Source organism: Muntiacus reevesi, chromosome 13, assembly GCF_963930625.1.
Source record: "Muntiacus reevesi chromosome 13, mMunRee1.1, whole genome shotgun sequence".
In the NCBI taxonomy this organism is placed as follows: domain Eukaryota; kingdom Metazoa; phylum Chordata; class Mammalia; order Artiodactyla; family Cervidae; genus Muntiacus; species Muntiacus reevesi.
In genome coordinates, this window is record NC_089261.1 from 9,141,041 (window position 1) to 9,255,155 (window position 114,115).

At 49.5% G+C, this 114,115-nt stretch overlaps 4 protein-coding genes across 7 annotated transcripts in view; 2 read left to right on the forward strand and 2 right to left on the reverse strand.

The window, feature by feature from the left end:
• The first annotated feature begins 39,026 nt into the window (after positions 1-39,026).
• FICD (FIC domain protein adenylyltransferase) lies at positions 39,027-44,219 on the forward strand. The gene is made up of 3 exons (XM_065904105.1): positions 39,027-39,107; positions 40,451-40,809; positions 41,620-44,219. Exons 2-3 carry the CDS (start codon positions 40,509-40,511, stop codon positions 42,693-42,695), a joined length of 1,377 nt encoding a protein of 458 aa, XP_065760177.1. The 5' UTR covers positions 39,027-39,107; positions 40,451-40,508; the 3' UTR covers positions 42,696-44,219.
• A 1,357-nt stretch (positions 44,220-45,576) lies between these two features.
• SART3 (spliceosome associated factor 3, U4/U6 recycling protein) lies at positions 45,577-84,947 on the reverse strand. 2 transcript variants are annotated; one of them, XM_065904292.1, is made up of 19 exons: positions 84,621-84,947; positions 75,535-75,661; positions 74,155-74,259; positions 72,024-72,208; positions 70,681-70,732; positions 69,281-69,405; positions 62,290-62,445; positions 61,459-61,597; positions 60,872-60,979; positions 60,104-60,181; positions 59,701-59,759; positions 58,684-58,793; positions 52,546-52,658; positions 51,578-51,654; positions 50,806-50,974; positions 48,571-49,025; positions 47,913-48,065; positions 47,119-47,309; positions 45,577-46,489 (listed from the first exon to the last, which is right to left on the reverse strand). In XM_065904292.1, the coding sequence occupies exons 1-19, from the start codon at positions 84,930-84,932 to the stop codon at positions 46,312-46,314; spliced, it is 2,892 nt and encodes a 963-aa protein (XP_065760364.1). In that variant the 5' UTR covers positions 84,933-84,947; the 3' UTR covers positions 45,577-46,311. The 2 variants fall into 2 exon arrangements, with proteins under 2 accessions (XP_065760364.1, XP_065760363.1); XM_065904291.1 differs by having other exon boundaries at positions 70,681-70,786.
• Positions 84,948-86,283: 1,336 nt separating this feature from the next.
• Positions 86,284-92,737, forward strand: ISCU (iron-sulfur cluster assembly enzyme). Its single transcript, XM_065904731.1, has 5 exons — positions 86,284-86,440; positions 87,970-88,083; positions 88,888-88,998; positions 90,681-90,759; positions 92,210-92,737. Exons 1-5 carry the CDS (start codon positions 86,327-86,329, stop codon positions 92,293-92,295), a joined length of 504 nt encoding a protein of 167 aa, XP_065760803.1. The 5' UTR covers positions 86,284-86,326; the 3' UTR covers positions 92,296-92,737.
• Positions 92,738-112,344: 19,607 nt separating this feature from the next.
• TMEM119 (transmembrane protein 119) overlaps positions 112,345-114,115 on the reverse strand; it is a 6,434-nt gene continuing 4,663 nt past the window's right edge. For all 3 annotated transcript variants that reach the window (XM_065904927.1, XM_065904929.1, XM_065904928.1), the window contains exon 2: positions 112,345-114,115. This exon is cut by the window's right edge and continues 369 nt beyond it. In XM_065904927.1, the coding sequence (XP_065760999.1) occupies positions 113,609-114,115 (507 nt within the window). In that variant the 3' untranslated portion in view covers positions 112,345-113,608.

A 114,115-nucleotide genomic window follows, 5' to 3' on the forward strand; every position in this document is an offset into this window, starting at 1 on the left:
TGGTCAGTCACCCCTAGTTAGAGACCCAGGTTTCATCCCTGGGCCAGGAAGATCCCTTGGAAAAGGGAATGGCTACCCACTCCAGTATTCTTGCCTGGAGAATCCCACGGACAGAGGAGCCTGGCGGCTACAGTCCATGGGGTCACAAAGAATTGGACATGACTGAGCAAGCAACACACACTGGTCAGTCACCCCTAGTTAGGGAATAAGATTACTCCTCTTTCCCCTCTCCTAGTGAGGTTCCTAAGCCCCCTGCCCTCTCTTTAGGGTGCCGGAGAATTGCCAGAATAATCATGTGGCAGACTGTTCCCAAAAGATGGGTCAGAAAGTCAGCCTCCTCCCCGGACCCCAACCAGGGCTGTTCACTCAGCCGTGGCCCTCTCCTCCCTGGTCATCATGCTGGAGGCCGCTGCCTCCCAGGCCCTTCTGCTCAGGACAGCCTTCAGAGCCATCCTCCCGTCCCTCTGCCCCGTGTCCTCATCCATCCCACACGTCAGTCCACTTTGGTGGCATCAGACAGGGGAGGAGAGGGCCTTCAGAACCACGGCAAGAGCGGGGAGGGAGGGGAGGGACCAGCCCACAAAGGGACACGGGCTTCCTGCTGCCATCCTGCCCCACTGCTTTCCAAGCTCCCGAAGTTCGCGGTGCCTGAACTCAAGTTATCCTCGAAGCCTCCCTCCGCCAGACATGATGGTCGTGCATATTTTACAAGGGAGACACAGGGACCGAGGCGAGACCGGGTCGTGATTCAGCCAGCATCCCTTAACAAGTCAGTAGCGGAGACGGCGACCTCCCAGACCTCTGACATCACAATCTCCATCGCAGCCCGTTCCTCCCGCCCTCCCGGGAGTCTGAGGCACGGCAATATTAACCGTGATAGAAAGGCTGATATTAAAACAGAACTGGGCCTAAATGAAGACAGACAGGTTCAAATCTATCACCCTTACGCCCCATCAAGTCAACCTGTCAGCAAGTCCTGTTGGCTGTTCCTTCAAGATGTGCGGGGAATCCAGCTCTCCCCCTCTACTGAGGCTACCTGGGGCCCAGGCGTCACGATTTCTCCAGCCGCCTCCTCCCTCTCTCCCAGCTTCCAGCCTGGCGTCTCCCCCAGCCAGCCACTCCTTTTTCCAAGGCAGCCAGAGTCCTCTGTTTAAAATATAAATGGGATCACGTGTCTCTCCCCAGCTTGGAGCCTCCAGCGAATGACTTCTGCTCACACTTACAATAAAACCCTCATTTCTCACCGTGGTCTGCAGGGCAGGACACAATCTGCCTGCCCTCCGGACCTCTCCCCTGCGTATTCCCCTGGCTCACCTGTGCTGCCTCCTGCTGTTGGAAGGAAGCTCTCCCTGCCCAGCTCTCCGCACCCCACCCCAGGGCCTCTGCTTGCAGGCTCTTCTCTCTCCCTGGAATTCCCAGGCTGCCCGCCCCACCCGCCATCCTCCAGGTGTCTGCACAGTAGGCTCTTTCTCCCCTTCAGGTTGCAACTCAGATATCACCTCCTCCAAGAGGTCCTCCCTGATTCACATAAAATCCCTCCCTTCTTATCAGCTGGGTGACTCTCTTAAAGAACTCTTTAACACTTAAACCTAGTTTACCAGTCTATTCGCTGATAGTCTGTCTTCCCAGTGCACCATTCAGATACTGCTGGGTCAAGGAGCAGTCTATTTTATCCCAGCACCCAGTACTTAGTAGGTGCTCCATAAACACCTGACAAGAAAAGACAGAAAGACTGGGCCCTGGAGGGAGGAAGAGAGAGAAAGGCAAGACCCTTGTGGGATCCACGTGGTAACGTCCATTGTTGCTGTTGTGTTCAGTCGCTCAGTCATGTCCGACTCTTTGTGTCCCCGTGGACTGCAGCACGCCAGGCTTCGCTGTCCTTCACTACCTCCTGGAGTTTGCTGATTCATGTCCATTGAGTCGATGATGCCATCCAACCATCTCATCCTCTGTCGCCCCCTTCTCCTCCTGCCCTCAGTCTTTCCCAGCATCAGGGTCTTTTCCAGTGAGTTGGCTCCTTGCAATCAGGTGGCCTAAGTATTGGAGCTTCAGCTTCAGCATCAATTCTTCCAATGACTATTCAGGGGTGATTTTCTTTAGGATGGACATGCCTGTCACCAAACACCCAAGTAAGAGTCAGTTAAACAAATGGGCCAGCAGGCTCTGAAGCTGGTCCCACCCCTCCATCGACTGCACCCTAGGGGGTGTCGTTTGTCACTTGGCTTGGGGCCCCCTGGTGAGTCTGGTCCTGGCATATTTGGGTCAATCAAGATTTCTCCTAATGAGATGGATGGAGACTCAGCAGCCATTGTCTCTTGGAAGCTTCTAACATCACTGTGAATGCCTTTCTCTGAGTTGGGTTTCTGGCTCTTCCTTGACTCACGTTACATGGCATTAATGAGAAGAACAGCCAGCGCTTATAGACTTCTGTCTCCCAGGGTCTGATCCTGTCCTGAAATGCTTTAAACATGTCACATCTCCATGACCGCGCTGTAGGAGACGGACCATTCATCCCCATTTTACAGATGGGGAAATTGAGGTTTCAGGTACTTCCTAACTAGTCCCAGGTCACAGAGCTGCTCAGTGGGTGAGTTGAGATTCAGACGCAGGCAGGCTGAGTACAGAGTCAGTGTTTTCACGCACTACACAGGGTACGTCCTGGCACTGGGGAGGCCACAGGCTGAGTGACATCTCCAAGACTCCCAGCTGGTTTCTGCCTTATTTATCTTGACCCTGGAGCCTTGGGTCCTGGGGTCCACAGGTGACCATGTCACAGTGAACTGGGGTCCTGCTGTCCTGTGTCAGGAACCTCTTCCCTTTCCTCCACAAGGAGCAGGGACCCAGGTCCAACCAAGCGTGGTTGATTCCTGCAAACCCCACTCAATCCCTCCAGCAAGGAGAAGGCAGTATTGATTCTGCAGGCTCCAGGGATGGTAAATTCACCCCTGTCAGGCAGGCTCTGCCAGGCAGGGGCGCAAACAAAGCACTCCAGGACCTAAATCTAGTAAACCTGGGAGACGTGGCAGTGAGGATTGTTGCCTGGAGGGCGGGCCAGGGGCCAGGAGGGATTTATGGGATGCCCGCAAGAGAGAGATGGGGGTGGCTTAGCTCATTCTTCTGCCAACCCCAGATTTACATGCTCCAGAGCTAGTTCCCTGCCCCCACGGGGCCTCCGGGACCTTTCAGCCTCTCCTCCTGGCCTTGGGACGATTCATCACACAGAGAGGAAGCCGAGTGTCATGTATCATTGTGGGTGTGAGTGTGTCTGCTTGTGCTCGAATATGTGTGTGATTTGTGTGTCTTTCTGTGTTGGCTTCAGTGTGTTTGTGTATCTCTGTGTATGCATGCATTCGAGTTTCTATCTGTGCCTCCATCTTTCAAATATATGTCAGTATCCCTTAATTTTTTTAGCAAGTTTTCTGGCCGTGCCATGTGACATGTGGAATCTTAGTTTCCCCAACCAGGGATTGAACCTGTGCCCCCTGCATTGGAAGCACAAAGTCTTAACTAATGGACAGCCAGGGAAGTCCTTGTATCCCTTTCAAATAGTAGCCTACTGGGAATTTGCTACAAGGTCCACATTCCCCTCCTCTAAGGAACATCGTGAAGCCTCATCTTTCCTTCCTTCTCCTCTGCTAACTTTAGCACAAATCTTGGAAGTGGTCTCTGGTTATATTTGGAGATAAATGAGAACCCGTGATTGTGACATGCCCAGAAAAGGGGCTGGGTGGTCCCAAGCCCCTAGCTGGCGAATGCCCTCCTCCTTCCTTCCTGCTAGCCGGTTCTTGTTTAGAGCAAAGATGTTTAGATCCTGTGAATATTGCCTTTTTTTACAGCCCACACAGCCCCTTGATTCTCTTTTCCCTGCCTGAATGACCCGGAAGCTACACAGTGAAATGGCAGCATTACAAAAATCAAAGCAGCCCAAGTCCTTGAACCGTTGCATGGAAGGCCACCACCCTGGAGGGCCAACAGACCCTCATTGAAATTTGGGGAGAAAATATAAAACTTTGTTGCATGAAGCCCCAGCCCTTTCTGGGTTTGTTTGTTACTGTAGCCTTAATGAGCTTATCCTGACTAATACAACACCTAAACCATCTTATATATCCCTGCTGATAGACACAGAAACACTTTGGGATATATTGGGCTTGACTATTCCTGAGGTCCTGTTCATCTCTGAAACTTGAAGATCCTGACCTCTTCTGATGGCATGATCCTAATTCTTCCCCCAAATCACAACCTTGAAATCTCTACAAAGATAAACTCTCATCTTGACATTGCCACCCAACCTCTGGAGTCTAAGGAGATAAGTCTAAAGATGCTGTCAGGCCCTCCAAGAATGGCAAAGCATGACTCCAGAGGTTTTTTTGGTTTTGGTTTTGCTTTTGCTGTAACTGTGAGGCTTCTATATTTACTGCCGCTGGATTGAGCCAGCTTCATGTCAGCCTGTGCTGGGTAACTGTTCCAAAAGGAACCGAACCCAAACCCCTTCTTCCCAGATACCTTTCTGTGATCCCACATCTTCCTGACTATGAAAACCACTTTGAAATTCATCACAGCAGAGCCCTAGAAGGACCCTTAGGCTTCAAGCAAGTTGAGTTTCTTGAAGGGTTTATCCTGGCTTCTTGTCCAGTTGACCTGGACACACACGTCCAACTGGAGTGTTAGTGCACATGTGCGTGCTCATTGCTAAGTCGTGTGCGGTAGACGTGGGTTCATACCCCAGCTCTGGCGTTTCCTACCAGTGTGAGCTCTGAGAGCCTCTCTGGACCTCGCATTCCTCATCTGCAAAATGTGGATAATAATAGTACCTCATAGGGTTGTCCTGAGGAAATATAGAACAGTTCTCTAAGGGAATGTGACTAAGAGCAGCCCTTCATGTAAACAGAATGGGGAAACGCACCTGTATGCAAAAATTCTTTTCCTCCATCATCTGGCAAAGTGTCAGTCCTGTCATTGGCATTGTTACTTTAAATTAGGATACTGCCTCCAGGAATAAACTTAACCTGAGGCAATAGCTTTTCGATTCATTATTGTTCTCAGGCTAAGATTGGCTTCTTAGGCGTGCCATTACCAGTGCTGGGAGTGAATTAGACAGGGGACTGGTAGATTTGGATGAGGGAGAGGAGAGTCAGTGCTTGGACGCCACTGGAGAAGTCCAGTCAAGTGATGAGAAATCCCACGCACTAAAGAGAGACAGCATGAAGGTCATATATGAGTCACTTCTCCACCTGAGATCCCCATTTCCTCCTAAGTAAAACCTATGGGTTGTACATATTGAGGGTCTAAAGTGGCTGCCGCAAGTTTTAAGCCATGATGGACATGTGAAATGTTATCAATGTTATTGCCTTTTTTTTTTTTTTTTTTTTTTTTTTTTGGCTGCAACGTGCAGCATACTGGATCTTAGTTCCCCAACCAGGGATTGAACCTGCGCCCCCCTGCAGTGGGAGCACAGAGTCCTAATCACTGGACCAGCAGGGAAGTCCCTGTGATTGCCACTCACATTATTATGTAGCCTCCTTGTGAAAGTCCCTACAAAACCTCCCCTCCCTCCAAGCTCTCCATGCCATCTCCTCCTTGGAGCCCCACACTATGTGGCTGAATGAATGAAAAACCCACAGTCTCCAGCTTCCAGCATCCACCTAGAATCATCATTAGTTCTCCAAGAGGGTGGCTTTTAATTCCTCTGTAGGTGAGAGTCAGGCTTTCAGTTCCCCCCTCTCTGCTGTCATGGAAACCAGCACCCTGGCAACTTGGCGTGGAAACAAGAACACTGTTTTCTTCTTTCACTAACGCAGAGGAAGGACTGGAACAACTTCAGGGCAGGCGGAGGAGACCGTCACGTTGATTCGATCTCCTTTGGTAAAGGAGCAGCTACCCAGAAGATGCCAACTGGGGAAGTTTATACAAGAGAACAACAAAGTTAGTCCAGGACTAACTTCAGGACCATGGAAAGCTCCCTGGCGAGCTAAAGGTTGAGTTGAGAGAGAGGAGGAAAAATCAGGCCAGTGCCTACACCTTATCCTCAATAGGGACTCTAGGCCAAACCACAGGGAGGGAACTTTATTGTTGATTTCACAGCTTCTCAGAGTGTGTCTCGAGGGCTGAATCAGGCTGTACCCGGAGCCTCAGTCTTTCCAATATCTGAATCACTTTCTGCAGAGCAGAGCCCTGTATTGTGTATTTTAACATCCCCCCTGAAAATAGTACATCGGACTTGAAGCCAACTTATCTAGTGCCACACCCACATTTTTGGGGTGAGAAAAAGGATTAGGCAAGATGAAATACATTTCCCAAGTTTAAGAAAAACACTTCTTCTTTTTTTTTTTTTTTTGCTGCATTAGGCAGCACATGGGATCTTAGTTCCATAGCCAGGGATCAAACCTGTGCCCCCTCCATTGGGAGCATGAAGTCTTAACCACTGGACCACCAGGGAAGTCCCCATGTGCCAAGTGTAAACAGCAAGTTGGAACCAGACCAGACCCATGTCTCCCCACTCCAAGATTTCTCTAAATCCCCCAGCATCGCTTTGGGTCCTACCTCCGAGACCTGTGTTGGAGGTCCCACAGTCATGGCGATGGCTGTGCTGTCCATCCTCTCTGAGATCTCGTCTATGATACTTATTCTCCTTGGGAGAGGCAAACCATCTTGCTCTCTCATCTACATCCTTGGATCCTAACACACACAAATACTCAAAACATGTTGATGAATTAACTAATCAGTTCATGGACTGATGAACAAATGAATCAGTGCTGTTCACCAATGCAGGGTGATATCTCTTAGCAGAGCTATAATAATAACTCAAATTTATTGAGCAAGTGCCATATGCCAGTTACAGGGCTAAGAAACTGACATTCGTTGGCTCATTGAGTTTGCACAATAACCTGATGAGTTAGAAACTATTATCATTCCCCATTCAAAGATGAAGAAATGCAACTTGAACAGGTTTAGTAGTTTCCACCTGGGCACACAGCTAGTGTGGCAGACCTAGGTGTGCTGGATTGAAAGGCCGAGTTCCAAGCCACATTCTCTGCCTGAACCCAGGAAGAGAAGCTTGTCCTTATGAGTGGCCCCTGGGTACCGGGAAGAAGGTTAAACAAACAAAAAAATTCTTTCATCTGCAGTATGTTTGGTTGGTAGCCAGAGCCTCTGCTTGAGGTTTACCAAAGAGAGGTAAAATTCATTCATTCATTTGTTCATTCATTCATTTCTTCATCCTGCAAATGTTTGTTGTCATTATTGTTCAGTCATTAAGTTATGTCTGATTCTTTGCAACCCCATAAATTGCAGAACACGAGGCTTCCCTATCTCCCTGAGTTTGCTCAAACTCATGTCCATTGAGTTAGTGATGCCATCCAACCGTCTCATCCTCTGTCGTTCCCTTCTCCTCTTGCCTTCAATCTTTCCCAGCATCATGGCCTTTTCCAATGAGTCAGCTTTTCGCATCGGTGGCCAAAGTATTTGAGCTTCAGCTTCAGCACCAGTCCTTCCAATGAATATTCGGGGTTGATTTCCTTTAGGATTGACTGGTTTGATCTCCTTGAAGTCCAAGGGACTCTCAAGAGTCTTCTCCAGCAGCATGGTTCAAAATATTCATCAACATGTTTTGAGTATTTGTGTGGGTTAGGATCCAAGGATGTAGATGAGAGAGCAAGATGGTTTGCCTCTCCCAAGGAGAATAAGTATCATAGACGAGATCTCAGAGAGGATGGACAGCACAGCCATCTGTGCTGACCCTGTTCTAGACACTGGGGTACAGAACTGAGCAAGATAGGCAAGGTCCCTGCTCTAGTCCAGGGAGATGATCAACACGTAATGAACTAACAAATAGATATTAGAGTCCCAGGCAGGGCTGAGTGCTCAGAAGAATGCAGCAGGGTCAGGGGCTGGAGAGTAACAGGCACACAGGGAAACAGCAGAGTGACATTGACACAGAGCAGCTGTGTCTGCAAGAACCCCAGACAACCAGCTGAAAATAACATATCAGGCAACTCACTGTTGGGCATCAAAACCACCAAACCTTCCAAGTGATCTTTTCCTCTGGCCTGATCTATGTTGTCTTATTTTTTCTCCTCTCTTTTAACACAGTTGTCCATGGGGAGATAGGAACAGAACCTGAGGGCTAGAGGCTATGACTGATGCTCCGTTCTCTGGCCCAGCCTGGGGCTTTCTTCTGGTGGAGACTGTGGCTCTTTGAATAGCGAGGATTGGCAGGAATGCCCGCTCAAGTCTCAGAAGGAAGAACAGACGCCTGGCTGTTGACAGCTGTGTTAGCTTTGGATCTCTCTGGATGCAGGTAACAGAAGCCTTCTATATCTAATGCTAGGAATGAAAGGGGACCTGAGTATAAGGATACAGAAGTGTTTCAAGGAACCCGAGGTGGGACACACCAGGACCCAGGAGAGGCAGGAAGCCCTCAAGATGTCCAGATCTTAGGCTGTTTCTCTCTTGGCCCCTGGGCCACCCAGTTTGTGTGATGGAAGAGCAGATAGCTGCCTGTAGCTCCTGAGTTTTATAGCTTTGCTCAAAGACATCCTTCTGACACTGGACCTTCTTAGTCCTGATCCCAAAATCCCAGGGAAGCTTCATGCTCTAATTGGCCCATCTGGAGCTAGGGGTGCCCTGCACCCTTTGGCCTGCCGGCTCTGCCCAAAGAAGGTAGAACTTCATTGAATGAATATGGCTACTTCGCTCAGTTGTGTCCGACTTTTTGTGATCCCAGGGACTGTAGCCTGCCAGGCTTCTCTGTCTATGGAATTCTCCAGTCAAGAATACTGGAGTAGATAGCCATTCCCTTCTTTAGGGGATCTCCCTGACTCCGGCGTTGAACCCAAGTCTCCTGTGTTGCAATCAGATTCTTTACCATCTGAGTCACTAGGGCACTAGGGGAGGATACATATCCCAGGGACCCTGTGCATCAGAGGAGCAGTAGGGGAGTGGTTTCCAGGAAAAACGGTATCAGAATCAGAAGCTATGCAGAATCGCATGCCCTTGCCATGGCAGTGATACATCCTGGAGCCTAGAAACAGAGAAAATGTGTATTGTGAGGGTTGAGTGACGTGGTCATGGAAGAGTATGTTGTTGGTCCTATGTGGAAGCCAGTGATGGGGGTGAGAGAGTTCAGCTAAACCCATGAACTCTGAAAAGTACCCAAACTCCACTCAGGAGTCATTGAAATGGCCTCCATAAAGCTGTGAGGCAGAATTATAGATCATCATTTTAATTGAGTGAAATTGGCTATACATTAATATTCATGATTATTAGCGCAGCTAATTTTCCTCTTTATAGAAAGTGAGTGGGGGATCATTTCAGCTGCTACTTGCTTTCCCTCCCCTAGATTTCTGCGGGGGAGGTGAAACAGAATTCTTGGAACCAGCCATCAGTTTCTGAACACTGGGTAATTATGAAGGATTTTTAATTACTTTGACCTCTTAGCGGGGGCTGGAGAGAAGCATCTCATGAATATAAAAGACAGGCTCCCATGAGCCTCTTGGATGGGCTCCTTTGGCCAGATCGGAGCAGGTTGTCTCAATGGGAGCAGCCCTCACCTCTTCCTCTGTCCTGTCGACCTACTAAGGGTGATCATAACAACAACAATAATAAAAATTGCCATCAGATCCCAAGCAGGATGAGGAGGGCATTGGCATGAGGTTAGGGTGACCAGGATGTCGATGCAAAGTAGGAGTGGCAGTTGTAATGGGAGAATTGTTTTGTTGATCAAACAATACACTGAGGATAAGAGCAGTCAGATTTCTCACCATCAGAGAAGAAAGTTACAAATACAGAGAGAAAACCAGCATGAACTCCATAGTGATGGATTAGAATCAGAGGTATTAATGTGACTTTACAGTTTTCAATACATAGGGAAAAAAATCTAGAAATACAGGTGTGCGTAGACATGTACACACATATATGCATGTGTCTAGAATTTGGATTTGATTTTAAATCAACCAAAAATCATGGACATGATCTAATTCCTTTTTTAAATTTTATTTGTTTATTTTTGGCTGCGCTGGGTCTTCTTTGCTGCATGCGGGCTTTCTCTAGTCACGGCAGGTGGGGGCTGCTCTCTAGCTGTGGAGACCGGGGCCACTCTCTCGTTGCAATGCGTGGGCTCCTTACTGCAGTGGCTGCTCTTGTTGTAGACACGGGCTCTAGGGCGAACAGCCTCTCCTGAGTTGGCAGGAGGGTTCTTTACCGCTAATGAAACAACTCCGTTTACTATTTCTTGAGCGAGGGAGATGGAGTATGTCTCCCCTACTGCTGACAAGTCATCCATTGAGGGATGCTCCCCTGGTGTCACTCCGAGGCACATGGAATTTCCCGGACCAGGGACCACTGGCAGATGGGTTCCCAACCACTTGACCACCAGGGAAGTCCCAATTCCTATTTTAAAGGGAACTCCTAACTGTAGAGAGAGATTAGATGGGGCAAAAAGAGCAAAGGTAGGGGCCAAAGAGCAAGTAAGGAGCAGAACCAGTGACCTCTTCCCCTCCAAGATCTGTCTGGCCTCTCTTGTCGCTTGAAGCTGGCACTCCAAGGTACCCTCCCCCATCTTGCCACACTTGCCATGTGTGGTCCAACTTCCCACCAGCTCCTGCATCCCTGGGTTGAGGTTTCCCTGGCTGCCCTCAGCAAGTCAGCAGTGTGTAGAATTAACGCTGCCTTGACACCAGGAGAGCATCCCTCAATGGATGACTTGACAGCCACTGATGACAGCAGTAGGGGACTCATACCCCCTGCTGCCTTGCTCAGGAAATACTTAGCTAACCAAGCTGTTCCATTAGCGCTAAAGAACCCTCCTGCCAACTCAGGAGTCATGAGAGACTCAAGTTCAATCCCTGGTCCGGAGGGCCTGGCAACCCACTCCAGTATTCTTGCCTGGAGGACCCCATGGACAGAGGAGCCTGGTGGGCTACAGACCATGGGGTCACAGAGAGTCGCCATGACCGGGCGATTGAGCGTGCACACACAGTGCCTCATAGCAGCCTTATGCAGCCCAGGTTACATCGAGGTTAAAGATGGCATGGGGGGGGGGTTGCTAGAATTAAATGAGATCTGGGTTCTAAGCCCAGTTCTGCCACTTTGTGGGAGACAGAAGCAAGAGGTGTCTAGGCTCCTCAAGCTGGAGCCAGGAAAGATCCTACCTTTTCAAAAATTACTAATTATTTTTGGCTGCACTGGGTCTTGTTGCTGCATGCTGGCTTTCCCTAGTTGTGGCAAGAGGGGGCTGCTCTCTAGATGTGGTGCGTGGCGTTCTTGCGCTGCCTTCTCTTGTTGCAGAGCACAGGCTCTAGGGCACAAGGGCTTCAGTTGCTGCAACACACGGGCTCAGGAATTGGGGCCCACGGGCATTGCTGCCCCGTAGCATGTGGAATCTTCCCAGACCGGGGATCGAACTCAGGTTCCCTGCATCGGCAGGCAGATTCTTAACCACTGGATCATCTGGGAAGCCCAACCTTCCCTTTTTCTATTATTTGAGTGTCTTCCATCATAAGCCTCCCTGACAGTTGACCCCAGAGTTAACCAACAGAGCCTTTTGCAGTGATGGAGACACAGTGGATCTTGCTCTGCCCAGTATGTTAGCCCCTAACCACACGTGTCTAGTGGACACTTAAAATGTGGCTAGAGCAGCCGGGGGACTCAAGTTTTCATTTCATTCCCTTGTAACAAACTTGAGTGCAAATAGCCACATACGGCTAGTCACTACCACTTCGCACAGCTCAGCTCTAGCGGCTGGAACAAACACGAGGACGTATTCCTCTGGAGTGGACACCCTCAGCCAGCTGTCCTTTGCCACGTGACCCAAGCCCCCAACCCTGGTCCCCGCGGTCACCCACGGGACTTGTCTCTCTTTGGTTCTGTTAAAGCAGTGCTATTCCTTCACAAAGATGCACAGTCATTTTAATGAGAACGTACAAGGCTAAATTGCATCTCTCTCTTTCTCGTCTCCTGACACAGTTATCACTCTAATAAGATTGTCCCCGGCTAACCCATTTTCTCTGCAGCTGTTCTAAAAAGCCATTTTCTGATGGAGCCGTGTCTTACACAAGGCAGCGGTGTGGGATGGGAGAGCGCGAGGCACAAAGCCAGAGGGATTTAGGCCCATTTTCTCACCCCTTTGGGGACAGCCAGATAATATAATCAAGCCAAAGTCCATTTCCCTAACACCCGCTGCGCGGCCAACTGACCAGCACCTGTCGTGTTCCGTTCTAATCGGCGATACTGCCAGCCAACAGCCCCGAGGCAGGCCTAGGCCCCTGGCCCCTCCAGAGGGAGCTTTCTATTGCCTTTTATGAAGAGGGAAAACAGAGACCCACTTCTTAAAAGGTGAGCAGAATTCATTCTCTAATATGAGACTGTGGAAGGAATCTCCAGCCCAATCCAACGTCTGGAAAACCCTTCAAGTAGAGACACAAGTAAGCCTAGCAGAAGTAATTCTTTCCTTTATCCCTAGTATCCATTTGCATGCCGTGGCCTTTTAGCTTCAACCTGCAACTGACTCAGTCCTTTCTCCTCACCCGGACACCGCTATTCCATCCTCTCTCACCTCCAGGAATGAAATAACTTTCTCAAAAGTCTCTTTGCTTGCGTTATGCCCCCTGGCAACTCCCTTCCAGACTGTAGCAGGCAGGAGAGGACATGTCAAGCTGCAGTAACAATCTATCCCCCAAATGAGTTACTTCTAACAATCAGTGTATTTCACAGTTGTGCCCCATTCAAGTAAGACCTTGGCTCCATGTCCCCACTTGCAAGATGCAATCTCCACCTCGAGGCAGAGGGAAACTACTCCTGGAGCTCGGTTCACCAGCAATCAAATAGTCCAGCCCAGAAACTGACAGCTGTCATTTCTGTCCTCAGCTCATTGACCAGAATTGGTCACGTGACCCTGCTCAATGACAAGGGATTGGTCATGTGACCCTGCCCAATGCAGAGGGGCTAGGAAGTGAAGCCCTATGCTGTACCCCGGGTGCAGAGAGAATCTTAGTGCTGGATGGCATCTTGGAGATGATTGAATTCAACCTGCTTGTTCCGTGAGCTGGGAAACTGAAACCTAGAGAGGTAGATTATCGACGGTCACAGAGCAGGGTAAAGCAGACACAGAGCTTGTGCTTCAAATCCAGGGCTTCTTTCACCCATCGTTAAACATTTATGAACAACCTACCAGGTGCTGAGCACTGCTGGGCAGATGAAATTGAGGAAGACTGGCCAGATGTCCGCTCTCACCAAGCTCCCAGCCCAGCCAGGGAAACAGATAAGTAAATGGTCAGTTTCAGCCCTGTGTGATAAAGCTGGGCATACACAGTGCATAACCCTGCTTATTATAACAGTGTCATCATTTTGCCAAGGATCACATGGCCAGTTCATGGACATTCCCTAAAAGACACACAGCTCAAGGCAAGGAGAAAGCACACAGTGACCTCCGTGGGACACGCGTGAGCCATCTGATCTCCTCTCTATTTATTTTCGGCTGTGCTGGGTCTTCAGTGCGGTGCGTGGGCTTTCTCTAGGTGTGGCGAGCGGGGTCTACTCCCTAGTCGCAGGGCTGGGGCTCCTCATGGCAGTGGCTCCTCTTTATTGCCGAGCTCGGGCTCTCAGGCGCTCAGGCTTCGGTAGTTGTGATGCACAGGCTTAGTTGCTCCACAGCACGTGGGATCTTCCTGGCCCACGAATTGAACCCGTGTCCCCTGCTTTGGCGGGTGGATTCTTAACCACTGGACCGGCAGGGGAGTCCCTCTCTGATCGCTTAATACCTAGAGTAGGGAGCGGTCGCTATGAATATCTCACCAGCCAAGCAGGGCAGGGCTAATCCAGCTTTCCCTTGATCTGAGAAAATAAAGAAACCAGGCATTCTGTGTCACAGGGCGGATCTACACTCATTTCCCAAGTTTGGGTGACTCACTTTCCCTTCTGGGGTTAAATGAGGTGCTGGGATGCAAGGAGGGGGATCACCCCACATCCATCAGCACCCTTTGGTTGCTGGCAGTGGCTTGTCAGGGAACATAGTAGATGCTCAGTAAATCCCGGTGAATGAGTGAAGATAGAAGGAAAAGCTGAAACTCCAGGCTCCCCAGAGCAGCTCAGGGAGGTAAAGGGGACGTGTCATTAGTGCAGAAACTAATGGGACACATTTGGGTCATGTCCCCAAAGGTGAATAAACTCCAGCTGGTGGTGTCTTTTTTTGGGGTTTGTTTTTTTTTTCTTTTTGGTCTTTGTGTTCAAGATCTAAACCCCAGGGAGTCGGCCCCTGTTGCCCCACCTCCAAACCAATATCCTCTCTTGTCCTTAATGGATGGTGGCAGCGGATGCTCTCGGTGGCCACTGCATCCTGCCCCCTGCACGTGGGCAAGGCTAGCAGCTGTCTTCCGTCATCTGCCTGCATTTCTTTGCCTCGGGGGCCTCGGGCACACACTCAGCAGACAGAAGTACTGAGACATTAGCCCTCTGCCAGGTTCCTCCCACAGGAGGCAGTTAATCTGCCCTCCCCCACCACCGATAGTGGGCTTGGTCATATGACTCTGGGGCCAATGGGATGCTAGTGAACACGCCCCAGGCAAATACTTAAAACGAGCTTCAGCCATCGGCATGAGGAGAGAGTGACCCTGGTACCCTGCTGGTGCCTGGCGGCCAGAGGCGTGGAGCAGCGCAGGCCAGCCGGGCCACAGCTGGCTGCACCACGGATAATCGGCTCGAGTGAGACATGGACGGCCAGGCGGTAACCACCGCGCTTCAGCACAGTTGCCATGGATATGGGACTGATGCTTCAAGACACCTGCAGCGGCACATCCAGGCTTCCCGGAAAATGGGGGCCTTCCGTCTGGAGGTCCAAGCTCTGCCCACAACAGCTGGAGCTGCCGGAGTGGTCTCCGAGCTTCAGTTCTGCCAACCTCTCACACCCAGCAGCCCAGCCAGGGCAGTGAGGGCAGGTTTCTGGGGCAGCAGTGACCCTCTCTGCTTCTTGGCAACATTGCATCGGGGTCTCCTCCCACCACCTGCCAGGATGGAGGAGACAGGAGGCTGAGAAGGGCCACACGCTTCCCTTGAGGACTGTGGGACAGACAGGAATCCACATGCACGACCAGTGCTCCCTAGGACCCATCACTGTCCCCTGGTGAATCTGACAGTGAAGGGGTGGGGGCCCTGCAGTCAGGACGGGTCAAGGCTCTCCAAGTCCAAAAGGCAGGGGGCAGCCGCCAAGGGTTTGCTGAACATGAACCCTGGCCATACTGAGTTCTGGGGCACATGGGCGAGCAAGAAGCATCCGGAACCACACCTCCTGGAGTCTATAGTCTAGTGGGCAAGAATGACCACTAACAAACAGCCAGGTCCAGATTTTGATGAGCATGACATCGTTTCCAAGAATACAAGCTCTACAACCAGACTGCTTGGGTTCAAATCCCAGTTCCGACTCTTATCATGTCACCTAAACTCTCTATGCCTCAGTTTTGCAATCAATAGAATGGGAATTTAACAACCATGAAAAAATAGTATTTGTCCCCTAGCAGAGTTTGAAAAATTAAATGAGATAATACATGTAAAGCAGTTAGCAGAGTGCATCAGAGGCTATTTCAGTCTTAGCTATCCTCATCACTGCTATTTTAAATGCTGCAATGGAGACAAATTGATGAAGGGATAAAGAATGGAGGAGGAAATGCATTTAGTTAGGGTGATCATGAAAAGTTTCACCAAAAATTTCCTTTCAGCTGAACTCTGAAGGATGAAGCAGATGGGTCAAAAACCTGGAAGAAAGAGGGAACAGCATGTGCAAAGGTCCTGAGGTGGGACAGAGCGGGATACTTGTGAAAATTTGACAGAATGAACCGGAGGGGCTGTGGACAGAGCACAGTCAGTTCCTCCACCTCAGGGGTCTTTGAACATGCTGTTTCTTCCCAAAACACTTCTCCCCTCCCTGTCGCCACCCTCACCTCCAGCTCAAACCCTTTCACCAGCTGAACTCCTACTTAAACTACATCTGCCAGCTCAGAAGTCACTTCCTCACAGAAGCCTTCCTGGATTTCCCAAAGGAGGTCATAATCATGTTATACCTATATTAGTTTGCATGGGCCATAACAAAGCACCCCAAACTTGATGGCCTCAAACAATAGAAATTCAGTCACTCACAGTCCTGGAGGGCAGAAGTCTGAGATCAAGGTGTCAGCAGGGCCCTGATCTCTCTGAGTCTCGCCTGCCTCTCCCAGCTTTTAGTGGCTCCAAGTGTCCTTTGGCCTCTGCCTGCATCACTCCACCCTCTGTCCCTACCCTCACGTGTCCTCCTCCCCTTCTCTCTTGCTCCCTCTAAAATAGTTATTATGTATCTATTATTTGGCTGTGCCGGGTCTTAGTTGCGGCACTCAGAACCTTTAGCTGTGGCATGAGACCTCTCAGTTGTGGAATGTACATAACTAGTTTCTGGTTGTGTACTTTCCTAGGCAGGGAACTAGATATCTAGGAATCGAACCTGCTTTGCATTGGGAGTTCAGAGTCTTAGCCACTGGACCACCAGGGAAGTCCTTCCTCTTCTCTCTTATAAGGTCACTTGTCACTGGATTTAAGGCCCACCTGAAAAATCCAGGAAAATCTCATCTCAAGATTTTTAACCTAATTCCATCTGCAAAGACCCCTATTTTTTTCCCAAATAAGGTCTCCTTCAGAGCTTCCTGGGGTTAGGACGTGCACATATCTTTGTGGGGTCTCCTGTTCAACCCGCTCTTCCTTTCCAGATCATCTGGAACGTCCCCTCATTCCTTTAACCACAGTTTGCACTTGTGTGTTTACTTGCAGAATCATTTGGCCATGCCGATGAGGAAGCTGCAGGCAATAAGACAGTAGGCCTTCCAATCTGTGCTGCTCACCCCCAGCACCCAGCATCCAGCAGGTGCCTACCAGGGGGTGGTTAAACCCATGGGCCGCTGAGCACCCCCCAGCTCCTGGCGGATGCCTCTTGTCAAGGACCCAGGCCGGAAGCCATCAGCAAGACCTCCAGCCCGCACCAGGCTTAGAACTTTACAGCCTCATAAATCCCATGGCTGGCAGCTTGATTAGGATTGAGTCAAAAATGCAAGAAATTTAATTTCCCGAAGCTCAGCATACAGCACCTTGTAAACTCACCCCCCCAAACCAATAGCCATAAACGTCTGATAAAACACAGTCCGGGTTCCCATTTCCCAGAAACGGTTCCCAGGCCCAGGGAAATAGCCACACTCAGCCCCAGCTCAATGGGACTTCGGCGTCGTGATTCATGTTTGGTAGAGCGCTTCTTAACGGCCTGGGCTCCTTGTGGCCGTATCGATACCGCAGACGTTCACCCAGCCGGTGCAGCCAGCAGCAGCAGTTCAATCATCACGGGGTCAAGGAAGGTGGCGTTGGGTTTTGTGGCACTTCAGGCTTTCATCCTATACCCGTGTCCTGGATCTCACTTGGCACTGGGTCAACGAGAAGAGCCAAGCAAGAACTGCTAGCTCCATCTGATGGAAATTGAAGCCCGGAAGGGGAACTTTGCCAACTCAGGGAGCTCATCAAAGCCCTAGGACCCCACCCCACATAACACATTCGAGAAGCAGGCAGCAGCATTCCCCAAGCACACACCAAATCAGAACGGCCTCCTAGTTCCCATCACGCTGCCTGAAATGCCACCAGAGAGACCCATTTCTCTCTGCCTTTCTGTCTCCAAGATGCATCTTTGACAAACGCGTAAAGCCGGGGGAGGAATTACAGCTGGGCTTGTTTGTAGAGGGGTATAGCTAGAGAAGTAAGTGAACTATCATTGGGTAGCTTTATAGATAGGGAAACTGAGGCCAGGAATGGAACCGTGACTGACTCTTCTACTTTTACAGGGGGATTTGCTGACCGCAGCCAGATCACAGGGATGACTCGTCTTTGGGAATTACATCCAAAGGGAAACAGGAGGTAAGAAGAGCCGCGATCAGAGGGTGCCAACTTCCCCAGTTTGCCTGAACTCGGATGAACCAGCAGCAACCATGAGGACCACAGTGCGACCCAGATTCTAGACCAGACTCGCCTTCCAGTAAGCATCTAAAGGTTTCAGCAAGCCCTAGTCACTCTCAGTGGTGAGAAGGGAAGAGAACCTCATATTTCGCCCTTAAGAAATTGGTGTTGACATCTCTTTACATTATTAGAAAAAAAATGCCCAGCCAAAAAATAAACCACCACTTTTATTTACAGTGTGTTTCCCAGAACTCAGAGAAATGCCATGCTTTTCTGCATAGGCCTCAGACCAAAGCATCATTTATCACAATACATCATACTTTATAGTGCATAAAACTCTCCCTACCTTATAAAAAAAAAATACAAGGAATTGCTCGCTCCTTACATAAATTACTTAAGAGCACCCTGGTTCAACACATCATTTCGAAAGGATCTCTGTTACTGGGAAGAGTGTGTCCACCAGTGGTGGTCTTTGCAGAGGCTTGGGGACCAATTAAAATGGGTACAAGAGAAGGACCAAAGCACGCTGTGAGAAACAATCCATCCCAGATCAGCCCAGAACAGAATGGTTTTCTAAGTACAAAATAAGTCACCTCCTTATTGAGCTCAGTCTTTCAAGGTGGGCGACAGAAATAGGAGCAGTGTGGTCAACCACCTAAGGACAAGGACTGTGTCTAGTTTTGCTCATCACTGTATTCCTGCCACTTTATAGATGCTCAATAAATATGAGTTGAAGGAGGGAGGGAGTCTGTACAGAGTGCAAATATAGCTGTTATCTACTGCTATCGTAATGCTGTGTAACAAACATCCCCAAACCCCAATGATTGAAAACAAATACTCTTCTCATTACTGCTCACAAGTCTGCAGGTTGGCCAGCAGGTTTGACCTCAGCTGACCTCATCCATGTGTCTGGTGGTCAGTTGGCTGTTGGCCTTAGTTGGTACAACCTGGCTCTCTCCCACGTGTCTACCACACACACACATGCCTCTCACATGCACTTCCCTTTCACATTCTGGCCCAGACACATTTTCCAGCTAGCCCAGACATGTTCTCGTGGTGACCACAGGAGCCCATCAGAGCCAGTGGAAATAGGCAAGCATTTTTTCCAGTCTGTTTTTGCATTCTGCTTGCTAACATGCCTGTCAGTGCAGGAGACACAGGTTCAATCCCTGGGTGGGAAAGATTCTCCTGGAGAAAGAAATGGCAACCCACTCCAGTATTCTTGCCTGGAAAATCCCATGGACAGAGGAACCTGGCAGGCTACAGGCCACGCAGGGTCGCAGAGCATGGGACACGACTTAGCAACTGCACAGCAATAAATGCTAACATGCTGCTGGCCTAAGAAAGTCATATGGTCCAGCCCAGACCCAGGGTAGGAGGGGACTGAGCTTTGTAAAACGAACTGCATAAACACAGGTAGAACATTAACTGGGACCACTAATGCAGCCAGCCTGCCACAGTAATGATGCCTGATTCCCACAACCCCCGCCTCACCCACAGTCAGTGATCTTAAGCTCATTAAGACATAGAAAAAAATAGAAAAGAAGACTGTACTGACCCTGAGCCCCTTCCCCTGCCCTCCCCCACCCCACCCCGTATGCACAGAGGAAGGACATGGTCCACAAACCAAGGAGAGGGCTGTCACCAGACACCGACCCTGTCAGCCCCTGGATCTTGGATTTCCAGCCTCCAGAACCGTGAGTAAGATGCATTTCTGTCGCTTAAGCTCCCCTTGCCTCCCCCACCCCCACCGGTTTGTGTCTTTTGTCATGGCAGCCCTGGCAAACTAATATAATACACAATTCCATTCAATTTAAAATATCGAACAGAGGCATGAAATAGAGAAATCCCTAACCCAGAGAAAGGTAAACAACCGACACATGTGTCATATTTTACAATTTGCCAAGCCCTGGGGCGGCTGGGGAGAGGGACAAACGATGCCTCCATTTCTCAGATGAGAAGATTGGGGCTCAGAGAGGCTCAGAGACTTGCCCAAGGTCACACAGCGACAAGAGAGCACCAAGTCAGTCTGGGATTTTGAGAGCAGCCTTTCCAGTATGTCCCAGCGTCTCCCACCTTCAGCTGGGTCTGTACTGGAGGAGGTGGGGCCCTGCTTCCATCCACTGAGATGCACCACCCCGTCCCGGGGCCACTTCTTTGCAGCCCCACCCTCGGCTGCCAGAGGCTCTCCCCTGGTGCTTGTGGGGGCCAGAACTGCCTGAGCACTTCTCCCAGGAAGCCCTTAGCTGATGGCTGTCAGGGCCATTGTATGGAAGCCCAGCTCTCTTCCTAGGCAAGGGGCGACTCTGGGATGTCACTCACATGCCCGGGCTCCCCCACGGGATCAGACCGAGGCTTCCCTCCCCGGGGCTTTGCTGAGGTGTCCTCCCTGTCCCCGCCCTGCCTCCCTCACTCCCCTGGAACACACAGATCCTTGTCTCCGGCCTTCTGGAAAGCCCAACCTAAGACCAAGTCCCCTTGACTTGATTGCCACTTGGGTGAAAGACCTGGGCTTTGGCCCCAATCATTGTTTCGTATATAGATTCATTTGTATTATTTTTTTTTAGATTCCACAAACAGGTGATATCATAGAGTATTTGTCTCTGTCTGACTTGTCTCACTCAGCATAATAACCTTTAGGTCCATCCCTCTTGCTGCAAAAATGGCAATATTCCATTCTTTTCTATGGCTGAGTAATATTCCATTGAATATACGTATATGACATCCTAAGCCTGTTGATGAGCACTTGGGTTGCTGCCATGTATCTTTTCAAATTAGTTTTCTTTTTTTTTCTGGATACATATCTGGGAGTGGAATTGCTGGTTCATATGGTAATTCTATTTTTAGTTTTTTTAAGGAAGCCCCACACTATTTTCCATGGTGGCTGCACCAGTTTACATTCCCACCAACAGTGTACAAGGGTTCCCTTTCCTCCACATCCTCTCCAACATAAGTTATTTTCTTGGAAAAATATCTATATCGGTCTTCTGCTCATTTTTTGATTGAGTTATTTGGGATTTTTGATACTGAACTGCTTGTATTAATGTATTTCGGAAATTAACACCTTCTCAGTTGCATTTTTTGTGAATATTTTCTCCCTTTCTGTAGGTTTTTTTCCATTTTGTTGATTGTTTCTTTTTTAATGTTTATTTATTTGGCTGTGCCAGGTCCTAGTTGTGGCATGCAGGTTCTAGTTCCCTGACCAGTCTGATTAGATTGCATTTGTTCATTTTTGTTTTCATTTCTTTTGTCTTGGGAGACTGATCTAAGGAAATATTGCTACGATTTACATCAAAAGAATGTCTTGCCTCTGTTCTCTCCTGTTTTTGTGGTGCCATCTAACATTAAGGTCTTTTTTTTTTTTTTTCATTTATTTTTATTAGTTGGAGGCTAATTACTTTACAATATTGTAGTGAGTTTTGTCATACATTGACATGAATCAGCCATGGATTTACATGTATTCCCCATCCCGATCCCCCCCGCCACCTCCCTCTCCATCTGATTCCCCTGGGTCCTCCCAATGCACCAGGCCCGAGCACTTGTCTCATGCATCCAACCTGGGCTGGTGATCTGTTTCACCCTTGATAATATACATGTTTCAATGCTGATCTCTCAAAACATCCCACCCTCGCCTTCTCCCACAGAGTCCAAAAGTCTGTTCTGTACATCTGTGTCTCTTTTTCTGTTTTGCATATAGGGTTATCATTACCATCTTTCTAAATTCCATATATATGTGTTAGTATGCTGTAATGTTCTTTATCTTTCTGGCTTACTTCACTCTGTATAATGAACTCCAGTTTCATCCATCTCATTAGAACTGATTCAAATGAATTCTTTTTAACGGCTGAGTAATATTCCATGGTGTATATGTACCACAGCTTCCTTATCCATTCGTCTGCTGATGGGCATCTAGGTTGCTTCCATGTCCTGGCTATTATAAACAGTGCTGCGATGAACACTGGGGTGCACGTGTCTCTTTCAGATCTGGATTCCTCAGTGTGTATGCCCAGAAGTGGGATTGCTGGGTCATATGGCAGTTCTATTTCCAGTTTTTTAAGGAATCTCCACACTGTTCTCCATAGCAGCTAGTTTGCATTCCCACCAACAGTGTAAGAGGGTTCCCTTTACATTAAGGTCTTTAAACCATTTTGAGTTTGCTTTTGTGTACAATGCGGGTGAATATTCACCTTTCATTGTGTTCCACGTAGCTTTCCCAGCACCTCTTGTTGAAGAGGCTGTCTCTTCTCTGTTGCATATTCTTGCTGCCTTTGTCAAAGACTGACTGCCCGTAGGTGCGTGGATTTATGTCTGAGCACAGGCACATGGAGGGTAGCCTTCACTCGATCCCCAGGGAGGCCTGGGGACACTGCGGCTGCCACATCTTAGGGCTGGCCAGGTCAGGGGCGAGGGAGCTGAAGTATCCACGCTCCAGCCCCGGACACCACAGCTCTGTGTCATTGACTAAGGGCCGCCCAGGGGGCAGGGAAACCTGAATTCCCAGCAGAATGGATTCTGGCAGCATGAGGGCAGTATGCCGAAATAGCACAGGTGCTGGTTGTTGGAGAGAGAGTTCTGGCAGGCAGTGCGTGAGAACAGGAAAGGGGCCCAGGGAAGTGCACGGAGCACTGACCGTGATGGCTGCGGAGGCACCAGGAAGTGTGCGGAGGTGTTTTTGGGTTGGCAGTGGTGGGGTTCTTGGGGGGCGGGGGACTGCTGGCATTTGACACCCAAGGACCAAGATGCTAAACACTACAGTATCCGCCCCAGTCCACACAGTGAGATACCGTTTCACTCCAAAGGTCAGCCTCGCAGATGAACACACATTTACTTTCAACCCCTCATTTGACAGATGGAGAAACTGAGGCCCAGAGAGGGAAAGTGACTTGCCCAAGGCAACACAGCCATAAAAGGCACAAAGCTGGGGAACCAGAACTCTAACTAATTCCTCCTGAAACGTAAAAGAGAATGCTCTAAGCCCCCAGTGCAGAAATCCCTTCTGGGATTCTCGCAGGGGCAGCCAACCCCCGTCCTGCCTGGGCACAGCGAGGAGAAACTAAACTTGAAGACCTCAGAAGCTAGCGCCCAAAGCAGATGTGCAAACACAGATAAGGGAGACAGAGTTTTCACCAGACAAATTCACACCCTGCTCAGTTTAGACATTAAAATGAACTAACTTAATTTCATGCCATATGCAAATCCTTACCAGCTGTCGGCTCTGTAATCACAGGAGACTTAATGTAATAACTAAACAAGAACAAAAACGCAGCAAATGCAGGCTCTGGGCAAGTCCATTGACAGCGGGTTTTATGTTCCTGGAAACTAAGCAAGCACACAGCATCTACGGGGGACAGCTGGAAGCAGCGATGTGCCCGAACGCCTGCCGTCTCCTTCAAAAAGTGCCTGCATCGGTAATAAACAGTGGCCGAGGACTGGTCTGGCCGCTGTGTAACCTGAGCCCTCGTAGACCGTGAACATCTCCATCGAGATGTCATGACTGCTCGCCCGTCGTCAAGGTTCAGCTCAGTCCAGCCATCCAGACCGAGGACCCAGAGGAAGCAAAAGTTGTCTCAGGCTAGTGGATTTGAATCCCACCTCCTTCCCCTCCCCGCCCCCTTCCAGAACCAAAGGGGCAGGAAGATGGGCTTCCTACCCAAGGACCCCGGTTCCTCTAGCTGTCCAAGCTCATGATCGTTATAACCAACATTTATCAAATGCTCACCACGGGCCAAAAGCCAAGCACACTTCTTATGCATGATCTTCATGTCTCCCAAAGCACAGAGGACGATTTAAGGTCATTCATTCATTTATTCATTCAACAAACCTTTACTAAGCCTCTGTGCTGTGCCATACCCTGGGCTGGAGCACCGTCAGCAAGCAAAATACACAAAAATTCCTGGCCTTGTTTAAGAAGTTTAATTTCTAGTGGGACAATCACTTTTTAAGTACCATTACAGCGTATGTTAGGGAAAAGCCCTTTGAACCCCATAATGTCACCAATATCATTGCCTTAGGATGAAAGTATGAAAGTCCGTGTTTAAAGGATGATTTAAAGAGATATGTTCAGAGAGGTCCAGTGGTTAAGACTCTGCCTTCCACTGCACGGTGTGTGGGTTCAATCCCTGGTCGGGGAACTAAGATCCCACATGTCATGGGGTACAGTTAAAAACTAGAGGGAAAAAAAGCTAAATCATAGAACAGATGAGACACAGATGGGCTAAAGGCATGATGGGCTTTCTTTTCCGGGGTGTGCGTGCATGCGTGTGCGTGCGTGCGTTTGTTTGCGTGCACGCACGCTTAGTTGCTCAGTCGTGTCTGACTTTTGCAACCCCATAGACTGTAGCCCACCAGGCTCCTTGTTCATGGGATTCTCCAGGCAAGAATACTGGAGTGCAGTATTCTCCAGGGTTCCTCCTCAGGGGATACAGTCCCTCCTCCAGGGGATCTTCCCAACCCAGGGATCGAACCCGAGTCTCCGTAGTCTCCTGCACGGGCAGACGGATTCTTTACCACTCAGCCACCTGGGAAGCCCATTCTTTTCGCATGCAATCCTTATACAGGTGTTATTGCTAGCCCCACTCTACAGCTAGAGAAACTGAGGCTCGGCCAGGTGGAGTCAGTCACCTGACTTGCATAGCTGGGACATGGTGGAAGTCAGATTTGAACCCAGGTCAGTGTTTTAACCACCAGGTCAGGCCGAGGCCATCCATCTGTGGCCTGTGCCATTCTGACACTCAGCTCCCTGCTGCCGGCGACCAAAAATCCCTTCACACGTGGCTTGTATCTCTCGAAGGGAAACCTCAGGGATGAACATGAAGGGCCAGGGTGGGCAGCCTCGGAAGAACCTGCCTCCTTCCATCCATCTCTAGCCCTGGTGGCTAAGTTGGCAGCTGTACCTCCAGACTTAGCAAATTGTTCTTAAAGAGAATGGAGACGCCTCTGTCGGAAAAACCATGGAGAGCTTAAGGAAGCAAAGAAGAATAAAAACGCTGAAAGGAGCCAGTCACAAAAGACCACATATTGTATGATTCCATTTCTAGGAATTGTCCAGAATAGAGAAATTTACACAGACAGAAAATAGATCACCGGGGGCTGAGGGGAGACAGTGGGAGAGAAATGAGAGTGAGTGCTGAAAGAGATGGGAGTTTCTTTTCAGGGGGAGTGATAAAAAAAAAAAAAAGTCCTAAAATTGACTGTGGGGATGGCTTTATAATTCTGTCCTCAGTCACCTCTGACTCTTTGCGACCCAATGGACTGTAGCCCGCCAGGTTCTTCTGTCCGTGGGATTCTCCAGGCAAGAGTACTGGAGTGGGTTGTCATTGCCTTCTGCAGGGGATCTTCCCCACCCAGGGATTGAACCCAGGTCTCCTGCATTGGGGGGATGGCTTTACAATTATAAGTGTACTACGTGGAATTGCACAACATTAAATGGTTGGATTGTGTGCTGTGCAAATTATATCTCAGAAGGCTTTTTTATCAAGTTGCATTGGCTCTAAACTGATGCCTTTAATTCCTCTAAGAGCTCCAAACCCTCCACCATCTCCCTGATTAGGGCTGCACTCATTTCACAGTAATTTTTAACGAGCATTTCCTCAACACCTGAAAAAGACGCTTTGATGTCCCTCCAAAGGCCTCCTAGGAATTCTTATCTATTTGAAAGAGAGGAATGGGTTTTAAAAGCTTGGCTTTCTTGGCTAGCAAGGCACCCATGTTGATTTCCATGTCAACACGTTACTATAGCAACAGGAAGCTTTTGCCGAGCTTTTAGGATGTGCCCCAAAGGCCTGCTATCTGGACCCAGGTTGTCTACAGCCTTCTACCCAGCATCTCCCAGGCACCAGATGCCTAGCTGTTGGACGTGGCAGGAAGGGCAACCCGGAATCAGGTGAGGCAGGGAAATCTGAGGATGCAGGCGATGGCACCTCAGGGTCCACACTCCATGCTGGCTAGTGGTCACCCTGAGTCATCATCACCGTGTGGGAAGAGGAGAGGGTGTTAGCCACACCTTTTAGCAGCTGTGATCTACAGCAGTCTCGAGTATCAGAGCTGGTCTCATCAACATGACCATATTTTCAGGCAGGAGTAGGCAAGGCAGCTCCTGGGGCCAATGAGGGTAATGTGGCCGGAAAGCTTTCATTAAACAGCTAGAGGAGTGGCAGTTGGTAACTGGGAGCCCACTGTTCTCACAGGTGGAGAAACTCCCACCTGCAAAAACTCCCTGCCCGGGGAATCTGCAGTCCAAGCTGTCGGCTGTCGGGCAGACCTCTTAGGATTGAGAAGGGGGCAGGGGCCGTGCGTGTAGGGTCGGCAGCTTCCAAGATGGTCCCCAGTGATTTCCACTTCTCCGTTAACCTTAGGCAGTCCCCTCCCATGCTTTTTACCGAGTTTGGTCTACGCTGTGATGAATAGAGCTTGGCAGAAGTGACGGTGTGTGACTTCCCTTGTCTTAAGCTGCTAAGTTTGGGGGCTATTTGTTATGGAGCAATGGATAACCAAGACAGAATGGATCCAGATGCCCCTCGGATATTGTCTTGAGAATAAAAGATGGCTTTTAAAGAGTTTTCCCTCCTTGCTCCTCACTCCTTTTCCCCAAGTACTTTTACCTGAGAAAGTGATGTGTTGGTGGATAAGGAATCTAGAGACTTGGATTTGTGTCATGGCTCCATCTTTCCCATCCGCCTTGGCCTCCACCCTTAAAATTGAGGAGTTCAAGTGTAACCTGTCGGCTCTGAAATGGTTGGTCTCCTCGTGGTTAAAGGGCCTCCCCGGTGGCTCAGAGGGTAAGGATTCCGCCTGCAATGCGGGAGACCTGGGTTCAATCTGTGGGTTGGGAAGGTCCCCAGGAGAAGGGAACGGCCACCCACCGCAGTATTCTTGCCTGGAGAATCCCATGGACAGAGGAACTTGGCAGGTTACAGCCCAAGGGGTCTCAGAGTTGGACACGACTGCGCCACTTTCAGTTTCACTTTTCCCTAGTGGTTAAAACTGTAACTTCTGAGTCAGAAAGACAGCTTGCAAACCTCGGCTCTGCCACATGCTGCTGTGTGACCTCAGGCTAGCGCCCTAATGTCTCTGAGCCTCAGTTTCTCCTTCTATAAAGTGGGTTTAAGGATATCTATTTCATGGCATCATTACAAAACTCCAGTAAAATAATACATATAAACTACTTAGCACACAGTAAGTGCTTAATGAATGGTAGTTACCACTACTAATAATGAGATGATATGACAGCTACAATTACCTCCACTTCTAGTTAAGGTGAGATAATTGATGAGAAGGTTGGATGGCATCACCGACTTGATGAACATGAGTTTGAGCAAGCTCTGAGAATGGGTGATGGACAGGGAAGCCTGGTGTGCTGCAGTGCATGGGGTCACAAAGAGTTGGACACGACTGAATGACTGAACTGAATTAGTTCAGATACAGTTTGAGTGGTTGCTTCTGGTGGGGGATAGGGGTGGGTACAGGAGTTGGCATTCTGAGAGGGAGCTCCAGGAATCTTTTCTATCTCTTTAAGGAGCTTGCATTACACAAAAAAATACATTAGTCAAAATCAGCAACAGTAGGCCTAAAGATTTGTAATTTTCTTGTATTTTTTAAGTAAGCAAATATTGAATCCTAGATAATAATAGAAATCTGTGAGCAGTAAGGGGAGTTTTGGAGGACTCTTATCGGTCTGGAGCAGGCCAAGGCAGGGGTGCTGCTTGTTTATTTATCTGGTTGTGCCAGGTCTTACTTTTGGCGTGTGGAACCTCGTGCCCTGACCAGGGATCGAACCCAGGCCCCTCCACTGGGAGTGCAGACTCTTAGCCACTGGACCACAAGGAGTCCAGTCCTAGTAGGGGTACATTTTTTAAATTTCCCCCGGTGATTCTTTGAGAAACTGCCAGAGAGAAACTTCTACCTATGTGCCCTGGAAGTCATGCAAGAATTCCACTACAGTGCTGCTTATAACAGGGAAAGATTAGAAGCAATCCCAGTGCCCATGGACAGGTAAATGAAACTGCTGAATATTACTTAGAAACACACATGTATGAATGGAGGCAAAAGGCCATGCTTGACTATAATAAGTTTTGAATTCAAAACAGTGGTTACCCCAGGGAGGGGTAAGGGTGTGTGATGGGAGAGGCCTCCATGGGGCTTTGCACGGTGCATTTGTAATGTGACATGGTATTTCTTAAACTGGGTGGCAGGTATGCAGGCGCTTATTGTATTATCCATGCATTCTGGGTGTCTGAAGTCTTTCTTAATTTAAGCATAGACGTGCATAGAAAAATATCAAGGGTCATTGTGCATGGGTGATTTTCTTCTTATTGTTTTTAACTTTACCAATTTTCTTACCTAGCCTCTTTCTCCCTCTCTTTATTTTTTTAAAGTTTATTTGTTTATTTGCTTATTTATTTATTTTGGCTGCACCAGGTCTTAACTGCAGAATGTGGGGTCTTTTAGTTACAACATGTGGGATCTAGTTCCTTAACCAGGGATCAAACCTGGGCCCCCTGCCTTGGAAGCATTGAGTCTTAGCCACTGGACCACCAGGGAAGTCTCTCCTTGTTGTTTATTTGCGTCTTCTGTTACATCTATAATAATCGCATCTTGCTTTTAAGAAGTAATGTCATTGATTTGTTAACAATAAAAAAAATGTTAAAATTTTTTAAAGGAGAACCTATGGTTTCCCCAAATGACTTGCCCTGAGAACACTTACTTGCATGTCTGGGATCCATTCAGTGGTGAAAATCAATCTGACACCAGATGACGTGAGACGTGTCCTGTACCCAGGACATGAGCCAGCAGCCCAGGGGCACCTGCACGGCATCTCCAAACTCCTGTCTCTGGGGTAGGAGGGGGATGCCTCAGGAACTGGGCCTGACCACACTGAGTTTAATACTGATCAGTAATCAGAGAGAAGGACTGCTGGGGCCTCTTCAGCCTTAGGTTGTATTAATCACTCAGTCGTGTCTGACTCTTTACGATCCCATGGACTGTAGCTCACCAGGCTCCTCTGTCCATGGGATTCTCCAGGCAAGGATACTGGAGTGGGCTGCCATTTCCTTCTCCAGGGGATTGAACCCGGGTGTCCTGCATTACAGAGTCTTTACCATCTGAGCCCAGGGAAATGAAAAAAAAAAAAAAAAAAAATCCAGGCAAAGGAGTAAGAGTGAGGAAAGAGACCCAGTGCAAGAGAATTTTCCTTTAAATGAAGTCGAGTCATTCTGATTTCACCTCTGCCAGGAGGAAGCATTTGACTGCTGTTTCTTAAAGATGCATAAGGGCTTTCTGTTTTATTTTGCATAATGGACACATCTCCCAGGCAGCCACTTCCCAGGTTCTTTGTCAAGAGCCAAGGTAAGCGTTTAGAAAACCGCTCCGTGGACCACAGGGAGGCAATTTCCACCAAATACAGAGTGCTTAAGATGGAGAAAGCCCACTTTTCAATACCGCTTCAGGGACCATATTTTGTGCACAGCTGAATGCAGACAGAAAATTGAGTGGGATCTCCTGACCGCCGCGATGACAAGTGAGGTACTGCCCCCTGGTGTCCAAAGACAGTAGTGCATCCACTTGCTAAAAAGGTCTTGTGTGTAACTGTGTTCTCTACCACTATCTCCGAGTACATTTTAAAAGCCTACAACAGGGGTTACAATCTGGCAGCCCTCTGTAGCCAGTGGGCAGACAGGCCAACTGTTTAAAAAAAATAGGGACATTTTGCTTTAAAATCTAGGCCTGATGTTTCTTTGGAGAAACTGGAAAAATATATCAACGTTTGGGCCGCATCCAGCATAATAAATGTAGGCAAGATGGGCTTTCCCTAGTGGCTAAGACTCCCAATGCAAGGGGCCTGGGGTTCAGTCCCTGGTCAGGGAAGTAGAAGGCTAGAGTTGAGAACCTCTGCCCACTTTGGACTAATGTTCTCACTTTCTCCACACTCTGCACGTCTCCCTAGTGTCTCACTCCCAGGCAGTATTTCTCATTATTGGTTCTTGTATGGCTTCCAGATTTGCTACCATGGTGCTAGCTCATTAAAGAGTTTATACTTGGCATTTCAAGGAAGGGAGAGAGGACGATGTCTTTAAAAGCAGGTGATTACATTCCCTTATGCCAGGCGGGGGATGGGGTTCACAAGCTCCATGATACCAGCTCAGCGACAGGGTCAGTGTCCTGCTCAAGGTTGTCCAGCCAGGACATGGAGGACCCTGCACTTGAATACACACGTCTGTCCAGCCCAGAGCCTCACCGCTTTCCGCTCCATCCACTGTCCCCCGTAATTAACTGGCCGAGAAGGCCCTCCTCTGGGGAGGGTTTCTTACAAGGACGTCACTGCTTGCACCATCCAAAGTGAGAGTCGGGGGAGGTAATAATGTTCATGGCCTTTGTTCAAAAGACAGAAACAAGAAATAAGCACCATCCTGACTATCCATGGTTTGTCCTGCTTCCAATATTCAAGTCCACAAGATTTCTCAACCTCTGCGCAGTGTTCTGCCCCATGCCGAGGGCTGGGAGTTGGTGGAAATGGGGGCCAGTTAGCAGATAGAAACAGGGACCCAAAGGGCCAGGGTCAGAGCTATTGGGTCCCTCACCTGGCTGTGTCCCCTCTTTGTGACAGTGACCTGGACGCTTCCCTCTGTGCTCTGGGTCAGTGGCTTCCCTAAACTAAAAACAGACTGGCACCCACGAAAGGACAGTGGGGTCTGTCCCCACGGATTGGAGCAGCCAAAGGGGAAGTCCATGACGCCAAGTCAGTTGCTTAATGCAACTGAACCCAGGGCTGTGTGACTCCATCGGTGATACAACCATTGTTGGGAGCTGGTTCCCGGGGGAAATGAGTCACAGAGGAAGGAGGTTAGAGCTTAAAGTGTCCAGCCTACTACAAATCCCAAACTTGAAGGTAAAAGTAAGGAAGGTTGTCTCCATTTTGCAGATGGAGAAACCGAGGCTTGGAGTCACTTGCCTAAGCTCACATGGAGCGGAGGGAACACAGTCTGAATTTGAGCCCAGGTCTCCCTGAGTCCAGAATCTGTACTGCTAACAACAACTTAATCCCTGGCACTTTGGGGCATGTCTTGGAGGTTTGATTTTAATATTTGTGAGTTAAGATGGAGATTTCCGCTTTCTGTTTGCTGTCAGATAGGAAAGTCTAGATGCATGAGTTAAATAACACTACTCAAGGACACTGCTTCCTGAGGGGGTTAAAAATTCCTCCCACGAAGTTTGGAGAAATTCTGGCAGAAGATTTGAGGGGCCTTCCGCCAAAGGAGGAAGCCCTGCTGCAGTGCTATGGACAATCCTCTGATGTCCAATAAAACAAATGCCTCGGACCAGAATACAGTATCGATTTAACTTTTTTGATTGAAAGAGGCTGTGAGGGTGGTCCGAGAGAAAGGCAGAGTTCTCAACCTTCTGTGAAATACTCGGTTCTGAACTCTCACAGGGACTTGCTCCCCAACAGAAGGGAAGCTCTAGACTCGCAGGGATTCCGGGGGGCGGGGGGGGGGGGGGGTGGCCAGGTTCTGCCGCATTCAGATCCCCAACTTTGGACTTACAGGAAACTCATTTAGGAAGCTCTTAGAGAAGACAATGAACCTCTAGACTGAAATCTTGATGTACAGACATCCGGAAAACCAGCTCCATCCTCACTGGACCACACCTATGTGGAACTTGATGGGGAAACAGAAACCATGCTCACTACAGAAAAAAAGCCAGGACCAAGATCACCCAAACCTCGGCTGGTTCCAGAAGTTCCACTGACTTCTCCAAGCCGGCAATGAGCCCCTTATGGAATCTCAGGTTTCTTTTCAGAAAGAAGCTACCAGAAAGAAGTTGAGGTGAGCGCAATTGCTACAGAGGTGGCAATTGCTTTCTGGTAATCCTCAGAAGGCAATCTGCTTTTTTCTTTAATATCTGTTTATTTATTTGGCTGCGCGGGGTCTCGGTTACATCATTCAGGATCTTTCGTTGTGACCCGCGGGCACAGTAGCTGTGGCAGGCAGGCTTAGTTGCTCTTAAGCATGTGGAATCTTAGTTCTCTGACCAGGAATTGAACCCAAGTCCCCTGTATTGCAAGGCAGATTCTTTTTTTCTTTTTATGGATTTTATTTATTATTATTTTTAAATTGTATTTATTTATTTATTGACTGCACTATCTTCGTTGATGAGCACCAGCTTTCACTAGCTGCTGCAAACAGGGGCTACTCTCTAATTACAGTGCATGGGCTTCTCATTGCAGTGGCTTCTTTTTTTTTTTAATTTATTTTTTAATTAATGTTAATCACTTTACAGAATTGTGTTGGTTTCTACCAAACATTAATATCTCCTGGTGCTGAGCGCAGGCTCAGTGGTTGTGGCACATGGGCTTCATTGCCCCAAGGCATGTGGGGTCTTCCCCCACAGCAGCGATCAAACCCACCTACCCTGCATTGGCAGGTGGATTCTTAACCCTGGACCTCCAGGGAAGTCCCAGAGGGCAATTTAATTAACTTGTTAGTGACAGCTTACAGTGAATGATGTTGGATTCGTGATCTCCTAAAACTTAACTTCAGGATGAGGGACCAGGCCTAATCATTCAAGAGGTTTTGTGTAGCAGAGTTTTATTAAATTATAAAAAGGGACAGAGAAATCTGACACAGACATCAGCAGGGGGACGGAGAGTGCCCCGTCCCTAGTCTTAGCAAGGCCTCACATACTTTACCAGACCCACTCCCACAACATACATCTGAGGATAGCAAGATTAGTCAGAAGGTTCTTGTTAAGGAGGAGATACATGTCCTTGAGCAATACACATAGTTGTTATATAATCATTAGTCCAGAGCTTAAGGAAAAACATACCCTTAAGCAAGATGCGTTGTTCTGTTGTGTAATCATTAGCTCTGGGCTTAAAGCGAGTTAGTCTTAAAGAGTGTTGTCATAACAACTCAGAGTTTAAGAAAAAACTTATCTGACTAAGACAAAAGTGAAATGAAAGTGATTGTCTGTGATGAATGAAATGAAAGCTCAGTCTGTCTGACTCTTTGCCACCTTCTTTCCGCTCGACCAGAATAGTGGAGCGGGTAGCCTTTCCTTTCTCCAGGGGATCTACCAAATCCAGGGATCGAACCCAGGTCTCCCACATTGCAGGCAGATTCTTTTTTTTTTTTTTTTTTTCTGGTTAGGTTTTTATTTGCAGACTCAAGTTTGCTACATAAATCCACCGCATGGTCCAACACATGTATACTTGGCATAAAAGAAAGGACAATACAAAAATACAACTCTTGATAATAAATGAGACTGCCTTCAGCTCATGCCAGTTTATCCCAGTGGGAATGCCCAGTTTAAGATCAAAATAGGAGGAAATTTGAAATGAGAAGGCATGGAGGACTCAACCAGTGACATTGTCTCCACAAGATCCTGGGTTTTTCTTAGCTGTATGGTCATTTTTTCCACCTTCAGACCCGGTCACTTCCTCCTCTATGAAGGGGAAGAGAACCTCCCCAACAGGCAGATTCTTTACCAGCTGAGCCACCAAAGAAGCCCAAGCAATATAGGAAAAAAATGTCTTTTTCTCCTCTTTGAGATCCCCAGACCCCTTTCTCCTCCTCAAGGCCCTGGACTCTTTATCAACCTACCTAAGAATTAACTCTCTCATTAGGTTACCAGGATGATCCTTCTCTTGTTATGTCTTCTCCTGGCTTCTATCCTCCCAGGCCTGGAAGGACAATTTAGCGACTACCTACTTGTGCCAAAGTTTGAAAACTGCTAATCTCTCTAGCTATTGGACATGTCATCCAAAATCTTTCTTCTGTATTGGATCATGCTGATTCCTTGATTGTGCTTCTCATTAATTTTCCGACTCTCCCTAACTTCACTTTGTCTTCACAAGCAAGGCTATGCTAAGCCACTTCAGTCGGACTCTTCGCAACCCCATGGCCTATAGCCCTCAAGGCTCCTTTGTCCATGGGATGCTCCAGGCACGAATACTGGAGTGAATTGCCATTTCCTTCTCCCTTCACAAGCAATATATTGGGCTAATAACAGAATTTCCTGTCCCCTGTTTTTTTCTTGACTAAACCGAAATTTGGTCCTCTCCTCGTGGTCTTAGATTCCAAAGCTGTTTTGTTTCTGTTGTTTTTTTTAAAGTCTGTATTGAATTTATTACAGTATTGTTTCTGTTTTGTTTTGGTGTTTTAGCTTCGAGGCATATGAGATCTTAGCTCCGGTGTCGAGGCATCGCACCCACACCTCGGGCATTAGAAGGTGAAGTCTTAACAACGGGACCACCAGGGAAGTCCCTCTGCTTGGATTTTTTTTTTTTTAAGACCCTGGTGTCTGGCCCTGGCAAGATTCTACTTGGTCAAGATATTATAGAAACTGTACTGAGTTTTCCCAGGCTATGTTTCTTCCATAAGAACTTCAGTTCAATTCAGTTGCTCAGTCATGTTTGACTCTTTGCAACCCCACGGACTGCAACACACCAGGCATCCCCTGTCCATCACCAACTCCCGGAGCCTACTCAAACTCATGTCCATTGAGTCAGTGATGCCATCCAACCATCTCATCCTCTGTCATCCCCTTTTCCTCCTGCCCTCAATCCTTCCCAGCACCAGGGTCTTTTCCAAGAGTCAGTTCTTCACATCAGGTGGCCAAAGTATTGGAGCTTCAAATATCTGGCATTCTCTGTTCCCCCTCAGGCTACATCTTTGTGGTTTCAGTTACCAATCTTGGGCCTACAAATGCTGGTATGTAGGTGGTGATTGTTTATTGGGATCAAAATGTTAACTTGAATCTGGGAACAAGAGAATATTTTCAAATGAATGGTGCTAAATGATTTGATTCATCAAGCTACACCCCTTCTCAGCAAGAAGGAGCCAGAACAGTTGTTGCCTTTATTCCTTAAGATTAAGGAATGATCCAAAAATAGGGGCAACCGTGGGTTGAATCTACTTCATCTGCCTCCACTAAGGTCATTTTAAGAGCTGTGTGTCCCCCAAGCGTAGCTAAAAGTGGAGCATGGACTGTTCGCTGCTCAAAAGCTGATGAAGAAGCAACACTAATGGAACAAAAGTTTGCTTTATTTCTGTTGCCCGAAACCAGGGTGGGGGAGGAAGGATTTCAGTCCATAGGCTGACTTCTCACCCCCACCCACCACAAACAGTGGAAAAGAGCTTCTCTAGGTGGAGGAAGGGGGCTGCATGTAGACACAGCACCAGCACCTCTGACAGTCATCTTGAAGCTGGTTGTATGGCAGTCTGACCAGTATCGTTTTGATTGTTTTAAGTACAATTAGTCTTCAGTTCCAGGGTCGGTTTCTTCCTATTTTCTTGAGGCCAGTTCTTGGAATTGTGGCAGTTTATGGCATGGCTATTCTGGCCATCTTGTAATTAACGTCTTCCACTGGTGGGGGTTTCAGTATCTATCAGACAGCTCACAAGATATGACTTAGAATATTATCTATAGTCCACGAAGAGGAACGAGAAAGGTCCTTGACTGTGCATAATGACGAAGCTATTATTATTTAATCTCCTTGGACTCTCTTCCTCTGTGCCTGCATTTTCTCACTTCTCCGATTAAACTCACTCTTGGTGAAAGTTTTTCCACGGACAAAAGGCAGGCGGGGGACATGGGGAGAAGGACTATAGGACCCTGCTTCGTTTCAGAAGCTGCCCATAGCTAAACAATAAGATGTTTACCCGAGTTGGAGTCAGTTGTGTCTAGATTGAACTGAGCTGGCTGAGACGGGTTAGGATCACTCACCCTTCACCGGGGCGTGGTGAGGGTCCCTCTGTGACCTTTTGAATGTGTGGAGGCCTGTAGCTTAGTTACGCCTGCACAGAAGCATAGTTTTCACGCCTTCTTCCAGTTACCTGCCCCGTAGTCCCCAAGCCTCCAACCACCCAGCAGCTTTACTCATCTCGTAAATACCCTGAAAGTGAAAATGAAATCGTTTACCACAGATTGGGACTTAAACCCACATGCTGGGACTCGAAACCAGCTTAAACCCTGTTTGGGACTCAAACCCATGTGGCTCTTGAACTCAGCCAAAACAATGCTTGGGACTTGAGCCCACGTGACTGGAACTCAGTTCAGTTCAGTTGCTCAGTCTGACTCTTTGCGACCCCATGAACCGCAGAACGCCAGGCCTCCCTGTCCATCACCAACTCCCAGAGTTTACTCAAACTCATGTCCATTGAGTCGGTGATGCCATCCAACCATCTCATCCTCTGTCGTCCCCTTCTCTTCCTGCCCTCAATCTTTCCCAGCATCAGGGTCTTTTCAGATGAGTCAGCTCTTTGCATCAGGTGCCCAAAGTATTGGAGTTTCAGCTTCAGCATCAGTCCTTCCAATGAATATTCAGGACTGATTTCCTTTAGGATGGACTGGTTGGATGTCCTTGCAGTCCAAGGGACTCTCAAGAGTCTTCTCCAACACCACAGTTCAAAAGCAACAACTCTTGGGTATTCAGTTTTCTTTATAGTCCAACTCTCACATCCATACATGACTATTGGAAAAACCATAGCTTTGACTAGACGGGCCTTTGTTGACAAAGTAATGTCTCTGTTTTTTAATATGCTATCTAGATCATAACTGTTCTTCCAAGGAGCAAGCATCTTTTAATTTCATGGCTGCAGTCACCATCTGCAGTGATTTTGGGGCCCAAGGAAACAATATTTGGGACTCAAATCCAGCCAAAACCCTGCCTGTAACTTGAACCCACATGGCTGGGACTTAAACCCAACCAAAACCCATGGTACCTGGTTTCAGGACCTAATGAAGCTCAGGTTCTTGATTTCTCATCACAGAAAGAATTCAGTGAGAGACAAAATGATAGGTAAGTAGTAGATATATTGAGAAGGCAATGGCAACCCACTCCAGTACTCTTGCCTGGACAATCCCATGGATGGAGGAGCCTGGTAGGCTGCAGTCCATGGGGTCGAGAAGAGTCGGACACGCCTGAGTGACTTCATTTTCACTTTTCAGTTTCATGCATTGGAGAAGGAAATGGCAACCCACTCCAGTGTTCTTGCCTAGAGAATCCCAGGGACGGGGGAGCCTGGTGCGCTGCTGTCTGTGGGGTCGCACAGAGTCAGACACGAATGAAGCAAGTTAGCAGCAGCAGAGGTCAGCACACTCCACAGATAGATCATGGGTCATCGCAAAGGGCGAGTACAGTGCAAAATGTCGCATGGTTAGTTTTTATAGGCCGGGTAATTTCATATGCTAATGATGGGAGGATTATTCCAACTATTTTGGGAAGGGATGGAGATTTCCAGGATTTGGGCCACCGCCCACTTCTTGGTCTTTTGACAGTGCCTTGGAACTGTCATGGCACCTCTGGGTGTGTCATTTCACTTGCTGATTGAGGATCAAGGTCTAGTCTTGTCTGCCATCTTGGTCCCACTTGATTCTAATTGGTTTATCTTGTGTCCTTGGGCTACATCATTCTTTCAAAAGTTGTGCCTTACCCCTTTCCCTTCTGTTAAAAAAGCCGCTCAGTGTTTGCAACCCCATCAGCTATACAGTCCATGGAATTCTCTAGGCCAGAATACTGGAGTGGGTAGCCTTATCCCTTTTCTAGGGGATCTTCCCAACCCAGGGACTGAACCCAGGTCTCCCGCATTGTGGGCAGTTTCTTTACCAGCTGAGCCACAAGGGAAACACAAGAGAAACTCAAGTAAATACCCTGAGCCCCTGGCTTTCAGAGAGAAGGATCTTAGATTTGTTATCCTGTCTCCTCACTTAGCTACCTTTTGAATAAATCCTCTTTGTCGTAAACCTCAGCTTCTCAGCATTTTGGCATGCCATGCATGAGATAAGAGGAACTTGATTTGGTGTCAGGGCTTCTGCAAATCCCAGACTTCAGGGCAAAAGTGAGGCAGGCTGTTAGCCCCCATTTGTAAAATGGGGGGACTGAGACTTGCCCAAGGACACAGAGTGGAGGTGACAAAGTCTGAATTGAAGCCCAGGTCTCTCTGACTTCAGAATCTGTAGTGGTTAACTTTTTTTTTAATCTCATGTACTTAGAGCTTAGCATTTCTGGATGCGTCCTGCATGTTTAATGTCAATATTTGCGAATTAAGATGGAGGTTTTGGCTCTCTGCTTCAAGGAAAACTTCTGTCAACTGAAGAAAAAAAAAACAGCATACAAGCTCAAAGTTGTTTTATTCGGGCACATTACTGAGGACTATATGGTCCAATACACAGTCTCTCAGCTCTGAAGATCTGTTCCAAGCAGGTAAGGGAGGAGGAGCTAGGATGAGTTTTGGCTGGGGCCATGTGGAGGCTGGGGTGGGGGAGAGATGCAGTTGAACATCCAAACATGACCGTTAATCACAAAACCAGACATCTCAAGTTAATGATTCTAGTGCTCTCCTAGATATGAGAAGATGGAGGAATGAAGGCTCATTGAAATTATTCTTTTGATTGCATCTGAACTAGGCCCCCTATTCTATTTTTCTCCATCCTGAATTCCCCTCAGGACACACCCTCTGGGCAGCTGGGTGATGGCTTGTGGGAGGGCCACAGTCTGTTGCTTACCGGAATGGCAGCAACATTCTTTGTCCACACCGGGAGGCAGGAGAACCAGGCTGGCTCTTCGCAAGAGTATGTAAATTTAAAACTTAGGAAAAGAAGGTGAGAGAGAGAAGCCGGCAGGCCTGGTAGCAGAGACCCGGCTGTGAATGCGGGCTCGGAAGTCAGACACAGGTTTAAACCATCAGCCTCCTCATTTTACACCTACAGAAACTGAGGTACCCTCCTTCCCAGGGCCCCCTCTCACCCTCCCCTGGGCCTAATGGAAAGGCATTCGGCACCTCGTTTCCCTGTCGCTACCCAGAAGGCCCCGAAGCCGCCTAGGTGGGGGTTTTCCCCGTGCCCAGGGCTCCCGCTGGTCGCCCTGGCCCCGCCCTCCCTATTGCTTATTGGCCCTTTCGAGCACGAGATCGATACAGGAGTCAGCCAATGGGAGCGGCCCACGGCGCGTCTTTCCCGGGAAAGCGGAGGCCGACGCGGGAACCCGGAAGTGCGAGACGCCGACAAGTTGAGGAAGCCAATCCGCTGCGAAGAGGCTGGCGGACCGACCAATGGCGAGCCGCCGAGGGCGGGGCCAGGGCCGGCGGCGGAGGTCCGGGGAGCCGGCAGCCAGCCGCGACTGCGAGCGCTGAGAAGGTGGCAACAGGGCCCGGCAGCGGCGCGAGGTGAGGAGGGGGTGGGCGGGGAAGGGTGCAGCGGGGCAGTGGACCCTGGGTGGGGTTCGGAAAGGGGAGGGTCCCCAGGATGACCTTAGTTCAGTGTCCTCTCGGGTCCTCAGTTTCCCTCTCCCTAGCTAGTGAGCATTGAGATTCGTGCCTCCCAGGAACACACTTCCTCCCTGGCAAGCTGCAGCCGTGCCGGAGAGCCCCGACCAACTAGACGGAGCAGTGACCCGCACCTTCTTCTGTACCTCCCCATTAGAGTTCGTACCAAGCCTCTTCAGATGTTCTGTATCGACCAGCCAGGCTCCCCCTGAAACGTCATCAGTTCTGGGTCTTGGTCTAGTCCCAGGAGTTGGTGCTTGGGCCCTGGTTGTGAGTTAAGGTGGTGGGGAAGACCTAGGTACTCTAGACACAGACGCACTGGGGATTCGTTCCTGATGCCTGTTTACTTCTTGTGGGTCGTCTGGATGTTGACTTAGTGTGTTAGTTTTCCTCAGCTGAAAAGTTAACGCCTGGGGCGGCTTACCTCCGTGGGATGATGAGGGGGGAGATAAGGCACAGCTGGTACTCAGCTCAGTACCCAGCACACCATAGTTGCCTAATAAATGCTTATTGTTGGCATGGTGGTGCTTGCAGACTGGACTCCACTCCCACTGCCAGCCCCAAGCACCTGCTCACTGTCGTAGAGGGCAATCACGCCTCAGACCCACAGCCTGAGTTCCTCTTAAGATGCTCTAGACTGCCCAAACTCTAGGCCAGATGCCTGCTGGACAGGCCAGGGCAGGAAACAATATTGTGGGTGATATCACGGCCAGGGCAGGGGGAGGTGGTTGCCAGGTGGCAATAAATCAGGCCCCCAAACAGATGTACTTCTCAGACCAGCCTCAGAACTGCCTTAGCTGTTGGACACGTGTCTTGTGTATCCAGAACACCCAGTTTCGGGTCTGAGGCCACAGAGATTTGTGCCTAAGTGGGGAGACTAGAGCCATGGGTTCCGCACTCAGGTCCCAAGGCCGTCACTTGCTGTCCGAGTGCCTCTGGGCAAGGGCCTTCACTTCCCTGAACCTGTGTCAGCTGCAGAGCCGGGCTTCTGCTTGAAGACCACAGGAGAGGCTGCCACCAGGGTTCAGCACAGGGCCTGGCACACAGCAGGTGTTTAGTAAGTGTCGAGCTGCAGCAGTGCTCCTTTGCAGTCGCACCACCCTGGACATGGCACCCGTCTTTGCCTCGCCCCCACCCCTGGTCATCAGTTAAGAGGCGTGGGGGTGAGGGGGAAGGTCTCTGAGACTCTGCTGAAGCCAGACCTGTGTCCTGAAGGTGTCGTTCCCCTGCTTCACCTCCTGCAGGTCCTGCTGTCTCCCAGGCCCCTGTGGATGTGTGCAAGGGGCCTGCCTCTGGGCCCAGATGACACTCACGCCAATGGCTTCGGTGATGGCAGTGACTGAACCAAAGTGGGTCTCAGTCTGGGGCCGCTTCCTGTGGGCGATGCTGCTGAGCATGGTGCTGGGCTCCCTGCTGGCCCTGCTGCTGCCACTGGGGACGGTGGAAGAACACTGTCTGACTGTGCTCAAGGGCTTCTACCTGCTTAGGAGCAAGCTGGAGCGGGCGCAGCCCGCCATCACCAAGTGCACCAGGCCGTCCACGGAGCTCAGTCTCACCTCCAGGGGTGCAGCGCTGCTGGGGGTCAAGACCAAGGCCTCTCCAGGTAAGACTGGCCATCTCTCCTCAACGATCATTGATCCCACAGGTGTTCAGAGGGCCTGCTATGTCCTGTATGCAGGGCACGTGGTCGCCCCGAGCTCCCAGCTACACAAGGTAATAGGTGGCCAAGACAGGGGTGGTGCTATGGAGCAGAGGGAGCCAAGGGAGCATGCCAGGAAGGCTCCCTGAAGGAGGGGACGCCTGCGGAGAGACCTGAGGGAGAAGGTATGACGGGAGAGTGATTCAGGTGAAAAGGGTAGGAGGGCGCCGCACCCTTGAACTAAAAGCCACCCAGGAGGTGTGGCTGGCACTGAAGGTGGGAGGGCGGCAGAAAAGGGCCAGGTGTAATGGAGGGTCTGGTTGAAAACCATTAGGTCAAAAGGTCCAGGGATGAGGAGGTCCCCAGGGCCTAGCAGCAGTGGGGAACCCGTCACACTCAGGGTCTAAAGGGGCAGGGTGGATGCAGGGAGAAGGGACCTGCACCTCCAGAAGTCACTAGAGTGGCTGCGAGCTGGAGCAGCTGTAGGGGAGGGCTGCCTGATGGGAGCTGTGGCCATCCAGGAACACGACCGCTCAGAAGGGGCCAGGGCACCCAGCTGATGCCCGCACAGTAGAGAGTGGCTCGGGGTCTGAGTGGACAGTGACCAGCCCAGGGCCCCACGGGGCTGCAGGGAACAAACCTGTCTGCACCGACAGGCACACGGAAGGCAGGTACAGCCTGGCTGGAGGGGGCCCTGAGGCTGTGGGGGAGACAGCCCAGGTGACGGGCCCCCTAACATCCTCTGCCTGCTCTGTGCCTCTGGCTGTTTCCTAGCCGGCAAGTTGGAGGCCAAAGCAGCTCTGAACCAGGCCCTGGAAATGAAACGGCAGGGCAAGCGGCAGAAGGCCCACAAGCTCTTCCTGCACGCCCTCAAGATGGACCCGGGCTTCGTGGACACGCTCAACGAGTTCGGCATCTTCTCGGAGGAGGACAAGGACATCATCCAGGCGGACTACCTGTACACCCGCGCGCTGACCATCGCGCCCCACCATGAGAAGGCGCTGGTCAACCGCGACCGCACGCTGCCGCTGGTGGAGGAGATCGACCAGCGCTTCTTCAGCATCATTGACAGCAAAGTGAAGAAGGTCATGTCCATCCCCAAGGGCAACTCCGCGCTGCGCCGGGTGATGGAGGAGACGTACTACCACCACATCTACCACACGGTGGCCATCGAGGGCAACACCCTCACCCTCTCAGAGATCAGGCACATCCTGGAGACACGCTACGCGGTGCCGGGGAAGAGCCTGGAGGAGCAGAACGAAGTCATCGGCATGCACGCAGCCATGACGTACGTCAACACGACCCTGCTGTCCCGCGTGGGCTCCGTCAGCATCAGCGACGTGCTGGAGGTCCACCGGCGGGTGCTGGGCTACGTGGACCCCGTGGAGGCTGGCCGCTTCCGCACCACGCAGGTGCTAGTGGGCCACCACATCCCGCCCCCACCACAGGAGGTAGAGAAGCAGATGCAGGAGTTCATCCAGTGGTTCAACTCGGAGGACGCCATGAACCTGCACCCGGTGGAGTTTGCGGCCCTGGCCCACTACAAGCTCGTCTACATCCACCCCTTCATCGACGGCAACGGCAGGACCTCACGCCTGCTCATGAACCTCATCCTCATGCAGGCAGGCTACCCGCCCATCACCATCCGCAAGGAGCAGCGGTCCGAGTACTACCACGTGCTGGAGGTCGCCAACGAGGGCGACGTGAGGCCCTTCATCCGCTTCATCGCCAAGTGCACGGAGACCACCCTGGACACTCTGCTCTTCGCCACCACGGAGTACCCGGTGGCACTGCCAGAGGCCAGACCCAACCACTCTGGGTTCAAGGAGACGCTGCCGGTGAAGCCCTAACGCTATAAATCCCTCCTTGGTGGCAAGGGATGTCCCAGCAGAGGGAAAAAAACTCCACATTTCTAGAAACCTAGTCGTCTCCCAGAGCAGGAGTAGATGGGGAAGGAACTGAAAACATTCGTGACCTCCAAATGTCTCTTTAAAGAAGAAAACTAAATTATTACGCCTTGTCCCCAAGATAACTTATAACTGAGCCAAGTTATTTATTTCCCTTTGAGCTGGCACACGTGTGGTGTCTGCTGGTGGCCCTGGCCCCTGGGGTAGTCCTAGTGGCTTCGGGGGCATCCGTGCTCGTGTAACTAGAACACAAGTTCTGGAGCAAAATTTGCACTAAGGTGAGGAGTGTGGGCTGAGCCCTGGAGGAGTAACTCCTTCCAGCACTTTCTGGAACCAGCTGAGAGGGTCTGTGCCTCCCTGGGACGTCAGCACGGCTGAGGAGGACCTGGCTGCAGCTCTGAGAAAGGATTGAAAGCTTGCTTTCTTACAGGTGTTGGCACCCCTACAAAGAGATTAGTGTTGTGACTAATCTTACTGCTAGAGCAGATTTCTGAGACAGGAAGTGAGCATTCACCATGTATCTAGTTAGACACCTTGCTTAGTCCAAGGAACATGCTTTGAGCCACAGTTTCCAAACCTCTGGTACCAGATATGGCTGTTTTTCCGCATCGAGACTTTTTCTAATTAAGAACAGGGGTGTGGCTAGCCTGGTTTCTATTGATGTTTCTCATATTTGCAGCAATTCAGACCATATGTCTTAGTCTAAAGTTTCTCTGAGTTTGTCACCCGACAGTTAAATCCTGCTCCAAGTCAAGTGTTAGGACACATCGGAGAAGACAGATGCCAAGTCAGTGCCAGACAAGCGTTTGTGATGAGTTAGGATGCCGCTCTGTAGGAACCAAGAAACACCCTCGACCACAGCCAGGATGCATCCCTCTCATCCACTTACCTGCCCCATGGCCCCTGTCCCCTTGGGGGCAGCAGCATAGATGTGAAACGTTACATGTAACACACCCAAACTGTCGTTATGGAGGCAGAGTTTTCTCAATCATTACCTGGCACAGGTGCCAACACCACTGCCGCTGTTCAGTCCAGAGGCTGGACACCATCGAGCCCCTTTCCGGGGACCGAGCCGGTGACATCCAGCACTGGACTGTCGGTGTCTGAACGAGGGTGAACGCCCACCGAGTGCTGTGTGAAGAGACAGTTCAGATCCTGATGGTAAGGAGGACCCTCTTCTGATGTAGTAAGTGTTTCTACAGTTACTTAACTGTGTAACAAGCAGGGTAGTTCTCTAAAAGAGAAGTGAAACGATGTATGCAATGGCCCCAAGTGAGTTATTCAAGCCTTGATACGAAGTATTTTTGTATTTGTATGCCATAAGATATTTCTTAAACCTTAACTCTTCTACCGTTTTGCTTTTTGTAAGCACACCAAGGAAGCCTGACTGAAGGGCTGGCTTTGTACTAGAGGGAGAAATTTGCACTTTAGCTATATTTGAACGGTATTATTTTAACAAACTACTAATAAAGTATTTTGTTACATAAATGCCTGAGACTTTGCTACCTTCCTCAAGAGATGTTCCCATCTGTCCTAGGGATGAAGGAGGGACTCTTTCAGAACTTTAGCCCTGTATTGTTGTGAGAAAAAAAGCAGACAGACCCAAGACGGTAATGTCACAAGAAAGTGAGACAGAACTGGTTGGTTATGCTAACGGGGATGAACCACTGACCCTGCACTAAGACTGAAATAACTGGAATGGTTTTTCATGTATCTATTCACCATCAGTTCCCCCTCCACCCCCAAACCCACTCCCCCCAAGCCAGGGACAACACAAACCCACTCCTGAGTTCCTGAAAATCTATTTCTGGAACAGTCAACATCTAAATGGGGTCCTGCTCAAGCCTGACAGGCCCACCTCTATAAGGAGCTCTGTGCACACCTGAGGATGCAGTGAGGGCAGAGGACTGGAGCAGCGAGAGAACGCCACCGGTAACGAGCACCCCGCGACCTGGATTGAGAAGCAGAGGTTCACGGCCCCTTGGTCCCCACCTGACCCACAGCCTCTCACCCACAGAACAGGCCTCTGCAGGGGAGCGGATGGCCTGCCACCCCCAGAGAACACTGGCTCTTCCGACAGCTTCAAAGCTGCTGCCTGAATTCAAAAACACCTAACAAGCATTCTGTGCAAAAGATGAGGTACAGAGAACCTACAGATTAAAAGGGTTACTAAGAAACAATAGGAAATTGGCAGTTTGTCTGGATGGCTGACATTACCGTTACTCACGTTTCTAGAAATAACGATAAAACCACGGTCTTTAAGTCTGTAGAGACAGGTGCTGCAATAGTGGGGGCGCTGTGATGTCTGGGTCCCCCTGCGGGACCCAGGGGGTACAGGGGAGAGGTGGAGATGAAGACCAGCTGAGCAAGGCTGAAGCTCGATGGCAGGCGTGTGGGCTTTAGAGTACTATTCTGTCTACTTACTTACCTGTTTCAAATGGTCCATTAAAAATGTTACACTAGAAAGTACAGTAAAGCCTGACTGATGCCTAAAACCTTTAAAAACAGATAAATGAGCCAATTTTCCACCACAAAGGAAAGAATTCCAATATTTTCCCCCAGAATGCCTTTATAAAATCAGTTTTCCCTACTGAACTGGCAACATCATTTTCAAAGGAATAAATGCTGGATAAAAGATGAGGGGTAGAAAAGCTGTAAGCGCCGAACTGCTGTAAACTGGAGGTGTTACAACTGAAATGGTTTAAAGCAAAACAACCGGATCTGACTTACAAAAGGTCTATTTACACATCTATCAGGTAAAGCAAGGTACACCCATTTCAAAATACATATTTGAACACACATCTGAGTACCTTTCTGCAAGAAGTTTTTAAGAGAACTTCAGTTTAATAAACAAAGCTAAATGGAGAGAATTTAAGTTTGCACTTGACATGGTGTTTAAACAAAACCAAAGGGCTGAAACTCAGTATTTAGACAAAGAACACAGTTCACTAGTCACTAGGCAAAGAAAATGGTCCATAGCAGATGGCGCACAAAGTTCCTACACAAAACAAATGTCACAAATATTTTGCTTTGAGGAAACAAAACAATGGGTTGACAAGTCATTTACAAATACATAATATAAAAACGCACAGCCCCGTGAACAAAACTCCATCAGATTTTTAAGTGACGTCCCCTCCCCACCCCTTTACTAAAATAGGCCGTTCTGGTGAATTACTAGCATCTGCCATTTTGTCTTTTAAAAATTAAAAGAGTGACGGGCACATGTGCAGGGTGTAGGAAGTGTCTTATAAAAAGGGACCAGAGTTGGCCAAAAATACTGGACAGGTGGGCCTCAGAACAGTGTGTGCGAGTTTCACTTGTTTCTCAACTCTTTCAAGACACACAAGTATCTCAGGAAACTACACCCTGCACCCAGCCTGTGGAGTGATGGTTTTCGTCCTCTTGCCCTCAATATGAGGGAGCACTCGCAACTTTCCCAGTCCTGCCTAAACCAGAGGAAGCGTGTGGCCGCGCCCCTGCACGGTCAGGGCCCCGCTGGGCACCGGGCATCTTCCCGGCCAGCGTGAAGTAAGGCATCTCCCTTCTCGCACTGTCCCACTCACTTTCTCAGAAGCAACTTGGCGAAGTCGGCATTGGACATCTTGGGAGCCTCGCTGGTGGCCGGGGTGGTGCCTGCCGGCAGGGTGGCAGGCCCGTTCTCAGCCTGGGCGCTGGGGGCGCTGGGGCGCTGCAGGGCGCGAGGCAGCAGAGAGAGCTGGGTCCTCCCCTTCCCCCGCCTGGAAGAGCAAACAGTGCATGGGCCTCCCAAAGCGACAACTGGTGAGGTGAGCCAGGCCGGTCCTGGACCACCCCAACACAAAAGGTGGAAAGCAACAGGCAAGAAGGCTGAGACAGCCCTGAGCTCCCTGCCTCGCTATCAGGTGAAAGTGACTGTAACAAACTCCGCCTTTTCCACAACTTTTGGCCAGGGCCACCCCTGTGCAACACTGTCACACGTAGTGTGGACAGAACGGCTGTGACCGCACAGACCTCACCAGACAACCTTGCAACCTCGCCGCCTCGTGCCCATGGGCTGAGAACACACCTCTGCCAGGGTTATAGGTGGCGAACACCCGGCTGTCAGGTTCGGGTCCCACACACGGGGATCCACCTGTCAAACAGGACTTCAGAGTGACCACCGTCTTTAAAAAAACTTTTTAAAACTAAAATAAACCACCGATATAAACCAGTGAACACAAGGGATGGCCCACTTCTGGGCTGGCCCTCGGCGTGGACTTGCTGGGGAACCCCTGCCCCGGGACGGAGCAGGCAGGCCCGACCCTCTGCCTAACTCACTGCCCTGGAGGGAAACAGGGTCACCATGGGGCCCCCGCGACCAGGCGGCACCAGCGCGCATGACACTTACGCCCCGTAGACCTGCCGCGGCAGCAGGGCGCTCCCCGGGGCCTTCCTTGCCTCCGGCTTCTCCGGAACCTTCCTCTGCGGCGGGTTGCTGATGGCCACCTTGATGACGTTCTCTCTGATGGTCATGCCGTCCATCTTCAGGACGGCCTGCGACGCCTGGGATTCGTTCTCGTACTCCACGTAGGCCAGGCCCTGAGGGTGGGTAAGGCCTGGCCAGGTCAGCGCTGCAAGCCAGGACGCGGCTCCCCACGCAGGCCCCCGGGCAGGTTCAGAGAGCCCCTCCCTCGCGTTTCCCTGCCCCGATGTCCTGTGCCTCTGGGCTGCCCATGTATTCGTCAGCTCTCAATTAACCTGGACAAACGTGAAGGGGCCTCTCAAACCAAACTCTTCTTAAACAACCACTCAAAACGTGGTCAAGGATTTCACAGGAGGCTGAGGAACCAGGGGGGGACATGCCAAGGGGGACACCAGGGCAGGGATTCAGGGAGAAGCCGGAGGCCGCATGAAGAGGGGTCCAGGCAGGAGCGAGGAGGCCGCAGAGGCGGGCACCTCGCCCCAAGGCCCCAAGGCCCGGACCCGCACTGGAGCCCCTGCTGATTCGTAGTGGTTGTTCCTGCAACACCTTTTCCTTTTCAGTAAGTGATCCACACACAAGTGAACCTGACTCCAAACAGAAAGAGCCTCGTGCACCTATCCTTGTTACCTTCTTGTCTGTTTCTTAGACAAACCAGAAACCACCCTAGAACCAAGCAATCTGAACAGAGGCTCGCCCGAGCTCCAGGCTCAGACACCGACCTTGGGTTTGCCGGCCCGGTTGGTGACCAGCCGGATGTCCTTCACGGTGCCGTGGGCTTTGCAGATCTCCTCGAGCTCCTCTTTGGTGCAGGAGAAGGGCAGGCCCGACACGAACAGCTTGTGCTTCTCCAGGGCAGTGCTGTACCTGAACACCTGCGGGGGAGGGAGAGGACTCACACCCTGGGCCCGGCCCAGCTCCCCACACCGCAGGGGCAGGCCTCATCCACAGGCCGGGCCAGAGCCGGCTCTGGGCGCGAAGAACTGCTCACTCGCCCTGGGCAAGTCCCTCACTTCTCGAAGCCTTCACTCCCTCCCCTGGAAAACTGCCAGAATGAAGGCCGCCATTCTCCGAGTCTGGGTGAGGGTCGGAGGGTCACACACCAGACGCTGGGTGCGGCCCCGTCACTCCTGACCATCCCATGGCGAGGAGCTATTACACGTGCCTACTGTTACCATCAGCTGTCAACACCAGCAGCTGAGTGACCCAGCCTGGCGCAGAGACCTCAGCGAACCAGCTCAGAATGCACCCAGTTCACTCAGGCATTTCACTCTTAACAAACATTCCACTCAGATTCTAAATACGAGACGCGGCAGGAAAGATCATTTAGTCTGTCCCACCGCAACCCTACGGAAAGGCGGGCTTACCCCCCAAACCAACCTTGAAGTCGGGGTTTTTGCTCTTGTCCACACAGGGGGAGACGAACATGGGCCGGCCCTCGACGCTCTGGCGGTCCAGCTGCAGCGCCTGCAGGGCCGCCGCCTCCTCTCTGAACTCCACGTAGCAGTAGCCGCGGAAGTCGCCGCGGTTACTGAAGATGGGGCGCACCTCGACCACGTCCCCGCAGGCCTCGAAGAGCGGCCGGAGCGTGGCGGCTGGCTCCCCCAGCCCGTAGGGCAGGTTGCTGACAAAGACGGTGACGCCGTCCTTGCTGCTGTCGTGCGGCACCTTGGGCACGTCCCTCCGCCGGGCGCCCACCCGCACCTCCTTCGGCTCCGAGGGGGGCTCCGCAGCCACGGGGGCGATGCTCCCAGAAAGATCAGCTTCGGAGCCAGGCTCCGCTTCCCCGGCAGGAAGAACGCTATTCTCCACCCTCCTGCGCTTGGAGGGCTGCTCTGCAGGTTGTCACGGGAGAGAACGATTAGGTAACGGTCTCCTGGTGCTGGAGCCGGGGCGCGCCCAGCAGGGAGACAGCTCTCCCCACCAGAAGCCGGGACCCCTGTGGATGCCGGGGTGCATGCCCCCCACCCTCTGCCAGGTCTCTCCCGACCCTCCCAGCACATCCCACTCCTTTCCACGCCCCAGTGACATCCGGGGGAGGAGACAACTCAGGTGCAAGTGACATCCTAAATGCTCATCGTCCACGCTCAACCATACAAGATATCAAGGTCGGGGGTCTCTACACTGTCCCAGCAAATCCCTAGGACCCCTCCTGGAAAGCCCGGGACAGAAAGGGGGATGGAGCCCAGGGGCCACATGTAAACAAGCACCTCGGTGACCCGGAAGTGCATACTCCCCGGGCCGCCCTGGAAGTGGCACAGAGCACGAGCTTCTCCTCACATTCATGACTGTCCCATGTCCTTCCACAGAGCTTAACAACACACTACTCCAACCCGCGCTCCCCACTGCCGCCAGGGGGACAGGACTGAACCGACCAGTGTGGGCGCCTGCTTCCAGGCCTTTCTGTCAGTTCCCCACTGGCCTCCACATAGGGTCTGCCTGAAGCACTCTGCGTTCCAGAGCGCTGGTGGGCGGGCTGGCCTGTCTCACGGACCCCAGCACCCAGCCCCCTAGCAGGATCAGGGCCCGAGGCTGCAGAGAACAGGCCAGCCTGCGCTCTGCCGGCCTCTGTCCTCCCACTGGACACTCACTCGCCACCCCCTGATGCCGAGGTGCAGCGCACCGCCCCACAGGAGGTCACCTCACCCCTTCCTGCAACCCTTTCGCTGACCCCTGGTACCTTCCCGGCCGCCACCACGGCTCTCACCCTCAGCTGCCCGAGTCCCCGGGACACGCCACTGCGGTCACAGGTCCCCTGTGCCTTCCCCTGCAACACCAGAGCCCGAAAGGGCAGTGAGCTACCCACAATCATGTCTCAAGGCCCCAAGAAACGAACGACGACTCCATCACTTTTTACTCCGGCTGCAAGTTCTGCACTAGGAAAACGGTGAGCCTCCTTTAGCGTCTAGAGACCACTCTACCTTGACCGACTTTGCTGAAATAAATCTGACCCACACCTGCCCACACATGAAATGGCAGGGGTACAGAAACACAGGGTGGAAAACTCTACAAGTCAAACTGCCTGGTGGGAGTCAAGTGAGGGGAAGGAGGGGTGCAGGTGCAGGGCAGGGGTCAGCTGGGCGCCAGGGCCTGAGGGTACAGAAAAGCCCGCCCTTGGTGCAGAAGGCAGGGAGGAAGGCAGGCACCACTCAGGAAGAGGACGGTGGGGTCAGGCACATCAGGGAACGGAGCCCAGGTGGGTGCCGGCAGGGGTGGCACCTGGCGCAGGCCTGGGAGCCAAGCAGGGGAGGCGGGCGGCACCACGTGGGGAGGCAGCGACCGGGAAGGCGCTGGCACTTCGTCTGTGTCGCTCGCTCTGCTGTGTCCCACTCCCTGCAACCCCATGGACTGTAGCCCGCCAGGCTCCTCTGTCCATGGGGTTTCTCCAGGCAAGATACTGGAGGAGGTTGCAATTTCCTTCTCCAGGGCATCTTCCCAACCCAGGGACCAAACCTGCGCCTTCCACACTGACAGGGAACTTCTTTATGGTCTGAGCCACCAAGGAAGCCTTGCCAGGACCTTATTCTCAAACGGTTCCAGAATAAAGTTCTCTGTGTTCAGTACCCTGTCTGGAGGTCTAGGATGTTCCAGTATGAAACTCTTGCCAGGCATTACCTTCCTCATCATCACCCCATTCCTTTTCATCGTCCTCGTCGGCTCTGTGCTTGTCCGCCCCTCTGGTCTTTTTCTTCTTCTTCAACGCTTTCTTCTCGGCCCGGGCCCTCTTCCGTTGCTCAACCTTTTCTTCCTCTTGCTGGGCCAGGGCTGCTTCCTTCTCCGCAGCCTGGAAGGTCGGGATACGACGCGTCACTGGATGCGGCCGTTACACAAAGTCCACTGACTTGTGAAAGCAGAGGTGAGCGCACCCGCAGGACGGCCACCCCCAAGAGACCAGGAAGGGGGGGGGGCTGAGTCCCACCTTTTCAGGCCTTAAGGAGCTACAGCTCAAGTCTATGGTATGTCTCACACGACCCCCAGGAATGACCCACCAGTAAAAAGAAAAACATCTATGAAACGGGCCCTGATTCATCTGGGGGTGCTCATGTTCCAACCACTAGGCTACATCAGTCAGGCTCCTTTTTCATCTTCTTCGTCTATTTCAATAACCTTTTAAGTATTCCACTACCTAAAGTATTTACTGCTGGGGCTAACATTTTAAGCCAATCTAAAAAAAAAGATAGTCTTAAACACTGATTCAAACATCTCATAGTTAACACATTGAGTAAAATACACTTCTTAGGATGACCCCAAAGGTTTTAACAAGGAACAGTCATACCAAGCACAGTCAAAATCACTATCAGAATTGTTAAATCCACTATACTCCAATAAGAAATTTAAAACAAAAAGCTTTCAGAAGTTCAAAGACTTGAAACAAGAGTATCATTACCTTAATTCTCTGCTCATTAACTCGAGCTAGTCGAGTTTCGGTTTTCTGAACAGCTATGTCCCAGTCTTCTAGAGTACCTTGAGAGGAAGGAGAAGCAGACTTTCACTTCTCTGGATTTTGAAGGATATAAAAATATAAAATTGTCTTAATTTCCCCACACCTCCAGAAGAGATCTCTTCCATCAAACAATAACAACTGGAGAATCGGTTTTCCATTTTAAGATTCATTTGTGTAGGTTTCAAGTTTCAGAACTCAAATAGTTCTTACAGGTCTATTTAGATCACCCCTTCTCTTTTAGAAAAAAGACTTGAAAACCAGACTAGGTTCTATTACGAGTTCTCCGTGGCGGATTATTGAAAACATTCTAATGCAAAAGGTACAAAACATTTGTACTAAGATCAAAAGATTTTAATTAAGAGCTCCTCAGATGATAAATGTTGAGGTGTTTTCCTTATTGATGCTGCTGTTTAGGTGTCTATTTCCAGTTCTAAGTGACTCATAGTACCCCAAATCCAGACTAATGCCCATGGAAACTGTATATGGAGGCTCTGAAATTCACCAGAGGCACACGTGATCAGAGGGCAGTCTCGCCATGGGTCTCACCGCGCTGTGCTGGAACACAGGCTCTGCTGATCCAAGGGAGCCCTTGGCAACGTCCGGAGACGGTTCTGCTGCTCAGGACCGGGGGTGGGAAGAGCATTCCTGGTACCCAGCAGAAAGAGAGGGTCCAGGGAAGCTGCACGTGACAGCATCCCCCCGTCCCCCGGGAGGCCTGTGCTAAAGCCTCGTCATGGGTCCCTTTGCACCTGGAGCCTAAGAAGGGCGGCGGGATTCCCCTCTCACTGCCGAGCACTGCGTGATGGTCTCATCGCAGAGGCCCCTGGAGGGGTGGACCCGAAACGCCTACAGCCCTGCGGCCACACTGGTCTAGCGACAAGCCCCCGCCCAAGGCCGCGCCAAGCCCACACCTTCCGTCCTCTCCATGGTGAGCAGCACCTCGCAGACGTGCTCCGGGTAGTCGCTGGTGCACTGGACGGCCCGGTGCAGAGCCTTCCTGCAGTGCTGCGCGTCACCGTGGGCCCTACGGCGGAAAACACACAGTGGGGCCACAGGGGCCAGCGGGAGACACGGCGGGGGACCCCACACAGCCAACGCCAGGCAGCAAAGCCCAGTGTCAGCTTCAGCTCCGAGGAGACACCACACTCTGTGCCAATAGTTTTAATGCTTCCTCCTTGTCCCAGAAAGCTCCCTAGTCAAAACTGAAGGCTTTCTTCTAAACCACTCTTCCCCTCAGCAAGTCAGTGCTGGTGGAAGAGGCACCTGGGGACAGCGGTCCACAGCCAGGCCTTCTGCCTTTGCGTGTGCAAGGTGTGTGGAAGGACCCAAGAGCTGGGGTGACAGGGTAGTCTCCAGAGATTCTAGGATGCCACCCCCCCTGAGGGGAAAGCCAACACAGCGACTGCCAGGCTTTGTGCCCAGGGTCACAAAAATCTTCCCACACTGACATGAAATGAGATACTGCTCAACACAACAGTTACAAAACAGCATTCTGTTCATCCCAGCAGTTGTAAGACACTATGTTCTCCTTTCTGTTTAAAAAGTTTTTATAAACATTGCAAATACACATTAGGACACTAAGAAAAAATCTAGGGCAACGCTTCTCAAAGCATGATCCATGGACACCTAAGGGTCTCCAAGACCCTTTCAGGAGGTCTGCAAAGTCAAAACTACTTTCATTTATATACCGACATACTTACTGGACTTTTTCACTGTGCTGACATTTGGACTGAGGATGCCAAAGCTACAGTGGCCCTTGGCACAAATCAAGACAGTGCACATCTTGGTAATATTCTGGGTGACAAATGGAATGCACACATTAAGCACCTCTTCATACCCAAGTACAGTGGTTGGAGCAAAGGAATAACAGATTACTGTCTTAGCTGCAAGCTGGGCTACTTCCCTTTTTTCCATGAAACATCATTTTCACTTGAGAGAACAGCTGAGTGACAAAAACTACAGTCACTCAGACGTGTGTATTTGGCAGACATTTTCAAAAATTAATTAAGTGAGGCTGTCACTTTCAGGAAAACCACTTAAGAGCTTTTGTTGACTGATAAAACTGGGGCTTTCAAGTGAAAATCAGAACTTGAAAAACCTGTATCTGCCATTATGAGTCTGACAGCCTCCTACTTTATACCTTTCTGTGAAGATCAGTGCAGATATGAATAAATGGGATAATGAGATGCATCAATATTTAGAAGAGCTACAGTACTTGATGGGTCAGCATTTTCCTCACACATAACGCATGTCATGGAATCCTGTGTGGGTAAAAAGCTCTGCTCAGTGCAAGACAGAACACTGGATATTAACATAACAGTCTCATATTCTCCAATGAAAATGTCACGACAGAGAGGGTACAGAACCAGACAGGAGAATCCAGCTGTCTGCTACTGAGCCAGATTAGAGAAATTTGTAAAAAGTGTAAAACCAGGCCACTTTCTCACTATGTTACTTTCGAGTCTGGAAAGCAGTCATTTCTTATAAAAATATGTTATTTCTGTTCAATGTCTTCACAGCGAATTTTAAATGAATAAAAATGTTTTTTTTTTAAATTTTTCAGTTTCATTTTCTAATACGGTAAATGTTAATAAAAATACCTCACATAAACAAAAGCTCTTGAGGTGGTCCTGAGACCAAAACATTTGAGAACCACTGATCTAGAGGAATACTCAATAAGCTTTAACTGTGGTCACCTCTGGGGAAGGATTTTAAGGAACTTTCTCACATTCTGTAAATGTTCTATTTTAACTTGAGCACATATTATTTTTTTAAATAAGGTGGGGGAGGCAAAATATTCAAAACAGAAAAAAAATATGTTTATTGACACATGATGCCCAAGATACCCCTCATGGATTACCCGCCTTCTCATGGCAAAGGGCTTGTGTAACTCAATGAAGCTACGAGCCATAATATGTAGGACCACCCAAGATGGACGGATCATAGTGGAGAGTTCTGACAAAACGTGATGCACTGGAGGAGGGAATGGCAAACCACCCCAGTATACCTGCCATGAGAAATCCATGAACTATACAAAAGGAAAAAAAGATATGACAAGGAAAGATGAGTCCCCCAAGTCTGAAGGTGTGCAACATGCTACTGGAGAAGAGTGGAGGACAGCTACTAACAGCTCCAGAAGGAATGAAGCGGGTGGACCAAAGTGGAGACAACGCTCAGTTGTGGATGTGTCCAGTGATGAAAGTAAAATCTGATGCTGTAAAGAACAATACTGCATGGGAACCTGGAAAGTTAGGTCCATGCACAAGGTAAATTGGACGTGGTCAAGCAGGAGATGGCTAGAGTCAACATCGACATCTTGAACTGAAATGGATGGAAACGAGTGAGTTTAACTCAGATGACCGTTGTAATCTACTACTGTGGGCAAGAACACATAGAAGAAATGGAGTAGCTCTCACAATCAAAGTGTCTGAAATGCCATACTTGGACACAACCTTAAAAACGACAGATCTCGGTTTGTTTCTAAGGCAAACCGTTCAACATCACAGCAATCCAAGTCTGTGTCTGAACCACCAATGCCGAGGAAGCTGAAGATGATCAGTTCTATGAAGACCTGGAAGACATCCTAGAACTAACACCAAAAAAAGATGACCTACTCATCATATGGGATTGGAATGCAAAAAGAAAGAAGTCAAGAGATACCGGGAGTAATAGGCAAGTTTGGCCTTGGAGTACAAAATGAAGCAGAGCAAAGGCTAACAGAAATCCACCAAGAAAACACATTGTTCATAGCAAACACCCTTTTTCAGCAACACAAGACATGACTTTACACATGGATATCACCAAATGGTCGATACTGAAATGAGACTGATTACATTCTTTGTAGCCAAAGATGTAAAAGCTGTACATAGTCAGCAAAGACAAGTCTTAGAACTGACTGTGACTCAGAGCATCAGGCTCCTCATAGAAAAATTGAGACTTAAACTAAAGAAAGTAGGGGAAACCACTAGGCCAGTAAGGTATGACTTAAATCAAATCCCCTATGAATCCCTTGAGCTCCCCTGATAGCTCAGCTGGTAAAGAATCCACCTGCAATGCCGGATACCTGGGTTCAATCCCTGGGTTGGAAAGATCCCCTGGAGAAGGGCATGGTAACCCACTCCAGTATTCTTGCCTGGAGAATCCCCATGGACAGAGGAGCCTGGTGGGCTACAGTCCAAGGGGGTCACAAAGAGTTGGACACGACTGAGCAATTAAACAATAAAACACAAATGAAAATACAGTGGAGGTGATGAATAGATTCAAGGAATTAGATCTAATAAACAGGCTGCCTTAAGAACTATGGACAAAGTTCCATAATACTGTACAGAGGCAGAGAATAAAACCATCCCAAAGAAAAAGAAATGCAAGAAGGCAAAGTGGTTGTCTGAGGAGGCTTTACAAGTAGCCGAGGAAAGAAGAGAAGTGAAAAGCAAGGGAGAAAGGGAAATGTACACCCAACTAAATGCAGAACTTCAGGGAATAGCAAGGAGAGACAAGAAGGTCTTCTTGAAAGAACAATGCAAAGAAAAAAAGGAAAGTAGAAAGGGTAAGACTAGAGATCTCTTCAATAAAATTCGAAATATCAAAAGACCATTTCATCCCAAGATGGGCACAATAAAGGACAGAAATGATAAAGACCTAATAGCAGAAGTGATGAAGAAGAGATGGGAAGAACACACAGAAGAACTGTACAAAAAAAGATCGTAGTGACCCAGATAACCACAACGGTACAGTCTCCCTCAGAGCCAGACATTCTGGAGTGTTAAAGTGGGCCCTGGGAAGCGCTGCTGTCAAGGAAGCTAGAGGACGTGATGGAATTCCACAAGAGCTATTTAGAATCCTAAGAGATGATTCTATTAGCTGCACTCAATATGTTAGCAAATTTGGAATACCCAGCAGTGGCCTCAGGACTGGAAAAGGTCAACCCTCATCCCAATTCCCAACAGGGCAAGTACTAAAGACTGTTCAAACCACAGGGACAATAGTACTCACTTCCCATGCCAGTAAGGTTACGCTCAAAGTCCTCCAAGCTAGGCTTCAGCATTATGTGAACTGAGAACTTTCAGATGTTTAAGCTGGGTTTAGAAAAAGCAGAGGAACCAGAGATCAAATTGTCAACACTGACTAGATCACAGAGAAAGCAAGGGGATTCCAGAAAAACATCTACCTCTGTTTCACTGATTATGCTAAAGCCTTTGACTTGTGGATCATAACAAACTATGGAAAGCTCTTAAAGAGATGGGAATACCAAACCATCTTACCTGTCTCCCGAGAAACCTGTATATAGGTCAAGAAGAAAACAGTTAGAATTGAGAACCCTGGTGGCTCAGAGGGTAAAGCATCTGTCTGCAATGCAGGAGACCTGGGTTCGATCCCTGGGTCGGGAAGATCCCCTGGAGAAGGAAATGGCAACCCACTCCAATATTCTTGCCTAGAGAATCCCATGGATGGAGGAATCTGGTAAGCTACAGTCCATGGGGTCGCAAAGAATCGGACACGACTGAGCAACTTCACTTTCCTTTCACTTTCATGGAACAACTGACTGACTGGTTCAGGATTGAGAAAGGAGTACAAGAGAGTTTACTATCACCCTGTTTATCTAATTTATACACAGAGCACATCATGAGAGATGCCAGGCCGGACTGAGTTACAAGCTGGAATCAAGATTGCTGGGAGAAATATCAACAACCTCAGATGCAGATGACACCATTCTAATGGCTGAAAGCGAAGAGGAAGAACTAAAGATCCTCTTGATAAGGATGAAGAAGGAGAGTGAAAAGGTCAGCTTGAAACTCAACTATTAAAAAAACTAAGGTCTTGGCATCTGGTCCCAACAATTCATGGCAAACGGGTGGGGGGGGGGGGTGCGGAAGGGAAGCAGTGACAGATTTCCTCTTCTTGGGCTCTAAAAAATCACTGCAGATGGTGACTACAGCCATCAAATTAGAAGCAACTGCTTCTTGGCAGGAAAGGTATGACAAACCTAGACTGTGTTACAAAGCAAACACATCATTTTGCTGACAAAATTAAAAATAGTCAAGACTATGGTCTTTTCATAATCATGTATGGATGTGAGAGCTGGACAATAAAGAAGACAGAGCACCGAAAAATTGATGCTTTTGAACTGTGGTGCTGGAGAAGACTCTTGAGAGTCCCTTGGAAAGCAAGGGAGATCAAACCAGTCAAACTTAAAACATGTCAACACTGAATCCTTTTTGGAAGGACTGATGCTGAAGCTGAAGCTCCAATACTTGGAATACCTGATGCAAACAGCTGATTCACTGGAAAAGCCCCTGATGCCGGTAAAGACTGAAAGCAGAAGGAGAAGGGGGCAACAGAGAATGAGATGGTTAGATGGCATCACCGATTCAATAGACATGAACTTGGACAAACTGCAGGAGATCGTGATGGATAGGGAAGCCTAGCATGCTACAGTCCATGGGGGTCTCGAAGAGTGGGACAACTGAACACTTGGCAACTGAACACAACCACCATCCAAGATATACTGAATTAAAAAGCTGATCATATTCTTTATATCTTCCCTCATGTTATAAATATCATTTAAAATAATTTTAGAGACTTAGAATATGTATACTGTAATTGCATCACCATTTCTTAAAAAATCTAAGCACAGGAAAGTCTCAAAGAACATACCCAAACCATTAGCTAACCATGGTTTTACGTGGGTCTGTCACTGCAGAAAATTTGGGGGTTTTTTCCTCTTTGTTTTTCAGTATTCTTAACTATTATAGACAAACCAAACATAAAAAAAGAACACAGCTCCCAAGAAGTCAAATAAAATATTCATGTCCCAAAATCAAAACAAGCCAAAATAAGTGGCAAGTAACACATGGCCGTAAGAAGAGCCAGGCACAGACTATCACGTGTGGTTCTCTAGGGCCCCGCCCAATAAGCCCAGGCACTAGACAGGACCATAAAGTGAGCAGCGCCCCGTGAGCAGCAGTCTGAGCTGTACAGGCGGGGCTGGGGCACCAGCGCTGAGGCTGGTCACACCTGTCGAGCGCCTCCCCTCACCCCGGGCCCGTTACCTCTCCAGGTTGTAATACTCGAGCCACATGTTGGCAAACTTGGCGTTCCCTCTGGTCATGATGCTGTCCCAGAGCTCCCGCGCTTTCTGCATGTTGTTGCAGAGTCGAGCCTGAAGGCATGACCAGACCGAGTTAGGAGAGGACTCGGGCCTGACGGTGTCAACACCCGTGACAAAACATACTTCAGACACCATGCCGAAAACCTCCCACCCCAGAACTATCCGTGCTACTCAGCTCCTCAGACCCTGCCAGGCGCCACCCGCCCCCCCCGCCCCATGCAAACAGCCCGGCCCAAGCACCTCGGCCTTTCTGCAGCGTCAAGCCTCAGGCTGCCTGCCCACGTTCACCTCGAGAGCCACACAGGCGAGCACGGAGGCACTGAGGACAGTGATGGCCAGGCATCTGTTTTTATTTTTATCAAGCCTTAACTTGAAGTGTGTCATCCGAAGGCCAAGGCAGGGACGGGCCACCAGGAGCCAACGCTGCCCTCAGCCTCTGCACCTCAGCTGCTGCATCCTTAACATGGTTGCAGCACAACCATCCCATCCACCCACACCCTGACACTGGACTCCCCTCAGAGAAGGGAACACAGGAGCAGGGTCCACGATCCAGCAATAATATCCAACTCATCATATCCACTAACCATCTGTGACATCGTCTGTCTTCCACATTAGTTTCAAGGCTTTCTAGCACAGGGACAGAGTCTATCTCATCCGCAGCCCACAGTGGAAGGCCTGGCAAACTGCTCATGCCTAAAACACACTCATCACTGGGGCCCGGGGCGGCAGAGAAGGAACACACGAGCGAGCACCCGGCATGCAGACAACTGCTGCGCAACGTGGCTGGGAGCTCAGATGCCCCCAGATACCAACAAACACGCAGCGAGTGAGGTAAACAACGCGGATCCCCGCAGAGCCTAGGTGGTCATCTGGAACCCCGACTCAGCTTCAGCCACGCTATCAGACAAAAGTCCCGCAAAGGTGGGTGAAACTGACAGGCCTGTTAAAAAACATTTACCTCAATCCGAGCCCAGTTCTGCATGATCAGGCAGCTCGGATCTCCACTTTCATTGAAACCTTGAAGAAGAGCAGTAGACAAAATTAGAAAGTAACTGAGGGACTTCCCTGCTGGTCCAGTGGTTATGACTCCACCTTGCAACGCAGGGCACATGGGTTCGATCCCTGGTCGGAGAACTAAGATCCCACATGCTTCAGGGCATCTAAGCCCGAGGGCCACAACTAAGAGTCTGTTGTGGACTCCACACGTCAAGCAACACATGGTGTTGCAACTAAGGTCTGACACAGGCAAATGAATGAATATTAAAAGCAAAGAGATAGCAGAGAGGCAAACTGCCTTTGACTGAAAAGGCCCCAGGACCAGAAGAGGAAGCACAAGCAGGCGGGCAGGAGGGCACACTTACGCTCCTCCACCTCCTGCTTCAGGTACTCCAGGGCGCGGGCGAACGCGGACCGCAGCTCCTCCAGCTCTTTACTCGAGTCTGTGAGAAAGCGCAGAGCAGGTTCAACTCTTAGACACCACATACCACGTCTTCTAAGTTCTGTGCAATCCCACACTGACAACCCCGGGGCTCTCACTGGGGACACTGAATATAACACCGCCCGTTCCTGCCCTGATCACACACAGGAGGGGAGGCAGACCCAGGACAGAGCCCATCACGGACAGGCCATGGACAAAGGGGTCAGGGGGCCAGGTGGGGCCACAGCGGAGGGGTGCTCCCCAAGCCGGCAGAACAGCCAAAATCCACCTGCAGGCGTAAGCAAGCACCCGTGGGGCGGCGGGTAGGAGCACGGCGGTGCTCTGGTTGCTCTTTATTTATTTATTTTTTTGGGAGGGAGGAAGGCAGGGGATCCCATGGTGGTGGAGGTTCAACAACTTAGAGGGAACACAGCAGTCCCACATTAAGAACTATTCAGGACACACGGAAGGCAGAGAAGGGAGAAATGAGACTGAACAGGTTGGCGGGAGCCAGTGTGAAAGGTAAGGACCGCTACTCTCCCTCTAGGGTCCATGGCGGGGCTCACTACAGACTGAAACAGCTACAATTCCCACCAGCGGCCGGTCTACATCGCTTGCCCCATCGTGAGGTATTTGGGCCACTGCCTCATCCCACCAAAGGACACGCTAAGGAAGAGTTCAGCTCTGACAGGAAACACAGGAACTTTAGTACCTTGTTTGAAGTCGACCCTTCTCCTCAGGTAATCAAGGTATGCCTGCCAGATCTCCACATAGTCGGTGGCCTGAATGAAGCCCGCGCTGAGAGCTTTCTCAAAGGTCACTAGAGTTGAAGAAGAAGCCAGGACTTGTTATCAATTCAAAAAGAAGCTAATATAAAATTATCGAGATCATTATAAAAACCTCTTATAAAACACTATATGGCTAACAGTAATAATGGGATGCAACCAAGTGAAATGAGCTAGAGAAATATTCAAAAGAAGGGCTACCACAGCAGTGCACAAACTGCGTTCTTTCTAGAAAGGGCAAGCCCTACAGGGCGCCCTGCGTTAAGGTGCTCCAGGTCAACCAAGGGGGAGAGAGAGACGACGGCTCCAGAGACACCATGACCAGCAAAGCACTGAGAGGCTTTAAGAGGTCAAAACTACAACTGGTTTCTCTCTCCCTTAGAGCCCTTTTTGTCACTAACACCAAATATTCCAAAATGACCCCTGGGGAAGGCTGATTTAATGACTGTCACAGCCCAATGTTCCTGACTTGGGACAAAAAGCTTAGACATCTTCCCACAAAAACAATCCGCACCCGAAATCACTCGGTGTTCAACTCCATGTCTTTCCATGGCCAGGAGGTATCGACTCCACAGGGCAACCGTCCACGGGCAGTTTCTAACAGCGCGACTGTGTACAGACAAAACCAAATCCTTTACTTTCAGCTGCCGATCCTACGATAAAGAATGCCAGGGTCAGGAGAGAAATTTTCATTAAGACGTCACCATTCAAGAGACATTCTCAGCAAAGCCAACCAACAAAAAAATTTCCTTAAGATGACTGATGTCTTCAACAAAGAAATCGCCAGGGGTTTGAGGGGAGAAGAGAGAGGTAGAGGAAAACCTAGAGATCAAAGAGTTTTAAGAGACATCAGCCAATCCTAACATATGGACTTAGCCGAGATCCTGATTCAAACCTCGTATGCACGTGTACTGAAACGGTTACCGTCAAAATGGGATCTCTGGATTTGCTTCAGAATAACAGGGAAGGGGGGAATAGGTAAGGAAACAGATAAAACTAGTTAAGATTATAGATCAAACTAGACTAGTGCCATTAGTTAAGTGTTGAAGCTGGGTGATGGGTACTTGTCATTTCATTTTACTAATCTCTCTACATTTATGTATTTAACTTTTCCATAATAACAAGTTAAAAGAAAAATCAATCTGTCATAAAGTCCTTGACAGTAAGACTATGCCAAATTTTTTTCACAGTTAGTGATCAGATTAAAATAAAACATGAGAAGACTTCCTTAGTGAATCAAGCAGAGAGGAGCAGCACACCGCCAACTCCTGGCACTCTTTCTGATTTTAAATAGAACCTAAATTGGTAAAAATAAAGTGAGATTAGAACAGGTAGGTTATCTTACTAGGTACTGACTGTAACGGATCCATAAGTCTGGAACAAGGCAGTTCTCAACCAGGGCGCGCTCAAAGATCAACTGAATGCGGGCGGGGTCGCCGATTTTCATCTCAAAATCGATGTACGCTTGATACTCGGCCAGCCTGGGCGCTTCGGCTTGCAGCTGGGGCAAAGGAGAACGGCAGTGAAGTCGCAAAGGGCTACACGACACCATCGGAGAGCACACAGTGTCCCTAGTGAGCCATGGCGAGAACGGCCACAGCAAGGTAAGGGTCCCGGTCCCCACTCTCAGAGCCTCTGCACCTTGGACCTACAAGTCTGACGGGCAGAATGAGTCCAAAGTGCCACCTCGTGGCAAGAGTTACAGAGGCTCCACAATTCCTTTTCTAAATCTATTCCTAGATCACAGAGAATTGAAACCACCCATCAACCAGGAACTGCATGAGAGAGAGACACCTGGCCAATGACCACTGCTAGCCATCTTCCGAAACAGATACCACTTTCTTGGCCTACTGAGTGGGGTGAATGCAACCACACCAGAGTGACTTGGGGCCCTGTGTCATTTCATATTTGTCATTCCAAGTATCAGCTCCTGCCAGAGTACAGGTACACGCAGGAGACAGAAGAGGCTATATATGATCAATGTGTACTGATCCAAAGACATTTTTAGACAAAATCCTCTTATTCACTTTATTCTCTCCTCAGCCACTCTCTGCTGATGGTCAAAACAAAACAACTGGCCAAGGATTTCATGAATGAGGCTTTGTGAAATATAGTGGTGGTGTGTTAGTCACTCACTTAGGTCCAACTCTTTGCAAACTCCATGGACTGTAGCCTACCAGGCTCCTCTGTCCATGGAATTCTCCAGGCAAGAATACTAAAATGGGTTGCCATTCCCTTCTCCTGGGGATCTTCCTGACCCAGGGATCAAACCCAGGTCTCCTGCACTGCAGGAAGATTCTTTACTATCTGAGCCACCAGAGAAGCCCCCGGTGAAATACAACTAAATACCAATCATTCCATGTGAAAAAGAGAGTGCTCATTCAGGCCAGCAAGAGAGCACACATGCTCTGCTCTTAGAAAGATGATGGAGAGGCTCAGTTCCTACTAGATAATGACAAAATCAGTCCCAGACACACTGTGCCAATGAAGACGGCAGAAAATACTAGATTAAATACTGAAGAAAAAAAAAATCTTACAAATCAACCAACTGGGAAAGAAACAAGAAAGACCACAAACAAAATCTAAATGAAGGTGGTTAAGCTAAGAGAAGGCTACGCTTTTGCCAGGTGAAGAGACAATATTAAGAATTTGATCTTTACAACAATCCCAGGAGGCAGTCATCATTTCAATCCCATCTGACAATTGAGGAAACCAAGTCACAGGAGTAAAGTCCTAGCCCAGAGCTAAAAGCTGTGTTCTCACTTACCAGCCCATTAAAGATACCAAAAACAGAGCCAAGAAATCCAACAAACCGTAAGCAGGATAAATACAAAGAAATCCACACACCTGGCCCTACTGTAACCAAACTGCCAGACATCAAACCAATCCAATGACATCCTGGGACTTGACTGGTGGTTCAGCAGTTAGGACACTGATCTTCAAATGCGGGGAAAGAGGGTTTGATCCCTGGTCAGGGAACCAGAATCCTACATGTGCAGCCAAAGAGAGAAATGAAACAAAAACAAACAAAAGACAATGACATCTTAAAACTGGCCAGAGAACAAACAAGAATTTCCTTTCAAGAAGCAAGAGTTAAGACAGTTGACTTCTCAGCAGCACAACAGAAGCCAGAAAGATGTATTTAACTGCTCAGAGAACAGAACTGTCAGCCTAGAATTCTATATCCTGAGAAATTAACTCTCAAGGAGAACAAAGACCTCTTAATAAAAACAGAAAATGTGTTACAAGCAAATATCCAAGCGCATGACACTAAAGGGTGGACTTGAAGCAAAGGAAAGGTGACTCCAAGTGAAAGATCTAGGATGTGGTAAGAGGAAGCAAAGAAAGTGGGAAATGTATGCAGTAAACGTAACCACACAGGTGCTGCAAAACGCAGCATTAACAGTGACTTGTGGGTCAACTAAAAGATAAGACACGAGAAAACAAAAGCATAAGTCTGAGGAGTGGTAAATGAAATCAAAAATATTCTAAGACCAAGAAAAGGGAGTAAAGGCCATTTATAAATAATACTGTGTGTGTATTATTGTCAACACAGAAAATTTCCCCAAATCTATACATTACCAGTATTAATAAGGATTGAACAAGTTTGATTAAAATATCACTAAAAAATTTCATTTTATATATCAGGAACAGACAGCTAGAACAGAAAATCTTTAAAAAGATATTGCTTACAACAGTATCAAAAACATTTAGAAATACATCTAAAAATGTGTTCAAGGCACTGGATAAATTTATAAGACCTCACAGAAAGATAAGACCTAAACAGCAGAGGCCTATACATTGTTCATGAAGTAACACCAAAAAAAGATGGCCTTTTCATCACAGGGGACTGGGATGCAAAAGAAGTCAAGACACCTGGAGTAACAGGCAAGTTTGGCCTTGAAGTACAAAATGAAGCAAGGCAAAGGTTAATAGAGTTTTGCCAAGAGAATGCACCAGTCATAGCAAACACTCTTCCAACAACACAAAAGATGATTCTACACATGAAATTCACCAGGTGGTCAATACCGAAATCAGACTCATAATATTCTTTGCAGCTAAAGATGGAGAAGCTCCATACAGTCAGCAAAAACAAGACCTGGAGGTGACTTTGGCTCAGACCATGAGCTCCTTATTGCCAAATTCAGACTTAAATTGAAGAAAGTAGGAAAAACCACTAGGTCATTCAGGTATAACCTAAATCAAACCTCTATCCACAAGAAGTGACAAATAGGTTCAAGGGATCAGATCTGATAGAGTGCCTGAAGAACTATGGACAGAGGTTCGTAAAATTGTACAGGAGGCAGTGATCAAAACCATCCCCAAGAAAAAGAAAGGCAAAATGGTTCTCTGAAGAGGTCTTACAAATAGCAGAAAAAAGAAGAGAAGCAAAAGGCAAAGGAGAAAAGGAAAGATAAATCCATCTGAATGCAGAGTTCCAAAGAACAGCAAGGAGAGAAGAAAGCCTTCCTAAGTGAACAATGCAAAGAAAGAGAGGAAAACAAAAGAAGGAAAAGACTAGAGATCTCTTCAAGAAAGTCAGATACCAAAGGAACATTTCATGCAAAGATGGGCACAATAAAAAACTGTATGGACCGGACAGAAGCAGATGATATTAAGAAGAGGTGGCAAGAACTGTACAAAAAGGTCTTAATGACCCAGATAACCACAATGGTATGATCACTCACCTAGAGCCAGATATCCTGGCGTGTGAAGTCAAGCAGGCCTCAGGAAGTATTACTACAAACAAACCTAGTGAAAGTGATGGAATTCCAGCTGAGCTACTTAAACTCCCAAAAGATGATGTTTAAGTGCTGCACTCAATACGCCCAACAAATCTGGAAAGCTCAGCAGTGGCCACAGGACTGGAAAAGGTCAGTTTTCATTTCAATCCCAAAGAAGAGCAATGCCAAAGAATGTTCAAACTACCACACAACTGTACTCATTTCACATGCTAGCAAGGTAATGCTAAAAATCCTTCAAGCGAGGCTTCAGTAGAACGTGAACCGTGAACTCCCAGATGTTCAAGCTGGATTTAGAAAAGGCAGAGGAGCCAGAGATCAAATTGCCAACATCTGCTGTATCATAGAAAAAACAAGAGAATTCCAGAAAAACATCTACTTCTGTTTCATTGACTATGCTAAAGCCTTTGAGTGTGTGAACCACAACAAACTGTGGAAAATTCTTCAAGAGATGGGAATATCAGACCACCTTACCTGCCTCCTGAGAAACCTGGATGGAGGTCAAGAAGCAACAGTCAGAACCAGACATAGAACAACAAACTGGTTCAAAATTGGGAAAGGAGTACGTCAAGGTTGTATATTGTCACCTTGTTTATTTAACATATATGCAGAGTACATCATGCCGAATGCTGGACTGGAGAAATCACAAGCTGAAGTCAAGACTGCCGGAAGAACTATCAGTTACCTCAGATATGCAGATAACACCACCCTAATGGCAGAAAGCCAAGAGGGACTAAAGAGCCTTAACGAAGGTGAAAAGGAGAGTGAAAAAGCTGGCTTAAAACTCAACTTTCAAAAAACTAAGATCATGGCATCCAGTCCCATCACTTCATGGCAAATAGATGGAGAAACAATGGAAACAGTGACAGACTTTATTTTCTTGGGCGCCAAAATCACTGCAAATGGTGACTACAGCCATGAAATTAAAAGACATTTGCCCCTTGAAAGAAAAGCTACAACAAACCTAGACAGCATACTAAAAAGCAGAGATCGTGCTCGCTTCGGCAGCACATATACTAAAAAGCAGAGATATCACTTTGCTGACAAAGGTCCTTATGGTCAAAGCTATGATTTTTCCAGTAGCTATATACAGATGTGAGAGTTTTACCAGAAAGAAGGCTGAGCACCAAAGAACTGACGCTTTCAAACTGTGGTGTTGGAGAACCCTTGGACAGCAAGGAGATCAAACCAGTCTATCCTAAAAGAAATCAACCTTGAATATTCAATGGAAGGACTGATGCTGAAGCTCCAATACTTTGGCCACCTGATGCGAAGAACTGACTCACTGGAAATAATCCTGATGCTGGGAAAGACTGAAGGCAGGAGGAGAAGCAGGCAACAGAGGATGAGATGGTTGGATGGCACCATCAACTCAATGGACATAAGTCTATGCAAACCCCAGGGGATAGTGAAGGACAGGGAAGCCTAGCATGCTGCAGTCCATGGGGTCACAAAGAGTCAGACATGACTAAGTGACTAAACAACAACATACCGTGTTCACTGATTGGAAGATTCAATATTTAAAAGATGCAAATTCTTCCCCAAATTGATCGACAGATTCAAAGCAATTCCGATCAAAAAATCAAAGGAATCCCCTGGCATTCCAATGGTTAGGACTCTACGCTCTCACTGCCAAGGGTCCGAGTTCCATCCGTGGTCAGGAAACTAAGATCCTACATGCCGCATAGTGTGGACAAATTAAAAAAAAAAAAAGTAACAATAATATTACTAAGTAGAACTTGAAAAACTGATCCTCATTCTTAACAGAAGCATTAACAGCTAAAGAAAGTCAAGGCCCTCTTGAAGAGGAACAGCATGAATGGGACTCATGCTACCGAAGATCAAAACTTAATTATAAAACCATCACATCATTACAACAGTGTAACATAAACCAGTGGGGTGGAACAAAGAGTCCAGAAATAGACCCACACAGAAATGGACACCTAATCCCTGAGAGGCATGGGGCAACATGAGTGAGGGGCGGGGAGAATTATCAAAGTCTGCACTGAGCAACTGTTTCTCTACATGAAAAACAAAGTTAGCCCCCGCCTCAGACCAGCCCAAAGATCCATTCCAGATGAAAGCTGAAAAACAAACAACAAAATTATAAATTTTCAGAAGAAAAACAGAGCTAAGTCGATTGATTACTGACCCCAGAGTACAGAGAGAATTCTTAAGCACAAATCCTAGGGAAAGAACGATAAATCCAATTACATTAAAATTAAGAACCGTTCCTTGGGCTTCCCTGGTGGCTCAGTGGTAAAGAATCCTCCTGCCAATGCAGGAGATGTGGGCTGGATCCCTGGTCCAGGAAGATCCCACAGGCCCAAGAGCAACTAAGCCTGTGCAACACTATGGAGCCTGCGCTCTAGAGCCCGAGAGCCACAACCACTAAGCCCATGTGCCCAAGAGCCCGCGCTCCACGACGAGAAGCCACCACACCACAACGGAAGGGCAGCCCCACTCCCCAAAACCAGAGAAAAGCCCACGCAGCAACAAAGACCCAGCACAGCCAAAAATAAGGAAAATTACTGAGGAAAAAAAAGAACTAGTCCTCAAAACATGCCACTGGGAAAAAAAATGGCAACGATAAGCCACCAACTGGGGAGGGAGAAACTGCAACACATGCAACCAGAAGCATGAATTGAGACCCAGGACACCCAGACACCAGTGAGAAAAAACCTGACAAACCAAAAGAAAAATGAGTCAAAGATCCTAACAGCTACTGCAAAGATTTTTTTTAAAAAAAGAAAAACCTGAGGTGTGAAAAGACACCAACTTCATTAGTAATGAAAGGGAAATGCAAATTAAAACTGTACTTTCAAATCCATGAGACTGGCTAAAAAGTATGTCAATATCCCAGCTGGCAGGGCAATGAGAATGTAAGATACTGCCGGCAGAAGCAGCGACTTACAGCCTGGAAACAGTTCAGCTCCGCCTCAGGACCCAGCACTTCCTTCCATTGTGATATACATGTACCTCAGCAATTCCTACGTATGTGCCTAAAGAAACTCTTTTTCACGTGTACCAAGAGGTACGTCTGAGAATCATCAGAACAATTCTCCTCCTCCTAGCAAAACACTGGATACAGCCCAACTATCTATACGGGATAGTTTACACACAGACAACTTTACAGTAGTGAACATGAATGGACTGTAACTAATCAACATGAGTAAAACTCAAAGACATTTTGAACAAAAGAAAATATACAGCCTGATTCCACTGTATGAAAGCTCAAAAACAAGCAAAACTAAACAATACATTAAGGATACATTCATAGGGTGTAAAACTATAAAGAAAAGCAAGGGGATGATGATCACAAAAGTCAGGAAAGTGATTACCTCTCGGGAGAGGGAGGAGGAAGCAATCAGAGAGGGGCACAGAGGAGACTTCTAAGGGACTGGCAATGCGCTATTTCTTAACCTGGGTGGTGGGTACATGGATGTTCACTTTATTATCAGGATGTAAACTGAATGTACACATTTATCCACTCTACACATTTCATGATAAACAAAGATACTATTTTACTTGCAACTGTCGATCTCGGGAAAAGCTGGGAGAGAGACATTCACTGTAAAAGGGGCCAACACTCACCAGGGCTTCCTCGTAGGGTTTGTATTTCTCCAGCTGCTGTAGTGCTCTGTTGTAGCTCTGAATCACCGACTCTGGAATGGGATCTTCGGACCATTCCTCATACTCTGCAAACGTTGCTTCCATGTCTGTTGAGAGATGGAGTCAGCCCTGTGGGCCTGGCCATTGGGTTTTATCAACTCAAACACAGAGTAAACTCTGAGACAGGTGCCCCGGGCCCCTCCCGCATCTGTGGCATGGGCTCTTACTGACTGAACCCTGGGCTCTTCTGCTGAGCCCTGAATTGGCCCCAGACTCTGTCTTGAAGCACCATCCTGGGCAGCCCTACCAGTTAATCCATCCCTCAGAGTAAATGAAACTAACAGCAAGGCTATAACCACACTTACCTACTGCTTCCTATGTTCTAATACTTCACATCCATTACCTCATTCAATCCTCACAATTCTGCAAAGGAGGGTCTACCATGATTCCCACGTTGCAGTTGAGGAAACACAAGCAGAAGGTAACATCACCTGGCCACAGTCAATGGCAGAGCGAGGCTCTGAACCCAGGCAGTCTTCTGCTCAAGTTCAGGCAGTCTTCTGCTCAAGTTCATGCTCACTCACCACGCTGCACTATCTCACACTGGTATGTGAGGTGAAATGTACAAGCCAGCTCCGCTCTGGCCTTTTCTGCTTGTCACCCAAGGGTTCACCTGGAGAGCCACTTTATAATTTGTCCAATCAAACCCAAATAAACCAGGAAGTAAAAACAGAAGTAAAGTCATTCAAGTAAAGTAAAGGGTTCAAGTAAAATCGCTCGGAGGTTCCGAGGGTGTGTGGTGCATAACCGCATCCAGGGAACACACAAGACGGTGGCCTTGAACTCCTCCCACGCTTGGGAAAGTCCTCCTAGTGCTTCTTGCATTCAAAAAAGGAGGTTTGGCTTGCCAAAGTATGTTCACACGAAAAAGAATCTTTCCCAACCCCCCAAAAATTCAGACAGAGCTACTCTAACCAACTGTGCTCATGAACCAAATCACCTCCACAGAAGTCCACATAAAATATCCACCCTGTAATAGAGATTTCTTCTGAAGAGAAATAGCTTATGACAGAACTCTTCTTCAATGAAGTTTCCCCAGAAAACACAGGGGGTCAGTTTCCCTAGTCCTTTCAGAGACCCTGTCTCTGCCCACCCCTGCACCATGTCTTAACATAGGAAAACTGGGAGTCCCGCCTCTGACCCTCACAACTCTCCTGAGCATTAACAATCCAAGATACATTTTTACCCAGGGCCTTGTCAACAGTGACACTGTCCAATGAGAAAACAAACGCCAGCCACGTTTGCCTCACGAGATGCTGGGAAAGGCCTAACCACGTGACATGCCCCAAAACGCTGACTGCTGACGGGGCAGCTTCTCTTACCGTAAAGTGGGATCGCCAGCTGCCGCCGGAAGAGACTGTGGACTTTCTCCAGCTGTGAATCAAAGGTTTGTTCCCAGTCAGAAGGGGAAAGGAAGCCAGCCATGGGCTAAAGAAGCAAACCCGTAGTAAATGACAAACTTTGGTTCTGCCTACTGCAAAAAATATTTCAGCACATTTTTAGCTCACACTAAAAAAAATTCATAGGCCCCCTCATACATGAAGTGTTATGCCAAATGTTGTAAGAGACTCAAATGTCAATGTTATCTCTACCAAGTGACGGTGATGGGGAAAGCAAGAAGGAATCTAAGAAATGGACCCCAATGACTATCATGAGATAGGACAGAGGCATCTCAAGTATCAAAGGCTCGTGGCTTGCTTCGGGCTGGTTTTTAGGGCTGTCTGCAGCTATCAAGGGAGGAAGTCAGGAAAGACTCCTGGAAGAGCTGGCATTGGGGACACGTCGGCAGGCTCTCCGGAACTAATGAGACAGAAACAGACTCCCGGATGAATGCAGAGCATGAATCAAAGCACAGAGGCAGAAACTGCAGGAGGACTGAGGAGAGCGTGGGACCAGAGTCCACATGGGGTCATGGCTGACATGCGTCAGCCAGAGGCTCTGCCCCGGGCCTCAGTGAGGGCGGGGGGCAGGCACCACCACACGTTCTTCAAGAGGGACTCAGTCCAGAAGGGCCTGGGCTCTTGTAATCATGATGATCTAAGTAATACAGGGCTCCACGGCGTACCAACAGTGTGGTCACACACGTAGTGGGAGAGACACTGGGAAGTGGACTCTAAAATTCTATAAATCAGAGTCTAGTCTAAAAAAATGCAATTATGATGAGGTCAAATCTCTCATATTACTATGGGACACGCTCTATATATACAGCATACAAGGATAACCAAGTCACCCATTCAAAATTATATATATATAATTTATATTTATATTAACATATTTGTATTTTACTAACATAAATTATATTTTTATATTACATTAGTAGATAACATATGTATATATTAACACAATCTATATTTATATATTATACTAATATAATTTGTATGTCATATTAATACATAATTTGGGGGGGTGACTTGGTTATCCTTGTACATTCACCTGGAATCATAACTAAAACAGCAGTATTTTTAAACACGACACAAAGCTTGTAGGGTCATCTGCTTTTAAGTCAAGGAAGACATTGCCACTATTCCACAAAGATACATGATTCTATTCACTTTACTGCCCACCCACTAAGGGATGGGCAAAGAGCGTCTTGTTAACTGTGTTCTCCCAAGGCCACCAGCGGACACTGGCGAGCGGCTGTGGAAGGCAGGCACTGGGCACTCACCCGGGCGGCTTCCACGATGGCGCTTTCAAACTCCCGGTATGCCTCCCAGATGGCAAGTCCCTTGGTCATGTGTAAGCCGACGGACGAGAGGGCCCTCTCAAACACAGAGCGGACTTTCTCGAGACCGCCTTTCTGACCAATCCCGCCGACTGAGTACTGGCCGTACTCTAGCCAAATGTTAGGACCTAAAAATGAGAAGTATATTCAGGATAGGAAATGCCCAAATGTCAAAACCTTTGTTCTGACACAAACAGAAGAAATGAGCCCACTGAGAAAGTGCTCATTCATGGAGAAAGAGAATAACATCACTGACAGGCATCCCAGGTTTCCTTTATCAACACTGCAGCCTGAGAAGAAAGTCTACCTGACATTCCTACAAAGTATCATCAGTGAGACCTGACTATGTAAACAGTACTTGCCAGGTGGTCATTTGTAATCTTATGATGGGTTATAAAGTTAATTTATTAAAATTGAAGGAACCCTTAACAGATTTCAATGAAAATAGTTAGAAATCTGAGTGAATTTTCAGAAAGACTGCAAAGTCTAGACTGTTCCAACTTTTAAATCTTGATTCATTTTTAAGCCGTCTGATTGAAATGAAAACAAAACAAAATTAAAAGTACCAATTCTGTTACCAAAGATTTTAAATCTCTAAAACACAACAGAGACCTGGCTGTCTCGTTTCTTCCGCTCTTTAATAAACTTTTTATATTCTCACTCCTACAGCTTTAAAACTAATGAATTAAACTCTTGATAAATGCATTGTTTTTTTACCAAACACATTTTGCCTATTAAGTCACTTTGCAGAGATCTGAAAATAATTTGATGCTTATACACTAATCTTGGAAAATAAAAATTCTAAAAAGATCAAGCTAACGTGAGAATTCCTGCATGTTTTCCTGAGGCTTGCTTTTTCAATGAAATAAATCTATTTCAAAGAACTTAGCTAAAGTTTGTTAGCTGCTCTGTTTTCACTCACCAGTACAGAGCTGCCACATGGGCTGCAAAATACAAAATGAAATGAACTAGCTCTTTGAAGCAGAATCCTCCCTTAGTAAGGGTTAGTCAGGTTTACCGGGGGGTCTACACTTCTTACAAGGGGAAATGCCCACAGGGAGAGTGAGGACAATTAGACAGGGAAAAGGGATATTTAATTAACAATGGGGAGGTTTTTTTAATATTTTTTAAAAAAACATTTTGTCCACAGCACTGTCTGATACAGTCCTCAGTTCTGCAGAGAAAATATTTTAGAGACTTATACCATCAAACTGGATTTACAGAGATAAAGCGTTCACACTTCACTTTCACTGTTAAGACCAGCAGACAAGGCAGATCTCCATGGTGATGGAAGATTCTGTAGCTCAAGGCAGTGGTGAAATAAAATATCACAAAACTATTCGCACACGTTTTATGTACTAAGGTCCATTTCCTGTCGTTTGTATTACAGTCATGGGGCTTCCCTGGTAGCTCAGTGGAAAAGAACCTGCCTACAGTGCAGGAGACGCAGGTTCAATACCCAGGTTGGGAAGATCCCCTGGAGGAGGGCATAACAACCCACTCCAGTATTCTTGCCTGGAGAATCCCATGGACAGAGGAGCCTGGTGGGCTACAGTCACAGACTCAGGGTCGCAGAGTCGGACACAACTGAAGTGACTGAGCGCGCACATACTACAATCCTAAGATAGTGGGGAAACTGGGTCAAGAAAGTACACAAGACCTCTCTGTACCATCTTCGCAAACTCCTATAAATCCGTAACAATTTCAAAATTTTTAAACTTTTTTAGTATTGGGAGAAAACAAGCATCCTGTCCAAAGCTTCTAAAATTCCATTCAATATGTAAAAGGTAACCTTTAGTCACCTGGAAATATCAGCTAAGTTCTCCCAGGAGATAAATGCTGGGGGCGAGTATATTCACCTCCTCCCTTCAACTGTTTCTTCCACGTGTATTGTGAAACCAAAAGCCTCAACTGAAAACCACAGACAGTGGTAATGATAACTGCACTCCCATCTTTCCCACTGTTGGTCCAAAGACTCTTCTGGGGGCAGCACCTCACACTGTGATCCAAGCCGCCGAGAGGGACGCGAGGGGAGCCTGCCAGACACGCCTGGGCCAGCCCGCGGGGAACTCACAGATATAATCCTTCACCGCTCTCTCGAAGAGGTCGTACACGTGCTCCCGGTCCAGGCCGTCCATGGCCATGCTGATCTCATCGTGCAGCCACTCCAGCCAGAGCTCTGCAAGACACCGCGTGCTGCGTCACTGCCCGCCCCCGCCCCCGCCCCCGCTGAGAGCAGGGGCCGCACCCCGAGGCATCAGCGCACAAAGGTTTCGTCTGCCTCATACAACCTGGCCCAGCTCACAGACACTCAATTCTTACCCCCTGCGCCAAGCACGCACAAGGTTTAGTTCCCAAGTAAGATCGAGTCACTGAGGTCACAGTATCCCTACGGCTGCGGGGCGCTTTCGCTTCCAGTACCTCTCACACTCCCGTGAGGCAGGCGACAGCAACACGGCAACAATGGCATCTATCAAAGCATTTACGACGCGCAGAGCACGTGGTAAGCGCTGCACACAGAATGCCTCCTAGGCAGAAACTACTGTTATCTCCCTCGTACTGCTGAGAAAACTGAGTCTTAGAGTGATTATACAGTGTGCTTAATGGCACACACCTAGAAAGACATCTGAAAGGCAATCAGATTTCAGCTTGTACACTCCGCAGTCATGCCTTGTGGGAGGGAGAGGGGACAGAGCTGGATTTAGGACCTGTGTTAACTCACTTGTCCCTAAAAGATCAATATAATCATGGAGATTTAACTACAAAAATGCTTGGCGTAATTATGTTTCAGATAAGCACATAAGTAGAAATAACTTAAATGCCCAACTACTGTGGAACAAATAAGGTATGTAACATTTAAGTTAAAAATTGCTTATGAAAGTTTAGTTACACTACAGTTACAATTATCTGTTTCTGAGAAAACACATTAAATACATAAATACCAGAATGGGAAACAGAAAGGGAACGGGGAAATTTTAATTACATGCAAATATTTTATCGTAACATTACAACAAAGAAATCAAGATTTGAAATGTGACTCAGTGTTGCATGGTCACAACTATGTTTAGCAAAAACCTAGATGACAGGGCTTCCCTGGCGGCTCAGACGGTAAAGCATCTGCCTGTAGTGCCAGAGACCCAGGTTCGATCCCTGGGTTGGGAAGATCCCCTGGAGAAGGAAATGGCAACCCACTCCAGTCCTCTTGCCTGGAAAATTCCATGGATCGAGCAGCCTGGTAGGCTACAGTCCATGGGGTCGTAAAGAGTCGGACATGACTGAGCAACTTCACAGAAGATGATAAACTAAAAGTCACTGACTTTGGATGGATTTTCTTCTTTCCACTACACTTATCTGTTCTGAGTTTTTTATAAGGAGCATGTCCCACTTTCAGCACGGAAAAAAAGACTCTTAATTCTCTGTGTTTATGAAAGCAGATCGACTGCGGAAGCGCTACCTTCGGTCAAAGGGAAGATCTCGCTCATCTTCTGGCGCGCCATCCTCACTTTGGTCAGCTCCCCTTCCAGCCGGAGCAACCGGATCAGGTCCACGTGGCAGTTGTAGTCATAGACATTGATAGACAGCTGGAAGGGAAAGGAACACAGGTGATGATTTAGAATGTGATCATCAAAATAACTCAGCTTCTGTCACCACTGGTGAAAGCACACACCTACTACAAGCACAAAATATGTGTTTTCTGGAAGAGACACAAAAACAGCAAGGCAACATTTCCCTCAGGAAGATGGAGAAAAATATACAAGAGATTTTTTTTTTCTTTCTGACCACACCACTTGGCATGTGTGATCTTACTTCCCCAACCAGGGATTGAACCTGGGCCCCTGGCAGAGTCCTAACCACTGGACCACCAGGAAATTTCTGAGACTTTTTACAATAAATCTAACATTCCTTCAAATCTGTTACAGGTCCTGTGAGAACACACTTGGTTCTCCCAGAAATACAGGAAACAGTCTAATGAAACAAACACAAAGTGTGACCTGAGGCAAGTCACTCACTTTTCTAAACTTCCCTTTTCTCATCTGTGAAATGGGATACACCAACAGATTGTGAGAATTCTGAAAGGTAATTCAGTGTCACACTGTAGCATATCCCAGGGACATGTAAGTAAGAGCTCTTTTCTTTTACTGAACAAACAAATGAAAATCCCTACCAGGAGAAACAAGAATGGTGACAGACTGGTACCAGTCTGTGGTACAGAGTGACAGGCACATTTTATTTTTATAGGTACAAAAAGATTTATTTCAAACTTTTCAAACTAAAAGTAAATAAATTAAGCTCACTGCTTCCAAAGATACTGGACATTTGAAACAAAGGAAAACTAAAAGAATTTGTCACTAGCAAGCTTTTACTCTTAAAACAGCTAAAGGAACTTCTTCAAGGAGAAGGGAAATGGTAAGAGAAATCTTGGTGTATCAGGAAGGAAGAAAGAGCAGAAATACAGGTAAGCACAACAGATGAACCTTCTCTTCTTGATCCTTCTAAATTGTATGCGGTGATGGCAACAATTTTAAGACTGTCTGACACCCAAAACAAGGACATTAAAAAGGAAGAATGGTAAAGAGACCTAAATGGGAGGAATATTTCAACACTACTCAGGGATCAAACACAGATACCATGTAAATCAAATACACTGAAATACTCAAAGCAACTACTAAGGAACTACGTAGAGCAAGACTCTAAAAATTGGTATGAGCAACCAAGCTGGAATCCAAAGGATGTTCATGTAACCCATACAAAGGCGAAAAAAGAGAGAGCAGACAGGAAACAAACAGGAAAGAATAAAACGTCAATATCAATAATTACCTTTAGCACCTGGTCTAAACATACTAATCAAAAGGCAGAGAATAGCAGAGTGAATAAAACACAACCTACCTGAACGCTAATTACAAGAAACTCACTTCAAATTCAAGGAAAAGGATAGGGGCCTTCCCTGGTGGCTCACTGGTTAAAAAAAAAAAAAAAAATCCACCTGCCAATGCAGGAGACATGAGATCGAGCCCTGATCCAGGAAGATCCCACACGCTGCACAACAGCTAAGCCCGTTGCTGAGCCTGTGCTCCAGGGCCCGAGGAACCACAACTACGGAGCGCTCCTGCCGCAATTACTGAAACCCACGCGCCCCGGGCCTGTGTCCACAACAAGGAAGCCACCACACTGAGAACCCACACATCACAGCTGCAGAGCAGCCGCCACTCACACAACCAGAGAAAAGCCTGCAGAGCAACAAAGACCCAGCACAGCCAAAAATAAATAAGCAAATAAAAGTATACAAGGCAGAAGGACGGGGAAAGATCCAGCATGCAGCAGACAAAAAGAAGCAGAGGTGGCTGTACTAATATCACATAAAATAAACTTTAGAGCAAAGAAAATTATCAGAGATAAAACAGGACATTACGTAATGATAAAAGGATCAACCCACCAGGAAGACAAAACAATCCTAAATGTGCAGGCACCAAACAACAGAATCTCAAAATAGATGAAGCAAAAACTGATACAGCTAAAAGAAGAAACAGACATATCCACAATTACACTGGGAATTTCAACAGCCCCCACTCAGAAAGTAAAAGAACTATCAGATTATCAGCAAGGATATAAAAGAAATCAACACCACCATTAACCAACATGATCTAATTGCTATATAAAGAACACCCTACCCAACAATAACAGAGTAACACAGTATTCTCAAGTGCCCAAGGAACATTCACTGGGACCATATCCTGGGCCATAAAACAAACCTCAACAAATTTTTTAAAAATTGAACCATATAGGGTACATTTTCTGGTAAGAGGAAAAGCAAACTAGAAATCAATTACTGTAGAAATCAATCTGTCTAAACACTTGGAAATTAAGCAATAATAAAAAATTTTTTTTAATTTTTTGGCCACATCCTGCAACATACGGGATCCTAGTTCCCAACCAGGGATTGAACTCGCAAACCCAGCACTGGAAGGCAGAATCTTGACCACTGGACCACCAGGAAGTCCCAAGCAATACACTTCTAAACAATCTATCAATCAAGGAGGAAATCTCAAAGAAAATTTAAAATAATAGAACTGAATGAAAATGAAAATACAGCAAATCAAAATAAGTAGACTACAGCTAACACTCTGTGGAGAGGAAAACCTACAGAACTGAAGTCAACGTACAAAAACAGTTACACACCATGACTAAGTGGGAGCTACTCCAGGTATACAAGGTGAGTTCAGTCTTTAAAAATTAACTCACTGTATTCCACGATGTAACAAAGTAAAAAACAAAATTCATGACATCAGTTAATACAGAAAACAACCATTCACAATAGAAGCTCTCAGCAAGTCAGGATGCTATCAGGATTAAACTTTTTGCTCTGTAAAAGACTTGTGCTCACCTGTGCTCAGTCGCTAAGTCGTGTCCAATTCTTTCAACCCCATGGACTGTAGAGCCCGCCAGGCTCCTCTGTCCATCGGGTTTGCTAGGCAAGAATTGTGTCTCCTGCTCTGGCAGACAGATTCTTTACTACTGTACCACCTGGGAAGCCCCGTAAAAGACTGTCAAGAGGATGCAAAGCTATAGGCCGGCGGGGGGGAAAAAATATATAACTCAAGTATCTGACAAAGTTAGCATCTAAAAGATGTAACTCCAAACTAGAGTTAAAAAACAAACAATCCAAATAAAAAGTAGGCAAAAGACATGAACCAAAAATGTATATCCAAAGAGGACACAGATGGCCAGGGAGTGCACCTGAGTAGTGGTCAACATCATTAGCTATAAGGGACACACAACCCGACACTGCAATGAGCTATCGTTACGCACCCATCAGAATGGCCAAAAGGGGACTTCCCTGGTGGTCCAGTGATTAAAAAATCCGCCTGCCAGAGCAGGGGACACAGGTTGGACCTCTGGTCCAGGAAGATCCCACATGCCGCGGGGCAACTGAGCCCGGCTGTCAGAACCACTGAAGCCTGCAAGCCTAGAGCCCAAGCTCCTCAAGTGACGCCACCACGAGAAACCCACACACCACGACTAGAGAGGGGCCCCCACCTGCCACAACTAGAGAAAGCAAGGAGTACCCAGCACAGCCAAAACTAAGTGTTTTTAAAGAAAGAAAAAAGAAACAGACACAAAACCAAGAATGGCCAGAAGGGAAAACAGGGGCACCACCAAATGCTAGAGAAGATGTTAAAAAAAAAAAAAAACAGTTCCCTTTAAAATTCAACAGACAACTACTGGACCACCCAACAAGTGCACCCTTGGGCATTTCTCCAGAGTAATAAAACCTAGGTTCACACAAACACCCGTGTAGGACTGTGCATAATGGCTGTACTCCTAACAACCACATCTGGAAAGAACTCAGAGATCCTTCAATGGGTGAGTGGGTAAATGAACCATGGAACACCCACACTATGGAAAACTACTCAGCCATAAAAAGGAACCAACTAATATACACACCCAACTTGGATAAACCTTGAGGGAACTGTGCTGAGTGAAAGAAGCTCCTCCCCAAAGGTTGCCTACTATATTACTCCACTTACATAATATTCCTGAAATAATAAAACTATAGGAGTAGGGATCAGATTAGTGGGTGTCAGGGGTCAGGCTGTGGCTCCATCTGGGCTGGAGGAGGGACCTGAGGTGACAGAGCCCATCCGTGTATTGACTGGCAACGTCAACACGAGGGCTGTGAAACTGTACTCCAGTTCACCACTGGGGGAAACTGGATAAAGGGTACATAGGATCTGTCTATATTATTTCTTGGAACTGCAAGGAAACCTACAATTACCTCAAAACAAAGTTTAATTTTTTAAAAAAGCTTTCAAATGAGTTGGGGTATGAGGTCACATTAGGTCTTTACACCAGGGGACTTCCTTGGTGGTCCAGCAGCGAAGACTCTGCTCCCAATGCAAGGGGCTCGGGTTTGATCCCTGATCAGGGAACTAGACCCCACATGCCTCAACTAAGACCCAGTGCAGCCAGATAAATAATTTTTTTAAAAGTCTAGGGACTTCCCTGGTGGTTCAGTGGGTAAGAACCTGCCTGCCAATGCAGGGGACACGGGTTTGATCCCTGGTCCAGGAAGGTCCCACACACCGAGAGGCAACTAAACCCAAGCACCACAACTACCGAGCCACAATCTGCAAGAAGGAAAGCCACCGCGCCAAGACCACCTCGACCAGCAAGGAGCCCCCACAACCAGTAAACCGCTCGCGGCAACGAAGACCCAGCACGGCCAAATCAGTAGATTTTTTCTAAAGTCTACACACTGAGACTAGATTAGTGTCTACTCTTCCAACATCTGCCACAATATTTCAGCAATAAATATTTCCCTCTCCAGAGACGACAGATGAACGATAATTCATTCAACTAACACTGCCATCTGACAATACACTCTTAATAATCTAGACACTAGCTATTGCATTAAGCTGCAGGTAAGAGGATCTGTCTCAGCAGGTAATGAGTTGGACCACGGAACAGACACAGGACAAAGTGCCCAACAGAACACTAGAGAGTGCCTAGAAACAGACCCCCACACACAGAAAGTGTATCAGAGGGACACGGGAGTATCCACTGAAGTGAACTCATGAGCCATGACCATGACCCCAGTTTGAACAATACTCACTCTTACACAGCTTCAAGAGCGACAGCTTACCAGTAACAATGTTCCTTGTAGCTAGTCTGTATTAGGGAAAAACTGCAGGCAATTCAAATGCCAGAACACCCGATAAGCTGTGTGCTGCTCACACCCTGGTGTACTGAACACACAGCAGTCAAGATGGATAACTAGAGGGAACATGGCGGAATCTTAGAAACCCACCTCTGAGTGGAAAGCACTCGCAGGTTATATACTGCATATGCTTTCTTAAAAGCTCAAAAACAAACAAAACCAGACAGCATCTGCTCCGGGCAGCATACTTAGTGGATAAAATTATACATTTTAAAAGAGAAGGGAGCAGAAGTCCGTCAGGTTCAAGAAAGCAGTCACCTGGGTTAGGGGCTGTGGGGCAGCGGTGAGGATGGAGGCTGGGCAGTGGGAAGCGAGAGAGGCCGTCCGGACCAGCAGCATCACGGATGAAGTCCCCACCCTGAGAGTGAGGGGCAGAGCAAGGGTGCGCACCTCTTTACCACCCTTTACAATTTACAGACGTGAACTGCCCCATATAGGTCAAGTCACACGTAAATAGGGACTTGGTGGCCCAGTGGCTAAGACTCCTCACTCCCAGTGCAGGGGGCCCAGGTTCAATCCCTGGTCAGGGAACGGGACCTCATAGGCAGCAGCTAAAACAAGAAGATCCCACGGACCCCGCACGCTGCAACTATGACCCAGCACAATCAAATAAATAAAAACATGTTTTTTTAAATTACATGCAAACAGATAATAAAGAATCAATAACACATAAGCCCACGACCCGTAATTTTTTAGAAGAATCTTTAAGCAACGTTTTCCTGCTCATGACTGATAAAACTTGACAGGCTGAACCCACCCCATGATTACATGAGGGGCTGAAAAAGGTCAGAATGCGGTCAGGACACAAGTGTTCTAACATCCACCAGTTCTGTTTCCCCATCTGTACTGGAAGGCACTAGAGTGCACCTCTGGATCTCAAGTGGGCTCCCGTGACACAGCGACGTCTCAAAATCAACATTCAAGCGTGTCACACAAGTAACAACAGTGAAAGAGGAGAAGATGGTGAGCGGTGCACTGTCCTCATGAAGGCGCGGGCGTGGCTCTCCAGGTCACCCCATCACGCCAACTCACCTGGGTCTGAATGTGTTCTCTGGGCACGAAGGGGTGGGGAATCCTGGGAGTAACATCTACACAAGCCCTCCTGTGACCACCACAGGGAGGTCAGCATTGAAATGTACAAAACCCACTGAAGAAATGTCTCTAGGATGCTTTTCGGTCTAAATTTCTGATTTTTAGGCCCAAATGATGAAGATACTGTATATGGAGAGGCACTCTGGGAGTACGTACTTTAATACACAACGACATGCATTTAAGAGAACTTTCATAGAGTTCAACTAGAGCTGACAAACAAGCACACGTGCCAATCTAGTCCGGTCTCAGAACATCGCCAAGGACAAAGGACCCTTCAAAGAAAGAGGAGGCCTAGCCATCGTGCAAGCGCTCCGCAACAGGCTTCGTCAGTCCCTGCCAGCACGACCTGGACCTGGATGGGGGCGGGGGGACGGAGGTGACAGAGGCGCCTGGTGGAGACCACGCTCAGCCCAATCACAGGAAGGGACCAGGAGGAGCCACTCCTAGTTTCAGCCATGACCACACACACAGTGGGACGTCTCTGCTTCTGTTATCGGGACAGATTTCACAGCTGACTTCGAGGTTTCATAAAAACACTTGGGGTGAGAAGCGGAATTCAAATACAACAAGGCCGAGCGCTTCGCGGGCCTCTCTAGAAGTTACTGACCATCACGCTCCACCAGGAGAGTCGTTACAGCAAGAACTAGAGGCTGGGATTAGGCAGGCGTGGGAGGGAGTTTTGGAAAAACTGGAAAAGCCCATTTCTGGAGCCCAGGAAGAGGATAAAGCAGAGGCTCTTCAGGTCACCGTCGCCTGCCGGATGCTGTCCTGTGTGGTGGCCTGAGGCAGGGCTGGCAAGTACACACCACCAGTGGCCAGGAGACCTCTGCCCCGACCCGGCCTCCACTCCAGTGAGCAGCGCACCCTCACTGAGGACTTAATCCCTCTGCTTCCGAGCCTACCTCTCCCCTCAGCAGGTAATCCTATTTGCCCGACTGAGCAAGCTAAGGCTCACGGAAAGGCCCAAGGCCAGAGCGACAGGCTGCCACCAGACAGTCACAGGCGGCCTGCCACCTCACATCACCCTGCAACTGCTGAGTGAGTCAGAGAATGAGCGGACTTCAGCGCGCTCGTTATAAAAGGCAGAACCGTGACCACCTGCCTGCCCCTGGTCGGTTCAGATGGGATGACGAATGAGACAGACATACCAAGAGAAGATTTAACTATTTCACAACTTAACAGGAACATCACCGCCAGAGAGGACATTATAAGGAATCTCACACCCAGCCAAGTTAACTGAGAAACCCAGGCTACCAACCTCACATCACTAAGTGCTTTCATAGCCACTACGGCATTCGGTCTACAGACAACCTTGAAAGGTTCAAATGCCCTTAGGCCTGACTCTGACCAAATCATTTCATCAGTCCTTTTGAGCCTCAGTGTCCTCGTCTGTAAAACGAGACGGGGCTCTATCTTTTCCCCTCCAAGTCTACTCCACTCTCTCCCCTCCCTGTCCTGGGACCCACCGTGTGGACCACATCCATGGGGTCTCCGGGTCTCTGGCTTCCAGCAGGGTTTGCCCAGGAGGTCATGTGGAAGCAAGGCACAGAGGTAGGTCAAGGTACTTCTTGCCCACCCCACTCCATGATGGGAAACAGGGGCTACCTCCCTGGAACAAACATCTCAACTCCTCTCAGGGATCCTCTCCACAAACTATCTAGAAAAGCAGTCACTCCCATCACCTCTACAGGACTACAGGTAGACACCTAAAGGTCCTGCTACCACGAGCCCTGGGGAACCAAACCTTTGCTCCTGACTTCCCTGCCCCAGACTCAGCAGCCTCGCCATTGCTGTGCTCTCCCCAGTCTTGTCCGACTCTTTGCAACCCCACGGACAGCAGCCCAGCAGGCTCCTGTCTATGGGATTTCTCAGGCAAGAACACTGGAGTGGGTTGCCATTTCCTTCTCCAGGGGATCCTCCCAACACAAAGATCGAATCCATGGCTCCTACATTGGCAGGCAGATCCTTCACCACTGAGCCAGCTGGGAGGCCCAGTCTTTCTATGGGCCTTTACTCCAAACTCTAACTTGAATGTGCTGCCTATTTCCTGCTGGGATCCTGGATTACATAGGAGACACCACCACCTGAACCTCCTAAGGTTACAGGTTAGAAATCACATAGCTATTGCCAGGCCCCGAGTTCTGATTACCATTACAACAATTCTCTGGGCGGGAACCATTTGTTCCAGTTTATAGACTGGAGGATGAGAGACGTTAAAATACTGGCCTGAGCGCACACAGGTATGGAAGAGCTAGAATTGGGGTCTTAGCCTCCAGACGCCATTCCGTTTCTATTATCACCGTCACGGTCACTATTCCCTACCACGCCAGAGCTCCGTATCTTCGTCATTCCTACAGGCAAATAACTCTTCTTGGAAGAAACGAATCTTATTTCTAAGCCTGGACACAGTTCAACGGTATGGCTAGGCGCGGGAGTTGAGGAGTTGATTCAAAGTTCAAAGCCTGACTCGCCACTTGCAGGAAGTGTAATGGTGAGCAAGAGAATTCCCTCCACCAGGAGCCTCAGGGTCCTCCCACAAAACGGGGTCTGGCGAGGGTTCAATAGGATAACGCTCTGGGGAGCAGTAAGCGCTCCAAGGACCTGAGACGCGCTGAGCATCTGCGGTTTGGAGGCTTTGGCGCTTTTTATTACCTCCGTGGACCAGGGAGGTGGGCCGGGGCCTGGGAACCCGAGGGAGAGAGCCCGCCGCCGCAGCCCACCCCCGCGCCTACCTGCTCCTCCAGCCGCTCTATCTCCAGCTGGTTCTTCTCCTCTTCGTCGTAACCCCACTCGTACTCCCCGGGGGAGCTCTCGGCCGAGGAAGCCATGGCGTACTCCTCATCTCCATCGCTCTCACTCACGCCTTCCTCCTGCTGGTCCCACTCTGGCCCCATGGTCTTGTACGTCGCGGCGGCCACGGCTCGCGATAACACCTTCCTCCTCGCCCGAGCCGCCTTAGCCTCATCCTCCTCTCCCTCGGCCTCGGGCCCGGCCTTGGGCTCAGCCTCCGCTTCAGAAGCCGATGCTGCGGCCGCCGTCGCCATCTTGGACTTCCAGAGACTCCCGGGTCCTCACTAGGCCGCCAAAGACCCGCAGTAGTAGGAGCTGCCCGCGGCGCGCGCCTGGTCAAAAATCCCGCTCTTCTGCCACCTGAAGAGAAACTCTGAGCCTCGGATGACATGGAAATCTCGAAATACACGAGATTCATGTTATTTTATATATTTTCAGTAGTTATTGTTCAGAAAAAAAGTGCTCACCAACAGGGCATGCGTTCCGGCACAACGTCGGACAGCAGTTGGGTCCTTAGGCAGGAAGTGGAAGCCATAGAGGCAGCCACGGAGTGAGCGTGATGGTTATAGTTAAGGTTTTGGCGCCATCTTGAGAAGGTCAAAAATGATTCTTGTACGTTACCACCTAGTCTGACCTGGCGCGTGATTCAGTCTCCCCAGCAACTGAGCCTCAAACGCGCAGAAAAGTCTTAGGTCCTCAGGGAGGGATCGATTGCACCATTCATGAGAATAACTCATTTCCCAGAGATTCCTTCCCTTTAATGCCTCGCGCCTAGCACTTAAATACACGGGAGTTTTGATTTTATAGGATCATATTCTGCAAACCAGAATCAATAAATTACATTAATAAACGTTTACTTAGAATCTCTTCATTGCTATATCTTGTGATTTAATCTGTGCCAGTTTGCTTTTTAGTAGAGACATAAACATACACACTTTTTAAAATCAGAGGAAAGCATTCTTTCCTTTAGTTAAGCTTCTCACTTTAGACGTAGAAAAGCCTTGGTGGGTCTATTTATTGCCTTACTCTCTCATTAGCAAGCTTAATTGTGTCGTTTTTGGTTGTTTTCCCAAAGCACCCTGAGAAAAACTAGATACTCAACACAGATTTGCTCAATGGACGAAGAACTGTCCTTAAATTAGTATAGAAAAGATCGAGGTTTACAAAGACGCTTTCACCTAGGAGCACACAGCCAGTTAGGAGCAGAAACGAGATTCTAAGGACTGTTCAAGTCAGAATCCCAACTGGGTCCCTCTGGGCAACCTAGGGCAAGTTACTAAACCGTTCTGATCCTCAAATTCCTAAACTGCAAAATAGAGCCAAGAACGGTGGGCTGGTTGATCCTCTGCGCCGAATTCCGGCGGTGGGGGGCGGGGGGCTGCTTTATGAACGCAAAGCTGGGTCCCGATTTCCAGCTCAAGGTTCCTCAAAATTCAGAACCCAGATCGGTGGACCAGCCCTCGAGCGATTTCAAACCTTTGGGCTCCGCGCCCCGGGAACAAAACGCGAACACGTGAACGCAGCGGGAGGGCGCAGGCGCAAGGTCGCCGGGACTTTAGAGGGTGCGCGCTCCCAGGGGGGACCCGACGCGCGCACGCGCCCCTCCCCTCGGCCGCGCGCTCCACCTGCGCAAGCGCAAGCCCGCAAGATGGCGGCGGCTGGAGTGGGCCGTCTGAGGCGGGCGGCTTCGGCCCTGTTGCTCCGGGCCCCGCGCCTGCCCGCCCGGGAGCTGTCAGCTCCCGCTCGGCTCTATCACAAGAAGGTAAGAGCGGCCAGGGGGTCCGCACCGGGCGGGGGCGGGGAGGGAGTGCGAGGACCACCGAGAGGACTTAGGGGTCCTAGCGGAGGCCCAGCCTAATGGCCCTCCCGGCTCTGCGCGGCCCTGGAACCCCGACTGTAGCCCAGGGCCCTGGCCGCCCCCAACCCCGGATGGAGGGGCCTTCCTCTCAAGAGTGCCGCCTCGAATGACTTTCCGTCGCTGCGCTGGGGCAACTAACCGCGCCTGAAACAAGAACGACAGCTCCCGCTAGCCTAGCGGCCGCTGCCCTAAATTTGAAGCATCCATCCACTCTTTAAACCTCTCGACTGCCCAGGAAGCAGAGTCCTGCTCCGTCCGGGCCAGCCGGACACACAGCGGCGCGGGCCCCGGCTTCAGCCAAAACCACTGCCCTGGCCGAGTGACCTTGGGCAAGGCACTGCCCCGCGCTCGTCAGATGGGGTCTGGGCAGCGCCACCGTATGCGAGACCATTGCCTGCGGAGTCCTGGGCAGGGCGCTTGGCACAGGGCGGCCCCTGAGGGTTGATGTTACTGTGCAGGAGCTCAGAGCCTCCGAGTGGACACGGACGTGTAACCAACAGTCGTCACGTTTTTGTGTTTGTTTTGGTTTGGTTTAGGGGTGGGGGGACGCTTGTGAGTTAAGAGACAGGTTGGGTAGTTGGCAGCCCATACCTTCCGGGGGCTTCCGTGTAGTCCCTAAACATGAGACGTGTCTCACTTGGGAACCGGTTAACCAAAAAAAGAATGCGGTAAATCAACCCCGGGGCAGAAAGTCCAGATTGGATATTATTTTACAGATCCTTGGACTTGGAAGTCAAAATCCGTGGTCGGATAGGTCGGGGGAAGGGGACTGGAAGCTCGGAATACTTAATGACCAACTGGGAAACAAACCTCAAGGTTTTTAAAGCCTCGCGTGTGCCAGTTTGAATAGAAGTCTACTCTGGTCTGGCTTGCACGTCTTTGCGCATAGACCTCACTCCCCGCGGACCCAGGGCTGTTTATTGTTGACAGTACACCTGGCGCTCGCAGCCTTTCCGCCACCAGGGCGCGCTGCGGCACCGCAGATTTCAGGGCCCCGAAATACAGTCATGGTTGTTATTTATCACCGCACACAAATAGCCTTGTTCCTCCTGTAACAATCTCCTGAAGGCTTCTGGGAAGTCCTTCCCTTTCTGGACCATACATACGTATGGGGTTTTTGAATAGCCATCATTCTTTTGAGAATGGATTCTCTTCCGAAATTACAAAAGTGCTGTTTGAGCCCAACTCTGTGACTTGGGTGGTTAGAGGTCAAGTAATTATTTGTGGTTCAAAACCGCACAGAATTAAAACATGATTTTGCAGACTTTTCTCCAGGATCCCCATATCTCTTAAATCCTACCCAAGTGAAATTTGGTATTTAGTGATGGCCTGCCAGGTCCAGCTTGCTGACTTGAAGGAGCTTCCCATCAAAGTCAGGAAGACCAACAGCAAAAAAAGAGTGACTGTGATTTCTCTTCACTGTCTCATTTCAGGTTGTTGATCATTATGAAAATCCCCGGAACGTGGGGTCCCTTGACAAGACATCTAAAAATGTTGGGACTGGATTGGTGGGGGCTCCAGCGTGTGGTGATGTCATGAAATTACAGGTACCCCTGGTTTCCATATTTACTGGTGGTAACGGTGACCCCTTTGATTGTACAGTGCTCCATAGTTGACAGAGCATTTACATGTCCAGCATTGCCTCTGGTCCCCATCTTCATTCCTGTGAGGTCGGATAAGTCAGTGTTCTAAATGATTCCAGCCAGGGCTGAATCCTAGTCCTACTGGTAAACTGTGCTGACCCCTTCTGACAGAATAAACGGACCTCAGGTTCATACTCACTGTTATAAGTTAGCAATCCCCAGAGGGACAGAAAATGCAGTAGATCAAATTCTCCCTGCCCCCACGTTGGAAGCGCCTGGCACTCTGGTAAACCATAGCTTTCTCCACATCTCCTTTGTCACCGTGGTGGGAAGCTAGCCAGAAGGCTTCATGCCTATCTTGGAAAACAGAAAGAAGGCCGGAGGGAACGCACTACATGCAGTTTGATATCAAAGGAAAAAGCACTAACCAGTGGCCTTTATTGCCCACTCTCGCCGTGTTTAAAGATGCACACTGACCCAGCAGCTGGGAAGCCAAAAATCAGGCTTGGGAGTGGGAGGAGACTGGGGAGGAGGCACACTTTTTTGGTTGATCTTTGCCAGCTAGGCCCGTATAATTCTGTATAGTTGTTCCTGCTTGCAGCTTTTCATTGCTGAACTCTTTGAAACAGAGGGGCCTCAGTAATCAATGCCCAAACTTTTAAGTATGGAAAGCAGGACCAAAACTCTTAGGAAGTGCCCTGTGGGCCTCCTTAGTGCCAGGTTCTGCAGGCAGCACCAGAACCCTGCTAACTCCTGCCCCTTTTCTAGATTCAAGTGGATGAAAAGGGGAAGATCGTGGACGCCAGGTTTAAAACATTTGGCTGTGGTTCTGCCATTGCCTCCAGCTCATTAGCCACCGAATGGGTAAAGGGGAAGACGGTAAGGCTCTTAAAAACTAGAATTAAATCATATCCCCACACACCTGGCTCTCGGTTAAGGGAACGGTTTAAACAAACACACACTATAATTTTTTTTCTAAATATTCCAAGAATTTTCTTTTTAATTTTGCTTACCCAGATTTTTATCAAATCTTCTCCACATTGGGAATTATGGATGATCGTAAGCGTTTCTTTAGTTTAGGGTTTTCTGTTGTTGTTGACCATTTTTATTTGCTTGGGGGTTTTGGTGGTGTTTTAACTAAATCAAAAAAAGGTCCCCACCTACCTCTAGAACACAACAGAAGTGGAGAGAAATCTTTGGCTTTCTCCAAGGTCACAGATGTTATCATTTCTTAGAAGTCTATGTCCGCTCGGGGGAGGGTGTACCATGGTTTGTTTTATTTCTTGCCATCCGGTTTCAGGAAGGATTGCAGGTGGCTTACGAGGATTCATGAGATAACAAACTAGCCTTTCGAAAGTCCCGTCCTCATTAAAGCCAGACTGTAGGTGTTCATCCTTGCAGCCCCAACAGCCAGAGTTCAGCGAGCTGAGTCCCGGAGGCCTGTGCCGGACAGCTCTGCAGCCAAGCCGCCTGCCAGACCACACGCCTTCAGCCCCCTGTGACTCAGGGCCTCCTGACCGGCAGGCTTCTCCGGGCCAGGAAGCAAAGACCTAGCTTGTGCCGGCCGATCTGTGCAGAGCGATCCTCAGGGGAAGAGGGCATGAGGAGACAGGGCACCTCAGAAAGTGGGGAGAGGGCCTTTCTCTGACCTTGAGAGCCTCCCATCCGAGTTTGCAGGAACAGAACTTGAATTTTAATTCAGTAGAGTTAGCGGACTTGGGAGACTGGGAGACAGGCTGGGAAAACGCTTTCCTTAAGGCAGCAGGCCCTGCCTCCTGCTCTGCCCTCGGCTTGAGACAAACTCCAGGCATCCTTTTAGTCCTCCTGGAGGCGAAAAGTCCTCAGGGGATGAGCCCCAAGGTCTCCTCGCAGGAGCTGTCTATGCTGCTGGCCCTGGCCTCACCCACCTCCCTGACACCATCCAGCTCGTAGAATCGATGGACATCAGAGAAGCTCATAGTCACACAACCAATGTAGGAAATCACTGCTGCTGCTGCTGCTGCTGCTAAGTCGCTTCAGTCGTGTCCGACTCTGTGCGACCCCATAGACGGCAGCCCACAAGGCTCCCCCGTCCCTGGGATCCTCCAGGCAAGAACACTGGAGTGGGTTGCCATTTCCTTCTCCAATGCATGAAAGTGAAAAGTGAAAGTGAAGTCACTCAGTCGTGTCCGACTCGTAACGACCCCATGGACTGCAGCCTACCAGGCTCCTCCGTCCATGGGATTTTCCAGGCAAGAGGACCGGGGCAGGAAATCACTGCCTTTTGACAAACAGGCCCGAGGGGACTTCCTGGTGGTCAAGTGGTTAAGATGGTGCTTCCACTGCAGGGAATGCAGGTTCAATCCCTGGTTGGGGAATTAAGCTTCCTCATGCCTTTTGTCCAAGGGGAAAAAAAGGCTCGAGTTGCTGGCCTTGGGCAGATCCCTCTGCGACTCCCTGGGCTCTCCTGGCTGTGACAGTGTCTCTGCAGGTCAGGCTCACCCCAGCCCAGCAGTGTTTGCGCTTCGGCCCGCCATTCAGAGCACCACTAAAACTGCCCGTCCGTCCTGTCTGCCTTTCAGGTAGAGGAAGCCTTGACCATCAAAAACACAGACATCGCCAAGGAGCTGTGCCTGCCGCCCGTGAAGCTGCACTGCTCCAGTACGTGTCGCCTCCAGCGTGCCAACAGGCTTGCACTGGGGGTGGCGGTGGTAACGGGGCTTCTCTGTAATGGCATCCACATGCATCTGGACAGGGGAATGGCAAGTCCTTTGGGGTCATGGAATCCACCTTTATAACCTCTGGGGGTTAGAGCTCGGGGAGTCTGTTTTCACAGCCTCCAGAAGGTCGGGGCCCCAGGGTCTCACGGCAGGTGATATGGGTTGGGCGTCATGCCGAACTGGTCGCGGCCTCACTTCTGACACTTTGGAATGTCCTCCAGTCATGTCATTGCCTCCCCCTCACAGAGGAGGAAATGCAGACTCCGGTTAAATCCGCCCAGCCTCCCAGCTCCTCCGTGGAAGGGCCAGAGTCTAAAGCCCAGACTTTGATTCCGAATCTGTGCTGTTCTCACCCCACCGTGGTGAAGTTGGCATTGGTGCAGGAGAAAATGCGGCTTCCACCATAATCCCATCTGCCGTGTGGTTTATCACTTCCTCTCCAGAGGCCGCTACTCTCGGGGTCTGCATCTGCGTATATGGGATGACTCAGCCCAGCTGTGCAGTACCCCCTCTTCACTGTCCTGAGAGAAAGCCCAGATGCCGAAGGCTTTTACTTGGCTTTCCCGTTCAGTCTAAAGCTTTTACAGTCTCACCCTTCTAGGGGAAGGAGGGAATGAGACACGGTAGCCTTAACTAAGTGATGGAGGTTTACTGACCAAATTAGTTAAAAATCAGCAGAGCCAGGCCTCCTGCCAGAGCAGGACTCACAGGGCAAGACGTGAGTGCCGGGGCCAGGACGGAGGTCTGCCGAGACCCGAGTTCTTTCCACTTGAGCTGGAATCTCAAATACCCGAGAATAAAGGCCATAGCTTATAAACATTTTCACGTGGTTTCAGAGAAACCCCTGCCTTTCCATCAGGCCTTCATGGGCGCTGGAACTTTAGCCAGTGGTCTCAGCCCTCACTCTAGCTGTCTCAATGTTTGTTTCCCCCAAATCCTCTCTTTTAATACCGACTCTAAAACAAAGGCTGCCAAACTTGGGATCACTAGAGTGAGCCGGCAAATGCCATCCCACCCCCACACTGATGCGACCCAAGTTATGCCAGCCAGCATCACCGACATCCACTGCGTTATCTCAGTTTCCATGTGAGCAGCTGAGAACTAACATCTGTTGTGTCGTTCCCCACCCACCGCACCCCCAGCGCTCCAGACACGTTATGTATACCGCCCTCACGCTATCCCAGCGAGAGGCTAAGGAGCTAATGCAGAATCCCAGGTGTGTGCCCCCCAGCCTGTCCCCAGAGCCGCCCCAAGGGAGTGGCTGAGGACGCAGCCAGCTTGCTCCTGGCCCTGCACCCTTGCGAGGTGACTGTCCAGCCCGTCCCAGCACCACTGCCTCAGCTCCTAAAGAGGTGGAAACTCATGTCTGTGTTTTGTTCTGTTACCTGCAGTGCTAGCTGAAGACGCCATCAAGGCGGCCCTGGCTGATTACAAACTGAAGCAGGAACCCAAAACAGGAGAGGCCGAGAAGCAGTGAGCCCCGGTGATGGGGCCTCAGGCCCCACAGGCTGCCAGCGCCCCAACCACGCAGGCACATAGGTGTGCAGAAGCCCTCACACGACAATAAAAGCGCTCTGAGATCCGCACAGCCTTTGCTGCTCACGTTGCGAGTCTAACTCAAGCAAAATACACAGCCTAGTTCTGCACCCTGTGGTTTCTTGCAGCTCACATTCATCGCCTTAACCTTGCGTGTGTCTAGTTCGATTTGTGTGTATGACCTCAAAGCTGAAATCAATAGCCAAGTCTCAGGTTTGGGTAGTCGTGAAGTGCACAATATCTAATTTTACCTGAATCTTTTGGGGGAAGATTACCAGTAGAATGCCTCGGTAAGATTATTTGGTAGGACCAAATAACGTACAAGTATTGTACATAAAGCAGATTTTGCATCTATATAATAAATAAAGGAATGTTGTAAGACAGTGTCTGTCTCTGGTAAGCCCTGTCGCTGGGGTCCCTCCCTCACTTCATGGGATTGCCTTCAGCCCCACAGGGCTTGTTCGCAGATGCCGGATGGGGTGATGACCGAGGCTCCTCTCCAAGCAAACGGTGGTAAAGGCCACGCGTGGAGGTCTTTACAAAGCCGACGTCAAATAATGTCTTCTGAAACAAGGGGGAGGGGGAAAGGACTTGGCCATCACTCTTCATTGTTCTTTACAAAAATAACAGGTTGACAACTCAGTGACTCCAAGAGATTCTTTTTGTAACTTCACTGGTTTCTGAAATCTGAGAAACACTGGCTTGAACTCTACCCTAAAGCTGTGGACCAAATACAGATAGAGGCCTGAGGGATGAGATTTAAATGTCAGTTTCTAGGTCCAGGGTTCTGCTCTAGGTCTGGCCAGGCAGTTCCAGTATCTAACTTTTTTTTTTAACTTCTTATTTAATGGAGTATAGCCAATGAACAGTGTTGGGATAGCTTCAGGTGGACTGCAGAGGGCCTCAGCCATACAAATACACGTGTCCACTCCCTCACACCCCTCTCCCGTCCAGGCCGCCGCACAGCATTGAGCAGAGTTCCCTGCCGTACAGTAGGCCCTCGGTTATCCATTTAAATATAGCAGTGTGTGCATGTCCATCCCAAGCTCCCTAACTGTCCTCTTCCCCATCCTTCCCGCCACCACCAGCAGCCATAAGTTTGTTCCAATACCCGACTCTTGAGAGCCTCTTGGGTGGTTTTGGGTGGAGGCGCTGAACCAAGCCAGCAGGAGGAAGCCTCTCTGGTCCACACCTGCACAGCTGTGATACTTAAGTAGTTCATTCTGAGCTGTCTGTGTGTACACAGTGATCTCAAGTTTTAAAACATCCACCTCTGACTCAGGGACAAATAACGCCTCTCATCTCTGTCCTGCCTACCCCATCTGCCCCCAGGGTAGACAGGCGGGGGTGGGGGTCATGCTGAGATGCCCTCGTCACACAGCAGCTCAAAGCCCCCCTGAGGGAGGTCCAATGGTCCAGTGAAAGCATGACCTCAAAATGCCAGCTAAGACTCAGATCTCCAGCTTCAAAAGTAAGATGCCCTGACGTTCAGGCGCAGGCCGACTGTGTCTTCTCTTAAATATACCTCCTTTGTTTAAAAAAAAAAACAAAACGAAACTCCTCTGGGTTCTGGGGAAGGGCATGGAACTTCAAAGTCCCTTCCCCCGTACCCTGTGGGGAAGGCCACAGAGCAAGGCCTTCATCAGAGCCTCAAATTAGAGAAGGCGGGTGGAACCATGTCACGTTGCCCCGTGTGGCGTCTTCTACTGTTTAATTCACGGTCCCTCTAGGCTGCGCTTGTCTCTTCATTATATGTGGCCGCCCTGCAATTCCCCACCACTGTTCTTTGTGACTTTTTTAAAATGAGACATTTTTGTCCCAGTTACACCCTTTGAGAGCCAAGCCTAAATTCTACACATCAGAAGCTGTTTGTAAACAGCCACGGCAATAGCCCAAACCCCAAAATACGTGGTCATGTAGCTGAAAGAGAAGAACATTTTGTTTGAACTTCCATCAGAGACTGTCCTTGGCCCAGACACAGCTAGTCTGAACCACAGGGGGGCACCATGGCCCTGTGGGTGAACTCAAGTCTAGAGATCTTGACATCCCATGAATCTTCGCATCTCCACGTAAACTCCTCCATGGAGATCCCAGCGTGTAAGTGACAGAAGCTCCCCGCACTCCTGCTTCGGGCCAGGCCCTCTCATTTGTAATCCCCTCCATCCTCAGGACAGCCCTCTGGGGTGGGCATTGTTTTCAACAAGCAAACTGGCTCGGGGGGTCAGCTACTCCCAAGCCACGAGGTTGGGCGTAGGCTGGATGGCCTCAGAGGCCGTGATTCTCCTCCCCTGCTTCCTTCCAGCAGAACTTGACACCATCAGAGACTCCCCTGTGCCTCGAGCATCAGCGGGAGGTGACCCCGGATCCTGATCCCCTCAGGCTGAGCTGGGTGCCATCTCTGCTCCCAGAGCACCTGCCCTTCCCTGATCCCGTACATATTACGGGTGGCTTCTGTTCTCTGCTCTCACCTTGTCTTTCTGTATCATTACTCAGAAACTTGAGTTTTTTTTTTAATAATTTTTTTCATATTTAAATAGGTGATATACATTTTTTTTTTTTTAATTCAGGACTTCCCTGGGAATCCAGTGGTTAAGAATCTGCCTGCTAAAGCAGGGGACATCTGTTCAATCCCTCGTCTGGGAAGACCCTACCTGCCGTGGGGCAACTAAGCCCGAGCTCTAGAGCCCACGAGCCACAACTGCTGAGCCTGAGCGCTCTAGAGTCTGTGCCCCGCTCCAGGGGAAGCCACTGCAACGAGAAGCCCCTGCACCACCACGGGAGAGCAGCCCCAGCTCGCTGCAGCTAGAGAAAGCCCATGCAGCAAAGGGCCCATGCAGCCAAACATAAACAAAAGTGTAAAAAATAAACATGATTAACTAAATTCAAACAGCCTGAAAAGGAACACAATGATATATAAGCTTCCTTACCACCCCTACTAGTTCCCCAGTCTCTCTCCTCATAGGCAATCTCTGGTATTTGTTTCTTAGCTGTCCTTCCAGAAATTTCCAAAGCATATCCACATAAATGGTAGCATACTACACATACTTCTATATCTTTTTATTTTCCTCTTAACCATATATCTCCATTTCAATTCCTGTAGACTGGCCCCATTAACAGCTACCCAGGATTCTATGTAGGATGGTTCATAATTTAGCCTTCTATTGATGACAGTAATATCAATTATGGCTTCCCTAAAAATGAAAGAGGAGAGTGAAGAGGTTGGCATAAAGCTCAACATTCAGAAAACTAAGATCATGGCATCTGGTGCCATCACTTCATGGAAAATAGATGGGGAAATAGTGGCTGACTTTATTTTGGGGGGCTCCAAAATCACTGCAGATGGTGAATGCAGCCATGAAATTAAAAGACGCTTACTCCTTGGAAGGAAAGTTATGACCAAACTAGAAAACATATTAAAAAGCAGAGACATTACTTTGTCAACAAAGGTCCATCTAGTCAAGACTATGGTTTTTCCAGTAGTCATGTATGGATGTGAGAGTTGGACTATAAAGAAAGCTGAGTGCTGAAGAACTGATGCTTTTGAACTGTGGTGTTGGAGAAGACTCTTGAGAGTCCCTTGGACTGCAAAGAGATCCAACCAGTCCATCCTAAAGGAGTTCAGTCCTGGGTGTTCATTGGAAGGACTGATGTTGAAGCTGAAACTCTAATACTTTGGCCACCTGATGTGAAGAACTGACTTATTGGAAAAGACCCTGATGCTGGGAAAGATTGAGGGCAGGAAGAGAAGGGGATGACAGAGGATGAGATGGTTGGATGTCATCACCAACTGGATGGACATGGGTTGGGGTAGACTCTGGCAGTTGGTGATGGACAGGGAGGCCTGGCGTGCTGCGGTTCATGGGGTCGCAGAGAGTCAGACACGACTGAGCAACTGAACTAGTAGCTTAGTGGTAAAGAATCCCCCTGCCAATGTGGGAGATGCAGGAGATGCAAGTTCAATCCTTGGGTCGGGAAGATCCCCTGAAGAAGAAAATGGCAACCCGCTCCAGTGGAAATCCCATGGACAGAGGAGCCTGGCGGGCTACAGGCCAAGGGGTTGCAAAGAGTCTGACATAACTTAGCAACTAAACAACAAATGTCAGTTATGGGACCCAGTCTCTGGTCCAGCTCTTGTCTTATTAGGGGCTTCATGAATGCTTACTTAGTGAATGGATGGAGGGAGGAAGGATGTGTGAGGATGGATGGGAAGATGGAGGGGATGGGTGGAGGGTGTGTGAGTGGATAGATAGATGGGTGAATGGAGGAAGGACAGATGGAGAAACAGAGGCTCAGAAAGGTGAAATGACTTGCCTCAGATAGCACAGAGAGGAAGTGGTAGGTTAGAGCTCCAGCTGCGGTCCTCTGCCCACCTCCCACCCCCTTCAAAGCAGCACACCGTGGCTATGACCACATCTGTAGTCTAACCTTTCCTAGATGTTATTCCTGGGTTCCAGCCACTTGGGACCACATCAAAATGCACTTTTACAACTTCCCATTAAGCACTGTCCTGCCAAAACTGGCTATCTGTATCATGGAATCTTCTTCAAAAGCCAAGCAAATGAGAGGTGATCAAGGCCCCTTGAACTTCAGACATGGAGAAAACAGGCTCTGTGTCCACCTTTGTGATGAGACAGAAGACTTCCGGGTCCCACTGAGTCTTGGCAGAGTTAGGGGGACCCTGCGGATGAGCTCCGGCCCCAACCAGGAGATGGATGTGAGTACCTCTCCATTGGTGGCTTTGTGGCCTCTCTGCTTGCTTCCTCCATCCCTCAAGATGACATCAGCTAAGCCCTCAAGGGGCCACCTCCCCAGAGAAGACCATCTCCACCCAGGGAGCGGCAGCAGGACAGAGCAGGGTGAGCTCAGAGCATTGGAGTCAGAAACAGTGGGTTCAAATGCTGCCTAGCCCTGTGTGACCTTGAACAAGAGCCCTTAACCATCCCAAGTCTCCATTCATTCATCTGAAACATGGGATGAGAGTAGGACCTCCCTGGTCTGGTTGACGTGATCATTAAATGAGATGAAGCCTGTGAAGCAGGTGGCACATAATGTTCATCGTTGTTATGGTCGCACGGCTCTTCAGCCCAAGACATACCCGGCACAGCTGCTGGGTGTTGTATATAGATGAGCTCATTTACTCTGCGCAGAAATCCTAAAATTCTGTGATCATCCCCCATTTTACAGATGAAGAAACTAAAAGGTAAAGGCATGTGTCCAAGGTCACAGAGCTGGGAAGTGGCTACAGTGGGGCTCCAGCCCAAGATCTCAGCCCGTGACTGGCCTATTCTCTCTCACAGCCATTGTTATTACTGTTAACATTGGTCTTATTACCATGACTCATAGCAACGGTTACTATTACGACCATTGCTATCACCATGCTGCTATTACTACTTTTAAAATACTATAAGGAATTCCCTGTGATTCAGTGGTTAGGACTCGGTACTTTCACTGCCGGGGCCCAGGTTTGATCCCTGATCTGGGTGTTATGATCCCGCAAGCCACTCAGCATGGCAAAAAGCTAAAGTGATGTGAAATAAAAATTAATAAAGTAAAATAGAATACTATAACTTCAGGCTTCCAACCTATGGTGTCTTTGCCTTGGGATGAGCCCTCACAGCACAGCCTCCAAAGTTACACAAAGTTGTAGTCTGCCTGCCTCTGGGCAGGGGACACGCAGACGTGACTTCTGTCACACGTGGCTTGGCAGGCAAGCTACCTCCACTGCACTTGGTCAGCCACAGGGCGCAGCTACTCCCAAGGCCCGGCCTCAAATGCCACCAGCCCCCTCCCTGTCCAGCTATCTTTGGAAATGTCCTGTTAGGCACTCCAGCCTGTGGCCTCACCTCAGGGAAGCCCACATCTCAGAATAACTCCTGGAGGCTCCCCAGGTGAGGACAACGCTTAATGCCCTGGAGCTGCTGGTGCAAAAGAGTTCCCGGGAGGCCTCCATCCCACCACCCCACCGCTGGGGCCTCAGGCTGCTGGAGCAGAGGAAGCCCCAGGTGGGGAGTTGACTGGACCCCCTCCCCACCAAACACCCCTCCACCACACACAGCCCCTTTGAGCCGGACCACAGGATATGAGGGGATAACCTTGGATGGGGATCTAGGGACTTGTCTTCTAATCCCAGCTATGTCATGATCCCTCTAGTGACCTTAAGCAAGTACTTAACCTCTCTGAACTTTGATTTCCCATTCTGAAAAATCAGCAGAATACTAGCTCCTAAGTGATAGATTTGTTGTAAGGATTAAAAGAATGATCACAAGTGGAAAAAAAAAAAAAAAAAGCACATTACCAGGCATGCAATAAGCACTCAATAAATGTTAGCCATCATCACGATCACCATCATCATCATCACCCCCATCAACACCACTACCATCATCATCATCCCCACCACCATCATCACCATCATCATCCCCATCATCACCATCCCATCATCCCCATCATCACCATCACCATCCCCATCAACATCCCCCTCATCCCCACCTTCATCATTTAAATCATCCCCGTTATCACATCATCACCCCTATCATCATCCCATTATCACCATCACCACCATCATCACCATCATCATCCTATCACCCTCATCATCACCCTCATCATCACCATCCCCATCATCATAATCCCCGTTATCACCGTCATCATCACCACCATCATCACCATGATCATCCTCAATACTATCACAGTTGTTACTGTCATTATCATCACCACTATCATTAACAACAACATCACCACCATCAGTAGTAGCAACAAACGTCATGGTCACTGCTGTCATTATTGTCACCATCATCATTGCTATGGACTATACTGTGCCCCCTCTCCCAAAATTCGTATATTGAAATCCTAACCTCACTGTGACGATACTTGAAGATAAAGCCTTTTGGAGGTAATTAAGGTTAAAAAAGGTCATAAGGGTGGGACGTTATAAACAGAGGTCTCCTCACTCATGCTCAGAGGATAGGCCATGTGAGGACAAAGTAGCCATCTAATATCCAGAAAGAAAGCTCTCACAGAAACTGAACCCTATTGGGAACTTGATCTTGGACCTTCCAGCCTCTAGAACTGTGGGAAAAGAAATTTCTATTGTCTATGCCATGACATATGTGGTATCTTGTTATGGCACCCTGAGCAGACTGACACATCAACCATCATCACTGCCACCATCAGTATCAATGTTTTCACCATCATCAGCATCATACCATCATTATCATTGTCATCATCATCAGTATCAACATTACCACCTCCATCATTATACAATCATCAGCAGTATCAACATTACCACCACCATCAACACTATCATTATCATTGTCATCATCAGTATCAGCATTATCACCACCATCAACATTATGCCATCATCATCAGTATCAACGTTACCACCATCATCGGTACCATCATGATCAGTGTCATCATCAGTATCAGCATTATCACCACCATCAACATTATGACATCATCATCAGTATCAACGTTACCACCATCAACAGTACCATCATGATCAGTGTCATCATCATCAGTATCAGCACTATCATGAACACCATCATTATCATTGCTATCATTAGTATCAATAGTATCACAGTCATCAACATGACACCATCATCATCAGGATCAACGTTACCACCACCACCAACAGCATCATTATCATTGTCATCACCAGTATCAACATAATCAACATCATCGTCACACCATCAGCATCAGTGTCCTCATCAGTATCAAGGTTACCACCATCATCAATACCATCATTTTAACTGTCATCATCATCAGTATCAACATTATCACCTTCATCATCAACATCACCATCATCAACACTGCCATCATCAACTTTATAACCGTCATCATCACTACCTTCATTATTATAGGTCAGATTCCCCAGAGAGTTGACTCTCAGGTGGAGTTAACATGCAGGGTGTTTATCCAGGAGTGTTCCTGGGATTGACACCTCTGGAAGGCTGGTTAAGAAAGCAGGTCTGAGCAGAGGGAGAAGACGGGTGGCAGGGTAGCCCCAACAAAGTCTCCATTGACCCCATGGAGAAAAACAAAAAAAAAACTCTGATGGCCCCTCAGAGTTGTTCAGCATCTGGGCCCCTATCACTTACAATCTCCAAATTTTATCACAATATTGGGTTTGAGACATCATCTTCTCACTTTTCTCCAAAGGAGATTTGCGTCTTACAAGAAGAGAAGCCAAAAGGAAGGCTTGATAACACCACCAAGTACATCACTGGTGGAATTCCAGGCATCTGCTGGGCTTACTATCCTGGGGCAAAGAGCCCTTTGGGAGTTTCTCACACTGTCCCGTTTGCCCTCCAGTCCCAGATTCTCTCTCACTTTCCCACCACAGCAGAGCCCCTGGGGACCACCTCCCTTCCAGTGGGTGCTCATCCATTCCAACCCCAAAGCCTCAGGCCAGCATGGCCCTGCTTCCTGGCAAGTCTTCTTGGGCAGCCGCCGGGATTGGAGTCGCCTCTCAACCTTTCCCACTCTTTTTCTTCAGGAACCAAAAGGACAAGCTGCTTGTGCAGGCTTCCATGTCTTGGCTATTGTAAATAGTGCTGCTATGAACAGTGGTATATATGTATCCTTTCTTTTTTTCAATTATTTTTATTAGTTGGAGGCTAATTACTTGTCACACATTGACATGAATCAGCCATGGAGGCAGAGGTTCTCAATGAGGGACGGAGCCTGGGCCAGGGATGCCCGCGGAGAGTGCCACGAGCAAGCGTGGGCCTCTCCCACCTGTCCTCCTCCGATGGTCAGCCTGGGAGAGACTGCCGCACAATGAAATGAGACCACATGGACGAAGTGCCCAGGACAGCTGGGCACACAGTAGGGGCTTACTAAATGCTCATTCATGCACAGGACAGGCCCTTAGTAGGCAACACGGGGCAGGAGAAGGGGTCACGACGGGGATCATGCCCCTGATGAAGGGCAGGCAACAGCTTCCCACTGAACGTCTCTCTGGTCTCCAAGGCCCCACCTGTCCCCCTTACTCCTCCCTCAGCCCCCTGGCCTCCCTGCTGTCTCTCAAACTCACCAAACTCATCCCCACTACAGGACCTTTGCACAGACTGGCCCCACTGCCTGCAGCCCTCTTCCTAGAGCTTCTCCACCCGCATCTGCAGCTCACTTCAAATGCCATCTCCCCAGACAGGCCTCCCCCATCCACCCCAGCATCACACTGTCCGTATATTTGTCTCACAGCGTAACATTCTGAATTTCTCTCGCTCGGGGAAAGCGAGTCAGAGGATTCACCATGAAATCTCAGTTACCTAGAACAGTAACCGCGTACAATACAGGAGGCGGTGCCAAAGGCTTATTTTGGCCACCATCCCTGGAAAAAGCTACGAGGCAAGAGACCCGTTCTTTACTCTCTGGGCAAACCTTTCCCCTCTCTGTATGTGCAGTTCCTCTGTCTGCAAAATGAGGGGACTGGACCCGATGAGTCCATACTCCCTTCCAGCTCAAACAACAAGATTCCACATCCTTGGATAACTTCTCATTTTAGCCCATTAACCAGCTCCCGCCAGGACATGATTCATCTCTGCCGATTCTGCCTAGCAACCAGCCCTTCTCCCCACATCCCGAGCCAACCCCCACCCCCCTTTCAAGACAAATTCCTCCCCCACCACACACCCGCCCCGCCTCCCCCCTCCTCCGGCATCCTGGGGAGGAGTGCCAGGCTTCAAGATCCTCCCCTGTCTGTCTGCCACCAGCATTTTAACGCAACCTCAGAATGTCTCAGGCTATGTCTGGAACCAGATGGGGGGGGAGCTGGTCCCCCCGGGATTAGTACAGGAAACGGCAGCAGAAGTCAGGCAGGCGGAAAGCGCTGACCCAGCACGGGAGATCATTTCTATTCTGATGCCTCGCCCTCCTCTACCGTCCAGCTCCCCGGGCCTAGAAAAGTGTCTGTGTTTAGGTAAAGAGAAAGAAGGGGCAGAGAAAGTGGATGAGAGAGAGAGAGCGCAAGTTTCCGTGCTTGAGACAAAATCAGTTCATTTGGACTTTCCCAGGGAGGTCTTCATACAGTGCCCCACGGTAAAAAAAAAAAAAAAAAAGAACCATCTCACCTGCTAGCTCAGTGGTAAAGAACCCCCCTGCCAATGCAGGAGATACGGGTTCGATCCCTGGGTCAGGAGGATCCTCTGGAGAAGGAAACGGCAATCCACTCCAGTATTCTTGCCTGGGAAATCCCATGGACAGAGGAGCCTGGCGGGCTACAGTCCATGGGGTTGAAGCAAGAGTTGGACACAACGACTCAACAACAACGTCATCTTCGTAGATACTGGAAAGCATTTGATAAACTTCACTGTCCATCTGCAACTAAAAAATCTTGGCAATCTAAGAATAGAAAGGAATTTCCAAAACTTGAAGAAAAGATATTTACCAGAAAACTGCAGCAAACATCACAGGAAAACTTTGGAAGCACTCCCATAAGGATCAGGAACAAACCAAAGATGTTCACCACCATCACCACCTCCACACTGACGTCACCACCTCTGCCACCATCCATCACCCACCCCCACCACCACGATCACGTGAAAAACAAGTGACGTGCCGGGCACAGACTGGAAGTGACGAACCTGTCACTGATGGATGGGTCTTCTCCCCAGAGATCCTTCTTGAATGACCACTGACAGTCAGCCTACCTGGAGACCTGCCTCCATCTTTTCTGGGCAACTTTGTGTCTCAGTTTCCCCACTTAGAGCTGGAGTGGTGGGACTATACCAACTGTTTGCAAACTATAAGCCCTAGGGGCCCCTGAAGAGGGGGAAGAGGGGCAAACAGGTGACTCCCACCCCGTCCTCCAGGAGGCAGTTTTACTTTCATTCAACTTGTGCTAGGATTCCTAGGAAGAATTTATTCGAACAAATGATTCTATAGGCTCAAAAAATGCTGAAAACCAGTGGCATCTAATCAATCGACACATGTAGAAACTAAGGCCAGAAACAGGTCATTCATAGGAGAGGAGCTCCATGAGGTTAAAAGCCCCTCTCTCACACAGATATCAGAGAACCAAAACGAAAACAATGAAATACCACTCCTCATCTCTTTGACTGGAAACCCACAGTGCTGGCAAGGGTGTGGGGAAACGGAACCACTCTTAGACCTAGATGGTGATGGAAACTGGTGACACGTTTTGGAAAAGTTATCTGGCAGCACCGCTGAAAACGTGATGCCTCTATCCCTGGCCTTGGCACGGCCCCTTCAGTAGGACCTGGTGTCTGCAAAGACACCCACATGCAGGATGGCCTGGTGACACAGGGCCCTCCAGCTCTGCCGCCTGTGGCCTCCCCTTGTGAGCTCGCCCAGGGCCCGCTCTGCCCCCGCACCTGGCCTGGAGGCACCCTAAACTGGTTCCATTGTTGGGGTGCCGAAGCCTGCGTGGCAGAAGTCTGGGCTCACACTTCCAGCAAGTGACTCCCGGGCATGAATCCACCACGCCAGGGCTGCCCTTTCCCTCACGTAAGACAGACCACAGACCACAGGAACCGATGAGCTGCCAGACCAGACCCAGGACCTGAGCCCTCTCCCCGGCTCACCCACGGTGTGACAAGTCCCCTTGCCCCTGGGGTTACCACATCCGTCAACAATTCTCTGAGCATGGGTGCTTTCCTCATTAGCTCAATGAAGTTGATGGAACCGACTTCACAGTGATCTTTCACGTGAAATCATTCACGTGAAAAACAAATTGGGACATGTTGACAACAGTCCTTATGTCCAGACCCTTCTCCCAGAAGCGAATTCTCTCTGAATATCCTCTTGAACTCGACAGGACAGCCACCCCCTTAACCGTCCTGCAGCGATGGGCACTTATGTCATTTCCCCTTTTCTCATTTATTCACATCAACACTAACATCAACCATCCATGCAGGCCCATCTCAGGGCCCATGCAGAGGTATTTCTGTAGCACCTTCTGGAAAAGAAGCTCAGGGGCAAACACATGGACAAGCTTGGTCGATGTGGCCCCCACCACCTTCCAAAAGCCTCCTTCTCTCTCTTGCTGAAGTCTACTCAAAACCAGACAGTGCGGAGATCAGATCCGGACAAAGTCGAGATGTTCTTATCTCATGAGAGGCCAGGGGAAAAATTCAGAAGAGTTTCTAACTGGCTTGCCCATGGCTGGCCCTGTCCTCCCAGCCAGAGCTTGTGCTGGGGGCTCGGCTGGGGGAAACCAGCCTTCGGGCGGAGCCGGTTCGACTTCCCTTAGGTGGAAAGCGGCTTCCTGAGAGGGTTTGTTCAGATGCTGGAGAGGCTGTCAGAGAAGCTGGGACACCTCTTCCATGGGTCTCTTAAGGTGGGGGGGTGGTTGCTCTCCCCAAAATGGATTCAAGGAGGGTAAAAAAAACACCAGGTTCTCCCAAGATCTTCTCATCCAAAAATCAAGCGACTCTTTTTCACTTCAGGGAAAATGGCTTCCTGCAGCCCTTGCCTCAGCTGCAGACAATCACTGCCTCACACGGGAACAGTTCGAGGCCCACCAGCTGCCTGAAATCTAGACGACGCCTCCTTCTTTCCTTTGTGGGAGAGGCAGCTGAGGGCCAGAAGGAGCGAGTGACTTCCCTCAGGCGGCGCAACCAGGAAAGGGGCAGAGCCAGACCTTCACTCCGGGGCCTCAGACCCAGGGTCAGTGCCTGCCTGGGGCCCCCCACCTCCAAGTTCACGCCTCCGGAGAGCCCAGGGCCCGTGGGCCAGGCCCCAGAGACCTGGTGGACTCTCGGCGTCGACTGCATGCGGCATCCTGAGCAGGGTCAAAGCCTTGATTGGAGCCCAGCAGACTAGCTTGGTCATTCCCCGGCCGCGTGGACTGGAAGGCCACTTCAGTACCCTTGGCAACACCCGGAGAGACAGGCCCCAGGTGGTGGTGGGAGGTGCAGGGACGCCAAGCTCCGCCCCCTACCCAGGCCCCGCCCCCAGGCAGGGTGTGCGCAGGCGCAGTTGGTGCATCCGTTCTGTCGCTCAGTTACGTCCGACTCTTCGCGACCCCGTGGACTGCAGCACTCCAGGCTTCCCTGTCCATCGCCAACTCCCGGAGCTTGCTCAGACAATCCAACCATCTCATCCTCTGTTGGTGCATAGGTGGGGCCTGACCCCGCAGCCAGTTACCGTCAGAGCACTCTGCTGCCTTTCCACCTCGTAGAACCACAAGGATGCAGCACCAACAACTGCGAGGACGCCCCTGTCACCAGCTGAGCTGTGGTCACATGGAAGTCTGGACACATTGGCCTCGGGCCCCATCAACCCCATTATCCTACATTCACGTGCTCATTCATTCACTCATTCCTTCACGAATAGGCCTGCAGGCAGCGTGAAGCTATGGTCAGAGCACCACTTAAGGGATACCGGTGTCTTCCCAGCTGGAAGACACCTGGTTAAGAGCTAGTGGTTAAGAGGCTGCCTGCCATTGCAGGAGACGTAAGAGACACAGAATCGATCCCTGGGTCAAGAAGATCCCCTGGAGAAAGGCATGGCAACCCACTCCAGTGTTCTTGCCTGGAGAATCCCATGGAGAGAGGAGCCTGGCGGGCTACAGTCCATGGGGTCGCAAAGAGTCGGACACAACTGAACAGACTTAGCATGCACGCATGGGATCCCGACAAGCCCAGGAGATTCAAAACCCTGCTCTCTCTGGCTGTGTGACCTTGGGGAAGTGACTTGGCTTCTCTGAGCTTCCATTCTTCCCTCTGTAGAAGGTGGATAATACCCGTGCCACCCTCAGCTTTGCGAGAACCCAGCGTGCAGAAAGTCCTCAGCGCGACGCTTGCTAAACAGTGGGTGCTGAAGAAGTGATGGAAATGCCCTCGTGGTGGGATTTAAATCCTGAGGAAGGCTCAGGTGGGGGACTTGGGGGTCTCCGACGTGGGCCACGTGCTCAAGGAGCATTGTTCTCATCTAAGTCTAACAACAGGGCAGGACCTGTGGTTTCACAGGTGAAGTGCTGAGAGAGAGCAGAAACTGCCCAGGGTTGAGCAGCCTGCAGGCGGGATTTGAACGCTGGAATCCGAACCCCAGTCTTTCCGGGATGCAGACACCTTCTGCCCTTCCCCCACCATGCCTAGAGAAATTTCTGGCCAATCTAAGCATTTGGTTTGTTTTATACTGGATACACAGCAGAGAGGGAAGGAGAGATATTCCAGGTCACCTGACAATTAATCCCACTGGGTTCCCCTTACCTTTCCAACCCCCCAGAAATAGCCCCAGCACCTGCCCCGCCTCCGGGTCCCTGGGCTCCCCAGCCCGTATCGACAGCCACGTCCCCAGCTATGCCCACCAGACAGTATCCAAACCCTGGCTGGGGACACCACACCCCAGAGGGAGACGGGGAACAGCTGCCACATGACCCCTGGCCCCCACTGGGCGCCAAGCCCCTGCAGAGGGGCACATGGGATGGGGGTGACTTCACCACCCACAAGGCCACAGCACCCTGTTTTTGTCTCTGGCTGCATCTGTCGCCCTCTCCCCGGAGTTCACGGGACTTTCCTGGCTGCTGGTGGTGCTCTGAATCCACCAATCCTGCTAGCACCCTCTGCCCTGCCCCTCAAGAATAGATGTTTAAAATGTGAAGTTCCAAGCATCTAAAATCACTGATCTTAGGATACTGAAGCTTCTAAACCTAGACCTGGAAAGAAGTGACTCCCAGAACAACCAGAGCTTTAGAGACAGAAGTTTCCCTCTTTTCTCTTCCTGTGGAACTGTACTTCACAGTTTATAGCAAACAAGAGCTCACATTCAATGAGCACTTGTGGGGGACCTGTTCTACAAGACTGAATTCAACTCCCACCAACCCTCTGAGGTTCTGTTTCACAAACAAGGAAACTCACTCGGGCCCAGAAAGGTTAAATGACTTGCCCAAGGTCACACAGCTGAGAAGTGGCAGAACTGAGATTCCAACCCAGGTGATCTGAAACTCTAACCACCAGGCTACCCTGCCCTGCACATTGTAAAGTGCACTCACATCCACTGACCTCACAGCATTCTGGGGAGATAGGGCCCCAGCTTTACAAATAAGGAACCTACAGTTCAAAAAGTCACACAGCTAAGAGGACCCTAACTAGGTCTCTTGGTTCCTTATTTCCATGTCCACTACCTCCTTCTCCCCTCATTGTCCCCAGTCTGGCCTGTGCAATCCTAGTCTTTTCCCCCTCCAGTCCCTCCAGCTGAGACCAACTCTCGAAACCCTAAGGGAGAGGCCACAGGTGACCACCCTAGACCTGGACCTTCCAGCCTTCCAGGGCATCGTCAGCATCACTGCAGGGCCCCAGCGGGTGGGGGGACACCATACTGAGCACTGTAGAGGCCACTGACATCAGGGACCCTGGCAAGAGCGGATTTACGAGCAGAGCTATTTTATACTTTGCAGCTGCCACCATAAACCCTGCACCCGCCTGGGGAGGGGGAGCAGCTGCGAGGGAATCTCCCGGGCCCTGGAGCCAGCACCAAATCCTTCCTGCTATTTCTGAGTAGCGGGAGGAATCCCGAAATCAAAACCTCCTGAAAAAATGACAAATCCCTGTCCCACTCCAGACAGATCCTTCCCTCAAACCAGATGAAGAGCCAGGATAAAGCAGAGTGAAGCTGGATACAGTGCAAGACTGCCCAGCAGAACCCCAAATTCTCACCCAGCTCTAGACGAGACCCAGCCCGTCTGGTCCTCAAATGCCCAAGTATAAAATGAGGGCCTGGTCTGAGTCTCTCTCAAATTTAGAGGTTCCCTAAAGTCACTTAGCTAAAAAATTCTCACTCTTTAAGATTCTATGCTCCAACTACTGGTTGTGTGACATTGGACAAGTTACTTGACCTCTCTCATGTGTCTCATCTATAAAATGGGGAGCACTCACAATCATCTCTTTAAGAAGGTTGGGAAGGAGAGATAAAATAACATCCAGTAGTTTATAGCTTTTTTTGTAATAGCCAAAGCCAGAAACCACACAAACATCCATCAACAGGCAAATGGATAAGTTTTCATATGTATATATAAGGGAATACTCTGTGTGTGTGTGTGTGTGTGTGTGTATTCAGTTGTGTCCCACTTGTTGCAACCCCATGGAGTGTAGCCCACCAGGCTCCTCTGTCCATGAAACTTTCCAGGCAAGAATACTGGGGTGGGTTGCCATTTCCTCCTTCAGGGGATCTTCCCGACCCAGGGATCAAAGCCACATCTCTTGCATCTGCAGCATTGGCAGGTGAATTCTTTATCACTGCATCACATGGGACGCCCACAAGGGAATACTACTCAGCAATCAAAAAGTGTGAAATATTGGTAGATATAATCACATGAATAAATTTCAAAATATTTATGTTGAGTGAAAGAAGCCATACGCAAAAACGGAGTACACACAGTATGGTTCCACTTACATAAAACTCCAGAAAATAAAAGTGATTCATAGCGGCGGAAAGCAGATCAATAGTTGCCTTGGGACTGGGGCTGAGGATGGGGGAGCAGTAAGGAGAGATTACAAAGGGTGATGGGTATATCCATTATTCTAATTGTGGTGATGGCTTTAAACACGTGTCAAAGTTATCAAATTGTACTCTTGAATATGCGCATTTTATTGTGTGTCAATTACACCTCGGTAAAGCTGTAAAAAGTAATATGGGTAAAATGCCAGACACGTGCATAACAGTCTACTTATAAATGGTGGCTATTTCCGTTATTAATCATTGTGGTTGCATCTGGATGATTCTTTGATGAAGTTTCATTTCCTCTGCTAGAATGTAGCCTCATATCTGTTTTGCTAACAGTTCCTCCCCAATACATGGCACAGAGTAGGTGCTCAAAAACAAATGTACGTGGAAAACAAAAGATCTAGAACCCTGCTACTCACTTCTGGGCCACCTCAGAACTCAGGGGGTTACATCATCCCAGGCAAGGAAAAAAACTGGATGATTCCAAGAGTCTGTGAATGAAAACAAAGGCAGTGGGCAGTCACTGCCATCACCCCCGGAGGCTGGGTGGGATCAGAATAAGGAAGGGGGACCCAAGATTAAATGCAATGGATACAGAATGCTTGTGTCCACCCCACCATCAGGGAAAGGGCTCTGCCTTTGGACCATGAAGTTCTAAAACGAGATGGGAGGCTCAGCACTGAAGAGTCCAGGCTGAGAAGCCAGACAGACCTGGGTTCGAAGACCAGCTATGCCCTGCTGTGTGACTTTAGGGAAGTCACTCCACCCCCTCTGAGCCTCAGTTTTCTCATCTGCAAAATGGGGGGAGGGTAATGCTATTGCTCCTCTCTCCCTGGAGAGTGTGAGGAGAATTAGACGTGGTTGTGGATGTGCGGGCACCATCCCGCCTTTGCCTTCCACGCATGCGCACACACAGAGCCCTTGCTATGTGCCAGGGGCAGTGTTGAGTGCTGGGGAGACTGGTGCTCAGGCCCCCGGCCCCTCTGCCGGTGGACTTTGCATCTTGGCTGTGACAACTGCCTGCCTGTACCCTCAGACACTCTGATTTCATAGGTCTGGGTGGGGGCCAGGTAGAAAGGAGTTTCAAAGCTCTCAGGTAATCCCACTGGACAGGGGGAGAACACTGCAGGCTGCAGTAGGTTCATCTTCTCTTTATCCACAGAGGCCCAGAGAGGCGAGGCGACTCCCCCAAGGCCACACAGCCAGGAAAGCAAGCGTGGAGCTGGCACGGACTCAGTGGTCTCGCCAGAGAGCCCAGACCACTGTGAGCACCCCAAGGGGTAAAGATGATGAGCCCAGCTCAGAGCAGCCTGGCAGGTGTGCGTTCTGTCCCTCCCGTTCTCAACAAAACACCAGCCGGAGTATGCCCAGCCTGCCGGGTGATCAGAGCGGGGCAGGACACGGGGAAGGGGCTCTTCAGCACGCCACCCCCACCTCACGTCACCAGAAGCCCCATTCCCACACCAGCTGGGGTTCACGTCTCAGGCGTTTTGTTCTCCCTCCCCTCCCCCTCGAAGGCGGCCACGGGCTGGCCCCGGGACAGACTCCCAGACTGGGGGCAGCTGCGGGGTTTTACAAGGCCCGGGACAGTGGGGGCCTGTCCCTGCCCTGGCAGACGCCCGGATCCCTGGGAGCGCTGGAACCCCTCACCCCCACCCGCTCCCTTAAGCCGTGTTGTGCCCCCCTCCCTTGGGCTCGCCACAGACACCCCCACCATGGTCTCCCTCTGCGGCTCACTCCCCGCTGATGCCCGCCAGATGTGAGGCCATCAAAGGCCCCTCCTGGGTGACTCCATCACAGATGCGGTGGGGCAGAGTGGAGCGGCTCCAAGCCTTAGAGGTCGTGAGGCCATTCTGTCCTCCCCATGGGCGACCTTCATTCAATCACTCGTTCATTCATCGAAAAAGCAGTGGAGCCCAGCGGAGAACTCAGCCTCCGGAATCAGACCGCGGGGCTAGAATCCTGGCTCTGTGATCTGGGACACTGACTTCCTGTCTCTGGAGCTCAGTTTCCCCAAGCTGTGACATGGGGATGATAACAGTGCCCGCCTCCTGGGGTTGCCATGAGTTGATGATGTCCGCGGCTTAGAGCGGTGCCTGACACATAACAGATACTCCTTTAACTGTAAGCAATTATCCTTGAGCCCAGGGGACTGTAGGAGAGAGGCTGGGAGGGAGGGGGGAAGGAGGGTGTCAGGGAAGACTCCTAGGAGGAGGGGACATCTAAGCCAGAAGCTTAAAGATAAGAGTTAACGGGAATTCTCTGGTGGTCCAGTGATTAGGTCTCCGAGATTCCACTGCAGGGTGCACAGTTTCCATCCATGGTCAGGGAACTAAGATTCCGCATGCCGCACTACGTGGCCAAAAAGAAAATTAGAGTTAGCAAAACAAGGGAGGGGGTGGAAGGGTGGCTTCGGCAGAGGGAACAGTAGCTGTAACGGCTCAGAGGTGAGAGAGGTTCATTCCTGCACTGGGGCTCAGACCCCCTCCTTAACCACCTCCCCAGCCCCGGGGAAACAGGCTGTGGCTAAAACCGCACACCCCACATCCTCTGGAGGGCCCAGTGGACACTCATGGGGAGCCACTGACCAGGCAGCTGCTGATTGGAGACCCATCCCTGCCTGCTCCCCAGGGATCTCCAGTGTCTGCTGCTGTCTCATCTGGGTTTTGCCTGACTTGGGGAAGCTTCGTGCCCTTCCTAGCCACACCCCTGTGCCAAGGACCCTGCAGGAGCTCAGGGACAAGGAGAGAGCTGGCACACCCAGAGAGGTGGAGTGACGGGTCTGAGCCACACAGCATCCTGGTATTCTGCATTTGGATTTCAATTCTCCCTGCGTTCTTGGGCAGTTGCCTGCCTGGGCTGAGAGCGGGGGGCGGGGGGGGGGGCCCTTCCCCACTGAGCCAGACAGTGGCCATTGTGTGTTATGAAACCCAAACCCCGGCCCCCTCCGGATGGATGGGGGTCGGTGGAGGAGAGGAGCTGCAGGGGGTGGGGGTGGGAATGGCCTCTCCACCCCCATCACCCCAGGGATCCAGCATGTGCTCCCAGCCCAGCCACATCTGGATTCCAGCTGGCAGCTGGGGTAGCAGTGACCACAGGAATCGCCATCAAAGGCCAGGAGGAGCCTGGTGGGCGAGGAGACAAAGGGCAGGGACTGCCTTCCACCCCGGGGAACCGCAGGCCAAGGGTGCGGCCAGTGTGGGCTGTCCCTGAGACCCAGACCAGCCCTCAGCCATTCTGCAGGGAGGAGGGGAACTAAAACTTCAGCTCCAAGCCCCTCCACGGCCCCTGTCTCCTGGGGCAAACGGAGAGGTGGGTGGTTCTCCTGCAGACACCGTAAGCAGCAGAGGCACACATGGACACTGTCTCGGTTGCCATGAGCCCAGGGCTTCTGGGGCACAAACTCCGGCCCCTGTTCCCACAGGGCATCCATCCCTTCCTCCATTTCCCACACCCATCCAGCCCCCGAGGCCAGGTTGATGTGTTCCGCCCCCTGAAAGTTGCCCCACACCCACAGAACAGCCCAGAGGAAATGCCCCCCCAACCTCCTAGCACACTCACTCTCCCCGTCCCCAGAAAACCAGGATGCTTAGGCCTGAATAAAGGTTTATTGTGCTGGTTTATTATATTCCAGCACCTGGACAGCTAGCTGTGCAGAGGTGGGGGAGCCTGGGCGGAGGGATGGAGCAGAGGGCCCCCTCACAGGGCCTCTCCAAATCCTGGACGAAGCTCAGGCTCGCTTGTCAAAGACTAAAGAATACTGTGGGCACAGGCTGCCAGGCGTGTGTGTGTGTGTGTGTGTGTGTGTGTGTGTGAAGGGTGGGGGGCCATGGACCCCTGCTTCCAGCCTGGGTGTCAGAAACCCTCCCCCATACCTTCCAACCCCTCCTAGAATGGGGTCCCCTCACACACAGCACCCCCCAGCCGACTTCTAGGTCTCTTGGAGTCCCTGGCAAGAAAGGTGAACTTCATTTGCCCCATCCCCACAGCAGTAAGTAGCAGGATGAGAGGCTGAGACCCCAAACCCCACCACCCTCACCCTGGACCATCCAGAAACTGGGGAGGGGGCACGCTGTGGAACATTTAGGGCAGTAACTTCCAGAGGGTTCTCTGCAGGATTTTACTCTGTAGTTGTAAAACAAAAACAAAAGTACTCCACGGTCAAAAGCAGTTTGGGAAAGGCTAAGCGAAGCCGGATTCCATGGGTGCCTTGACTGCAGGACTTGTCAGAGCCTTGGAGGACTTCCGGTGGGAGTGGGGCGGTGCACAGAGCGGAGAAGAATGTTTCCTCGACTCGTTCATCGGACCTCAGAGTCCTGCTTCCGGGGAAGCCAGTCTGGGAAACGCTCGTGCTGTGTGCAGGGGGCCCTCACAGAAACCTCCTGATGGATCTTCTGTGGTACCTCCAGGCCCCTGTGCGTCTCCCCATTCATTCAACCTTTTCCAAAACGTCTAGTTATTCTGTTTCTCTTTCCTGCCTCGATGGAAAGCAGCGGCGTCGGCACTGTAACAGGGGACCTGAGATGTCTGTTTCCCAGCGGACGTGTCTGTGACGGGGACACCCCCACCCCACCCCACCCCCAGCCCCCAGTCCCCAGAGGAGCTCTGCCTTTCGGATGAGCGCCTTGGGGCTGCAGGGACAGATGTTCTCGAAGTCTGTGAGATTCCTGAGGTGGGACAGAGACCAGCATCTCCGCCCACTGTAGTAAGATCAGACATGCTGGGATCTGCAGCGGGAAGTGGCCGCGGAAGCGGGGTGGTCAGAGCGCGGTAGGGACCAAGGGCCTTTCTATGCCCAAGGAGGTGACGGCCAGGGGTCCAACAGTCAGGGCCCGCAGTTCGAGAGGGGGCAGTTAGATGCTGGGGGGTACACTGCCGCAAGCACAGGGGTTTTCGGGGGGACTAGCTGGGCCCCCGGCTTCCTGGGGGAGTGAGGGAGCCCCGTCTGGCTCTCCTTGACCTTCAGGGGCTGCCGCTGCGCCTGCAGCTGCGTCCGCCTCCGCTGAGCAGGGCTCCTCTAGCAGCGGAGGCACCTCGGGTTTCTCCGCCGGAAGCGCACGTCCTTGGGCTTCCAGGTCCGCCTCCCGGGGGCCTTTCTCCTTTTCCTCCGACCTGCCCTCCGGCGCCTGGGCTAGGTCTCCGCTGCTAGGGGCGGCCCTGGAGGGAGACTTGAGGTTCTGGGTGGCGGCGAGGATGTGAGCCTGGAGCTGCTGGGAGGAATCCAGGGTCTCCTCAGGCCGGCCGTCGGGAGCCCGGTCGGGAACCTCGCTGAAGGCCCGGGGGCCCCCCGCGCGGTCGCTCTGGTCCACGTACTTCTTCTTGGGGAAGGACGAAGGGTAGTAAGCAGAGGCCTTGTGCTT

Coding starts and splice junctions, on each gene's coding strand:
- FICD (XM_065904105.1), top strand. CDS start 40,509: ATGACACTCACGCCAATGGCTTCGGTGATGGCAGTGACTGAACCAAAG. Junction 40,810..41,619: donor CAAGACCAAGGCCTCTCCAG/GTAAGACTGGCC, acceptor GCTGTTTCCTAG/CCGGCAAGTTGGAGGCCAAA.
- SART3 (XM_065904291.1), bottom strand. CDS start 84,932: ATGGCGACGGCGGCCGCAGCATCGGCTTCTGAAGCGGAGGCTGAGCCC. Junction 49,026..50,805: donor ATGGGGTGATGATGAGGAAG/GTAATGCCTGGC, acceptor GACAACCTGCAG/AGCAGCCCTCCAAGCGCAGG. Junction 47,310..47,912: donor ACCGGGCCGGCAAACCCAAG/GTCGGTGTCTGA, acceptor ACCCACCCTCAG/GGCCTGGCCTACGTGGAGTA.
- ISCU (XM_065904731.1), top strand. CDS start 86,327: ATGGCGGCGGCTGGAGTGGGCCGTCTGAGGCGGGCGGCTTCGGCCCTG. Junction 88,999..90,680: donor AATGGGTAAAGGGGAAGACG/GTAAGGCTCTTA, acceptor TCTGCCTTTCAG/GTAGAGGAAGCCTTGACCAT. Junction 90,760..92,209: donor CGTGAAGCTGCACTGCTCCA/GTACGTGTCGCC, acceptor TGTTACCTGCAG/TGCTAGCTGAAGACGCCATC.